The sequence below is a fragment of the Zootoca vivipara genome, chromosome 7, assembly GCF_965207765.1.
Source record: "Zootoca vivipara chromosome 7, rZooViv2.hap1.1, whole genome shotgun sequence".
Taxonomy (NCBI): domain Eukaryota; kingdom Metazoa; phylum Chordata; class Lepidosauria; order Squamata; family Lacertidae; genus Zootoca; species Zootoca vivipara.
In genome coordinates this window covers 68,696,597-68,820,038 of record NC_142590.1, presented here as the reverse complement: position 1 = coordinate 68,820,038, position 123,442 = coordinate 68,696,597, and the positions used below count along the sequence as shown (strand labels likewise).

General features: G+C 44.0%; 4 protein-coding genes across 24 annotated transcripts in view; 2 read left to right on the top strand and 2 right to left on the bottom strand.

Annotated features, from left to right (window-relative positions):
* Positions 1 to 4,383: 4,383 nt before the first annotated feature.
* On the top strand, positions 4,384 to 57,643 carry DLGAP4 (DLG associated protein 4). Of its 18 annotated transcripts, none has more exons than XM_088674537.1 (8): positions 4,490 to 4,763; positions 45,754 to 45,815; positions 46,179 to 46,540; positions 49,672 to 49,763; positions 50,230 to 50,639; positions 51,650 to 51,741; positions 52,364 to 52,516; positions 53,449 to 57,643. In XM_088674537.1, exons 5-8 carry the CDS (start codon positions 50,249 to 50,251, stop codon positions 53,665 to 53,667), a joined length of 855 nt encoding a protein of 284 aa, XP_088530663.1. In that variant the 5' UTR covers positions 4,490 to 4,763; positions 45,754 to 45,815; positions 46,179 to 46,540; positions 49,672 to 49,763; positions 50,230 to 50,248; the 3' UTR covers positions 53,668 to 57,643. The 18 variants fall into 18 exon arrangements, with proteins under 18 accessions (XP_034980214.1, XP_088530656.1, XP_088530658.1 ...); XM_088674534.1 differs by having other exon boundaries at positions 4,524 to 4,865; XM_088674538.1 differs by lacking the exon at positions 4,490 to 4,763 and adding an exon at positions 19,068 to 19,339.
* Positions 57,644 to 60,132: 2,489 nt separating this feature from the next.
* TGIF2 (TGFB induced factor homeobox 2) lies at positions 60,133 to 81,211 on the bottom strand. Of its 4 annotated transcripts, none has more exons than XM_035124328.3 (3): positions 80,824 to 81,211; positions 76,799 to 77,037; positions 60,133 to 63,877 (listed from the first exon to the last, which is right to left on the bottom strand). In XM_035124328.3, the coding sequence occupies exons 1-3, from the start codon at positions 80,840 to 80,842 to the stop codon at positions 63,290 to 63,292; spliced, it is 846 nt and encodes a 281-aa protein (XP_034980219.1). In that variant the 5' UTR covers positions 80,843 to 81,211; the 3' UTR covers positions 60,133 to 63,289. The 4 variants fall into 4 exon arrangements, with proteins under 4 accessions (XP_034980219.1, XP_034980218.2, XP_088530675.1 ...); XM_035124327.3 differs by having other exon boundaries at positions 62,754 to 63,877; positions 81,095 to 81,190; XM_088674549.1 differs by lacking the exon at positions 80,824 to 81,211 and adding an exon at positions 80,702 to 80,789 and having other exon boundaries at positions 62,754 to 63,877.
* A 17,432-nt stretch (positions 81,212 to 98,643) lies between these two features.
* Positions 98,644 to 116,721, bottom strand: MYL9 (myosin light chain 9). The gene is made up of 4 exons (XM_035123262.3): positions 116,673 to 116,721; positions 107,063 to 107,270; positions 100,637 to 100,798; positions 98,644 to 100,141 (listed from the first exon to the last, which is right to left on the bottom strand). The coding sequence occupies exons 2-4, from the start codon at positions 107,244 to 107,246 to the stop codon at positions 99,969 to 99,971; spliced, it is 519 nt and encodes a 172-aa protein (XP_034979153.1). The 5' UTR covers positions 107,247 to 107,270; positions 116,673 to 116,721; the 3' UTR covers positions 98,644 to 99,968.
* A 5,447-nt stretch (positions 116,722 to 122,168) lies between these two features.
* Positions 122,169 to 123,442, top strand: part of RAB5IF (RAB5 interacting factor) — a 5,830-nt gene continuing 4,556 nt past the window's right edge. The window contains exon 1 of the mRNA XM_035123709.3: positions 122,169 to 122,386. Within this exon, the coding sequence (XP_034979600.3) occupies positions 122,249 to 122,386 (138 nt within the window). The 5' untranslated portion in view covers positions 122,169 to 122,248. The remainder of the gene's footprint in view (positions 122,387 to 123,442) is intronic.

Sequence of the window (123,442 nt, the reverse complement as noted above, 5' to 3'; positions counted from 1 at the left end):
TATGGCTTAAGACAGCTACATCCTCATGTGAATTGGCCAGCACAGTGGCATGCAAGTCGTAGGGAACAAGCTGCCCACTCTGTGCTCAAAATAGTTACAATAACCCACACAGTCTGTAAAGAAGATGATTATTCTGAGCATATGGGAATTTGGGAAGCTGCCTTTTGCAGAGTTCAAACCATTGGTCCTTCTAGCATGATATTGTTCTCATTGACTGACCCTAGTCCCCCATAGTTTGAGAGAGGGACATTCCTGGCCATACCTGGAGATGCTGGGCATGGAACTTGGAATCTTCCACATGCAAGGTAGACAAACTGCTTCTGAGCTACAGCCCTTCCACAAAGAATTAGTTTACACAAAAGATATCAACAAGAATCACTGATACTTTCTTTCTCTAAATGCCTTCCCCTTTAAATATCTGTACAATAGGTATTTGTACAGCTCCTGAGATTATTACGGTAATCATTTTTACATAGGCAGAAAATAATGGGATTCATGGTTTTTCATTTTCTTCAGAGGCTCAAAAGACAGTACATAATCATTCCAGATGGCTCAGCCCATGCTCCAAACTGATATATTCTCGTCCATAACAATAATAGGTTTATTGGATCCCAACCAAGGGTTTATATCTTGCTATTTAATTTTTCAACATGAGGTCAGATTGATTAATGTGTATTAGACCTACTGATGGAATATTGAGATAGTCCAAGGAACAAATTCTGAGTGCTTGTCTTGAAGGAGACTTGATAGTCTCTCCACTGTGTGCTGATCTCCTTCCCTTTAAAAGTCAGCCCTCACACATCTCTGCAGAACAGTAGTGCATCAGTGAATCATAAATAAATTACAGAACTAACTAGCTATTTTTGAAGAGCATGCAGTTTAGGTAATGCATATGCTTCCTCCCTAACCCAGCTCAAGGAACGAGATTGATTGTCAAGCCCACTTGACAGCATCTGGAAAAACCATCTTCATTGGTCATGTTTCTTTGTGAGATGTTCAGTTCTGCTCCATCAGCCATTTGAAGAAGGCTATTGGTATATGCTTGATTATGAGGTCATTTCACCCATTGGATCCCTCCCTCCTATTGCTAAGTTTCATCAGGAGGTTAGATGTGACTTCCAAGGTCAGCAAGAGGACTGTGCCAGCCCATGGATTAAATAAATGTAGTAGAAACCACAAGAATGGCAAGAGTATTTATGAGAGGTGCACATTTGCTCTGTGTGCACTCTGAATTACAAGGCAAATGGGCTGATTGGGTGACATTTCCACCTGCCTGAGTCAAAGTGTGCCTTTCAGCAAGATGCCTCAAGTCAGTTCAGGGACTCCCTAAAGTCTCAAGTTGTTCTGTGGTCTCAGGTGTCCAAAAAATCCTGAATTTTGTCACTTAGAATAAAGCTGCATATATTTTTAAAAAGCAAAACCAAGCTGATGAATGAAATGACGAGCTTGAGTGGAGTGATCTTTTGTTTTGATGGACAGCTCTAGGTTTTCATTGCAGTGAATTATTTCCCCATGGCATGCCAATTACCATGATTTGGGAAATAGATGTTCTGCCTGGGAAAAGCAGGGTGTGCAGAAGAGCAGTGGACTATTGGCATCCTTCTCAATCACTTTCCCCCCTAACAATTAAAATCAGTAGTTCAATCACCTTGTTTTTATACTGCTTATATTTTCTCCCCCATTTGTGTTAATCTGGTTCTTTGTCTGCAGACTTTTAGGAAAGCTCATCATAGGGTCACTCTACTTTCCCTCTCCCTCAGTTCAGCAGTAGAGCTTTTTGTGTAATTAGTTTTTTATTCTAATCACTTTCTGTTTTCCAACAAACACCTACTTCATTTTTCATGCCATTTGTTTTCTATTATTTTCCCTCAGGTTTGTTTGTGCAAACTTCTCGCAAGTCTCCACATCTGTTTGTGTGCATGTGTTTTTATTTCCACTCTCACCCCCAGTTTATACTCCTCTCTTCATTTTAGGGTACCTGTAATTTCACTCTGTTAAATTATTGCTGTCCTGTATTTTAAAAAATTATTAACGTTTTTAAGTTCGGCACTCTTTCCCCACTCAAGTAAGCCTGCTTGTCCCTTAAAGTAAGCTCCCATTTGCATTGCTCATTGCCAGCCTATTATTGCCCATAAAACACATGGGGAGGTTAAGTGGTTTCTATTTTATCCACCCCAAAATAGAAAAGTCTTGTCCTTGCAGGCGAACCACTCCACCTATAACATGCTGAAACATGACAGGTTTCATCTCTTGAAATAAAAATTTAAAAGACATTAAAATACACTCACAACAGTGGACTAATTTATGTAAAATATATTGCAGCCATAGTGAAAAATGTATGCTTATCTCCGATTTAAACAAGAAGACATAGCTGAAACAGATAATCTAAAAGCAGAACATTATCAGGATATGTTGCATTTTATTTCTGCAGCACAATATAAAGTATGCTTTATACTGCAAGCAGCTCTAAGTTTATCTTAATGGGCCTTTTAGTTATACATAAACAACCACCTATCATTTTACTTGCATATAGAGTATTTTACTTGAAACCTACAGTGCAAACCAATTGCTGACAGTTCAGTGACCACTAGCTATATTCCTTTTATATAACTCTTTCTATTTTGAAAGGTTTTCAGGGTCTGGCTTACTCCCCATTCCCCTCAATCCTTTCTTTTCTTGGCACAGAGATGGCTAACCTGTGGCACTCCCAGCTGTTGTCCATCATCCCTGGTCACAGGCTATGCTGACTAGAGCTGATGGGAGCTGAAAATTCAGTGGGTCAGACTCCCCAGCCCTACTATGGTGTATATCCAGCATGTTTACTCATGAACTTTCTGAAGAGATGCCCGACATTTGTTAAGGCACCAGGGACCAAAGGTTTCTTGTTCATTCATTCTATTTTTAACTCTCCCTTTCTCCACGGAGGTGAAGGTCCCTATGTGGCTTCCCTTAACTCACTGTAATAGCCCTGTGTGCAGTAGATGTTGACTTGCCCAAGGTCATACTGAATGCTCTGACTTTTTGGAGGCCAGATTTGTATACCTCCCCCCACAATATTTCATTTCTTAAAATGTATACAGTACACGGCTTGACTTTGTGTTTTTTGTGGTTGTTGTTTTTTAAAAAAGAGCACTCCAAGCAGTTTGCAAAAAGAAGCCAGCAGTAATCTTGTGCCTTGTTGGTAAAACAGGGGTTGCCAAGGTGGCAGCCAGAAGTTGCTGGACTACAACTGCCATCCTCCCTAACCATTGGCCTTGCTGGCTGAGGCTGATGGAAGTGGGAGCCTCAACAAGTGAGGAGCACTCTATTGCACTCCCATTCCTGCTTGATGCTTTCCTATAGGTAACTTGCTCGCCAATGTGAGAATAAGATGCTGGCCCACATGGGCCTTTAGCCTGATCCAGCAGGGCTTTGGGATCCAATGATCTGGAGGGTCACAGGCTCCCTACTCCTGCCATAAACTCCAGAGATAAGCTGCTACCATAGCTGCCAAGTTCTCCCTTTTTTAAAGGGAAATTCCCTTATGCTGAATAGGCTTCCTCGCGAGAAAAGGGAAAACTTGGCAGCCATGGCTGCTAGTATAAAAGTATTTTAATAATACTCCCCAAGGAAGGGGCAACCACAGGGCACAAAACTGTGCCTGAAATTTAATCCACGCACAACTGAGGCCAATTAGACCCACTGGCATTGGGGGCACTGACGCTGGCACCATCCTTCGCCCTTGGTTTTGATGGAGAACAGGGATGCCAACTTGAATAAAATATTGGGAGGGGCAGATAAGCCCCACCCTGTATGATCAATCACAAAATGTGTTGTGCACACACCATTTGAATGGCAATACCAATCAACTCGGGGGTGGGGGCCGGCCCCTCAAATACTTTATGGGGGGGATCCGTGGGATCTCAGCTCCCACGAGTTGGCTCCTAGGATGTAAACAAATGGCGTGGGAGCTGCAGGTGGGAAGGGGGGAGCGGGAGCTCTCGGCGCCTGTCCTTGAAGCAACCAAAGATGGAAAGCATCCCTCGGCGAGATCCGGTGCTATTTCAGGGCTGTTTTGGAGCCGCGCGTGGCTCTTCCCTCCGCCCTGCCGCTCCGATTCTTCCCGCCATCGGCATCTTCGCCGCGCTGCCAGGAAGCGCCCCCTCCCCGGGCGGGCGCGCGCACACACACCTGTCGTCCATCTGCCCGCGGATGCGGCTCATCCTTCCCGCCCATTCCCGCCCCCGCGGGAAGGAAGCCTCGCCAAGCGCAAGCTCGCGCGCGGGTAGCGGGGCGCCGCTGGGTGCCAAGAGCGGGGCCCACCCGGGCGCCACACCAACAGCGGCGACGTGGAAAGGAGCCTCTCGCGCTGCCCCCACCTCCTTCACGCGCTCTCCATCTCTCCCCCCCCAACACACACATACTCCTCCCCGCAAAAAGGGGGGGCAGGCACCGCGTGAATGGGCGCCTTGTGAGCATGTGCGGAATACTAGCTGGAACTGGTTTCGCGGAGGGCGCTTGTGAGCTGCAGGAGCGACTGACTCGTCCTGCGCGCCTCGCAACAGCCGACGAGGCTCCGGGCGGCGCAGCAGCGCCCTCCCCTCTCCTGCCATTGGCAGCCCCGGCAAGGCTTCCTTCCCCCGCCGTCGGGAGCGGCTGGGTGTTCTCCTCCTCCAGCCCGGCCTCCTCGGTCTTCTCAGCCCTTGCGCCGCGCCGCCCGCAGCCCTTGGCCGCCTTCGGGGCCTGCCTCCTCCGGTCCCTTCCCGCGGCCTCTCCGGGCGAAGGTGGGCGTGGCGAACCCGGGGCTGCTTTCACAACCCCCCGACGCTCCTCCCCTTGGAAGTACATAACGGGAGCGGATGGGGCTGGCTGAGTGAGGGAGGAGGGTGAGTGTGCGCGGCCAAAGCTCGCTTCCGCGGATCGGTTACTTTGTGTCTTTTTCCAGCGCCGGTTCCATCGTCGCCCAGAAGCCGCTGCCCTTGCTCGCCGCGGCCCGGATCTCCGCAGGGAAGGCCCGGCCCGGCTCTGGTCTCTCGCCTGTCGTCCACTCCTCTTTCTTCGCCCGGGAGCTGCTCGCTGTTGTTGTTGTCGTGTGTCTTTTTCTCAATGAACAGGGCGAAACCCGGCTCTGCCCTTCTGCCGTAGTGCGATTCCTTCTCTTCGCTTTCAAGGCGAAAGGAAGAACAGTCTCCTCTCCTCTTTTCTCTCTTTCCCTTCTTTCTCCTTTTTTAGCTCCCCCCCCCTTGTGTCATGGCTTTGTGTCTGGAGCTATTTAAACAATGTGAGTGTACCGAATTGTGTGTGGGCTTTTTCCATTATGGCATGCAAATCTCGGGAAGGCTTTGCAAGCGGCCGCTCAAGGTTATGCTTCAATATTGTTTTCAGTTTGTCGGGCTGTCATTTTGAATGCATTCGTTCTGTGCATATATCGCATAATGCTCTAGCTAGTAGACCTTTAAATGCAAAAAAAAAAAATCATTCCCATTTCCTGTTGTGAGCGAATTGCTTTCGGATACAGAAGTGCTCCGAGTAAGTGGGCGGGTGCTGAGGGTAGCCTGCTTGGATGTGGGAAAGGCTTAGTTTTTTCAATGGCTTACCCGCTTCCCTTTTTTTCTGCCTATCCGGTTGCATTTTCAGCTAAATCCTGAGCTTGAGTGGCTTGTATTGATTGGGGGGGGGCAGGCGAGGTTGATGGCACATATGCCCTGTTCTCCCCACTGCATGGCTCTGTGTTTGATCAGAAATTGTTGTCACTTTTGCTGAGATATATTTAGTCTACTCGTGGCATTCCAGATCATGACAGGATATGAAATCACTTTCCTATATTTATGCCACCCCAGACTAAACGTGAGCCATATGCGCATTTGTGTCTGCTTGAGTAATGAAAAGACACAGATTGGGGGTTAATCATCTAGTCTTTTCTTAATAGCACTGCTGTTAGTTGAGCATTTGTGTTATCTTTTAAATATAAAAAATGGTTCTAAAAGTTTTAATATTTTCCGTGTGTGTGACATAAAAATTGTCTGGCCACAAACTGTGCAAACCTGTACAGTTGTGATTGAGATGTATCCTGTTGCAGATTGCTGCTGAAGGCTGCTAGGAAACAGGTTTTTCTTAACGGGTTGGGGTAAAGCTGCTGATTTAAGGCTTCTTCACATCACATATTGCCTAAAGCCACAAAGTAGTGGGAAAGGTGACATGAAAGGACACACTCTTTCCCTTGTAGAACTGAAAGAACTTACTAGAAATGAAATCATTAAGGATTTCTTAAGGAGCCCTAAGCAAATATAATGATATATTACAGATTAAAAAAAACCAGTGCCTGATAAAACAAGAAATTCTCCATTGAGATGGCCAGTTATCTGAAAGTGTGTGATATTGTCCTTAAGCATGTGGCTCAGGCACTGCAAAATTAGAGAGTACTTTTTTAAAAAAGCTTTAAATGATGATAATACGACAGAATTAATGAGTGCATGCAGACTTGCAGGTGGATATATGAGTAAAGTTTTTACAGTCCTAACACACCTTGGAATTCAGTTTCCAAATATGGTTTGCTTATTTTTCCTCTCCTATCTTGAACACATCTTCCACCCTGCCAGATCTTTATTCATTATGAAACAAATTCCTGGGTACATAAAGTGATGCTAAAATTAAACTGCTTGTCCTGTCATCAGTATACAGCTGCATAGAGGGACATAAAAAGGTCTGGAGCCTCTTCTCTCTCTCTCTCCTTAGTGAACTATTTTCTCCCTTTTACTGAAGGGAAACCTGTCTTTGCTTTACAGTCAGCCCTTTCAATCCCGAGGGCTTGCCTATGTGAACTGGTTCCCAAAAGAAAATAGCCTCTTGACAACAGCAGCAGAAGGTGTTGCAATGACATACTGTGTTTATAGAGGAAAGTATGCCTGGAGTGCTGCTTATTTTGAACTAATGAGTCCTTAATTGGCCAGAATACTTTATTGCTTGGTAATCCCTGGCCTGGCTTTTCTTCATGAGATGCTCACCGGAGGTAGAGAATTGCTAAAGCGACGCTGGGCTTGCAGAATGGTTTTATTGTTGTGTATGAATGCAAGGCAAAGTAATTCAAGGACCCGAGTGTGTTCTTACTGTAAGGAAGCCAGGTGGTGTGCCTGAATAGGCAAATAATTCTTGTGGCATAATTGCCATGTGTAATGGACTGGAGGTCCCTTATGTCAGTAGAGGCAATTTCAGAAAGTCCCTTATATCATAAATGTTAAATCTGACAAAAGCTGCAGTCGTCTTTGCCCTGACACCTTATGTGCAAGAGAATACCTGAGGACCAGGAAAAATTAGCAGAAAGAGCATATGTAGCATTAGGCTCTTAACTTCGGGGTCATGAGCTTGAGTGCCACATTGGGCAAAAGATTCCTGCATTGCAGGGGGTTGGATTTGGTGACCCTTGTGGTCCCTTCCAGCTTGACAATTCTGTGATCCTATGCTGGGGCCCTCATTTTACCCCTACTTTTCAAGCCACTTGGGTGTTCTTGCAGCCTCTGTGCACTCTCCACATCTCTGGAGAGCTGGGTAACCCTCTAGAGCAAATTTCAGAAGGCAGAAGGGCTGTAATGAGGAGGAGAGAAAGTCTGCTCACACATGGTTGAATAGTCATCCCTTGTTGAGAATCTTAACACTTGGTAGAAATACTATAGAAATGGTACAATTGAAGCTAAACTTAAAACTTTGTCAGCCTTGTAAACTAAGTGGAATCAAGCTAGGTCAGCATTTGAATGGGGGTTAGTAGTTATCTCATTGCTGCTGTACATTGTACCATATTTTATTGCATCATGTGCTGAGATATAATGGGCAGAGTTCGCCAAAGAAGCTCTGTCTGACTTCAGCTTTTGCAGTGGGGCTTTCCCCACTCTCCTACCCTGCAGTTGGATTTGAGGGGAGTTGAGAGAACCCTCGGAATACAGAAGGGAAAGAGGGGGGATAATTCCATGCACAGACAAAATGGTTGGAAGAGCATGATACTGAATTCCACACTATGTTGGAAACTGCCTGGTGATTCCTAAGCAATAAAAGGCTGATTTATATATTTTGGTAGATAGATACTTTGAGGAGACTGTTGCAGAGTCATAAAGTATATTGGTGTGTTGTGCCACTCTGCAGGTAGAGTTACTACTTTTGCCTGAAACTAAATTGGTGACATTGAGTGATACGCTTATCCAAAAGTTTGGGATACTTAAAGCAGTACAGTATTCAAGTTTTACTCAGAGTGGACCCATTGAAATTAATGAACCAAAGTCATGTTCATTTCAGTGGGTCAGTTTTGAGTAAAACTTAAGTTCTGGTTGGCATATGTAATACATATTATTTTTTAAAACCTGCTCACGGTCTCATGTATTGTATTCCATTTCTCTTCTAAATTTTGGTGTTGGTATTCTTCAGCTGGTGGTGCCCTGCAACTTTTTCTGTCTGGGAGAAATTTGGTAAAGTTGGGGAAGGACACTACAGTGAACTCCTGAGAAAACTGATGCAATCTTGCCCTAACTTGCGTTGTGTGGATAGAGCAGCAATGGGGGGGGGCTTTTACGAGAGCCCTTTGCTTATACAGTACTGAAGTCTGTACCCATGTTCATTTTAGCAAATTGTCTTCATGCGGGTCAACGGAGAAGGCAAGAAGGCTTGTTGTAGATTTTCAAAGGCTGTTTCATCTCTTGCTATGTGAACTGTTTTCTAATGTAGCTTACCAATTCTGTATTAGTTGTTACCCATATAAACATTTGTTTTTTTAAAGCCCATGAACCATTTAAATTGGCTTACAAAATTTAAAATCACAGTGCAATAAAAAACGTAACACAGCAATAAAAATACACAAATTACACATTTAAACATGTTTAAAAGGCAGCCGTGTTGGAGATCACAGGTAAAAATGACCATCACAAATAACACTGCTTTCCAATATGAAAAAATGCTTGTGGCTTTTGCTGGCTGGTAAAGGAACCCATTTGCACTTCGCAAAGCATGGTATTTCACAATACTGGTGCAGCCAATTAATTTTCAATAAATAATTTCTGTCTTTAGCAAATACAGTATTCATTTCTGGTCGGAAATCTTAGCTAGGTCATCCCCTCAAACTAATACAATAAAGAATAATTTCTGTTATGGCTACATAAAACACACTGCAGATTTGAGGCATTAATGTTGAAACCAGATTGGAAAAGAGAGCTCTAAATTGTATTCCTAATTCAACTAACAGACAAGATGCAAGAGTTAATGGACTCTCCTTCTCTTCCCCCCCCCCACCCACACACTTAATTTTTGCTAGGGTGATTACCAACAAGTTTAGTGCACTATACTGTATCTCTTATGTCTGAGCAGAACTTTGTTCAAAAAGGTTCAGAATTACTTGTCCCCCTTCCCCCGCAAAAAGCTGCACAACTTGTGGCAAATAAGATACAGGCATGACCAGATAAAAGCTCCATGAAGCTGGAAAAGGGTCTCTGAACATGCTGTCAGATTACCTTTAAAAACCCTGAAATAAAATATCAATATTGCTACCCTAGTCGCATTAGTTACGGACTCTGCAACTATGTTCTTGGTTCTACTGTACTTACTTTGAAAGGGCTTGTTGTAACAGTATAATATACACTGGTTCACTTTATACGAGGAATGGGAAACTTTTGGCTCTCTACCGGTAAATACTGCTGGACTGTGCTTCTCATCATCTCTGACCATTGACTGTGGGACTGATGAGAGTCAACCAGTGAGAGCTACAGGTTCCCCACCTGTTTCATGCTAAAAGATGAGAAGGTGAAAAGCGTTGTAAGGGGGGCGGGGTCTGCTTGATTCCTCGTTTAAAAACTCACTTTATCTAATAAACCCATGGATATCCTTAGGCACACCACCTTTTCAGCTACAGCCACCTAGTCCATTATGTAGAAATATAAATACTGGCTTATTTCCCAGGCCCGTTGAAAAATTTGCTTAGAGAGTATGTGAAGTGCTTTGGTCACTCTAAAGTTTGTTATTGTTGTTGTTGCTTATTTGCATTGAGGCCAGGAGATGGCAGCTTGTTTGATACTGTGGACAATGTTGTAAACTTTTGCTATCACACCTTCAAACATTCCTGAAGCCTAGAAATTTGCTTTAAAAGTTACCAAGGCCCTGATTCATGCATAGAAGAGGGTCTGTTTTATATAGTAACCCAAAGGCAGAGTTGTCTAGTGGTAATGAATCATATCTGAAAGCCCCCCTCCTGGTTTTTGTGGCCCTTTGGTGGATAACAGTGGGAATGGCTACTATATGTTTAGCCATATCACAACCAAGCCATATAAGTGACAAGCAAAATCATTTGAGGGTAATGTCTCTACAGAGCAAATCATGATTTGCAAGCTGGAAATGGGGCCTAGTTCTCCCAGACAAAATCATAATATTTTAAAAATATATCCCTGCATGTGAAAAGCCATGTTAGGGGGGAATTTAAGATTTAAGATTATATCCCTTCTCCCTCTTGTGTATGTGTTAAGGAGAGAATACATATGTACTGAGGAGCACTGATTTATTTATATTCTGCCTTTCATCGTAAGAGCTTGGAGCAAGGCACAATAAGAATTATTATTACAGATCAAACAAAATATGCAAGCAGGTAAAATAAAAATGTGAAATTGCCAAGCCCACCTAGAAAAATTCCAAGATGGACACAGCCATTTCCAAAGGCGTGGGTAAGCAGCCATGTTTTGAGTCGCCACCTGCCATCTGATGTGGCACAGCCGAAACACAGGGTTCCCAGCACTGGCTTCTCTGCTTGTGAGAATTCAGCCTGCGGAAAGTCTGTTTATAGGGATTGGCTTGTGGATAAATGGGTGAGGCCTCTGAGTAAACTGCAGTTCCTTGACTCAGTCATGAAAGAACTTGCAGCTGTCCTCAGTTTGCCAGTGCACCTGCTCCTCTCCTTATACTGTCTTTCACTCCTGCTCAGATACTTCTTAATGTGCAAGGACATAAACTACCTGACTGTGTGTGCACTAGCAGTTTAACTCATTGTCTCTAATGAGAGACTTTAAGCAATGCCACCCACCCCCCACCCCCAATTGGCATCTCTTGCAGCCAAGCCTTTGGGCTGGGATTTCACTGCTTTTGTTGAGGCATTTACAGATGACCTTTAAAAAAGGGGGGGGGACTTATGTTTGTGCTTATATTCACCAAGCTACTGTTAGTAAAAAAAAAAAGAGGCATTCCATGTGGCTGTGACATAGTGCTGAATAAATCTTTTAATGACGGTTCACACATTCCTAGCCCCAGAGGCAACATTTTTGAACCAAACTGCAGAAGGAATTCTTCTGGTTGTTGTCCCTCCCACTTCTGTTCTTTATGTCTTCATAGTAGCAGCTTAGCATTTATTTCTTCTTCTTCTTTTCCTACCATGGGCTGAAGCAGCATAATTGGATTCAGTGCGGTGCAAATCGCTGCAAATATGTGAGCTGAAAGGATGAAGTTTAGACAGTGTGTGGCCTTGTTTCATAAGTCCACATTTGGTCATGAAGATATTTGGTGAATTTGCCTACAAAAGCAATTTCTAAGAAGCAAAAAAAGAAAAGAAAAAAGAAAACCTTGCTGGAATCTTTCTCTGAAAACAGACTTGCTGTCTGGAAAGAGGACGAAGCAAAGATGGTTTTTCAAGGCACAATGATCGGGGTTTCCAACTTCAATTAGCTGCATAAAAACCTTTCTAGCTGGAGTATCGAAGGAGTGGTTTACCTAAAAATTGTGGATTGTGCTGATATTGACACCGCTGCTATGTGGCAGAAAACTTTATTTGCCATTAATTTCCGTTTGTTTAAATGTGTTCTTAAACAGTGTTTGTAAATGTGCTGGTTAACGAGGAGACTGGGAATTTTGCCTGATCCACTAGTCATGCATTTTTAATGAATGATGGGCACTTTGTCTCTGATGAGCAGCATATTAAATCAATCTGCAGTCCTATTTAAATGGGAGTGTAGTAGGGTGTGCAACAGTAGTCTCTTGGGGAGGAAGGACAGCAGATCCTGCAAACTAGAATTGCTTGGGATACAAAGTTGGAGGTGTGTTTTGATTGAGTTAGTAATATTGGGCAGGGCCCCAGTATGAAAGCAACAGAGAAAATGGGACTAGGAAGCCTTTCAAAAGGCAAAACCAGCCTTGTTGCAAGAAAAGTGGTCTGATGGGTCCAAAAGCAAAAGTAGGCAGAGCAATTGATTTTGAACACTAGCTACTTTCCGTCTAAGGAAACATTATCAAAGTTTAAAGACATATTGCAGTCAGGCAAAACCCTTAAGGAGGGTGCAACTGGAGAGAGAGAGTAGCATGCAAACGTGCACTCTTCTTGGATTCTGTCGTGCTTAAGTTACAGGGTGGGTGGGTGGTGTGTTATTGCCCTACAGTCTTCTAGTTAGGCCGCCCCACTCTCTCTGGGTGAGTGACCCCCCCCAAAAAAAAATACTAGAAGTATGTAACGCCACTGACAATGCACTCTGAACTGTATTAAGTACTCACAACTTTCCCTCAAGGTAAAAAAAAAAGTGTGTGTTGTAGCCATGAGTAGGTTTGGTTGCCTGGGATAAGTGCTTCTGAAACTGCCTTGATCTTTCATACTGCAGCTCTGTTTCTTAATTTTTCCATAATGCATGCTAAATAATTCAGTGTCTTTTATCAGGAGGAATAACCCGAGAGAACTTCTGTTCTCCTGCAAGCTAGCTTTCAAGTTTGCCCTCTGATGTGCTGCAGCAATGAAGCAGTAATGGGCTTTGATTTGTGGAGTCTTGCCGTGGTCCGTGCTGTGAAGCAGGAGGAGGAATTGCTGTACCTATGTCAGTCAAAGTGCCTTGGCCTGCCCTGTTGCCGTTTCTTCATATCAAGCCGTGCATACAAGAACAGTTACACTTATAACCCTGCTGGCGCACTCTAGGCTAAGCCTGTCAGTTCCCTTTATGTCACTAGAAAGATAGCAAAAGAAGTCACTCCAGACAGATTGATTTTGGTTGGGGGAAAGAGGAGTGAACAAGGGACAGAAAGAGCAAATTTTCTCAGCCTGAGCAGGAAAATAAACCCAACAACTTCATACTATATGATGAGTGGATTGCAAAACTAAACTAAAAACAAGGGACAATTTATTTCATGCTTCACATTGTAAAATGAACGTACTTCCTAAACATATATGCCTACATTGGTCACGGTAACGATTAAAATATAATTTACATCTAAATAGAGCAGGCATAGGTAACCACACAGTTCTGGGGCCTGATCTGCCCCCCCCCCCCGGCAAATTATTCTCCCCCGCCTCCAACCTAAATTAAATAGCTGCAGAAAGAGAAAAATATTGAAGTAGACACTATGTTGGAGAAGGTGGAGCCCGCTGTCCTGAGGGGGATTTCTGTATTTTAGAATTTCTGTTTTTTTGGAAGCCGCCCAGAGTGGCTGGGGGAACCCGGCCAGATGGGCGGGGTATAAATAATAAATTATTATTATTATTATTATTATTATCCTGCCCCCTCGTATAATTTGATGAGCAGAGAGCATGTGATAGCTTCCCTTCTCTAGTGGCTGCATATACCAGCTGAGGGGGGGTCAGAGTTGTTGGCCTGTGTGAGAAAGTGTGAGTTGATCACACCCATCACTGGTATGCAAAAACTACCTGTTATGCAAAAGCTTTTATAATGCAGCTTATATGCCTTTAATATTATAGTTATACCTGTTTCTTTGTAGCAAAGGGAGGCAACCATGTAGCTGATTTCTGCTTGGAAGTCTGTACAGTACAGTACATTGCAAAAACAGTGCTGCTGCTCCCTGAGCCACAACATACAACAATGCTCTAGTCTACGCCAGTGTTTATTGTCTAAAAGCTGGGCTAATGCTGGCATTGGGAAGAGCTTCAGCATGTAGTCCAGAAGTGCTTGCACTATCCTGCTGACACAGGAAGGAACAGCACTCCTGCCACTCCCATGCTGCCAAGGTGACTTAACCCTATCAAACAGCATTGAACTTGACAGAAATGATAGAAAGTTATTGGGGAGAACAGTGTTTTCTTTATAATAGGGCTGGCAATCTTATGTCCCTCCAGATGTTCTTAGATCCCCATTAGCATGGTCAGGGAGGATAGCAGTTGTAGTTCCAACAACACCTGCACGGTCAAAGGTTCCTCAGCTTTGCTCTAACTTCGGCCCTCCAGATGTTTTGGACTACAATTCCCATCATCCCTGACCACTGGAGGGCCGCAGTTTGGGGATGCCTGCTCTAGATGATTACTGTTAATAAGCACACTGATTTTTAAAGTCATAAATATTCAGAAAATATAAATAATCAGAAATGCAGAACTGGATGCATTGCTAGGAAATTTAAGAGGCCATTAAATGAATATACAATTCACCTTGGTGGGCTTAGCAGAAGACCCTGGAGTGATGCTGGATGGAGTCTCATAGATCCTAGTGCCCATGATTGGCCAGTCCCTGGGTCTAGTAGGAAGCCCACAATAAATGCATATCTTTTATTAAGGATCTTGAAAAGTCAGATTTCTCCTTTCTTCTCTTACACACACAAAAGTGAGACATTAACTCAGTTTGTAGGATATAGCTATAGCTCAGGTGGTTGAGCATAGGACTCACATCTCAGGGTTGTGGATTCAACATTGGCCAAAATATTCCTGAATTGCAGGGGTTGGACTAGATGACCCACATAGTCCCTTTCAACTCTACAATTCTATGACTGTGTGAAAAGGGCCATGGTTTCAGTTTGAGATGATAAATTTTGGGCTTTAGCTTGTTTTTAATACATTTGGATCTTGTTAGCCAGATTTCCCCCCATTTGCTATAATGGAAATGTAATAAAAATCCGATTCCATTTTTTAAAGACATTATCAGGCACCCTGCTTTTGAGTTTCAAAAGGCTAAATAGTATGAATGTACCGGTAATTGTGGTCACTTCAGTGCCTTGGAAGCACACTCCATTGTCTCTCAAGACAGACAGATGCCAACAACAACAACATCTGCCAAATGGCAGACAAAAGCATCACTCTTATCTCCTTACCTGGGAGTAAGCCCCAGTGAAATCAAGGGAACTTACTACAGTATTAGACATATATAGGAGTGTACTGTAGAAGACTTGTCTACAATGACTACTGCTGCTGGTTGCATCAGCAAATACAAGCATAGTACAGTAAGCAAGTAGAGTGGATGGGGAACTTTATGGCACTGGGTTCTACTTTAGCTGGAAACCTAGCCCTGGAACATGGAAATTAAACATTTCATTCATTATTTCCACAGCTAATAGTAGGTATTGTGTACTATAGAATGCTTATTGATGCTGCGCCAATATGCCTACTAGAAACTCAAGTGCCAGAAAATATTCCTGATTTGCTAAAAGCCTTTTTTTTTGCAGCCTCTGCTTACAACCCAACCATTGTACAGTAGGTGTCACTCTGGTTCTCTTAAGTTATATCAACTATGAATGGGCTGTAAAAATTGCATACCTTCAAAACAAGCTTTTATACACTGCCCCAGCATTCCACTTGGTGGCAGGTGCCATATTCACAGTGGTGGTATAAATTTCCTCCATTCTGCATGAACAATGTGCTTGAACTTAAAAAGCACTTGTGTCTAGAAACAAGTGGAGCACAGCCTAATTACTAAGTACTTAGTTTGTTGTAGGTCACAATTAGGCCTGGGCAGTATATTGATATATCAACCAGGACTGGTGTGAGGAGCGGACCACGATGTTGACTTCACTCAGCGGTATATCACTGATGAAACCGCCACGCTCCTGTGTCCCTCGACTAGCAGGGCAACTTCATCCAGGGGTTGCTGCTAGCAGAGGGACTCGGAGGTGTGGCTGTTTCACCAGCGATATACTGCCTGAGTGAAACTGACATTGCGGTCTGCCCGCATACGGCACAGAGGGAGAAACAAGCTGCATTGGTGAGGTGCCTATACCGCTTGTTCCTCCCTCCACATCTTTAAACTGCTTGGCCAAGGGGCACCTGGTTGCTGCTCCCTTGGCTTGCCCAAGTCAGCAGCGGGGTGGGGACTCCGTGAAACTGCCCCCCATCTGAGCGACAGTGGTCAAGCAAAGGTGTTGGGAGGGGGTGTGAGGGGGGCTGGGCCCTGGATCTTTCGCACTAGACTCTGGTGTCCATCCGTCCCCATGTCTCCCCTTTATTTCATATTTGAATTTACTTACAAGGCAGCTTTCCCTCTGAGTCAGCCTAATTTGCACTATACATTTGCATTAGCAAACTTGTATGTAAATGTGTGTCATGGTCCTGCCTCAAGTCCTTTTAAGGCTGTAGAAACATCCCTGTAGTCAAAATTTAACATCCTGTTTTGATTTATTACTAGCTTGTTTAAAATCCTTATGAAACAAGTGCTTTTTAAAGATTCTAGGTTTCCGTAAGGTGCCCTAATGACAGCAGTGAACAAGAATGTAGCAGCTGTGCTTCTGCCTGTCAAGCTATTCTCTCAAATACTTTCAAAATTGAGGCTTGCAAATGCCTTACTACTTACTTTTAGAATTAAAAATACAGTGGTACCTCGGTTTGAGAACAGTCCAGTTTAAGAACAATTTGGTTTACAAACTCCACAAAACCGGAAATAGTGTCTTGGTTTGGAAACTTTACCTCGGTCTAAGAACGGAAACCGAACAGTGGAAGGGCACCAGCGGTGGGAGGCCTCATTATGGAAAGCGCACCTCAGTTTAAGAACGGTTTTTGTTTAAGAATGGACTTCTGGAACAGATTAAGTTCGTAAACCGAGGTACCACTGTACCAGCTTGTTTGGACTGCACAGCAGCACTACAAAGGATTAACCATGGCCTACTTGGCCTATTCAGTTCATTGGGGAATCTGTACGGCTTATGTTGGACTTGGACCAAGACATCTGAGAAAACTGTCCTCTCTTGGGTAGCTTTGAATAACTGACTGTTATTAGAAAGGACAAGTGACATAAGGCAGGGCTTCTTTAGTGGTGGCCCTTCACCTCTGAAATTCCCTCCCAAATGGCATTTGATATTCAGCCACTGCAAAGAATAAATACGTAAAAGGCGTTGAACTTGTCCAGGCATTCAGATGTTGAAGTAGCATTTGTGGTGAGATTCTACAGTTTTATCACAGATGTTCATTGTTTTCATTTGAGTACTGTATTTTCTTTTTATTATAGTATTTTATTAGTGCTGTAAGCTGCCTATGCTCCATTTTAGAGAAAGGGTACAATATAAATCTATCAAATAAATAAAGCCTTCCTTGCAGATGATGATAAATTGGAATAAGTCCCCATACACTACCCCGAGTACTGTACCTTGAAGTAAAGGCAAACTTAAAATACCAAAAGTGACAATTCAGGATATTGTCCTGAAGTAGTGGTGAAGTAACTATGTTCTCAAAAGTCTTTTTGTCACTGTATCTTATGACAGGAGTGGGTTGACATGCACTCTCTACTTAAAACTAAAACTCTTGCACCACCAGTTGCATGACAAACTTAGGGTACAGTCCAAACTCCTGATCTGCTGCACTGGGAGGTGGGTGCTGGATGGTGCGGAGACTAGAAAAGCTGGTGTCAGTCTCCTGACTTGTGTCAGTCTGCTGGCCTGGAGCACTCCGTTCTGCCTACTAAAAGTGCAGGAGATCACTTGGAAAGCTCTAAAATAGGGTGCTGTGGCAGCAGGGAAGGACTGAACAGACTACAATCCACTGGAGCCATTCCAACTGGCATAATCTGATGGCATCAGGTGTGATCACTCTGCCTGTCTTTCCACCTTCTGCCCCAGCAGGTGCAAGCAATGAACAAGGCTGCAGTAGCAGTGGTGATGACAACTTCATCACACCCTGTCTTTGCCCAGATGGGGTTTGAATTGCTCTGCCAGAAAGCAATAGGACCTAGTTGGAATCGCTTGCTTGTTGCAGCATAATTAATCTGTGCTAAATTATCCTGTGTATGCTTTCTTGCTTGGTCTTGGTCTCCAGTGCAGCACACAGCGTGTGGCAAGAGCTTTCTTAGATAGAACTAACATGGTGAGAAGTGGGTGAGACTACAGTCCATTCTCCCTTGTGTTGGTGGATTTGGGTTTTTTTGCACGGGAGTGTTCAAAAGCCTGTGGTGGCATTCTACTTTAACATCTCATTCTGCATGTGTAGATTAGGTTTTAAACATGTAAGTCATAGTATTATTATTATTATTATTATTTTATTTATATCCCATCCTTCCTCCCAAAGAAGTCCAGGGTAGCAAACAATGAGCATAAAAGCAGTAAATGCACCTTAAATGCAGGATCAACCAAGGTCCACCCGGCTCAGGATTTTTGGGAAATCCCAGTAACCACTAGGAGGAGGTCTGCCAGAAATGGGCTACTGCAGCAGGGTAAAGACCCCTGACCGTTAGGTCCAGTCGCAGACGACTCTGGGGTTGCAGTGCTCATCTTGCTTTACTGGCCGAGGGAGCCAGCGTACAGCTTCCGGGTCATGTGGCCAGCATGACTAAGAGCAGTGCACGGAAACGCCGTTTACCATCCCGCCGGAGCGGTACCTATTTATCTACTTGCACTGCGTGCTTTCGAACTGCCATGGTTGGCGGCAGCAGGGACCGATCAATGGGAGCTCACCCCGCCACGGAGATTCGAACTGCCGCCCTTCTGATCAGCAAGCCCAACCCAGGAGTGTATGAAGGTGGGATCAATACCCCCCTCCCCTTGCCACCTTGAGGCCAGTCAGCTGGAAACAAGGTCAAAACAACTAATGACTTTTTGAGCATATACAAAAGCCCAGGAATTCATTTTCAGAAGCAAAGCGCCATTCCTGGTTGCCCCCCCCCCAGCTTGCTTCATTCTGGCAGCCTATTTGGAGGGCAAAAACAGTAATAATAAAAAAATGGAAGTCAGAAGTCCTTGGTGATCTTAACTGCAGATTGACCTACCAGTAGATGCTGACCCCTACCTTCTTTCTCACCAGCAGTGAAACAGATTCTGCTGGGACACAATCCTTAAATTTCCATACTAGCCTTCCTCTGAGGATCACAGGGAGGTAGTCAATATAATTAAACGAAAATGCAAACCGTAGCAACAAACACAAAAAGTAACCGCCCCCCCCCCCCCGAGTTTTAAAGGCCATAGATAGGGTAATTAAAGGCCTGAATGGCAGCGTTCCCATCGCACTCCGAAGAGGCGGCCAGGGGGGGAAAACCCTCCGTGGAGTCCCTGAGCGCTTCCCCACCCACTCGTGGGTCGGAAGCGTGAAGCTGCTCTCCGGCTGGGCCCCAACCGCGAGGCGCCTCCAACCCGCGTCTCGCCATCGCAGGCCTCGCCCCGGATCCTGGCAACCCCGGACTCGGAGGGACTGAGGAGTGGCTTTACAGCAAGGCCGCGAAGCAGCGGCGGCGAGGTAGGCGTTTGTGTCCCGCGGAGAAACGGGGCTTCCCGCCTTGCCAACGCAGGGCTCGCGGCCGCCCCCGGTACCGCTTCCAGCCGGGCCGGGCCTGGCCTGGCCGGGCGGAGAAGGAGCCTCTCCTCCCTGGCGTAGCGCCTCGGCGCCGGCTGAGAGGGGCAGGGCCCGGGCGGGGCGCGTCGGGGAAGCGAGGCCGGCGGAGGTGAATGGGGGGAGGAAGGGCGCCTTTGAGCAGCGCCTCCCTCTGTCCCTCCTTGGGGTGAGGCGGCGCGTCTGACTCAACAGGGGAAGGCGAAGGAAAGTTTCTCCCCAGCCTCTGGCGGTGCGGTGCCTGCCCTGCCTCTCTGCCTCTCTTCGCCACCCGTGGGCCGGCGGGCAGCCAGGCAAGGCCACCCTGCCCTCCTCTCCTCCATGGAAACTTCTCAGTCGGAAAGCGCCACTCTGGGCTTCAATCGCACGAGGGTAAGAAGCAGCACGCGGGTTGTGAGAGAAATTTGGGAGTGGGGCCTTTTAAATTCCGCCCCCCGGTAGTTGGAAGTCGCCGCTGTAGTTGCATCTGGACTGTTTTGGGCTGCCTTTGTGGAAGGGGAAACGAGGTCGTTTGGGTATGTTGGGGTTTGTTTTCTCTCATCTCTCTCTCTCTCTCTCTCTCTCACTTTTGATTTTTAATTAGGTTTAATTTTGGTGATGGGCCCAAGGGATGTGTATTGATGGGAGGGTATATAATTTTAATTAATAAAAACAAACTTCCGGGGTAGACCACAGGAGAGTAATGGCATTCCTTGGTCGCTGCTGCTGTTACTAGGGTACCTTTAAAGTGTAGCCACAACCCCTATAAGATGGGGGAGGGGGGCAGGAAATCTTATTTTACAATATAGGACTTCCTTTTTTTTTAAAAAAAAAAGTGAAAATATTTCAGAATTGCCAGTTTTGACACGTCATTTTAAGCTTTAAGTGATTGCATGTAGAATTCTGTTTTCATTCTTCAGAAACCTGTAAAATCACTTTCCTAGTTTGCCATTTTCAGGCTTTTAATGTTTTGGAGAGGGTGTGTTTTAATGGTGTCTCTGTGTTGCAATGTAATTACAGGTGAGCTAACCGTGTGTTCTTAATAAGTGTGGTAGCTTAGGAGGAGTGAAAGGAGCTTGACCCCCAGAGGTTGTGGCTATGTCAAAAACTGAAAGCAAAAAAGTGAAAAAAATCATCTGCTTCATCTCTAGAGTATTAGTAGTGCATGTGCTGCCTGGGGTTGATGGGAGTTGTAGTCTAAAACGTCTGAAAGATACTAGACTAGCGAAAACTGGGCTAAAATCACACTCCATCCCTCTAGCGTACTCCTTCATCATTTCCAGTCTTATGATACTGAGACAATTTAAAGGGAAAGTTGACTCATGCTCCTGGTTAGTGATTACCTGCCAAACATATGTTGCATGTACGTTATGAGTCAAACTTCAACCTACGGTAGCTCTATATTATTTCAAGAAGATTTTTTTGTGTTCTTTGATCCTGTGTCCCCATCTTTAAACTAGCTGCTTCAAGCAGTCTTGCCAACTTGGTATTTAGGTAACTGTCAGTATTCTAGCTGCTTCTGAGTTGTATCCCATCTAAGTTTGCCTTTTACATGAGCTTCCCCCACCCCCTTGCAGTTTGTAACTACAGAATTTACTTACATAAATATGTAGCTTTTCTTTTGTATAGGTGGCAGTGGAAGGTGGCATTGGCAGGCATTTCAGTTGCATATAATTCTGCAGCAGTATCTTACTCATTCCAACACTTTGTGCTTGCTCCTGTGTTCAGTTGGGTGCACTTTCAATTAAGTGTGCTTCGGATTGCAGCCCTGTCTTACCTCCTTTGGTATACATGGCACTTGACAGCAAGTCAGAGGACAGGTCCCTGCCCCTGGAGCTAGATCTAACATTTGACATGGGGAAGCAAAAGCAAGGAAGAATACGTGGCTATTTCAGTTACGGTATATTTGCTTAGGTTCTGTTACAGGGTGCATTACAGAATGGGATGTTATGTGCTTCTTGAATTCATAATGTAGAGCCTGGGGATAAAACTCCTTTGAACTCAGTTCATCATGGGTGTTTACTGACCACAGTGCTGTCAGTTGTTAATATACCGTACTTTGTATTTAATGCCTATTGAATTTCATGTTATCTCAAATGTGGTTCAAACTGTCTTGTTCTTTATACTGAAGTCATGATTTCTAGTGAAATAACTGCATGCAGTAGTATCTCATTATTCATTAGCACAAGCTTTGAGGTATATTTTTGAATCCAGAGACAGAACTGGGCTAGTCCTTCATGACGGCTGAGTTTGCTTTTAAGAATTTTTTGTCAATCTCAGGTATGGAGGCTGCTTTCTTCTGCAGTTTCTATTTCTAGCTACACTCCCTTTGATTGAGTGTCTGTGATCAGATCATTAAATAAGGTAAGTGTTTCTGTATTCCTTCAGTTCTTTCTTCCTTCTCATCATTGGATAGGACAAAAAAGTCATAGGCTCATAAAAGGAGCATTAACACTGTGCCTTTTGCATTAATTTGCTCCAGCTTTTCTTCTGTTACTTTTATACACTTCCTTAACTGCTCCCCCTTGCACTGTGAAACTTCTGTACTACAGGATGTTGTCTCCAAAGTTTAGGTTGTGATAACTCAAAATAAATTTCCTATGTAGACCAACACTATTCCTAATGGGATTTATCATACCCATAACCCTTTCCTACAGATACTTTCAGGAATGTTTGATGCTGTTGAAATGAGTCTGCCTTGTAGACAAGAGTTCTTGAGAACTGAAGCAAGTGAGAGCCTACAGCAGGCACCCCCAAACTTCGGCCCTCCAGATGTTTTGGACTACAATTCCCATCTTCCCCAACCACTGGCCCTGCTAACTAGGGATCATGGGAGTTGTAGGCCAAAACATCTGGAGGGCCACAGTTTGGGGATGCCTGGCCTACAGTAATGTGAGCTAAACTTCCAGACAATCTGAAATAAGGGATGTATGAACTTGAATTTTAGCTGCAAAGTATGTCCTTTGTAGCCAGTACATGAAGTGGGCTTTTTCCTTGCCCAACCCTACGCAGCGTCACTTAATTTTGCAACTGCAAAGTTGCTACTCCACCCTGAGGTCTTAACATCCTAATTACTTGTGAGGTTATAGCTTTTGGGTAGAGCTACTAAAACTAAACAGGAGCATAGTCCTGTTTTTGTCTTGTCTTTACTAGATATTGGGTTCTTGAGGGTGAACTCTCTCATTCAATACACACTCTTATTATAAAATAAGATTTGCTTTAGAAGGCTTTAGCATTTTATCAGAAGCCTTCGTTGGTGAGCCCTGTGAGGTGCTGCAATACTATTGAAGTCTGTCTGTTGTGTTGCTGCCTTTAAGGACATTACCATCCCCAAAAATGCTTTGCTCACCTGCATGTGTCCGTGGAACACAGAGTAGTTTAAGCAATCTCATCTACTAAAGACAGAGCAAGACAGAGTTTGTGGATTTGAGGAGAGTCAGTGTGGTATAAGTTATGATAATGCAGCCCATTGGTTCAGTCTACCTCTTTATTCTGCCTTCCCCAAAACTTTTTCAGTAGTATATCTTGGGGATCATATTCTTGTTGGGTATTTTATTATGGGTTGATTTTTGTTGTGGTTCCCCAGATTCTTAAGCTTAAGAGCTGCATATCAGAATCCGGATTTAGGGGCTTATGCCTGGCTCATCATCAGCTCACCTGAGCAGCACATTCCAATCACTATTCATCTTCTCCCACTCAGCCCTTCTCCAATCCTGTGGAGCATCCTACTGTTCTACTGCTGTGGCTTTTTCTCTGCCTTGTAGATCCCAGCCTGTAGCTGTAAAGAGGACATTGTGCCAGGCAACTCTTGTACACAAGAAAATACTACCGTACTTTAATTTCTATTCTCGTACTTTGAAATGCTTGGACCTGCTATTTGCTCACTCGTTTGGCATAGAACGGTACTGATTAATATATTGCCATTGTTCCCTTCCCTCCTCACTCCTCTCCCAAAAAAACCCAAGGAAATGAATTTAGGAAGTATGTAGTTTTAAATTTTAAAAAATTATTTGAAATCAGAATTCAGAGAAAAGGAGGTTGTTTCTTGCTCTCCTAGCCAGGGGATTTCCCCCCACAGAGACTATAAAGATATCCATGTATTCTGTGTATGTACACACACAGAGAGAGCTTACAGAAACTAGTAATGTATTTTAAAGCTGTTACCGTTTCCATTATGGAACACTGTTATTGTTTTGCTTTTTAAGATACAGTTGGGCAGATCTAAATATAGCAGGCATTCCTGAAACCCATTAGATTCAGCTCATTAAGTTATTTGTACATTCTATAATTTGCTTTCCTATTTTTGTCAGTTACAAAGTCTTTGTGTGCCCATAAAGCCTGTTCTACTGCTCTGTAATTGGCCACCTCTTGTTTGACTGATTCAGTTCTGTCGGACAGTTGCTACAGAAACAGTTAGTGATGTCACGTCACAAACTTGTGGTATCATTGAATGTGTAGAACAGGAGGTGTCTGGTTCTGCATCTAAGCTTTTTCTCATTTTAGTCTGGTTTTGCAAAATTGCAGAAATGGTTCAGTGGGTTCAATGGAATTAAATAAGGTATCTAGCCAAGTTGCAATTCTCTTCCCAAACTCTGGAATTTGGGCTGGGTGGAGGCACTTACACACTTTGGCAAATATTAGATGTCCTCTGTTTTTGCAGCTATGCTTACTGAATGTGGCAGAAGCTCAAAAACCTTCAGCCACTATTTATTGACTGAAGCTCTGTTAACAAACATTTGTTTGTGCACTGTCTTAAATATCTGTTAGGCTGAGTTCCAGTGGCACATTTGATACCTGATTGACTTTGGCCTCTGTGCAAACTAGTAGCAGACTTGCTGAGCTCTTCCAAGTTTTCATTTTCACTTGTTGAAGAGCGTAGGACACAGTAGAAGCACTTCCGATTCGCTTCCTTTCAACAATCCTTGTATAAGTATCTCAGAGTCTGCAGCCATCATGTTTACTCACATGATGAATTGGACTCTCTGCCAAGACCTGTGTAATGTGATGAGGTCACAGACTAATGTGATTTGACTTGCTGCATGTCGTAAAGGATGAGCTAGTGTGGTTGTAAAAACTGGCTTATGCATTTTTCCAGTCTTGGGTAACGAAGCTAGAAAAGTGAGTTACAGGGAATAATTGGCCTATTAATACCCTTTTATTAGAGAGCTAGAAGGAACTTAAATAAACTGCATCCGTGTTTGTCTTAGGGGTCTGTGACACTGGTGCAGTGCATCAAATCTATCCACCCTACATGTACCAGATTCTTCAGCCTGTGCTGGTTTTCTTCTTATCCATATGGGTTACAGAAGGGTTGGAAGATGTCATGGGTTGTATAGCATCCACAGCTGGCTTCCCAGGGTCCCTGCAGGAGTGTATTGGGAGTTAAATCCCTGATCTGACCAGGTGTCTTCCTGTACTTCTGGATGTGTGGGGGGCATCTGATGAAGAGCCCAAGAAGCTGGCATCAGGACATTCCCTTCTTCTGACCTTGCATCCATTAATCTATTTGCATACCACATATTATAAAAACATCTCATTGCAGCTTACAATAAAATCCATTAAAATAAAATAACAGCAAAATAAACTTGACAGCTTTAGTAGGCAGTTCAAAATACAACATAAAAGCTATGACAAATGACTGCTGTCAATAGCCAGCAAAGCCTTCAGTAAAGAGATATAGTTTCAGCATACACTGTCAATGCACAGAAAAAGCCCTCTTCCTGGTTGCTGCAAGATGAGCTTCCACATAACCATGAAGCTCTCAGCAGATGGCCCTAATGACCAGGAAGGTCTGTACAGGAGAAGGCGTTCCTTTGGATTCCTAGTCCCAAATTATTTAGGGCTTTGTAGATTGATACCAAACCTTAAACCTGACCCATTAGCAAATTGGAAGCCAGTATAGCTCTTTTAATAGTGGTATTGTATATTCCACTTGACAACCTAGTAGATACATTCTGTACTAACAGCAGCTCCTGGACTAAGCTTAAGGGCAGCCTCACATAAAATGCATTATAGTAATCAAGTCTTGAGGTTGTGTATGCATAGTTCACTAAGCTGGTAAAATATACTTTCATCCACTACAGCCACTTGGGCTTTCCAAGTCAAAAATGGTTCCAGGAGCACCCCCAGACTACATACCTACTCCTTCAGAACCCTTGCCAGTATTCAATGTCAGCTTATTGACCCCCATCTAGCCCATTGCTGTGCCCAAACACCAATCCACATCCAGACACCGATCCAGAACTTGTATGGCCATGCCTGATTCAGATGGAGAAATCAAGTTGAGTATTATCACTATAATGATGTTGTTGTGCTTCAAATCCTCTAATGACTGCTTCTAGCAGTTTCATATGGACACTATACGGCACTCTGCTTTACTCCATAGCCGAGCTGCCAAGGTACAATCACCAGTGCTACTCTGATACCAATCCTGCAAGTTGGAGCAGAACCACTGTAACACAGTGTTTCCTACTTCCAACCCACTAAGCAAGTCCAGCATGATACAGTGACTATGTTATCAAAAGCTACTGAGAGCTCAAACAAAATGCCAGGGTTGCACTACCTTGTCCCTGTCAGGGTAACCAATGCTGATTCACTTCCGAAACCAGGTCTGAACTCGGAGTGAAATGAGTCCAGATAACTGGTTTCTTCCAAGTACTTGGTTGGGTTGCCACTGCCCTCTCAGTCACTATCCCCCAAAAGGGTGTATCGGCAACCAGACAGTAGCTGTCAAATACCTTGGGTCCAGGGTGTTACTTTACCTCCTCCTCAAGAATAACAAGTATTGTGCCTTAGCAAAGTGATGCATACATCACACCACTGTTTCCCCCCTCTCAGCTAGTTTGAACTTGAATTTGGCACATTTTGGCTGGGAACCAACTTCAAAAACAATCTATCATAGTTGGGGCGCATGCATACATAGGAGCTTAGAGCAATTTTACTTTGATGCTGTCATCACTTTACATTCCTGTTATTCCAGTCTAACGTGGAAAACTCCACATTCCAAATTGTGTGACGTGGTCATATGTTCAAAAGATTATTAAATAATATTGTTTCATATAATTTTCAATAAGATGAAAAGACATTGTGAAAACCAAACTACACAAGGCAGTGGGAGATCCATGATCAGATGTCCTTTGTGCTTCCCTCCACAAACACATTTATTGAATTTTCTAAAAAAATAAATTATAAATAGAAAAAAAGAAGTTACCGTATTTTACCGTGTATACGACTAGGTTTTCCCTAAAAAAAAAAAATGTCAAAAATTAGGGGGTGTCTTATACATGGGGACGTATTATAGACAGAAAAATACGGTACAATAACAAACAATATCCACACACTAGGAAAATTAAGAGATAGTATAGTTGCCATTTATCAACAACTTCTCTTGTGGTTTTGAGTTAAAATGCAGCCATGGGGAAGCCCCCATCCCCATTGGATTGAGACTGTAGTACTGTCAAGGTTTTAAATCTTTCATCTTGTATTTTCACAATATAAGTTGCTTGCTTCCATGCTAGTATTTGCCTGGGGTGGGGCAAGGAACATGTGCCTTTGCTGCAAGAGGGAGAGCAAGTTAGATAAGGAAAATGGCACAGGAGAGAAGGGTTTTTAAAAAGCCTGCACTGTGTGGTCTTGATCTAATCTGGGGTTCCCAACCTCTTAGCACTTCTCACAAACAAGGATTAGAGGTGAGTCAGGAAGTGAGCCCCTAACAAAAGGAAATCACTTTTGATGGGCTTCCCTAATAATAAAGTGAAGAAACTCCTGCTTATTCTTTTTATTTTTAAAAGAATGCTGTTTCTAAAAACCACCCAGAGTGGGAACTGATTAAAAAGCCCTTTACATGAATCATGCCCACCTCTGCCTTCCCACACTATGAAAGAATCCATAGTTCAAGACTCTTCAATTCTAATTTGTATTCCTTTGGATGGGATTGTATTTTTAATTTGTTTGCATTCTCAAAATGAACAAATGCTATGTAAAATTAGCAGACAAATGGGTTTCATTTTCATTCTCAAGGACCTTGCAATGCTACTTCTCTGGCAAAGCTCTTTGATATGTTTCTCCTGCATGAAGAACACTCATAAGTATTACTTCCAGTTGAAGATATTTTTAAAATCTGCTGGATGTCATTCAGTGTGATAGTAGGATTAGTTGCATCTCAAGTAAGTGTACAGTTTTTTCCTATTGCTTGATGCTTAAAAAGTAAGACATACCGTATATACTGGCGTATTAGACGGCTTTTGAACCCAGGAAATTTTTTTCAAAAGTTGGGGGCCCGTCTTATACGCCGGGTCCAAGAATCTGCAGTCACCGCATACGGTGGGGGAGCTCAAAAACGGCCGCATCCCCACTGTATGCAGTGACCATATGAATGCAAAGAAGCACGCTCGGGAGGGGGGCTGCTCCCCGCCAGGGAGAATGGCTCCCTCATGGCTTTGTGACCTGGATCAGCGCAGAGATACAGTTTTGTGTATTTCATTGGTGTCAAGCTGCTGCCTCTTCTCTTTTTGTCAGCGCAAAGCAAAGGGATCTCTCCGTCTCTCTCTCTCTCCGCTCTCTCTTTCACTGCTGCTCAGCGTCTTTCGCTGGCTGTGTGAGCCTCCGATGTCTCTGCCCCTCTTTCACTATCCTCTCTATGGTTTCTCTCCCTCTCCCTGGCTTCTATTCCCCTTTTGCTCAGAGCCAGCCTCGTTGTCTCTCTCTCCGCTCTCTCTTTCACTGCTGCTCAGCGTCTTTCGCTGGCTGTGTGAGCCTCCGATGTCTCTGCCCCTCTATCGCTATCCTCTCTATGGTTTCTTCCCCCCCCCTTTTGCTGTCTCTGCCTCCCTCTCCCTCTCCCTCCTTTTGATCGATGTCTCTGCTTCTCTATCTCTCCTCTCTCTGGCTTCTTTCCCCCTCTCAATAACTAAGCAAGCAAGCAAACAAACAAACCACCATTTCCCCGGCTGCAGACTTGAGTGCTGGAGAAGACAGCCTCCCCTCCCCGCCAAAAAAGGGCTGGAGTACATCCCAAATTCTATATTTTAACTTGAAAAGTAAGGGGTCGTCTTATACGCCCAGTCGCCTTATACGCCAGCATATACGGTACCTCTTTCTGCAATTTCAGGCTCTAAATCCATTGGGCAATTGACTGGAGCTTAGTCGTAAGCACTGTCGATTAGAAATAATACTATCATTTTCAGGATAGGCGTAGACTATCTCCAAACTTTTTCTATATTTGAAAACTTTTGGTTGTATCCAGTGTAGTTCTAAAAAACTTGTTTCCATTGGTTTTACACTTCTGTAATGCACCCACATTTGCTGTGGTCATTATGTAAAATGTAGAGGGGAGACATGCGCCTCCAAACATGCAGTGGGCATGCAGAAGATTATTGGGGAAAGGGAACAATGATTGTACTGAAGGCTGGACAGAAACGCACTGAATGCATCAATATTTCTTTTTCGATATTTGCTCTAAAAGCAGAAGACTACTAAGCACTTTTGGAGTTCTTATTGATTACAGCTATAATCTAATTCCTTCAGTAGCACCTTAAAGACCAACTAGGTTTATATTTTGGTATGAGCTTTCGTGTGCATGCACACTTCTTCAGAAGTGTATCTGAAGAAGTGTGCATGCACACGAAAGCTCATACCAAAATATAAACTTAGTTGGTCTTTAAGGTGCTACTGAAGGAATTTTTTTATTTTGCTTCGACTCAGACCAACACGGCTACCTACCTGTAACTAGAGCTATAATCTAATGCATTATGTACCTGGAGGTAACTCCTATTTAAGTTCAAGTAACTGTGGGTTACTTGAACTGTGGGTAGCGTTGTCACCTAAAGTTAACTTTCATGAGAACCTTAGTTGGTAAGGAAACTACATGAAGGCATCCAATATCAAATTGCAATGTTTTCCTTTCTCTTCTCACTGTGAGTCTTTAATCTGTAAACCTGGTTTCCTAGTATTCAGTTGTGTTATCCTCAGTAGTGTAATGGGACATGGAAACTTGACAGGTAATTCTAAGAATGGGGTGCTTCATTGGACACCAGTGCGAAAAACTCAAGATGCTGCTGTTTATGAACTGAGAGTATTTTATGCAAATAAAGGTTTTTGAACAAATACTGAGTAACTTGGTTTAAAGACCCATTATGGAAATAATTGTTAAGATAATTTTAAAGGTATTAATTCTGTACAGTGGTACCTCAGGTTAAGTACTTAATTGGTTCTGGAAGTCTGTACTTAATCTGAAGCGTACTTAACCTGAAGCGAACTTTCCCATTGAAAGTAATGGAAAGTGGATTAATCCGTTCCAGGCGGGTCCGCAGAGTACTTAAATTGAAAGTACTCACCCTGAAGCGTACTTAACCCGAGGTATGACTGTACCTCATATGTATGACAGAAAATAAAAGAAATTCTAGGTTTTGTGTTTTAGCCAAGTAATACACTGAACCAGTCCTGTCTGGTGTTTAACTTGTCTATGAACTGTGTGCAATACTCAATGCTCAGAAAGCATATACCGTATTTTCCAGCGTATAAGACAACTGGGCATATAAGACGACCCCCAACTTTTCCAGTTAAAATATAGAGTTTGGTATATACTTGCCGTATAAGACTACCCCTCTTCCTATGATCGTCCGTGGGCCGGACATGCCCGCGCTGCCCATATCCAAAATGTCCACAGCGCCAGAAATTACTTCTGTGCATGTCCGGAAGCCGAAAAGTGCGTCTGGACATGGGCAGAAGCGATTTCCGGTGCCGCGCTGCCCATTTCCAAAATGTCTGCAGCACCAGAAATAGCTTTTGTGCATGCCCGGAAGCCGAAAATCACGTCTGGACATGCGCAGAAGCGATTTCCGGTGCCGCATTGCCCATTTCCAAAATGTCCGCAGCGCCAGAAATCGCTTCTGCAGCTGCATATATGGCGATCCGGCATATAAGATGACCCCCTACTTTTGAGAAGATTTTCCTGGGTTAAAAAGTCGTCTTATACGCCAGAAAATACGGTATGTTACCACCTCTATGAAGGAGGCTCTAGTCAAAGTCCTGTTGTCTTTCATCCTGCATACACATGTATTACCCTGTTTCCCCTATTTTAAGACGAAGTCATAAAATAAGCCATAGCAGGATTTTTAAGCATTCAAGGAATATAAGCCATACCCCGAAAATAAGACAGTGATAGGCGCAGCAGTGCCGGCCACAGCAGCAGGAGGAGGAAAAATATAAGACATCCCCTGAAAATAAGCCATACTGTAGTGTTTTGTTTTGTTTTTGAGGAAAAATAAATATAAGACGGTGTCTTATTTTCGGAGAAACATGGTAGACGAGGATCAGTCTGGAATGGAAAAAAAAGTTCAACACTGTTGTCCTTCATTAGATATCAACCATTTCACAGTTATGTTGCACTGAGAGTTACACTGAAAATTGTAAATATCATACATGATGCAAGCTAGCAAATCTTGATCCCAAATAATCCTAGGAGCGCTTTGTCTTACAAGTTTCCTCACGGTGACGCTCCCATATTTTGAAAACATTTTGATCATCAGTGCTTATAGCTCCAGGCAGACATGTTGCTATTTTGGTTTTTTGTTTGGATGAATAATGCATTGTTACTGGCAAATTCTATCACACACTCTCCAATCTGGAGTGTTTAATAGATGCCGGTGGCAACATTGTTCCATTTTGCTTTGTAAGATGAAATAAGATGTATGTCCAAGTTTTAAAACCATTTTGAGGTCAGATGATTGCTTTGGAGTCCTTTTTTTAACTTGTTGTATTCTTCATATTCTGTAGCTCTAACTGAAATCCTTGTCTCAGCTTGTAGCTGAGTATGAGAAATCTTCCCAGACAGGAGTAGCAGTTTCAGTAGGCAGCTGTCTAATGAGAATGCAAGGAACCTGTTCCCTGAGCAACTAAGCATGTGGGCTGCTGCTAAGCAACAGCCATCTGGAACCCAGTTTGTATTTCTTGGAATGTACCAGCCATTTGGCTGGCCAAGAGATAGCATATAGTTGTAGCTGGGAACAAAGACACTTAAAGGGATTTCAGCAGTTTTATGTCATTCTGAAACCCGCAAGAATTGGAAAGCCCAAGTGAAATGGTGCTCATTCCACCACCCCTAAAACGACATATTTCCTATTGTCTTTTGAATTCCAAATATCCTGTGTTTCCAAAAGTATGCTTGGCAGTATTTGTCTTTCAGTCACTTTTCACAAGCTGCTTAGTGACTTTACATTCCTCTGCGTTTAATTCTTTAGGTGACTACAGGGAAGAGTCTAGAAAACTGTTCAAAGTGCATGTCTGTAATGTGCAAAACAACATCAAACCTGTGGTTACATAAAATACACTCAACAAACACACAAGACGTAACCGGCTGTACTCTTACATAAATAAATTTTTCACTATATCGTGTCAAATGACTTAGAGAATTCAATGGAAATAACTCATAAAGTTCAATGAAGTAAGCAGAAGACCCGGTAGATCAGTTCATTCACAGATCAGTTCATTCACGGGGTCCATACATGTACAGTTATGCTGTACTCTTACATAATACTCTTACACCCACGCGGGTGGCACTGTGTGTTAATCCACTGAGGCTAGGGCTTGCCGATCAGAAGGTCAGCAGTTTGAATCCCCGTGACGGGGTGAGCTCTCGTTGCTCAGTCCCAGCTCCTGCCAACCTAGCAGTTCGAAAGCATGTCAAAGTGCAAGTAGCTAAATACCGTGTTTCTCCTAAAATAAGACACGTCTTATATTTATTTTTCCTCCCAAAAAACACACCACGACTTATTTTCAGGGGATGTCTTTTTTTTTTTTGGTGTCTTTGCGGAGGGGGGAGAGACGGAGCGAGGCGAAACGGTGTGTGTGTGTGTGTGTGCAGAGCACAGACTGCCCACCTCGCGGGGGTAACCTCCTGCTGCTGCACCTGGGTAAGGAAAAGGGGACTTCTCCCTCGCGCGCACGCACGCACGCACAAGAGCACCAGAAGAGTGCTCTTCGCGCTGCACTGTGCTCCCCGAAGCGGCAGCACAAAGAGCCCGGTGAGAGGCAGCTGCGGCTGCAGGTGAAGCCCGGGATCTGCGTGGGCGACTGGGGGTGAACGCACTGAGCGCTGCGGCGGTAGCGAAGAGGCGCCCGATCAGCTGAGAAGCGGGCTGATCGGGCGCTTCTTCGCCACCGCCGCAGCGCTCAGTGCGTTCGCCCCCAGTCGCCCACGCAGATCCCGGGCTTCACCTGCAGCCGCAGCTGCCTCTCACCAGGCTCTTCGCGCTGCGCTGCGCTCCCCGAAGCGGCTCCCACCCCCGGCTTATTTTCGGGGGATGTCTTATATTTATTCTACTAATTAAAAGCCTGGCATGGCTTATTTTTGAGGACCGTCTTATTTTAGGAGAAACACGGTAGGTACCACTACAGCGAGAAGGTATACGGCGTTTCCGTGTGCTGTTCTGGTTTGCAAGAAGCGGCTTTGTCATGCTGGCCTGGAAGCTGTACGCCGGCTCCCTTGGCCAATAACGTGAGATGAGCGCCACAACCCCAGAGTCGGTCACCTCTTGTGTGTTTGTTGTCTGTAATGTGCAGGCACATGCCCAATAAACAAATTTGATGTATGTTTTTCCTAATGCGTCTTTCAAACTCTCCTGGACATACAGGTTTTAGTTAACAAAATGTGTCTCTCTACTTCACCCATCTCCTGTTCACTTCCTTATATTTATTAAGTACACATGCACTGAAAAGTAGTATTTTGGAAAAAGGAATGATCCAGTCAGTAACTGTTTGGATTTGTATACAGTAATTTAAGTGTGTGTCTATAAAAAGTATCTCTCATTTGCATTTAATAATAAGCTTCATTCTTAACAGTTGTGAAAACTGGCAATATTTTAGTGCCTCTACCCATCCCCCCCATTATATCCATAAACAAAGGGAGATGTTCCTGTATGGAAGCAATTGGTATCTCCCAGAAGTTTTTTTGTACTGAATGTTGTTTAAAAGTCAAGTTATTTGGGATGTTGGTCTATTAATAGACTCTTCAAGCGATCTATGAATTGTGTCAGAAATGGAATGTTTGGGTTCTGCCATGGTATAACCAGGCTCAGAGTTTGATTTTTGCACAACGGGTTGTATCTTAATGCCAAGAAACATCTGTTAGCATTCAGATCAGTCTTTGCCAACCTGGTGCCCTCTATGTGTTTTGGACTACAACTCTTATCAGCCCCAGCTGTGCTGTAAGAGTGGTAGTTCAAAGCATATTGCAGGTACCAGGTTGGTGAAGCCACATTTAGATAGTGTTGCGTCACACAGAACATAAGGCGGCACTTAAATGGGTGGAGGGAAGGTATGTGAGCACATAGTAGGTAATGTCTGCCTGCTTTCTCCTTATGTATTGTCTTGGAGGAACAGCTCTTGGCATAAGAGCCACAGCTTGCAAACCATTGTGATATGCTGTTGCCTGGCTGAAAAAGCATTTGGCAACAAATCTTTAAAATGGTTGATATGATATTAAGTAAAGCCGTTTGGAAATGAACCACTCTGCTCCTATGTATAGCTAAGTGTGAACGTGTTTCAAAAGAAACATTCATGTACTTTTATTTGTGGTAGGTGCTGGATGAGGTACAATTCCTATTTCTGATTTAGGGGTGGTGGTGTCTACATTTCTTTCTGTAGCTAGGTGACTGGAAGATAATTTTCAGTGTGCATTGGGTGGGAAGAGGAAGGGAAGTCATGGGCAAGAAGCAAATAGCCATCTTCTTTCTTCTTCCTCTTTTTAGAAAGAAAATAAAGGATACATCATAGCTGTTGGTCACTGTAGTCTCATTATTATGTTGCTGATGGTCTCCTTGGAGATAGCAATGTAGCTGTTTATAGGGCTGAGGTTTTCTGTTGCTTTCTTGCTAGTTTCTCATCCCGAGTGACACTGGTAAGTTCCAAATTTAGGTGAGCTTACATTTTCAATAGCTACAATTTTGTGGTGCTATGTTCAGAGTTTCTTAACCAGGCATCGGCAACCTCCAGCCCATGGAGGCAGTTTATCCAACCCACAGGCCGCCCGTGAACCGAGCTACCCGCTCAGCAAGTCCCCCGTGCATAGCAGTAAACTGGTGCGACGCAGCGCAGGGGCTTGCCAAGCGGCGCCAGAAATGTCCACAGCACCAGAAATCGCTTCTGCACAGCTGCAGACATGCGCAGAAGCCATTTCTGGTGTTTGGGACATGGGCAGCGCGGCACTGGAAATCGCTTCTGCGCCTGTGAGGCCCATGTCCAATCCTCCGGCCCACGGGCAGAAAACATTGCCGACACCTGTTCTTAACTATCCATGTATCAAGCTGAGTCTTGAGGCAGACCTATCCTATACATTGCCTCTTTTCATTTTGCTTTGTGTTGTGTGCCTGTATGTTCAGGTTAAGAAAAAACCTTCTTTTGTGTTTTATTTTGGAGTACAAGAGTAAGGTTTGATAGCTTTGTGTGGAAATGCACAGACATTGACATAGATGTCTTGATAGTTTATAGTACCAAAAGGAAAGCTGCAGTGGTGGAGGATAAATAAATCACCAGACTACAATTCTGTGATTCTGTGAATGCTGAAAAGAAACCGGTTTTGTATGAGTTTTCTTAACTACAGTACTGGTAAATGAGAAAAAGAGGGAGCTACTTCCAAAAAAATTAACGTTTACACGTGAAGAAACAGGTCGTGTTGGCTTTCAAAATGGTTTGCAGCAAGTTCCTCGTTCATTCTGAAGTTAACTGCAAGGCTTTATTCTTTTTTGCTCTGTATATGCCTCTGTAAACAAGATTTGTGAATTACTGTAGGCACTAGTTTAGCCTTTCCGACTTAATGTTTGAGAATGTTTAAGGCATTGGTATTGCTTGATTCACTCTGAATTTAAAAGCTCCTTTTATGTTGAAGGTTAAATGGTGGTTGTGGCAAAACTTCTTAGAAGCTACTTGCTCTTTATGAAAGTCTAAAAAATTAGTAACTCAAGGAACAGATTCCAAATTCATAATGGCAGGATGAAAGCCCATTACCAGAAAAGGAAGGGGGGAGGATCTGACTCAACCATTGGAATGAAAAAAGGAGACGCATAATAGTCTCAGGAATGTCACATTGAGGAAATGACCTTTCAGTCCAATTTCCTACTTAGCTGGTTCCCCTAAATTGACTGAAGCAGTAGAAACATTTGTTAGAGTTCGCTTACTGGCAGCCTTTTGCTGTTTAGTGTTATATCTTCAAAAACAGCTGTAGCTCAGCTTTGTGCAGTGTACAAATGAGGAGTTTGTTGCTTTGATTGGGGGTGCACTGAACATGTTTGAGCACCTTCTATAGGCACATACGTCAAGCATTTCTAATTACTTGGCTGAACGTCTGTAAGATTCTCCTGTCTGAAACTTTGAAGCAGAGAGTCTTAATGTTTTCAATCTAGGGAAACGTTTTGTACTAGTCACATGTAAAGGAGAAATTGGGCTGTAAAAAGATTTGGCTTATTGCCATTTGGGATATAGTTATAGTCTTAGGTATGCTTGGGAAAGGCTGATGCTTGTCTTTTGTTAGTTGAAACTAACCTTGTCATTTAAAAAATATATGAAAACTTTTCCTGGGGCACAAATAAAACAAGAAAATGCCTCCCTTTCAAGTTCTGTTGTCCAGTGTATAATGCTTAGAAGAATGCTGGGTAGTGGGAAAATGTGTCTCTGCAATCAGAATCTGACATTCGTATTTCCTACCCAGATATGTGTTACTTTAAACTGCACATTTCTAATATGTCTGGCTCACATAGTAAATTTTTGCTGGAGATTGCTCAACTTATAAAGCTTTCAGTATCTTTGTGTCATTGGGAATAGAGTAGGGGGCTGAACATTTGCTGCAAAACAATGCTGGTCTATGAATGTTTCAAAACATTCTATAGTATCAGAGTGTTTCTTTCTGCATGTCTGAAGCAAGGATAATTATTATTTATTGTATTAGTTGCTTTATACAAAAAGATGCCTTAAAGCAAATCAGCAACTACATAAAATGAGAAAAGCTAAAATCAGATATAGATAACCAAGGGAATAATAAAGTTCCTAAAAGTGCTCATCCAACAATACTTTAAAAAATAACAAATTCTGCCCCTCCCCACCAAAACATGAGCACCACAATAAAGATCAAAATTGTACCAAAGTATGACCCAAACTTACAAAAGGAAATTTCATCATAACTCCCAATGAAAACTGTTAATTCTTAAAGAATGGAAAAGTCACTATTTTTTTCATGCAAATGAAAAAGTTCTCTTGCTGATCTCTCCATGAATTGTAATATCTATCAACCGAGAGTGTATGGAACAGGGATCTAAAACTTTCTTCCCCAACTATAGGGAAGCAAGGGCTAATTAAATTTAATGCTGTTTCCTAGAAACTGACTTATGTGCTCTCTTGCTGTTGACTGGACCCATCTGTCTGTAGTTTTCCTTTCTGGAGATTAGGGAAAGGAAGCTCTGGCCTTGATGCAAAATTCTTCACCCTTGATAGTTTTTCATGAGCAAAAGCCACATCGGATACAATTACACTCCTTGGTTCTGTACAGGGCATATAATGGGTGATCACTCAAACTGTGGCAAGCAAGGGAAACTTTGCATTTAATTTAACAAAGGCAATGCTGAGTCAGCTCCTCTGGTATTTGCAACATCCGCTATTGCTTTTTCATGTGAAATGCTCATTTAAACTAGGATTCCAAGTGAGAACCACAGTCTTCAGAAGCTTGCAGATTGTAAACCTGCTGTAAATTAATAGGGTGGATGCAAAAGGGCTTCCAATATTAGAAAAATAAAATTTTGTGTTTGTTCTTTGAATAATTGTGTTCCAGGTGATGGCTTGGTAGCCTGAATGTCTAAATAGTTTCTTATTAACTGTGACACTCCTTCCCAAGGAGAAAATTGTCCTAGCATAGTCATCCTTTGGGTTCCTTATTGAGCAGAGTCCAGAACAAAGAAGCAAGCCCCTGAAGGTTAATGGCATATGATTTAAGAATTTTATCTGCTCTCTTCTGCCAAAATTGTTCACTTGCTATCTTAATATGCTGGTGGCATGATTTTTTCAGCTGTGGTCTATAATGTTTCCACACTATGCAGTGCTTGTTCAGAGTGTTTATTCAGAGAGCATTTATTCCTATGATTATATAACATTACCCAATAACACTTTTTTTCTTTCCTTAGCTCACAATGCAAATGATAAAATACTGTAAATACAAAGTATTAAAATCAACAGTCTGCAGCATAAACATTTTCCAACAAAGAGGAAGCAGTTAATAGAAGCAGTTAACCACTGTTTATGTGCTGTATATTTTTAGTTAAATACTTTAAAATTGGATTTTAAACCCTTGGAGAATTTAAGGAAAAGTCTTCACCTGCATGCACTTAATGTGCCAGAGGAGCTTCTGTGGGAAGGGTGTTATAGAACAGGAATCTTAGCACAGAGAATGCCCTCACCTTGACAGCCACCGGAAGCAGATCTTGAGGTTTCAGTTGCCCAACACTTTAAACTGCATCTGGAGACAGACTTGGCAATTGGTGCTGCTAATGAAGCACTAGCATAATATGATCTAATTATCCAGTTAACAATCATACAGGCCTATTTTGGATCCAGTGCAGTTTCCAAATTATTTTCAAAAGCAGCTCCAAGTACAACACAGGAAGCCCTTTGTACAACTCACTGCAGTATAGGTGGGTCGTCAACGCATGATTGATTGTAGCTACGTTATCTCAAATAATGTATGTTAATAGCTAATAAAAGATACTCCAGGCAACAGAGGCCACTCAGTACTCTAATGTCAATGCTGGATGAATAAGCACCTATAAATTGTGTACCTCTGATACTCTTTTGCGAGGAGTACAGCTCCCTTCAGAATAGGTCTGAACGCCATTCACCTAGCTGATAAATCACCCACCAACATTATCTCAATTGTGTCTGGATTGACTTTCAGTTCATTTGCCTTCATACAGTCCATTACCATGCCCAGGCATTGGTTTAGGACACCAGCAGCTGCACCTGAATTTGAGAAAGCTGAGTGTCATTTGCAAATCTCAGCAGTTTTGTGTAGGTGTTTAACAGCAAGGAGTAGAGAACAGAACCCTGCAGGACGCCAAAGTAAAACTGCCAAGGGGTCAGTAAAGGCTCCTCCAGCACTACTATCTGGCATCAATTATCCAAATAGGAATGGGACCTGCCACTAAGTGGTGCTTCCAATGCTCAACTTCAATAGCCTTCCCAGAAAGGTACTGTGACCAATGCATCAAAAGCTACTTGGAGGTCCAAGGAAATCAACAGTGTTTCCTTCTTGCTTTCTTGAAAGCTCTACATTGGCTCCCAGTACGTGTCCGAGCACAATTCAAAGTGTTGGTGCTGATCTTTAAAGCCCTAAACAGCCTCGGTCCAGTATACCTAAAAGAGCATCTCCACCCCCATCGTTCTGCCCGAACACTGAGGTCCAGCGCCGAGGGCCTTTGGGTGGTTCCCTCGCTGCAAGAAGCCAAGTTACAGGGAACCAGGCAGAGGGCCTTCTCAGTAGTGGCACACGCCCTGTGGAATGCCCTCCCACCAGATGTCAGAGAAAAACATCTACCAGACTTTTAGAAGACATCTGAAGGCAACCCTGTTTAGGGAAGCTTTAAATGTTTAACAGACCATTGTATTTTAATATTTTGTTGGAAGCCACCCAGAGTGGCTGGGGAAACCCAGCCAGATGGGTGGGGTATAAATAATAAATTATTATTATTATTATAAATTATTATTCTCTTTCCTAGAGTGATCAATGCAGTTTCTGTCCCAAAATCAAACCTGAAGCCTTAACTGAGATGGATGAACAAAATCAGTTTCATCCAAAAGTAACAAGCTTGTTAGCGACCACTTTCCTGGGCACCTTACCTAGGAAGGGGATGCTAGCCAGTGGCCTAGGAGCCAATGTGGTGTAGTGGTTACAGTGTTGGGAAACCAGGGTTCAAATCCTCACTCAAGTTTACGAAGCTCATTGGGTGACCTTGAGCCACTCGCAGCTTTCAAATTTGACTGGGTGATAAGCATACTTCTTGGGGGGGGGGGAGCTGTGATGTCATTACTCTGCATAGCTCTTAACTTCTGCAGTTAGGAGAAAAATAAATAAATATTTATTTCAAATTTCAATTTTATATTTCAAATTTCTATTTTGGCCTTCCATAAGAAAAGACTTCTCTTCCCGGGTCAGTGTGCATAAAAGGAAAATACAGAAACAATTAAAATGCTGGTAAAGCAAATTGGGACAATCCTTGTTGACATCTGTCTGACCTGGGAGACTATGGAAGAGTGCACCTTTGGAGCTAAAGTCAAACTGTTGGAGAGTTTCAGCACCTGCTGTGGTTGTAGAGACAGATAAAGGAGAGACATATTTTACTGCAGGTGGAGCAGATAAAGACTTCTGGTATTTCTGCTACAGGTTCCAACACCACCACACACCTGTATGCACATAGGGGGTTTTTTTTGGGGGGGTGTCAATACAAAATGTACACTGTCCTGATTGGCTGTTGGGTCATAGCCTGATTCAAGGTGGGTCACAACAGCGGTACTACTATCATGCAAATATATAGTAAAATATAAAGAAATAGGTTCCCAAGTTTATGTTTTGGGTTAAAAGTGGGCCATGAGTCTAAAAAGGTCGAAGATACCTGCTGTAGAGGACATTGAAATCAGCTGAGTAGAGTTCATCGAGCGAATTATAATATCCTGTAAGTAACTGCTCAAAACATCAGCTCCCTCCAGCAGCTTTTCTTTTCCTTTCAGGGCATCCAAGTGAAGCTTCTTTCATCCTGTGTTTAGAGTGACTCATGGTTGGGACAGAGCCAGCTCACTGCTATTATGCATTAAAAGATCACATTGGTGTGTGATGGAGGAAGAGCTAGATTGGCAGTGGGGAACAGGATTTGGCCAGTGAGCCAGAAGAGCTCCCCCACCCCAGTGGCTGTTTTGACAAGTGGGTGGCACTATCCACCTGTCAGTCACATGACATCACCATGATATCAGGTTACCCAACTTAAAATGAAAGAATCAAGAGCACACTCTTAAGCGAGCTCCCAGTTCTTTCCTTTCTTCTTTTCCAGCCCATTTTACTGTAGATGGACAGTATTTCACTTTATTACATTTTTATGCTGCCCTTCCTCTAAAGAGCAAGGTGTAGTATGCAGCTTTTTTCTTCTTCTCCCCACCTCCTACTCTATGTTGTTTTCCCAGCCTGACCAACCTCCAAGGAATGTTATGGAGAACAGCTGGTCCGAAAGGCACCCAGTGAACTTCATGGTCGAGAGAAGATTTGAATCTGGGTCTCCTCCTAGTCCCACTTGTTAAATACTACACCCCACTGGTTTTCTTTACATGCATCCCTCTTCATACAGAAATTACCCTTGCACCGCCCACCATCTTCTCCGAGGTATAACCTCCATCCCCAAATAATACTGAAATGGCATTTCTTCCAAAGTGATGAAAATAGGTGTGTTGATAATAGAAACAAAGATTTACTATGAATATTCCTTAGCTTGCGGCCAACTTCCTTGGGAATAATTCATAAGTGCTGGCTTGTTTCTCTTTTTTTAAACAATGACAAATAGATATTCCAGAAAAAGAAATCAAGGTAGCTGAAATAAGAGTTAGCTGTTAAGAAACCTGATATAGGCCCTAGCAACGGGAGAGGCAGAATGTAGGTCAGTGCCTTTTGTAGGCTGATGTAATTATTGTGGGAGCTCCCAGAGGAAAATAAACTATGTTGCCTGTAAAGATAGAAAAAGAGAAACTTTTATGAGTATTAGAATTTATTGATCTTCTGTTCCAAAAATGAGGAAATGTTGCTTATTGCCTTAAGGTGAAACGTAGCCATTATCCAACATTAGTTAGCATAGCAAAATGGGAAAAAATGGATTTAACTAAACTGACTTGTATTCTTAGTAGCAGCTGCTACTTGGGATTGTTGAATCTTCCCATCCACGTGGAAATTATGAGATGGTAGGCTGCAGTGGGGGAAGGATAAGATTATATAGCAGAATGGGTCCAAAGCTGCCCTTTCATTCACAAGACTCCTTCCATGACTGGTCTTTGATCCAGTAGGATCAACTAATGGAAGGTGCTAGGTGCTATTTCGCACTGATTTTACCAACACCACCCCTTGAACACACACCCATCTGCTTTGATAGATTGGTGGACCCTCCAGCACAGCTTAAGAGGTGATGGGGGGGGCTGTAATAGAGGGGGTTAATTGTCAGTACAATGCCTCCTTTCCATTTGTATTACAGACACCAGTGGTGCCTTTTACATCAGCACAACTCCACCGACTGGATTTTGGAATCCAACCCAGTATTTCATTTATATAGTCCCAGTTTCTTTGCTTCTCACAGAATCTTGTTAGCTATACTCTGTGCTGTCAACACAATTTCTAGAACTGCTGTCATCACTAATTGGGGATAGAGGTGTCTCGAGCTACATACTGATTTCTATTCCTCCTTTGATGTTGTAGCAACATAAGCAAACAATTTTTGCAGCTTTTTCCTGTAGAAAGGCAAACTTCACCAGTTCTGCATCTCATTTATATGCTTTGGGGAACAGACTTTTTTAATAAATAAAAAAAGGTGCTGCATATTGCAGATAATTAATGAATTTAAAATATATTTAAAGACTTTTCAGCCAGTCTTCTCAGTAGAGGCTCAGGCATTCAAAGGCTGAACAAGCAGAGATCTTTTCATCACTGAAAAAATATGGATTATTCTAAAATGGAATTGATTATCTTAGTCCCCTGTCTAAATTTAGAAAGCTGCACTCATTCCTGTGGTTCATAGTGAGCAATAAAATTCTATTTTGAGAGAGTAGCTATTGCCATAGAAACATTTATTTAAATCTAAACCCAATTTTGTGTGTGCCTTCCAAAATAGTTTTTAGAAATCATTTTTGATTAATGAATTGTTGTTCTCTAGTATAGATGTACCATACTTGCATTGGGTGTTTCACGGGCAAGGCTCAAATGAATGTTTCTGCCTCTCTTCTGCCATGGTGCATGGAAGAACATGGAAACAGAAACTCTGTGTACATCCAATATAACACTAGCTTGTTTAGACCACACAACAAACCAGCGCACCTTTTAAGCACTTGCCACCTTGTAGCCATCTCTGTGGGTGGTTGCTACAAGGAACACATGTATAATAAAGAGGACTTTTGCATTCTAATATTCTATTAAGTCTCCCAGCCTCTATACTGTTGTCTAACAATCCACTTCACAGAAAGATGAATGGAATCAAGAATGCTTAGGGTGCACCCTGTTTGTTTGACTTGCAAGCAGAGCCAAATCTTTGAATAATCTGCATCTGATTAAAGAGGTGCCAAGCCATTGCAGCAAAAAATAGTAAAGTGCCTGCAAGGTGGCATGGGGTTAAAAGGTGCATGGGTTTGTTCCAAGCTCAAGTAAGCATTTGGATTCTCTGAAATCAGTCCCATCAGAATGAAGGCTATCATTTTCCTTCAAGATGAGCAAATTATCCATGTGAAATGTGACCTTCTTAAATAGTCTCTCTCTCAGTACTTGCATATTATGCAATCTTAACTTGTACTAGCAGGCTTAGCAAAGGGCAGCTCATCACTGGAAATCAAATACCTTATACCAGATTTGTCACTGGTACCAAGCACACCTGTCAGATGCAAATCTTGTTGGAATTTTTTTTTGTCAAGTAGCTGTGCTTAGGATCACAGCCTTAGTGAAACACTGTACAACTCTACAGATGAGGGCATTAAGAGGCAAACATTGCAAAATGGCTTAATAACCTGTGTATTGAGGGAATTGCCATTATGGTAGTAACTTGCTTGAAATCCATTGTGCAGCATACTTTGCAGTGTTTTTGCTGTGTCTAATGGAGAGCAGACATAATTATTAGGGTGGGACAGACAGAACGGTGTATAAAAGCCACCCAGGCCCTTCAAATGGAAAAGTCTAAATTTGGTATTTTTGCATGTGATATATTTAGATCAATGGGTTTCACATTGTTAAATCTGAATATGCCCAAGGGCTACATTTAACTTGTTAAATAGACTTTTGCCAATTCAATCATGCTTGGACCATTTTGTAGAATTAAGTTGGAAGTCCAGCCCTAAAACTCACATCCTTCTTGAATATGTCAGATTTTGATATGAACCCAAGAAAAAAGTTATTTTGCAGCCAATGTGGTCCCTGAGAAATTATTCTGGAATGTCATACATCCTGAATTTTACATTTTCACCTTTTGAAGTACCATATAACTAACCCAAATGTATTAGAGTTTATTTCATAGCCGTGTTTGTTCTTGTATCTACGATTGTCTTTAAACTAGATAGTTTGTTTCCTTTCGGTGTGGCTTTTTGGGGAGAGGTCCTTTGTAAAATAGTGGTGTTGACAACATTTTAGGATGGCTTTGTAAACTATGCACAACACATGTGGAGACAGAATGTCTTGAAATTCTTGTGTCTCAAGTGTAATGCAAGATAGAGTTCATTATCAAACTGCAATATCCTTTAGGAGTGAGGAATTTTACAAAGTCATCTACATGTGATCAAACCGCTGTTAGCAGATATCAGTAAATTAGCCTTTGCAAGATGTGCATGTTATCATGCCACATACTAAACAGAAGAAATGAGTAGTTTGTGCTTTCTTGGTTTGCATTTTGTGTGTAATGGTAACTGCTTAAGAGTAAACTCTTAATCCATTCCTATGATTATTTGGATTGCTCTTTTTGAATTATTCCTCTTTCCCCCCATTTGCAACATGTATCTGTCCTCCTTTATAAAGGATGAGAGTGTAGAAACTACCTAGTGAACTCAACTGGTATCATAATTAATCATCCAGTAATGCTGGAATAGTCGAGCATGTATTGATTTTATCCTACTTCCACCATGGGACTAGATTAGTTTAAATCCCAGGTATTCTACTTTTTAATATATTGGTGACCCACCATTACAAACTCAAAGGGTTTGTGATACTGGGTGGAACAGAATAATTCAGGTCAGCAATTGTTTTGAAACAATTATGGTTCCTTATTTGTTCATTCATTGCACTGAGCACCACACATAACTGTGTCTGTCTTCCTGGATTGTGAGTGGCTGAGTTCTTGCCCAAGTAAACAAATGTTCCTCAATAAGCTGACTGATGCTCTTGGCTCCAGATATAAAGCCCATTTCTTTCTCTGCAGCATTGTGCTTGTCACACTTTGCAACAAATGAGTCTTTTAGACTTAAAGTCAAGTTCTACTGCCAGTTTGTTCTCTGCTACAGTAAAACACTTCAAGAAATAAGAACCATGCAAATATAACTTGGGTTATGGTTTTTGTTGTTGTTTTAAAAAGGTGTGTGGTACATACATACTAGTTCTGCATTCCTGTGCTGACTTGTCTAATATGAAGTCGCTGCTATTTAAAGATTAAACCATTTTTTTAACATCTTCACACACAAATTCAAATAACCTTGGCCAGCTGCCAGCAAGCTTTTGAATGTTGGCCAAGACTGGAGGCAACCAAGAATGCCTGGAAATAATTAATCGAAATAGATGGTACCAACTTTTGAAATGCTGTTTTCTGAAAATAGCTGTTGCCAGAAAAATGACAGATAGCCGAATATGGATGTGTTGGTGGCATTGTTTGTTTGTTTGTTTGTTTTTAAGTCCATCTTATTTGTGAGATCGCTTTCTGTCAGAAGCTGCTTTTTTATAGAAAAAAATGAATTATTGTGGCATCTTCAAACTAGGAATATTATTAAAGTATAAGCTTTCAAGAACTATAATCCACTTCATCATATGTATATACCAGAGATTCTGTAGTTACTGCTAAAGAAAGCTGGAACCTGACAAAGTTGACTCAAGCCCACAAAAGCTTGGGCCTCATCAAAATGGCTTCGAGTTGCATTAATTGTAGCTCTGTGGTGAGCTTTCCATCACTGAAAGGGTTTCTCCTTGCACAATGGAAGGTTCACCCCCTCTCTTCACCCATGTGCCCACTAAATCTATTTTAGAGGTTCCCTCAACCCTCGAGCAGATTTGATGAGGGCATGGGGCATGCAGGGGGGGGAGCAGAGGGAGGAAAGTCCCATTGAGTAAATGGAAGTCATTCCACTCACACTATTAGGCTCTTTTGTCTTTAAGCTGCTACCAAATGCTTTGTTGTTTACTGAAATTATATAGCGAGTTTATTATATTAAGTTTAGGTTCCACATCAAGAAAGTTGTGGAATGCCCCGTCGTTCTAGCTCCAGAATATGAGTGGCTATTAGTAAGCCTGGAGCTTTATTTCTCAAAAATATTGTTTTTCAACAAAAGTGAGCATGGCTGGTGTCTCACAGCATCTTTCTGTGGCATTTCTCATTTTCTAGGTCCAAGTACCAGGTTGGTCAAGATACTGAAACTTTCCACTGATGGGTTCAAACACCAAGAGGTGGTTTTATCAGGACCTTATATATAAAGCAAAATTGCAGGCTTCCACCCCACTACTGTGTAGCCCCTTTCAAGTGTGGCTTGCTTTATAGCTCTTTGGAGGGTTCTTCCTCACTTTTTTCATTATCTTCCAGTCTGTGTTATGGTGTCCCTCTTGAATTTCACAGCAGAGTAGTGCTGGCTATTAATGTGCTTTGGGCTGCTCCGTGCATAGACTGGCCTATTCTGCATCTATGCTTGTTAGCTTCTCTGAACATTGTTACCAATTTGCCTTTCCTCTCAACTCACTGGGTTTTTGCTGCTTTCTCTTCCATCTTCTGCTTCCCTTCTCTCCCTCCACACTTTCTCGCTGCCGCTGTCGCAGGTTCGGCATGCCTAGTGGGCTATAAAAAGACACCGCCACCAGTCCCACCTCGGACCACCTCAAAGCCGTTCATCTCTGTCACCGTGCAGAGCAGCACCGAATCGGCACAAGACAACTACCTGGACAACCAGGACCACAAGAGCGAGGTCAACAGCCAGTCGGGACTGAGCAATTCCTCGGATAGCTTAGACAGCACCAGACCACCCAGCGTGACAAGAGGAAGCATTGTGCCTCCAGCCAGGGAGCCTCCTGAGTTACCCCAGAAAAATGCAACCTTGAAGAGCGACAAGGGGACCCTGACAAGTGAGGAGCCAAAGGTGGAGAATATCCCCAAAAGGAAGCTGTCATCTATAGGAATACAAGTATGGAATTGTTTGTTCTCATTAGCATTAGAAGATGTTCTTAATGTAACCATTTTTACATGTGCATACTTGTTTCACTGCTCTGGCATCTGTGCCCGCTTGGTGTGCCTCTGCTGAACTTTGACTTTATAAAAAGTCCAGGGGCACTTGAGAAGAAATTAATTAAGGCATATATAGTGAACAGGCCTATAGGAAAATTCTTCTTTGATAACCCCCACGTATTGATAGCACCACAAGTCCACTTGTTGAAGCCCATAAGAGAGAGGTGTTTACAGGGCAGACATACTAAAGAATCACAGGGTTCAGCCCTATCCTAAGACGTGCATTGTGCAATTGAATCGACTCAGTTCTAAATCAAGAGAAGTTTAGCTTATTAAGAAGAATCAAGTTCCTGTATGCCACACACAGTGTAGTAAACCTTGGCTGTTAGTAAGATTTCGACTTTTACATGGCAGATGTTCACACTGCAGAATTCTGCAAAAACACATGCAAGTTCAAATATTGTGGAAGTGGCATACTTAAACATACATGTTCATTGACTTTCTGTCAAATAATGATTCTTTGGTTCCTGGATTTCCTGTTAATTCACAGGGAATCTAATGGCATTGTTAAAATATAGTCAGGAATGCATGCATTGCTGTACATGATCCAGAAAAGAAAGCTACTTTGGGGAACATTTAAAAAATAAGTAATGTTCTGCCTTCTGCTGTTAGATTTCCAGAACAGCTATGTGTTCCTTCCTTACTGGAAGCTTTGCAGTTGCTTCCCATGCTGATCCAAAGACTTGTGCTCACCCAAGTAAGAAAGTACATGAGTGCAAATCCAATTGTTGTTAGCAGGAACAGATACAACAAATACATGTTCCTTACTGCACAAAATCTTTTGTGTGTTGGTCTTTGAAATATGAGTATTTCTAGGTTACCCAACTTACTTATTTATTCAGCATATTTATCAACTGCTTCATTAAAAAAACTATAGCAGTGTACAACAAGATACAAATATGAAATCTTACACAGCAAAAAAAATACAAATAAAACAGATCTGGCAGAATTACAAAGTGGCCAGCGACATGCTAGAAATGTTCGGGGTAAATGGAAACGTTATAATCAGAGGCTGAAAACACAGTTTGTGCATGTCTCATTACAGGAGGAAAGAGTATTCTTCTTTTTAAAATATTGTTTTCCATAGAGTAGATGCTTCTTAAAGCAGAGAAAGCATACAGTTGTTCACTTGTTGCAAAGGATCCAGGCACATTACCTCCAGGCTTGTTTATTTATGAGATAATTTGTACCCTGCTTCATCCACCTAAAAGGAGCCTTCAAAAGCAGGTTAACAATAGTATTAAAATTTAAAAAGCAAATATTAAAACACAAGCATGAAACAACAGTGAATGAAAACACAGGTTCAGTCCCTGTACGGGACAGGTGCATATTGCTGCACTGCAGAGGGTTGGGCTAGATGATCCACAGGGGCCCTTCCAACTCCACAAATCGATGAAATCTCACCAAATCTAGCAGCAGAAAGACAAGTTAGTGCTTCTGTTGTGAGGATACTGAGATGTTGGTTGTGAAGATACTGGTATCACAGGCACCCATTGGATAATGCCTGTGACATAATAGAACTGTCCTATGTCCCCACTCCATTTTATGTTAACACTTACAGTATTTTGCTTTTTAAAGAATAATTTAAATAGCTTAGGTAATAGTACAATTGCTGAATCACAACTGCAGAAGCACTTGCATAGCTCTTTAAAACAGGGTGCTAGCAAAGCTGATTCTTTCCCACACTCTATAAAACACTCCACCATTATTATTAGTTACCCACACCTTTTCCTCACATTTCACATTGGAAGCTTGAAACTGTGTACTTCCTCTATCCTGCATCAGTCACATCCCTCTGAGACATGCTGTACCAACTGTCCTTTCCTCTCTGTCCCACCCTCTGCCTATTACAGTACACATGGGAATACAGTATTGTGCTCCTACAAGTGCACTGGCACAAATATAAGCACTAAAGGAAAACTGTGTTGGGTTTAGCTAGCCAACGGTTATGCAAATCCATATTGGCTAAAGCTGCTGGCGTCTTTGAAGCTAGGAAGTTAGCTCCGCCTACAAGGCACAACACCAGTCTGTGCTATACTATCTTGTTCACACTTTATTTGCATTGCTTTGCCTGCTGGGAGTTTGATGCAGTCACTTTGCCTTCACCAAAAGTCTTTAAAGGGAGCTATAAATTGTTGCATTGCTGAGGTCTACATCAGTTCTGAGTACTACCTTGACCCTGATTCTTCCTTATGCAAGCAATAACTTGGGTTTCCTCTGGGTTGTTTGTTTTTTCCCATCCTATTCCCAAATACTTGGTGAATAGATGGGAGAATTACAGAGAAATGCCATCTTTAAAATGTCCTTTTAAGAGCAACTGTAAGTATAATATGAAAATATTAAAACCTTTCCTTTATACCAACTTATACTCCGGCCACTTAAAACAGTCTAAATAATATGCAGCAGGATAGGATAAATATGGCATCTTTGTGCCTTCTTCCTAATAGCAAGTTCACCTGGTGTCTATACAAGAACATTAGTGGTTCTTGTTTTTATCCATAAACTGCCTTGAGTCCCATCAGGGAAGAAGCCAGGGTATGAATAAACAAATAACTGTGTAATAAAGCCAATATTCCTATTCAGAGTTCTGTTTCGCCCAATCCCAGTGCTTCCAAAGTTCCCTCTAGGATCATCTCACCAAGAAAGTATAAGAATTTTATATTCCAAAGGTAAACATAAAAGCAGTTTAAAATTTCACATACTGTAACAATGCATAAGCTATTCAGTTAAAAATCCCTGACTAAACAAAAATCTACTACGAATGGCAACAGCCTTGAAATTAGCTTTAGATAGGATGGCATTGGCCTGGTTTATGGTGCCAGCAGCCTCGTTTCCCTCCCCCTCCCTCTCCCCATCTCCACGGCTAAAAAGGAAGAAAAGAAAATGTGCTGCCTTTTGATGTGTGGTGTCTGCATGACCAGTGCATGTGTGTGTGTTTGCGTGCATGCATGCCTCCTTCCTTCAAATGTGAATTCTAGCAGCAAGTTTTTGTGTTTTTGTTTTTTTTGTTTGTATCTTTTTGTTAATAAGGTTGACTGCCTTCAGCCAGTGGCAAAAGAGGAGCCCCCTCCATCAGCCACCAAATTCCAGTCCATCGGGGTACAGGTAGAGGACGAGTGGCGGTAAGTGGAAGACGCAGGCTTTTTTGAAAAAAAACCTCGTCCAGCTGCAGTTTCCCATTTTATAGTTTAGTTCCCTCTTTCTTTTTTCCTGCCTCAAATCACTGAGCATCGATGGGTTGCAGAACCTCTCTCAGTAGTAACGTGTTGGCTTAGTAATGTAGGTGAATCATTGGAAACCTGAAATAAAAAAATAAAATAAAAATAGAACTGAAAATGTAATTATAGATGTGTGCCAGTCTTTTTGTTTGGATGGCCTATTGCAGTGAGCAGGCAACCTTATAATTTTGTCTGTCTGCATGTGTGCGTGTGTGTCTGTGTGCAGAGAGGAATGGGGCAAGGAAACGCAATTCAGCTGCAGGTGCCCCGAACAGATGCCGATTGTTGTGTCTGTGTGCCAAGTATCGAATCCGCCCTTCCCAAGGGCTGCTTCCTCTGATTCTCTCTCTTTCCCTTCTTCTCTTTGTAGCAACAGCCACTCTCACAACATGTCCACCAAGCAGGATACAGATTCTGATTCACAAGAACCGAACAACTCTACCTGTAAATCACCTGAGAGAAGCCTTGCTGATTGCCCCCCATGCAACAACTCCAACAGCCTTGATGCCAGTACGAGGCAAACAGCCATGCCCTCCCAGATCAAGAGAAACCTCTCCTATGGAGATAGCAATGACCCAGCCCTAGAGCCTTCCTCTCTTCCTCCTCCGGACCCCTGGCTTGAAACATCCACCAACACTCCATCAGAACCAACACAGCCAGGAGCTTGCCGAAGGGACGGGTATTGGTTTCAGAAGCTGCTGCAGGCGGAGACTGAAAGGTTAGAAGGATGGTGTCGTCAGATGGACCAAGAGACCAAAGAGAATAATCTCTCTGAAGAAGGTTGGTGTTGATAATAAACCGACTCTGGTGGTAAACGAGATTTCAGTCTGAAATGGTGAAATCTTTTTCCTGGCACAGTTCATGAATGAGTGTGAGGCTGGGCCAAATAGCAACTTATTGAAAGGAACAATTCGTATTTTTTTGGTGGGGATCTTGTAGAGAAAGGAAGTGGAGAGCCCTGTTCAAATTCTTTTTTTCTTCAATATTGTAGAGACAGTGGCAACAATCCGTACTTTCTTCAGGTGTGTTGTGTTTGTTGTTTTCAGTGATACTTTGGAGAAAATCTGCTATCTAATTTTCCTTGAGATCACGTTTAGCTATGTCACTCCATTCCCTATTCTGAGGGAAATTAAAGTGTAAATGGAGCCTGAATAAGAGTGGTCTCTTGAGACCTTTAAATGTGGCTGCAGAGTGGGTAGACAGAGGACTTCAGCGTCATTTTTTTGGAACACATCAGGGATGTATTCAAAAACTCCACGTTTTCATAGTGTGACTTAAAAAAACAACAACCAGAACCTGGTAAAACTTAAATGAAGTCAGTGTTGGGTGGAGATAGGCCAGCAAATAGAAAGCTGTCGCTCACAAATCTGTGATGAGGGTAAGTTGCGCTCAGAGATCTTTGATGATGTTGTGCCCTCAAATGCTATGGAGGGGCCTTTGGGAGAATATTAAATAAGGCTTCTCGCTATCGCTGCTAGACTTCACTAGCACTGTATTACAAACAAAGAAACTGGCAGCAGTATGGCTGTCTGCCATTCCTGATGGTGGCTGCTGTACAGGGTATTGCTGTTGGCAGTAGAACAAGGGCTAACAAAACATGCCCTCACAAAGGAGCCATGAGTCATTCCTAATGGCTTGTCATTAATGGTTCTGAATGAACAACACTTTGGTTACTGAAGGGAAAGGAAGATAAATCTGAAGGACAAAGGGAGCCACTCTCACCTCAAATATCCTTATATGTTCTGTTTTTCAAAGCACTTCATCTTCTAAAATATACCTTTCTAATTCAGTCTTAGGCAAAGTCCTCAGTGCAGTGGGCAGTGCACAATTACTAATGTCACAGAAGTTCCAGCAATTCCGTGGCCTCTGTGACCAAAACTTGGTGAGTGTGGAAATCTCTGTAATTGCTATAAACTGTGTCTAAGCGGGAGGAGTATTTGGTCACTTATTAGGCTTTTGCCTAGGAAGTAAAAAATGTGGCAGTGTGCTACAGTTCTCTTCTGCCAAGTACCTCAGTGCAGTTTTTTTAACTCAGCCATGTTCCCATCCCAGAGAGACCCCTGGATGAGTTGTCTCTTCCGCAGTACCAATCCATATACAACCATAGTGTTGAATGGGATTTTTTTAAAAAACTTAAAACCATATGGTAATGTAGATCAAAGAGGATATGTGAGGACATTGCTGTGATTGAGGCAGCCACAGATTTGACTAAGTAAACCAGGGGAAACAAATTATGTTAAATTGTACTTGAAAAGCATACGGATCTGCAGTATGCAATTAAGAGTTTCCAATGTTGCAGTGCAGCGGAGGGGCGGGGGGAGAGAGAAGATAAGTTTCGGGCCTGAATGCAGCCAAGAGATTCAGCCAGGAGATTCAGATGTTTCTATGTGAACTTAAAAATGACCTTCAGGTCTCATCTTCAACATTAACTCTAAATTGCTGTGTTAAGTGTACAGTAGAAGTTGCAACGCTGTGGTTTTTCATTCACATTCTCTTTCTGTCAGAACCCCAATTCCAACCCCAGGCCCACAGCACAAGACCTTGCTGGTTTTTGGGATCTCTTACAATTGTCCATCGAAGACATCAGCATGAAATTTGATGAGCTGTACCACCTAAAGGCTAATGGCTGGCAGTTAACGGAGCCACCGGAGAAGAAGGTGAGCATGGAGCATTATAAAGAAACCATGCTTGGCAGCACAAGTTCAGGTGGAGCATTTGAAAAGAAAAGAAAAGTGGCTTGGCAATGTAATGTCTCTAGTCTGTGCTAGGTAGCTTAACTTACAGTATAATCCTAAGAGTTTTCTTGGAAGTTAAACCTGCTGCTCTAACCAATGGGATTTGCTTCCAGTAAATGTGCCTGATCAGTTTTTGTTTTATTTATTATTTGATTTTCAAAACACACACACACACACACACACACACACACACACACTGCACATGCTTCCAAGGCAGTTTACAAAAATGAGACCAAATACAAATAATAATAATGTTGCATATATTGGGGTCCTCAGGCATCTTGCAAAATTTAGAGGTGGTTGTAGAAAGTTTTGATATATTCCCTGTTTACTGTTAAAAGCACAGACTGCAGGAGTCCAACTGCAGTTTTAGACCTGACAAGGGGAAAAAATAGAAAGTGTTTACACCATTCTGAAATGGTATAAGAAAATTGGTGTAAAAATGCTAGATTAAAAGTCAGATCCTCCTGTCCAAATCTCCCTCCCCATGTTTCCCATCTCAGTTCTGATCTGTGCTCCTATAGGGTGCACAAGGCATAATTGTAGCACTACTGAATGATGTAAATTGATGCTACTTTACTGCAAATAGTCTGTTTAAGCCCCAAATGTATTTTCTCACAGTTGTGAGTCAAGGGAACCTTGCTTTGTGAATTTCGGTGGTTCTAATACCAATACTGAATGGGTTCACATTACTTACCTGCATTTGTTAAAAACAAAAATAAACCAAAGCCTATGTGCTGAATAACAGCCTAAATTTTTGGTGCAAAACTTTGATTGCAGACAAAACTGTTGAGGAAGAGAACAGATCTGCCTACAGTTCCTTTTAACGTTTTGCTGTTCTTTTTTCCCTGAAGGAAGAGAAGAAGCCGCCCCCTCCTGTGCCAAAGAAGCCAGCCAAACCTAAATCCCAGCTGAACCGGGACAAGGCCTCTGACTTGGTGGATAAACAGCGCCAGGAAGCCCGCAAGCGCCTCATGGCAGCCAAGCGCGCTGCCTCAGTCCGGCAGAACTCTGCCACCGAGAGCGCGGACAGCATTGAAATCTACGTTCCCGAGGCACAGACCCGTCTTTGAGCAAGGGGAAGAGGAAGAAAACACACTCTTTTTCATGCCATTAAAAAGGAAAAATAAGGTTCACTAAATTTAGTGCGATTTATTTGGTCTAGAGACACAGAGCCAATCGTACAAAGGGCTCCCAATTTGGCTATCTCTCTGTCTGTCTCTCTCTTCTTCTTTTTTCCCCCTCTCCAGCTTTAAGTAATGAAAATTTTGAAGGAGAATCCCTTCCTGGTTCTGTGGTTTGGGTTTTTCTCTCTCCCCCACCCTGTTTCACACTGGCTGTGGTGTGGTGGAACAGACTCTTGGAAACACAGCCCTTCAGACTTGGAACTGCAACCTTTTTACTTGTTCTATCTAAGGAGAATTATTAGCTTGTTTACATGAAATGGACAAAAATTGAAACAAAGCCTTGGGCACTTGCCATGCTGCGCTTTTTTCTCCTCACTGTATTCTTTCTGTCTTCCCCTCCACAAAGTCTTTCTTCCCCCCCCCCTCTCTGCTCTCGTTCTACTCCTGCTCCTAGTTTTTCTCCTGTTCTATAGTTCTTAGCTTCCCTTTCTTTGTCATCCTTTTTCTGCATGGTGTCGTTTACTGTGTTAGAAGTAAACTCTTCCACAGAGCTCCAGAAGAAAACACCCTGTTCAGTGTGTGCTGTTGTTGCACTCTGCTAGCGAGCAGCCTTTTGATTTTATTATGTATTGTTTTCCCTTAGAGGTGGGTTGGGAATAGGTGGCCCAGGGTGGGGTGGGTGGCAGTGGGGCTTTGGTTTAATTATGTAAAGCGAGGGTGAGATCTGTGGGGTGTAAATGGAGTGGGATGTTAACACAGCCTGGAAGCAAAACAAGTGCAATAAGATAGTTGTTGTGGCCTGTGCACACTCCCTTGAATGGTGCTGCAACAGAAAGATTTCCCGCACAGGGTGCTCGGTCAGAAATACAGCATGGATTCATAGGTTACCCCCCACACACACACACACTTCTGTTCTCTTTCCTGCAATCCCCCCTCCCTGCCATTTTTATGTGTATTTTTTTGTGTGTGCAAAGATCTGTGTATAAGAAAGCAGCTGCTACACAAGGGTGTGGGGAGAGGGACTTGTATCAAAGGGGCGTGTAATATTCTCCAGTGGAGGACAATGGCTTTTGTACAGAAAATCAAAGAGGAGGTAGCTGATGGAGACTTGGCAGTTTGCCTGCCCACCTGTATGTATGTGTACATATGCACATATACACTTAGTAGGATCTGTATATTTAACTCGTACAAACACACACACACACGTACCCATTCACACATGCACGCATTCAGAGGGTGTCTTTAAAAAGCACCTCGGTGAGGGTGGGTGTATGTATAGCATATATTTTTACATGTACTATAGCTAGATGTGTGTAAAAGTGTGTGCAAAAATATATACCCTGCATATTTTCAGGTTCTTCTTGCCCATCCCACCCCTCTGTGTCCCATCTTATTTGGGGATGCTGTCATCAACCTTCAGTTTGACCCTCCTCTCTTTCTCCTCTCCCATTTTGGCCTCATTTTGTGGAGCCAGGAGTCAAATAGCCAATTCCAACTTTCTCCCCCCCCCCCACCAAAAAAAGTGTGCATTTGTCTGAAAGCTGTGCACTACCATTGTGGAAGATGATAGAAGTTGTTCAGGTGGTTAAAAACTCCAAAGGAATTTTATTCTGGTGCATTAGTAATTTAAGGAGGTGGTGATAAAACGCTACAACTTAATCATGTCAGTGAATGCTGTGTACAGTGTCTATGCATAGAGAGTGTTACAGATTTCTCCAGCTGCCCACATAATGTGCATCTTTGTAACCTGTGGAAGCTTGGCCATATAGACCGTGGCTTCAAATCAAGCTTGATTTATTCCCCTCTTTTCCCTTCCCCTACCTCAAATGTCTTTATAACAATGGTAGACAGTCCTTGACTGACTTTTGAAACAAATGGCTGACTTTCACAGTTCTTTGTATTAAAATTTGAAATGTGTGGAATGTGACTTGTTTTACTCACGTTTCCAAAGGCAGCAATCTCGGGAATTAGGCGGGTAATTGCTTGATGGACTCAGTTGCTGGTGAGTGTCTTTTAGCTCTGAGATTCCCGCTTGAAGTCAATGGGATTAAACGTTAAATCTACGTACATCCACCTTAATTGGTTTTATGGACGGCAGCCTAAGCGACCTTTCACTTCCCCTGCCTCAGTGCTGCTTCTTGTAATTATGTAGCAGCAAACAAATGTTTCCCCCCACTTGTATACATAGAAGAGAACACGACTGTTTCCCTGTTCTCTGGCATGTCTACCCACACGACCCATGTATTTATCACATTTGTCCTTTTTATATCTTAGGTGTATTCAAAAAGTCGTTTTTATATGTACACCTAAAAAAGGTGTGTGAAGTGGCTTCAGTCTGTCGCAATAAGAATAGAAGTGGTACTGGATTCAAAAGACACTGTGAAGGAAGCTTGAGTCATGAACAGAGATCTCTCTGGAGGTCTTCAGCTTTGCTAGCCGTAGGTAGGAAATAGGTGTGGGCTTTCATCTAGTTGGTGGGGTGAGATCAAAGCAAAAGCAGTTGGCTGGTTTTACAAGTGACTGGATTTCAATAAACCTTCACCTCATTTTATAGCTCTGAGCATTCTTTCTTCTGTTTTTTTTTTAAGTAGTGTAATTAGTAGTCACTGCTTCTTGAGCTGCAAGACAGCGCTGAAGGATGGATATCACTTGCATGAAATGACATAGACGCATAAACATTATTGCAGTGGCTGGATCAGTGTAACTGTCAATTTTCCTTTGCTTTGATAGACCTCCTGCCTCTGCAGGAGACTTCTTCGCCCAGTCTGAGGAAAGTGCTTTATGTACAAAGTAGTTTTACCAAATAGGGTGACAAGGTAGCAAATGACCCAAGTTTGGTAGTTCACCAATACTACCCTCTTCGTGACAGAAACCTTTGTATCCAGGGATGAAACAATTCTCTTTCCAGACACCCAGATATCTACAGTCTCTGCAGGGGGCAGAAAGCAGGTGGCCCAGTAGGTGGTGGTGGGGAACCAACCTTGCTTCTGGAACACAAACTTCCAAACCTGTTAGATTTCATTTGTGCCTCTGTGTGCCATGAAAGTTAGCAGCTTGGTTAAATTGAGCTTGGTGTAATGAGGATGCAGCCAATGCCTGCCCCCAATCAGATGAGGCCTGTTAAGTAAATTGCAAAAATCATTTGTTTCAGCTATTCTTATATTGGTCGTGTCTTCTCTCCCCACACCATGCTGTTCCAAGGCATAGATAGAAATAGGTTTGTTCCCAGTAACAAGGCTAGGAAGATTGTTGTGACTTAATTACTCATCCCTTGTAGCAATAGTTCTGGAGAAAGAATATGGGTCAGTGTGGAGTTTTCCCCTCAAGAAACAACCCAAAACGAACCATCACTGTTTGGTGAAACTGCTCCAAAGATGCTTTTATAGCTCTCTTTATCTATTCTAAGGATGCAAAAACCAATGTCCATAGTGCTTTGATCGATAACATGATTTTGTTTTTCCAACTATGAAAACAAAAAAGGTGACCCCCCCTCCCCTCTCCAAAGTGATTTCACCTGCTTCCATTAGTTTTATAGCGGGGGGGGGGGGGTGAGCAGGAAAAAAGAATTGCTTAGCCCCATAGTGGTTAACTTTGTGGCAATATTTTTTAAAGAAAATGAAGCAAAAAACCTTGTATCTAGACCCAGTGGCCCAACATCTTGTAATGGGAACCTTGCTGCCATTGTAAACGACAGTAAAACAGAGAAAGGTGCCTCTTTTGTGCCCTTGCGCCTCAGTTTGTGATCTTTACTCTCTGAACTCCATTCTAGAGCAGGCAACCAGATACAACAAGTAAAGTGGGGGTGGGGAAATCATGTTTCTAAAACAACCAAGGGTTTTAGTTAGATTAGGGAATGTTTTTTTGTCACCCGTGAGGGGCATGACCAAATCAATCATTAATAATAAAATAAAAATAAAAGTAACCTTGGTCAGAGCGTTTTATACACTCATGTTTATTGACTTGCATGGCAATCTAACACAGTTGGGTGTTCTTTTTCTCCTTTTTTTCCCCTATGGTTATTGTAATACCAGAGTGTAAACTCAGTTTGGTTCTGCATATTACCCACTTGAATGAAACACAGGAAGCCAGGTAAGAAGCTGTGCTGCAATCTTCTCAGGTGTAAATTATATCTTTTTCCCTACTCTGACTTATTGACTGATCTGGCCACTGTCTCAGAACACTCTCAGAAGAGCTGCTTAGTTCACAAAGGATGGAAACTTAGCCTGTTGCTCTTCTTCAGAGAGCGGTGATCTTTAAGGTCAAATGTAAGAGGAATAGGAAGTAGTGGGAGACCCTGAGTGATAGTCCTGAGATTGCAGAGCAGAATTATGTTTTGATTTCTGCAAAAGTTCATGTTGGCCACCTACAATTAACTGTTGTCTGATGTGTGGAATGAGGATGCTCAGATTAATTTTTGACACAGGCTTTTGCCAACATGCTTCTGGAATAAGGGCTGCCAACCCTTACCAGCCCATGGGCTTGTTTAGAATGTTAGGCATCATCTCTGGTTACTTCTCTCCCCCTTTCCCCGAATCTCCCTTCCCTCTCCCCAAAGGACGGGGAGAAAACGCACACATACAGGTGCTTTGTTTTTTACCAAGGAGTTAAAATACAGTACAATGAAAATGTACTGTACTTGGGAAAGATTGAGGGCACAAGGAGAAGGGGACGGCAGAGGACGAGGTGGTTGGACAGTGTTCTTGAAGCTACCAGCACGAGTTTGACCAAACTGCGGGAGGCAGTGGAAGACAGGAGTGCCTGGCGTGCTCTGGTCCATGGGGTGACGAAGAGTTGGACACGACTAAACAACAACAAAGAAAATAGATCCTCCTGAATGTGCATGATTTTGCATAGGCTTCCCCCACCCTGAAAAAAACACCCATCCAAGTTTGTCTTTGAGAAAACCTAGGATTATTTTAATCTTCATTACTTTTGCAGACATGATTTGGGATCTTTTATCAACCTCCTGCCTAATATAGAACAAGTGTCTCTCAACACTTTGGTTTCTTGGGACAAACTAGACCACATTCCCACAATAGGTGCCGGTAAGTACCTTTTTCAGGGCAGCCTTCCAACATCAAGTGGCTGCTCAGCCCAGTGTGTATAGGCCAGTCTAACTGGGCTATGAATCCAGGAGTCTAGGAAAACTCTTGTTATGAGAGACTGTGGTCAATGGTCCAGATTTTACCCAATTTAGCTGGATCCAGGGGTGCACCCAGGTCCCTCTTCAACACCCTTCAGACCATCGGAGGAGGAAACTTGCTCCTAAAGGGTGGCAGTGAGAAGCATATACTTATATGTCAAGTACTAAAACATGGCAAGAATTTTAGTAAAGCTGCCTGTATAAAAATTGTCTGCTGGGAGAGACACTCCTCTGTCCTCCTTGCCATTGAGAATTGCATGTAATTCTCCTCTGCTTTGGTCTATGAAATAGCCAGCCTTTGCAGGTCCAGCTTGCATACCACCATGATGGTTTCCACCACCTTTAGCCTGCCACCAGGTGCTTTGTTTTTATACCCTGAGGAGTTATTGTGAAAGTTCTCACAGTGGCCATAAGCCTGTGGAAAACTGGGAAGCAGCATCTGAACACAGGAGTCATAGAATCAGAGTTGGAAGAGACCACAAGGGCCATCCAGTCCAGCCCCCCTGCCAAGCAGGAAACACCATCAAAGCATTCTTGACATATGCCTGTCAAGCCTCTGCTTAAAGACCTCCAAAGAAGGAGACTCCACCACACTCCTTGGTAGCAAATTCCACTGCCGAACAGCTCTTACTGTCAGGAAGAGCTTCTGTTCTTCCCACTACCATGATTTCCAGCAACTGGTTGTAATTGTGAACATGGAGGAGGAACTAGTAGCCATGAATGCAGAAGATTTCATGGATGCAGAGAAGGCAGAGCTCTCTCTAGCAGTGTAGCATTTGCCTGCCTGCCCTTCTAATATGTGTATTATGCTTTAAAAAAAAAAAACCGCCCCCCTTTGCCCCAATTAGGGGGCACAACCCTCTTGCCAATTTGTTCAGGAAGCAGGGGACCAAGTGCCAATGTGACTATCTTTTCAGTGCCCCCTTTTTTTAAAAAAATATTTTGTACAACAACTATATGTGGCCTACTTTAGAAATATCAAGGATTGCTGCTCTGATTCTGTCAGTGAGAGCTCCCCTTTTCAATATGCTAGCACACCTGCCACTCAGAAGAAATGGCTAAGTTGTGTTCTGTATGTGCCAAACTCTTTCACCAATCAAGCTTCTACATTACAGAATTCTGCTGTCTGCTTTTATGACCCTCTCCATAGGGTAAGGGCATTCATTCACTGTATGCACCTGTACATACATTTACACAACACTGGATGCAAAGAGCCAGAGGGGAAGGCCAGAGTCCTTACGCACAGAGAACATACATACTAGGTGTGGTGTGTTTTTAAAAAAACTTTATTGATTAAAAAAATCCAAAACAGTTATTTACAGTAGTTTTTGCTTCATAAACATCAGACAAAAGAATATTTTCTCTTTATTTTTTCGTCCTCTTTTAACTTCCCATCCCATCAAAAACAAGGTCTCCATAACGTTTGCACAAATAAGATACAGCAAGAACAGTCAGTGCATTGTAGGAACTGAAACGTTGCTCTTGTTACCCTGTGCAGCAATTTCAGATCTGCTTAGGTTTCCTGCAGTGCCAGGAAAGAAGGTTCAAACTGCTTCATTTAATGGAGGCACAATTCTAATCAAACAGCTGCCAATCCAGCCCAAGTCAAGGGGGCCTAATTGGGGCTAGAGGAGGGGAAACTACTCAAACATCATTTTTAATTAAGAGTGTGAACATGACTAAGTATCTTCAGTTGGACTTGGGCTGGTGCTGCTTAAAAGCATCTCGCAAATTTCAGTGACACTTTGAAGGGATACCCAATCCTTGAAAACCCATAAAAAGCAAGGTCAGGTTTTGCTTCCACAATCCAGGAAACAAGATAGGAATCAAGCTTGAGGAGGAGATGGAAGGAGCCACCTCTTCCAGAGGTTCAATGCAAATAGTCAAATTAATCCACAAGATTTTAGAATTAAGCAAACAAACAAACAAAAACCAAGTATGTTACAAGGCAGCTCTTTAGGCTTTTCCAAACAGAAAGCAGCACAATTTGGCAATCTTTTTCAAATTTCTGGATCAATACGTCAAAAAGGCAGCTCTCTAGACAGAGTTAAACTACACCCTGCTGATTGATATAGGATCACCGAAAGATCAAAAAGTACCAACAAAAGGAAAGCAGGTGATTATTTGTGTAGCAGCAATTACAGGCTGTACCAATCTTAGCCCTAAATCCGTAATTTGCAAAGGGGGGGGGGGAGAGGCACTCAGCAATGTTCCATTAACCCATTAACAATTCCCACCCTATTAGTTCCAGTTCTCCAATGCACTCACTGCTGTCCTTGTCATTTGTCGACACCAGGTTTGCACACCTAGTTCAAGAACAAAAATGTGAAAAGTTGCATCCTGCTGGGCTTTTTAGCTTTTACTATTCATGCAACTTAATAATTAGGCTAACACCTTCTAAAAATTAGTGTTTTTCAAGATATATAGGTGTATATAATAGATCACTATTTAACTTACATTTACAGTGAAACAGCACTATTAAAACAAAAAAGGTGGATGTTCATATCACCCAGGGCACTCTGTGTTTTGCAGGTTCCTGGTCTCAGGCCAAACCGCGGGGGGGGGGGGGGTCCAATGAAAAATGTATGCATGTCTTAGCAGTTAAATCTTGCAAACCCCCAGCTCCCCCCTGGGGCATAGACCACAAATGAAGAATATATGGCCCTGAATATGCTGCTGGGGCTCCCAACTCCCCCCCCATCTGAAACAGCATGCCCCCCAGCTACTGGTCAGGGATGATGGGAGTTGGAACTCCAGCAACACCTGGTGGGGCCACAGGCTTCCTCTCCCCAGCACACACACCCTCTCTCTAGGGCAGGGTTTCCCAAACTTAGGTCTTTAGCTGTTTTGGGGTACAACTCCCATAATCTCTAGCTAGCTGGATCAGGTCAGGGATAATGGGAGTTGTAGTTCAAAAACAGCTAGAGACCCAAGTCTGGAAAACACTGCTCGAGGGGGATCAGCTACTATCAGGTGGGTCTAAATTTCTGCCAAGGTTGCCAAATACATGGGGACACATCAAAATCGTGTAGGGAGGCAATTTCAAGGTCACACACAGCTCGTAGTCTGCAGGAGAGGTTGTAATTCACTATGGAAGACCCTACTCTGCTCAACCTCCCTTCCTGGCCACAAGAGGGCCCCTGTGCTCCATCAGCAAAAGAGAAACTACATTCAGCATGATGAGAGCAAGGATTCAAAACAAAGTCAGGAGGTTGGTGTGTCCCCACCCCCTTTATAGGTAGTTTTGTCAGCACATCCACAAAGACACCTTAGATTTCCCGAGTTACAGTCCACGACCAACAAAATTCAAAATGAAAAACAAAGAAGAAAGGGTTGTTTAAAGCAACTTCACAGTCAAAGAGTCTTGTTCCGGATACTAGCCCTCTTCCCCACCTCTGAAATGCCCCGTTACACTTTGATCGCATCTGTGCATCTCCAAACATGACATGGGGGGAAACACAGGGAGGCGTGTATAGGCAGAGGAATGGATGAAGTCACGAGAAGCCAGCCCCTAAAAGTAATAAAATTGCTCAACAGCACCATATTTTTTTTAACTGGCACCAGTATTCGAAGGGTGGTCATTGATTGTTCCCCCTCTCCACCTCCCAGTGGAAAGAGAGAGGAATGCCACAAACATTAACATTTCCAGTTAAATCTGCTCATGCCAGGGACTCCCGGTAGGCAACATGCAGGGGCCAGCCACTCATGCACACCAGACCGAGAGTATGTCAAAGAAGATATGCTACAGAAACAACTCTTGTCCACCCACCCCCCCCCAAAAAGGACACACACTAGGATTCTCTGGGCAGAGGTAAAATCACTCTTTTCGCCTCCCCGCCATAATTCGTATTTTTAAGGTACTTGGTATTTTTTTTGTATTTTTTTTGTTATCTCTCCTCCATTACATACTGGACCCTTTTCCTGTTCTCTTCCATGTCAGCAGGCTTCAAAGAAAAGTGGGAGAAGAGAAGGACCTCTGCACAAGGATACCCCACAGCAAAAAAATAAAACACAAAGTCACAGTAACATCTCAGAGCACGTTAAGGCCTCTCAGTCCTTTCAAGAGCAGGTTGTGCGTGGTTCAGGCACCCCCCTAGTCAGACAGTGTCCTCCACGTGGCTTCAACAGGAGGAAAGGATGCTGGCAGGGTCCAGAAAAAGTGAAATGCTAGCCAAAGGATGTGTTGTCCTCCTGCTTTGCGGCGGAGACAGTGTTTTGTTCTAGAAGCCGAGGTGAGCTGGCAGCTCCTGGTTGAGTCAAAACGGTCAAAGCCGCCTCGGCTTGTTTTGCTCCTGGTTGAGGGGTAGCCATATCACAGCGTTAACATCTGGCAGGGAGGACCCTCAGTGCAGAGGCCAACAGAAAAACTCGGGAGAAGGAAGAGAACCCCCAAAGCCTCCAAAAGGAACCGGTGGCTATAGAAAGTTACTTGGTTTTTCTGGAGAAGGCTGGAGCAGTGGTCTCTCTCTGCAGTGACGGAGGCAGCTGCCCGCTCAGCTTCTGTGAGTCAAGCTCAGCTGCCCTTTGCAGGGCCACTTCCACCAGCAACTGGAAACTGCTGAAGTCCTCCCCAAAGAGCTCGGGCGGAGTTGGCGGCGGCGTGTTGAAGAGTCCGCTGGTGGGACTGGCGGCATCTGCCCTGGTCAGGAGAGCCAGAGTGCTGCCCGTCGCGCTCAGCTGCGGCTGCTTGGGGTGAGGCTCGGGCTCGACCCGTTGCAAGGCGGGGCGAGGGCACTCTTGCTCACTTGTCACCACAGTCAAGCTGCCAGCCAGCGGCCGGGCAGGGTGGCAGGTCATGGGCGAGCAGACCGACATGGAGAGCACCTTGGAGGAGGCGGAGGAGGCAGGGGGCACCATGAGTCCGGACCCTGTGGCGGCGGCTGCACGGGTCAGCGTCACATCAGTGGTTTTGGCGCCGCGGCGAGAAATGGTGAACTGGTTGGGATCCTTGCCGTCCTTGAGCAGCATGTCAGGGAGAAGCCTGCGCCTGGCGTTGATGAACCAATTGCAGATCTAAGGGAGAAATGCACAGGGCTCGGTTAGATGCTAAAGAACAAGGGCTTTGGGGGGGGGTGCGCAGCAGCTATGGTGCTAGATTTAAGACCCTCTGGGAAGAGCAGAGTTGAGGCTGCCCACCTGTAACATGGGAAAGAGAAGGTGCAAAAGGAAAAGGAAAGCATTTGCTACACTGGAAGTTGAGGGGCATATTTTTCTAAGAAGAGGTGAGTGAGTAAGCGAGAGAAATGTAGAGGCTTCAATAGCCAATTGTATTCTTTTCATGAATGATAAGGTTGTCCATGACTACCAGCCGGAACAGCAATGTTCTACTTCCACTGTTGGAAGCAATAGGGCAAGTGCTAGGAATCACAACTAGGGCAAGTGCTGTTGGCCTTGCTTGCTGGCTTCCCAGAGGCAGCCGGTTGGCCACTGTGGGCTAGATGGGCCACTGGCAAGAAGAACAAGACAGCCATTTCTCCAAGAGCATGCAAAATAGTTAAAAGAGTACTGTACTGGGAAATGATATATAATGAGATTTAAAAAATGATTTAAAAAACATTTTCCCCAAAACCAGAGGCATTCCTTTTGGGAATTGTACAGATAGAAGTACCCAGGAGTCGGGGGGGGAATTATTTACCGTATATATGCTACTACAGCAGCTAGGATCTTGTTAGCCCAAAAATGGTGGGTGAGTGAGGTCTCTAAAAAGGAGAGTTGGCAATTAAAAATAATAGAATATGCGGAGTTAGCAGGTCTAACAAGTAAGAGAGCAAGAAGACCAAGTATGTAAAAGAGTGGAAAAACTTTGTGGAGTACTTCAAAAATAATTTTGAACAAGTGAAAATGCTAGCTGCATTAAGATAAATTCAACAGTATAATATATAATAAAGGAAGAATAGGGGGGAGTCATCTAAATGGATTTATAAGAATATGCAGGAATGGTGGGGAAATTAAAGCAATCAGGGAAAGGGAAGAAAGGAAGTTGTTGAATGTTTTATTAAAATAAAAACATTAACTGTGGAAATGTATATCTGAATGTGATTTTGGAAATGGTTATAATGAAAATTATTATTTTTTTAAAGCATTTGTCGCTCCTTCCTTTCTCCTTTTATTCTCACAAACCCCCTGAGATTGAACCTGGGACCTTCTCCATGCAAACTAGGTGTTCTGCCTCTGAGTTACATGTAGCCCTTTTTTCATAGGAAATAGGTTTAACAGCATCATGGCTGCAAAATCAAACGTTACTGCACTTCCCACAGGTTTTTTAAAGGGGGGGCGCTATAGCTCATCCTCTGCCTCCAGCATCCTATCCTTGCCACCTATTGTGACTTTGAGAGGCCAGGAGAAGACAGCTACTGTATTCTCTTGCCACCTGAATTTGTTTCACAGTGCTACAAGCTGGGATCTGCCCAGCCAGTGTAGGATAAAACACAGATTCCAAGATTCCCGATTCCTGACATGCCTATTCCAAGATTCCTGACATGCCTTTTCTCCTGCCAGATCTGTCCAGGAGTGAATAGAAAGTATGTAGGATGTTTCCTTTATACGGGGCAATCTAGGGCTTAAAAATAAAAAAGCCAATATAGATAAATGTGCACCTCTCTCAAGTTCCACTCAGTTATAATTCAGCAACCATTTTTATTTTCATGAATACAGTACCCAAAGGCAGAGCTACTGAATTATTTGTACCAGAGCATTTCCTGTCTCTTATACTCAGAAGTATGAGGAGTTGAGGTTAAGACCAAAAAGTATTAACACGACAATACCTTTATTTCAACCAACAAAAACATAACAAACTGGTATGCAAACTTTCCAGTTTCCCAGAACTCTTCTCCGAGCTGGATGTCAAAGGTAAAAACCGAAAGAGCAACAGGCCCTGGTTCTGCGAAACCGAGAGGCAGGGAAGGAGGAAGAGAAGGGACTGGATATGAAGACAAGAGCCCACAGCGGCCTTTCCCAACCTAGTGCCCTCCAGCTGTAGGCTGATGGGAACTGTAGTCCAAGCCATCTGGAGGGCACCAGACTGAGAACGTCTGGTCTACACTTTGTAACAAGTCTAAGATCCAGCACAAAACCTGACAGAGGTTTTGAAGGGGGGGGGATTGAGGGAGAAGGAACTTCCTCTTCCTAAACCCAAGTCAAGACAGAAAATGTCCAAGACATTGGTTTCAAAGGCATTGGGGGTGGAGAACCATGCCAGCTCCAGGTCAGGGGAGTGGGAAGTTGTTGGGTCCTGTGGATCCAAAGGCTCCCCCAACACACCCATTTTTGCCCCTACTAACAGAGCACCATCTGCAGAGGCACACTGGTGGCAGAGCTTGCCACTGCAGCTAAGAGGCCTTTGGGGGCGAACCTCCCACTCTGCCTGCAGAGAAGCAGATCTGCTGGACCCAAAGGCCGATCCCTCAGCCACGTGTCACAGGAGCTTGGGATTGGCTCCCTTACATCAGAGCATGCATGGGGCAAAACTGACACCAGGGGCTGCAAAGAAACAGCAATGGCTGTTCCCCCCCCCATCCTTTTTCAAAAAAATGTAGAGTTTGATTAGGCGTATAACCAGTGAAATCCAATCACATACATGCACATGTGCGTTATATGTACATGGTAATCAAGAGTGGATACTCTTCCATAGACAAGAACCTTGATCCAGCAAAAGATAATCCCCAGGAAACAGAGGAAGTGATCCCTCACTAAAATAAGTGCAATTGTTTTCTGTGAAACTTAAACACAAAAGACAACAAGTTGCCTAGGTTGGCATAGAAAGAACAGCCTGCTGGATCAGGCCAATGTCCCATCTAGTCTGGCATCCTGTTTCCACAATGGTTAGCGGCTGCTGATAGCCTTAAACTTTGTCTAATTCCCTTTTCAAAGTCATCCAAGTTGGTGCAAAGTAATTGGCAACTTATTTCAAAAACTTCTCAGCAGTGCAGTCTACATTCCTTTCACACTACAGAATCGCATCGGGTTAAACACAAGGGGGCAAGAAAAACTGGAAAATTATTGGGTATTTGATTGGACCTCTGCTAAGACACATTGCAAGGTATCCGAGCAAGTTCACTTAATTTTAAAGCAAGTCCAAAACTTTCCAGAAGTGAAGGCTGGTACTTACTGGGCAGAACACCAACTCTCCATGAAATGAAAACTGAAGTTTCCAAGCTGGTTGGTCGAGTCGTAAATATTCATAATTTGAGACATGGAAACATTTTGCAGAGGTTACGTAGGTTAGAGGACTTACAATAATAATAGCAACAACAACAGGACCACCAGGAAGGGCACACAAGAAGAGCTTATTGTCTTCATACCTGCCATGACTTCTTAGTACCTGGGTGCAATAAGATGCTCACCATAAATAAATACAAGACAGAAACCAACAGATCTCACTGCCAGCTGATCTTGGACTGCAGAACCTGCTAGGAACGCACACTGGCCCCTTCCACTGGCCTGCAGCCAGAGAGGGAACGTGGCCTCCAACTGAAAAATTTTTCCCATCCCTGGCTGTTGGGTCAGTCGCCACACCTCTTTCCACGGAAGACCACTAGGAAGTGGAGATCAGTCTGGCCCTGGCAGGTTCTTATACTTTTTTTAAAATTCTGCACTGGGTTACCAGCTGCTTTCATCCCTTTATTTCAACCCTTGCCTCCTCAAGACTGATGTGAGAGACTGTGTAGAAATGTTTCAATAAAGTAAACTGGATATTAAATTCCTTTTTACAATTCACCCACTGTACTCCGTCTAGCACTGCCCAACCTCTCTCCCTTTTTCTCTCCACTCTTCTTGCCGCATGCACCTCATCTTTTAATATTTAATGAGTTTTCTACGGGGATCACAGAAGGAGAAAACATACTTGTAATACCCTGTTTCCCCTTTTTTAATACGTAGTCATAAAGTAAGCCATGGCAGGGTTTTTAAGCATTTGAGAAATACAAGACACACCCCCAAAATAAGCCATACTTCCGCGCCACGGAAACCAACCCCCACAGGCACCTCCACTCACAGAGTCACTCCATGCGGCCAGCACTGCAGGAGCGTGATCAGCCGTGAAGCGGCGCTCCAAGAGCTCCGCTTAACAGCTGATCGCGCTCCCGCCTTGCTGGCTGCATCCCCGCGCTCTGCCTTCTCGTCCACCGTCCCTGCCACTTCCGTGCTTGCCGCCACCACTGGGCTCATTGCTTCTTCCTTGCCTGGCCCGGCCAAGGAGCTTAGAGTGCCCTGCAGTGGCGGGCAGAGCACCTGAGCCAGCAGCCTCCGCCTGGCCCAGCCAAAGACGCCTGCCGCCCCGCCACCCAGTGGCTGCTGCAGCGCCGAGCACTCGAGAGCCCAGCAGCGCCCTGAGCCGTAAAAACCATACCGGTAATTTAAAAAAATAAGACATCCCACCGAAAGTAAGCCACCCACCCTGTGTTTTTTTGAGAAAAAAAAGTTATAAGACGGTGTCTTTAAAAAGGGGAAACATGATAAAGCTAAGGTTTCATTTAAAGCCATTATGGACTGGACTTTACCATCCAGGGGTCCTTTACCTACCCAAGCTCAATTATAGCAAACAATGAACTCACCATTTAAAGGAATAACAACGTTTATCCATCCTATTTCCCACTTCACTCCAGCAGAAATGTATTGTGCAATTCTGGACCATTCTGTAGACCAGGCATCGGCAACCTCTGGCCCATGGGCCAGATACGGCCATGGTGGCCATTTATCCGGCCCACGGGCCACCAGTGAACCGAGCCACCTGCTCGGGGACTCGCCGAGCGGCGACGCAAATCACGTCTACGCAGCTGCAGAAGCGATTTCTGGCGCTGCGGACATTTTGGAAATGAGCAGGCAGCACCAGAAATCCGCTTCTGCGCAGCCGCAGGCATGCGCAGAAGCCATTTCCGGTGTTCCGGACATGGGCAGTGCGGCACCAGAAATCGCTTCTGCACCTGTGCGGCCCATGTCCGATTGTCTGTGGGAATCCTCCGGCCCACAGGCTGAAAAGGTTGCCGACGCCTGCTGTAGACCTCTCAGGTCCTGAGGCCTATCATTATTATTAGCCTTCTTCCGTCCCCTACCTACAACAGCTTTATGCAACTGCTCTCAAAGCAGCCGCACTGCACAATAGCACGGTGCTTAGTTACAGATGTAGAGCACCAAATTAGGATATTAGAGCCGCCTTTGCCAGCCTGGTACTCTCCAGTTGTTTTGGACTACAAATCCCATCAGCCCCAACTAGCATGACCATGCTGATGAGCGTTGCAGTCTCAAACCAGCTGGAGGGCACCAGGTCGGATTGCACAGTACAAACATGTGCAACTCCACTCTTTGGAAGAGAGGGACAACCACGTTTCCATTTGGCAAACTAGCAAAGTTCTGGATGCCTTGCCAAAGAAGCCAGCTAGGAATCTTAGTGCAACACAATGAGGAGCTGGTTACAAGACCTTGGGAAGCACAGCTGCTGTCTGTGCAATTTGTTTCACACCACACACAAGGGTGAAGAGCAATTTTTCCTTCTTGAAAGCCAAACCAAAATGAAAGGGTGCTTCAAAGAGAACAATTACAGGAAAATAAATCAAGTAGACTGATGTATCTTTTGCAAATCAACAGCTCTGTAAAATATTTTCCCTGGGGATACGTGTTAACACAAATTCAGTAATTCCTCTGTTTTTAATCCCCCCTACCCCCCGTGGGTTAAACCACAGAGCCTAGGGCTTGCCGATCAGAAGGTCGGCGGTTCGAATCCCTGCAATGGGGTGAGCTCCCGTTGCTCGGTCCCAGCTCCTGCCAACCTAGCAGTTCAAAAGCACGTCAAAGTGCAAGTAGATAAATAGGTACCGCTAAAGTGGGAGGGTAAACAGCGTTTCCGCATGCTGCTCTGGTTTTCCAGAAGCAGCTTAGTCATGCTGGCCACATGACCTGGAAGCTGTACGCCAGCTCCCTCAGCCAATTACATGAGATGAGCGCCGCAACCCCAGAGTCGGTCACGACTGGACCTAATGGTCAGGGGTCCCTTTACCTTTAGTTTACCCCCCGCCTCAAGAAAACAATCACCCTGTTTCCAAAGCCTCAAGGTGGTTGCCTTTCATATGTATACACAATTTTCCCATACATGTGGAGCAAGAAGTTGGGGGGTTTCCTTGCACATGGCTTACAAGACTTAAAAACAGAAGCTGGCAGCTCATCAGAGTTTACATTTAGAACACTTCTAGGTTGAACACATCTGCAGGCATATTCACAATGTGGACCTCCCCTGTCTTGCCCTGGGAAGAGCCTTCTGCCCTTCTTCTATGCCTGAATAAGCGTGAGAACTCTCCATGACAGAAGAAAGATAGGGTCTCCCCCCCAATGTTGTACAACACCTCAGAGGTCAAGAACAGAAGAAGCCCCTGCTAGATCAGTCTAAATGTCTATCTCATCCAACATCCTCTTCTCACAGTGGCCAAACGGGGGAGACCTGCAAGCAGGACAACAGCACTCTCTCCTCCTGCGATTTTCCGTATCTGGTTTTCAGAGGCAGAGCATAGCCATCATGGGTAGAAGAGAGACTCTGAAAGTCTTGACCAGGCATCCCCAAACTTCGGCCCTCCAGATGTTTTGGACTACAATTCCCATCATCCCTGACCACTGGTCCTGTTAGCTAGGGATCATGGGAGTTGAAGGCCAAAACATCTGGAGGGCCGCAGTTTGGGGGTGCCTGGTCTTGACACTATTCTTGCTGCTTGCTGCTTAACACCATGGAAATTACCCAGCTATCAATTCTACCATAGACTCACTGCTAGAAGAACAAATGTAAAAGATCCTTAAGCAAGGAGAAAAGGGGTCCTTCCGGTTACTGATTAGAAGATTCCAGGTTAAATGAGCTGCACACCTTTTATGCCCCGTATGTAGAGAGAAACTGAGGCACTGCTGCACACAAATTCTAACTGCATAGAACAAGCAAACCAATCATTAAGTCCCAGTAAACATTTGCATGCAGAAATTTCACAGCCACTTTTATGTTCAGCTACATCTGTGCACAAGTACACTGTACCAGAAGAAGGTGCAGTTTATGTTGCTTTTAGAAATACAAAAGGTGACCTTGGATATCTGGATGGTCTTCAGCAAGCCAACACTTTCTCTGCATACAAGCAAGAGCTGCAACTTGTTATCGGAATATTTGTGCTCACAGCAAGCCAAGCAGAACAGACTAAGCATTCTTGTGCAGTCAGATCCCAGCTAGGAGCTCCAAGCTTGGTCAGTAGAGAGAGATGGGAACTATCAAAGGAAGCTCAGAACTCTGCAAGGAATGCTACTAGCTGTTCAGTGAGTCAGGCACCCAAGTGACCCCAGTTATGTGGGGACAGTTCTCTGCTACAGAGAGAGGCCAAAATGCACTGATCATGAATAGTCAGTTCTAAAAAGCACTTTTGTCCTTTTCACAAAACAATGCAGCATCGATCAAACAACCTGAATATTTTGGATCAGCCACAACACTCCTTAGGTTTACATGTCCTTATACTGTATTACATCCAAAGCCATGCTTGTTTATTCTCCCCACCCCACCCCCGACACACACAACAAATTACGCCAGCTCTAATGACATAAGCAACTGGTCACCCCCGGAACAAATCTGGGTGGCACCATGCAGACCTCCCAAACCCAGAGTGATACTTGCTTGGCGACAAGCTAGTTTGGGAGGCTTACCCCCATGCAATCTTGTCAGTGGGGTCCACCAGCAAAACTAGCTGAGCTCTACGGATCCAGACAGCCCAAACAGAATTCTATCTATCATATTAGATTTCTATTCGGGCTGTCTGGATCCATGCAGCACTGGCTCAGCTAGTTTAGCTGACTTTACATTTGCTTGTTTAGCAAATGCAAGTGTTGTAGCTGGAGAATTTTTAGATTCAGAAATCAAGTGTGCATTCCGGATAGGCAGAGCAGCTGGCTAAGACTGCAATTCCTAAAGTGAGGACAATGAATAATTTCTTGTCCGCATGGACAAAGGTGGCATGCCCGCTTCATTTTTGAGAGCTCAAGCAGAGTTTGTGTGAATGGCAACAAGCCTGAGGACTTGTTTCATACTCTGTTGCCAGTACCAAAGGACACAACATGTACACAACTGGGGTTAAGGCCACCTGCTCTAAGCTGGAAGGGCAAGAGGGGGAAGCCCCAGGTCAGGGCTATAGCCCTGAAAGTGGGTTTCCTGTAAGATTCATTTAAATCATGACACCTGGAGGTATTTGCTTATAAATAGGAAGACTTGGGCTGTTATGAGCTCCTTTAAGAGAGTCCAGCTGGGACAGCCTCTCCCCTGTCTTCCCAGTGACTTAGGACCTCTGTCCTGAGCGGGAAATCAAAAACGAAACCCAAAAGGCTGGAACTCATGCCAGAGGCTCTTAAAGAAACCACCAACAGCCCCCCTTTCATCCTTTTTCTTCCTCTCATTTTTGTATTCAAATTGTAAACAAATGCAATTTGTGGGGAAGCAAACCACATAAAGAAAGGTTTTGCAAAACATAGCAGAACGGATAAAGGCCACCACACTCTTCATGGTTTACTTGCTCCTGGTCCCACCTACAGATATCCAGGCACCAGCAAGGTTGTTTACTGGGAAGTAGCCTACATGTGAGCAGGCCCTTCTTCCCCACAATCACAACATACCCCCTTCACATGAAGGGAACTAACGTGGCATTGCCCTAGCAGTCTGAATTTTGGTTTGGTTTCTTTGCTGAACCATAAGGTTGTTCGCTACTATACCAACCTGTTAGAAACAACCAATCAAACATGTATTTGAGCACTGCTAAGCTTTCCAGGGGAAGTGAGAGCTGGACCATAAAGAAGGCTGATCGCAGAAGAATTGATGCTCTTGAATTATGGCCCATGCTGACAAGGAGACTCTTGAGAGTCCCATGGACTGCAAGAAGATCAAACCTATCCATTCTTTAAAAAATCAGCCCTGCACCATCTAAGCTAGCCTACTGCCCTCATATATGGTGGAGGAAGCCATCTAACAATATTTTAAATTGATTCCCCAACCAACACACACACACACACACACACACACACACACACACACACACACACACACCAAGTGTTCCTATGGTATATTAAACCAGGTTGCATGAGAAGCTCTTTCTATGAACAATTCTGGGGGTCCTAAACCAGCTTAACACTGAACCCTGTCAACTGAAGTCCTATGCAAGGGCTTTCCCCCTCTCCATCCCCAGTGCCCCCCTAAAGCTGGCTCAGAGAGAGTCAGCAGAACCCCCAGAACAGTGTATGAGGATGGGAGATCAGACAGAATTGATCCACTAATGCAACACTGAATTCCACCCATTGTTTTCAAGGTACTTGTCAAGCACAGCAAGCCCTGGTTTCACACCATGGAACAGGCCAACGGGATTTCAATATTAGGGCAAGATCCTTACTCCCAAAGCAGACCCAGAAAATAAAAATTATCCAGGCACCTGGCGACGAGCACCTAACATTGGCATAGACAATGTTTCTAAAAGTCTCTGCAGGGCACAAGTAGAAATCTGATGCCTGCTCTTTGATGTTTTCCAAAAACAAACTCTGTAGCCAAGGATAAATCAGGGTAGGGAAAACCTCACTCTTGGCCTCACCTCTATTCCTTTACTAGCTCCTGCATCTCTTTGCCAGGTGAAGCAGAAGTCTCGTTACCCTCCTGACGCTAGACTGACCCAGAGAATATCTTATGTTTAGTTATTTCCGAAAACCCTGGCCTCTCCTTCAAATGCTTAGAAAGGACTTGAGATAGGGAAGCTAGGTGCGTTTCACAACCATTCAAGGATAAGCACGCCTTGCCAAAAGTTGAGTCCACAACCAAGTGCACACAGAAAGGAACCCCTCAGCTGTACTTGATTCCATGCAAATAGTAAATGGCTAAATTCACATCAGGTGTTGAGTGGGTGGCACAGAACACAGTTCAGCTAAAACTGTTAAGGACCGGGTTAGATTTGTTTAGCGTTTTCTCTCTCAATTTCTAAATTATGCTTCCTTCCCCCCCCCCAGTACAACCACAGACAAAAAGCATTTGTGAGGAGGAAAGAGATGGGAACACCTTTGGGGCAGTTGGGTATTTTGTTCCCAAAACCAAGTCAACTGTTAATTTAGGCTCATATCCTGCTTTTCACTCCCCCTCAGGGCACACACACTTGCCAAGAAATGCCTTAAAGTGGAGTTGAAGGATGAGGAAGGGAAAAGCAAAGCCCAGACACTTAATGGAGAAATCTTTCCCTTCTATTAATACTACTTCACCCTAGGGAAGTCACTAAGGATTATACTACAGGCTTCGCTTAAACCTCTAATTTTTATCATTGGTTTTGTTATTTTGCTGCTGGTTTTTGTTTGTGAACCAGCTTGGTATTTCTTTTTGAAATGAAAGCAGTAGATAAACAACAGTAATAACAACAGTATTAATATAGGTTCCCAAAGGCCTAGCTGTCCGACATTCCTTGAGACATTACAAGGATCTGCTAGTCAAAGAGATCCCCACTCAAATCTCTGTGCAGTACACTGGGGTCCTTAGAAAATCTGTACACTTATAAGGCAAGCATGAAATGGATAAATTTTAAATGCTTTGATTCCATCAATACTGACAGATTGCAGCCCAATTCTTCAACTCTCAGTGCCTTCTGCCCTACTAATCCAGTAGAAGACCAGGGATGGACCATCCAAGAATGGAGGTCTTCTGGAATCCCGACTAGAACCACATAGGCCCCATTAACATGTCATGTTAAACCATAGCTTAGCATGAAATAAACTATGGATTTACGTGACTGGGCACACTGCTCACAAGACAATGCTTCACACTATTCTTCAACATGCCAGAGAGGAAACAAACTGTTACATGAGAGCCACCACTTGCATTTATTTCGTGTCTTAACAAGCCACAGTGGTAAGCCAAGGTGGGTTGTTGACTTACCACAGTAGTTTGTGAGGAGACAAACAAGCCACAAGGGCTACGGTACCTTGCATGTAGCAACAAGTCAATCTCTGATTTGTAGTCTTCATCCCCCAAGAAGAAACACACATGTTCATTTTAAACCATTGTTTTTTAAATGATGGTTTACAGCGAGCCAAACTTTATAGCCCCCCCCCACAAAAGATTAGCCATCATTTTTAAGAGTCATGCACACCCTAATACCCCCAGTGATAATTTATTCCAGATTGACAATCACTAAATAGTTTATTGTCTCACTTTCCCATACAAATTATCTGCTGTTGCAGAATGTAACTTAATTTTGTGTTGTTAAGGAGATCTTTCTTGGTATGTTAAAATATACACTCAACTATGCATGGTTACCACTTTTAATAAGCTACCTGGAGAGACCAGTCCATAGAAAAGGGCAGATTTTGTTGTCCACTGCCCCAGAGGGCAGGACTAGGTCTAACGGTTTAGGTTACCAGATGGCCTACAAGACATTCTCCCAACTCTATGATTCTACCCAATACATGCAAAAGACTGGAATTAGTTCTAGTAGTGACATTACTACAATAGCATAGGATTGCAAATCAACCTAGGGTATTTTGACACCACAATTCTACTTGCAAGTTAAGCACTACTTATTTCAGTGGATTCACTTGCATGTATATTTATAAAATGTGCTTCAGATTGCACACCAAACAAAATCAACCCAATAGAAAGAAATGGCTATAAATCTTGGCCCATAAGGCATTCTTAAATTCATAACATATTGCAGATCTGCCCAGTCCTTCAGACTTCTTTGGTGCAAAATCATTTAGTGTATCTGTTTATGTACTAATTTAATTCAGCTAATTTGTGAAAGCAGGTTTAAAATTACTGATCTTTAACACAGGTGAAAAGGGACACCCAACTTGCTTCTTTGTAAAAGGGGGTGAGAAGTTACGATTCCCGTTACATTTATTAAGAACATCATTAAGAACATCTAACTCAAATTCAGAGCAAAAGGTGGAGCTGAACATTAGCTGCACAATGCAACTGATAACCTTATTAAAATCAACCAAAATGTCAAAGGAAAGGAAAGCAAGCTTTCGATCTCCTCAGAATTCTTCTTCAGGGTGGATATTAGACAAAACAAAGAGGGAGGAAGAGGGCAGATGAATGATGGAAAATCTTCAAAGTCTGCATTATCCAACAACCTTAAGATGAAGTACATGAGGCATTCTTCAGACTTAGTTAGTTAACATGCAGGGAATAAAACAGGCTCCAAGATGCAGCTATAGGGACACACAGAATGATCATGGCCCCCCCCCCACCTTGAAGGTATGAAAAGTAACAATTACCTGCATCTGCTCCCATCACTAAGCAGAATGTGCATGTCCCTTGGAAGGCAGAGAACAGAAGTAAAGAAAAACAAGATAGTCTTTACATTAACAATGCTGGAGGTTAATTTTTGTGCACTGGGGGGGGGGGAAGAGTCAAGAGAGGCCAAACGCCGGCTCCCTCGGCCTATAGAGCTAGATGAGCGCTGCAACCCCAGAGTCGTCCGCGACTGGACCTAACGGTCAGGGGTACCTTTACCTAGTGGCTGGAGATTAAGACCCTGAGACTTTTTCCCATCATGCCCAGCTTCTCCTTCCTTTTGTGTTGTGGGGTGAAGAAATCTAATCGGCCTGAAGAAGAGCTCCAAGGAACAGGAAAGCTTGCTAATTACTTTGTGACATTTTAGTTGAGCCTAATAAAAGCCGGTTTTTACTTTTGGGATTTATTTTTGCTAACAGGTTTTTTAAATTTAAAAAAAATCTGCAACTTCTTATACATTGGCACAAGAGATGAAGGCTCCAGTAACCTTTAACAGCAATTGAGCAGAAGGAATTTCAGCTTTCAGGACAACCTACACCTGCCAAAATCCCTTCCTCTGCAGTACTATTAAAGGTACCAAAGCCATCTCCTCTTTTGCACCTGGCAACCCTCTGTATGCAGATATCATAACTGGGCAACCTGCTAGGAAAGGATTATACAGAAGTTCATACCTGAAGAACAGAGAGGCTTGTTTGCCCAGAAAGGCTGAGTTTCTCTTGCTCAGATGGATATGCATTGAACCTGTGCTCGTAGAGCCACTCCCGGAGAATCTTCACAGACTCCTTAGGAAGGTTGCCCCTTCGTTTTCTCTTGCCGGGCTGCAACGGATCCTGAGATATGCTCCCATCATCCTCTCCAAAGTCACTATCCGACATGGTGGAACTGCTGGCAGATCTGTCTTGGTTCAAGCCTGGGATGTGGGAGACAATGCAAGACATAATGGGTCACAGGTGGAATTACACAGGTGTGAAAGAGCTGCAAGAAGGCAGGTTGTGTTCAACAGTCACTGCAGGTGTACCTAACAAGATGGAAAGTCCTTTACTAATTGCATCTTGCTCATCTTCCTTTTCACAACTGTGTAGCATGCAAAAGGAGAAGTGAAGCTGCCCTTTTGCACATGGGTAACTGAGGCAGAAGATGGTCAACTGTGCAAAGGGCCAACCTTAACAGCAGGGATGGGAAACATTTGACTCTCCAAAGCAGGCATCCCCAAACTCTGCCCTCCAGATGTTTTGGGACTACAACTCCCATCATCCCTAGCCAACAGGATCAGTGGTCAGGGATGATGGGAATTGTAGTCCCAAAACATCTGGAGGGCTGAGTTGAGATGCCTGCTCCAAAGGATGCTTGGTTCCTTCCAACTCTGACACTCCTGACCACTGACTACTCAAGCTCCAAAAAAGGAGATTCTGACTAAACAATACAGACAGTGGAATGGTCTCCCTCGGGAGGTTGTGGACTCTCCTTCCTCAGAGGTTTTTAAGCAGAGGTTAGATGGCCATCTGTCATTGATGCTTTAGCGGAGATTCTTGCATTGCAGAAGGTTGGACTAGATGACCCTTGGGGTCCCTTCCAACTCTACAATTCTATAATTCTGTGACTAAGCAGCCTGAGGTGATGGGAGCGGTAATCAAACCACAACCATTGGAGGGTCACTGGTTCCTCATCCATACTCTGCACTATGGGCAAATTCAGAGCAGTGCTTTGCATTCAACTCTACAGAGTTGTGTTCTACATACTCTACAGAGCTACAATATTTTAAAATAAGTTCTGAAGCTGTGCCATAAGCTGTATAGGAGACTGCTGGTGTCAGAATCACAGAACTATAGAGTTCTTGTAAAGAACATTAATGACACAGTGTTTTCATTAGAAAACCCAGAACTATTTTTTCCTAATATGGCTCCTTTCTTTACTGTGAAACTCCTGACACTTCTAATAATTTTGCCCTGTTCTGACAAAGAGGTATTTTTTTGGCTTCCCCTTCCAAATGAAAAAAATTATTTTGGACCTCGATCCCCCAACCCACACCAGAATGATTGTTTTTTAAAAAAATAAAATAAAGTAAATAAAATCTAAAATTCATTCATCAATATGTTTTTGAGACAAGTCCAATCAATGTTAAAAGTGTATTGTGCAAAATGTTAGGAAATTAAGATGCATTTTACTTTGCAGGGGGATCAGACTGAAAAAGCAAGTGCCCACTATTAAGAAAGTCTGAATTCAATGGGCAGTGCTCCCAGGGGGCTGCAGCCTTACAACTGTTAAATGTTTCTTCTCTCCAAAGCCCTTTACATGTAGATACCTTTTTTCCTACATTCTCCAAAAAAGGGGCGGGGGTAACCTATATATAAAACTGGTGGGCCAAGCGGTCCTCAAGACTTCCAAGTTGCTTAAGGTTAGCTCAATGCCCTTTTCCAGACATGCGGTCGAGTTTGTTTGGAAGAAGGCACTCGGAGATCGACACGTCCGTATCCACCCCCAGCAAGCGCGCACACGCAGAAAAACGCCAGGCAAATTCAAGTGCATTGAAATGCAAGCGCGCATTCGGCTCTCCTCTACACGTCGTCCCCCCCACCCGCGAGGAAGAGAAAAGGGCAAGACTTTGTGCCTTTTTTAAAAAAAACTTGCAAAAGCAAATGAATTCTCGTCCTCCTATTCCTCCAGGCAACGCCGAGTGCAGAAGGGCTCAGGGGGAGCTCCTGGCTACGTGAGGGTGTCTCTCTCTCTCTCTCTCTCTCCTGTTTCAAGTCTGCAACTCATCAGGGATGGAGGAGGAGGAGCAGCTTTTTTTTCTGCTGCCGTTTCCTCCTGGCCCTGAACTGCCCACACCGCCAGCTGCACATGGGAACAACACAATCCAGCCCAGAGCGAAATAATAATAATAAAAAATTAAATGCAAACAATTCAGGAAGGTCGGAGGAGAGTCATACTAAAAGCACGGATTGTTTTGGGTTTGCTTTGGTGTTTTTTTTTTTGTCGGCTACGCTTGCCCCGCGTATCGCCAACTTTATCAAAACACCCACCCACCCCAAACCTCAAAATGCAAGCAAAAGGAAGTTAAAATAGCAACAAGCTGCCTCCTGGGCCGTGTCCATTCCTACACAAAGAGAATGCAATTGGAAATAGATCCGAACCGGGGCGGAAAAGGGGGAGGGAGGAGAAAAGGCAGATCAAACATTTCATTTTCTTCCGTTTGAATTCAAGCGAGACAAATCACGTGTCAGAAGTTTGCTACTTAGTAAAGCAGCAATTAAAAAATACACACACACACGAGAAAATACCTCGCGGATTACTCCCACCGGCGCTGGTTTAATAATGAACTCAGGTCTGGAGTTTCAAAGGGGAAAGTAACGTGGGAGAGCGAAGCTAACCTCGCTTCAACCCCCACCCCCACCCCCCGCCAACCTCTTTCTTTAAATCCCTTCCATCCCACTTCACACAAAACAAGCCTGGACTCCATGTTTTCTGCCAGATGCATCGCCGCTCTCACCCCCAAAACCGCCTCCTCCGAATCCCTTCCATGGGGGTGACCAAGAGACAAGGTCGAAAAAAGCAGAGACCTCCTCTCCTCCCCACCCCCCGAAAAAAGAGGGGTCCCCAGCACCCAAGGGCTGAAAGCAATCGGAAGACGAGAAATGCTCTCGCAAAAAGTTTCTCTTGTGTCTCTTTCACTGAGTGACAGATGCCTAGACAGAGTTCTCTTTGTTCCAAAAGAAACAGGAACTCGCCGCCCCCCCCCATAGCACGCGTTACCCCGGCTTTGCTCCAAACAAATCCACCCCCCTCCCCCCAAAAGCTGTCATTTTACAAGCACTTGAAATCAGGTTTTGTTTTTGTTTTGTTTTTTAATAGAAACCTAAATTTGCAGAGTCCAAAATCGCCATGGGTTTGTTTCTTTGTGGGGGGGGGAGGCAGATGTGGGGAGGAGTTTGCAAAAGAGAAAATTGGGAAAGTTGCCATTTTGGGATCAAGAGGGAACAGGAGCATGTAAAAGTAAAAGCAGGGAGGAGAAACCTTCGAAACCTTTTTTTTAAAAAAAGGTTTGTGTTTGATTCCTTTAAAGAAAGCCGGACCGGGGGGGGGCAACAGAAGGACCTCCATTCAGAGAGAAAAGGCAGGAAAGAAGTTGGAGCTCTCTCGCAATGTTGCACTGAATGTTACCGAACAAAAGATCCTCTTCCCCGACTCCCTCGCCTCTCGCTCGCTTTTGCATAGCTGAGTGCCTGGGAGGCATGTCTCGTTCTCTCCCCCTCACCCGCTCCTCTTTCCTCGTGGTGCTTTTTTGTCCCTCTTCTCTCCCACCCACTCCCCTCTGGACACTTTTTTTCTTTTTGCAAAGTTGAAGAGTTTTTGCAAACACCGATCGGATCGGATAGTCTCCGTGCACACGGACACGCACACACAAACCACCCGGTTCTCCACGAGGGCGCTCCATTCTCTGTTCGCCCACGAAAACTTTCCTCCTCCACCACCACCGCCGCCGCCCCCCTCTCCGTCCTGCCTGCGGTTTGCCTTTGAGAAAACAGACGGCGGTTTTGCAAAAGAAAAAAAACCAACCCCCCGAGCCCCCTTACAAGTGCTTCCACTCCAGTCTTCAGACGCCCCAAACGCTTTTGCAAAAAAAAAAGAAGAAAAAGTTTTGCCGAGCAAAAAGAAAGGGGGGGCATATGCACCCTGAGCAACTTCCCAGACTTACTTTTCCTGGTCGGTTTCATTTTCTTCCTCGTAGCGTCTCCCACCCGCCCCTTTCAACCTCCTGGCTCCGCTCCCGGCGGTGTTTCAATCCACGCCTTGGCAAGAAGGGAGAGTTTACGCAGCTGGTGGTGGATCCTTGCCGGACGCAGCGATGGGCACTTCTCTTTGTGTGCGCGCGCGGCGGCCGCTCAAGAGGAGGGGTCTCGGCGCTGCTCAATGTGCCTTTAATACCTAACCTGCCACACGGTCTGACAGCTCGGGAGGGAAACTACCTCTGCGCTGACGTCAGATCTCCGCTCCCAGGGTCTGCTCCTCCGCTCTGCTCATCCATCCCGGCCAGTCCGCCCTTAAAGGAAGGCTCTGCACTCGCCTCCCTCCCCCACCCACTCAACAAGATAATTTGAAAAGGTGGGGGAGGGGCACAGGCGGAAGGTGGGTGGTACCAGCCGGGACGAAAACAAAACAAAATTACAACTCCCGGAAAAGAGGGGCATCTTGCAGACCAGAGAAACTTCTTTCTTCAAATAAAACTCCAGTGAAACTTATTAAGGAGTTTCCCGAAAAGAAAAAAAGCCCACGCTTACATGCCACAGTTTGCTTTTATTAACACTATTTTGGGGGGGGGAGTTCTAATCAAAGACCTATAACAAAATCAGCATTTTCGTCATTAAATGAACAAGAATAAAATCTAATCTCGTTTACGGTGTTCAGTTGCTGACATGGGGGGGGGAGTTATGGTTGCTGCAACATTTAATTTTTAAAGTTGCCATCCCTTAGTTCCAAGGCTGCAATCCTGCATAACAGAGACTCATGGCAGCCTAATCTTATACACGCTTCTTGTTGTTTAGTCGTGTCCGACTTTTCGTGACCCCATGGACCAGAGCACGCCAGGCACATCCACTGCCTCCCGCATAATAATAATAATAATAATAATAATAATAATAATAATAATAATTTATTTATACCCCGCTTCCCCTGCCACTCTGGGCAGCTCCCAACAAACATTAAAATACATCAAATATCACAGATTTAAAACTTCCCTAAACAGGTATTTTCTTTAGGTATTTTCTAAATGTCAGGTAGTTGTTTATCTCTCTGACCTCTGATGGGAGGGTGTTCCACAGGCTTTGTCCTTTGGTTAGACTCATGTTTGGTTTGACTCATGTTGGTGGCTGTTGAACACTGTCCAACCATCTAGTCCTCTGTCGTCCCCTTCTCCTTGTGCCCTCCATCTTTCCTAACATCATCCTTATGCCCTCCATCTTTCCCAACATCAGGGTCTTTTCCAGGGAGTCTTCTCTTCTCATGAGGGTGGCCAAAGTATTGGAGCCTTAGCTCCAATACACACTTACCTATGAGTAAATCCCACTGAAATCAATGGGGCTTACTTCTGAGTAGGCATGCATAGGCTCACACAGTGCAGACTGAATCCTCTGCACATTTACCTGGGAGTAAGCCGCATTTAAAGCAATTGGATTTAATTCTGAGTAGACATGCATAGGACTGCATTGTTCATTCCTGATTTTTCTTCCAGTTACTAGGGAAGACAGGCTCTGTCTGATTCAAAAGCAATACTATAATGCTTCTGCGGAAACAGCATTACCTAACTCACAGGGTTGTTGTGGGATAAAAATGCAATAAATAAATAATCAATTTTTTTAAAAAAATGCATTCATAAACAACTAAAGACTAAGACATAGCAGCTGGGGCCATAGATTGTACCATAGCTACAATCTAGTGCACAGTGATGCTGACCCCTTGAAATGTTTACTGTGCCACAGAATTCCAAATGACTTCCTAGGATGTAAGTAGACTTGGGACTGCAGCCTTAAGTTCAATTGAAAGCAATGGGGCTTAAACACATATCTAATTCTGCAATAGGGACGCGGGTGACACTGTGGGTTAAACCACAGAGCCTAGGGCTTGCCGATCAGAAGGTCGGCGGTTCGAATCCCCATGACGGGGTGAGCTCCCGTTGCTCGGTCCCAGCTCCTGCCAACCTAGCAGTTCGAAAGCACGTCAAAGTGCAAGCAGATATACAGGTACCGCTACAGCGGGAAGGTAAACGGCATTTCCGTGTGCTGCTCTGGTTCGCCAGAAGCGGCTTTGTCATGCTGGCCACATGACCTGGAAGCTGTACGGCGGCTCCCTCGGCCAATAACGCAAGATGAGCGCCGCAACCCCAGCGTCAGTCACGACTTGACCTAATGGTCAGGGGTCCCTTTACCTTAATTCTGCAATACATCATGGAGACTGTGTGTGAAATATTAGCAGGTGCCAAAAGGGGTTAAGTTCACCTGCTTCAAACCACCTCCTGCCAAAATTGTTTTCCACTGTTGTTTATTAAATGCATTTTGAGTTTTTGTTTTAACTAGGGTTTTTTAATCAATGGTATTTAGGCCTTCACTGCCATCTATCTATAGCTATATATCTGTCATTGGTATGAGTTTTCGTGTGCATGCACACTTCTTCAGAAAGCTGAAGTACCGTATACCTGATGGGTATCTGAAGAAGTGTGCATGCACATGAAAGCTCATACCAATGACAAACTTAGTTGGTCTCTAAGGTGCTACTGGAAGGAATTTTTTTATTTTGTTTCGACTATAGCAGACCAACACGGCTCACAACAAATGTAACTTATCTGTACGTTTGTATCAGTTATTAGAATTAAAAATCAGGCTTGCAATCTTTTGGAGAAAAGGGGACTCAGGTTCTGAAAAAGGATCAAGTGTGTCTTGAAAGCTTGCACCCTGCATTTTGAAAAGACATGCAGATTGAGTTTATACTTGTTTAGCCAGAAGCCTGACTGAATTTAGTGGTCCTTATTCCCAGCTCAGAGTTCGGTCTCTCTTGTGCGATCTCATGCATGCTCACTTGCCGTGATATGTGTGTGAGTGTGAATTATAGTTACCATACTTGCTACCATGTAGAATTTCGAATTTTCCATAAAAAGAACAGAGAAGTATGGAAATAAGATCTTAATCCTAAATGCATTTACTGTACTTAGGAGGAAGTTCCATTTACTTTACTTAACACACATCAAGACCTGAAGTGAGCTTTCTAGTCCATTGTTTTGTTGCACAAAAATGCATGATTGCATTTACATCCCGCTCAAAGGAGATCAAAGTGGCACCATGGGGTTATCCTCCCTAATTTTATCATCATAACCACCTTGTGAAGTAGGCGAGCCTGAGGCTCTATGAATGGCCCAAGGTCAACCCACAAATATCCCCCACTTCAGACCTATGTAAATTGTGCTGTTGATCTAGTTCTGACGCTAAACATATATATATATATATAAATATACGGGGGGGGGGGAGATGGTGTGCAATTAGCTAGAGGCTAGAGGCTAGCAAAGGATTGAACGAAGAGGAATATAGAAGAGAAGACACCCCCCCCCCTCCTCGCAACCCCTCCTTTCTTTTTGGTAAGGAGAACTGAACTGAACAGAAGGCACAATGCATAGCAGAGGTGAAGTAGATCTCAGGCACTCCGTCTTTTCATAAACAAGTGACCTAAAGAGATTCAAGAGCACCAGACAGAAATAAATATACTAATTAGAAATGTAGCTGTGGCAGCATTCTGTCGCCAGCAGTCCCTGAAACCGGGTGGCTCGTGTGCAGCACTGATCCTGCATATGTTTGCTGCACTGAAAGGCTCTGGTATTTCCTCAACAGGTCATAATGCCATGCACAGAACTAGGCTGCAAAACTCTGTTTAATGAGCCCCCACTCAGGAGTTCTATTATCTTGAATCTAAAAACAGCTGTTCTATCCCCCAAAGGAACAGAAAAGGGTGGAGATTATTCAGTCCCACAAACATTAACAAGCTAAAAGGTTTCAACATCTTTTCTGAGATGAAGTAGAGAATCTGGGGAACTTGACATGCACAAATTTATTGACTAACATTATTGAGCTAATTCAACCACAAATAGAGGGCCGCAAGGCAAAACGTAGGTATGGCTAGGCCTGAAACATCTGTGTGGACTATGGAGCATTGGAGCCAGTGTGGTATAGGGGTTAGTGTGTCCGAGTAGGACCCGGGAGACCAGGGTTCGAATTCCCACTTGGCGCTGAAGCTCACCTTTGGCCAGTCACTCACTCCTAGCCTAACTACCTCACAGGGTTCTTGTGGGGATAAAATGGGGAGGAGATGACCTATTTACACCACATTGAGCTCCTTGAAGAAAAGGTGAGGTGTTCATGTCATAAATAAATGGCCCGGAGACCCATGTTTTGACATTTTAAAAAAATAAAAAATTGCCCAGGATTTTAACTGATTTTATATCTACTCCTTTTTTGTATTTTTACTTTTGCAATGATAATTGCTTTTGTTTCTGATGTTTTCGATCTGTTTTATATTTGTTCTATGGTTTTCTTTTGTAGGCTGTCTTGGAAATCTAGAAAGAAACAGCACTGTTGCCAAACGTCAGTCGGCCTTCTTTTCCTCATCACGGCAATTATTCCCATTTCCTGATGGAGATTCAATAGCATATTTTCAGTCATTAAAATGTGTGTGCATTTTATAGTTATTGTTTGCTATGGAATTTAATAGCGTCAGGTTAACCTACCAGATCTATAACTTCAATGGCAGGAGTCTTTACACAGAGCTTCTAGCTTCCCTTTTAGTGCAGTGCAGTAATTTAGAGTCAAGTTGTGGATAATATGCCATGTGGATCAGTTCAACTTTGGTGCTGTAGAATCTGGCTCAGAACAATCGTCTGAAAGATTTGCCACAAATAATTTCCTTTTCACATAGTGCGCAGTTAAACGGTGGAACTCACTCCCACAGGAGGCAGTAATGGCCACCGGCTTGGATGGTTTCAAAGGATTAATGGAGGATGCGGTTGTCAATGTCTCCAAGCTAGATTCAGGTAAGTAGCCGTGTTGGTCTGACGCAGTCGAAATATATATTTAAAAATATTAAAAATTGTCCAGTAGCACCTTAGAGACCAACTAAGTTTGTTCTTGGTATAAGCTTTCGTGGGCATGCACACTTTTTCAGATACCTAGCTATGCTGTCTACGTATGTTCTACCCCAGGCATAGGCAACCTTGGCTCTCCAGATGTTTTGGAACTACAAATCCCATGATCCCTAGCTAACAGGGCCAGTGGTCAGGGATCATGGGAGTTGTAGTTCCAAAACATCTGGAGAGCCAAGGTTGCCTATGCCTGTTCTAACCCCACTGTCAGAGGCATCTGAATACTAGTTGCTGGGAATCACAACTGGGAAGAATTTTATTGCACTCGGGACCTGCTTTCAGGCTTCCCATAAGCACCTGGTTAGCTACCATGAGAACAGGATCCTGGACTAGATGGGCCATTTGCTTGATTGGGGCTAGCTGTTACTAAGAATGACTTGTCAAATGCACAGCAAGTCCATGCAAACAGAACTACTGCATTTTAAAAATGGCTCTGCAGTACATGGATTTTGCCAGTGATCAGTGTTTGGGATGAACCATTCAGCCAACTGCTTTACAATAGCTACCATGCTTCAGATGACTGTGTGATCTTCCAGATCTTGTGTAACTCTAACCTCCCTTCATCCATGCCCATTGATCACGCTGGCTTAAACTGATGTGAGTTGGAGTCCAATAACATTTGGAGACCCAGAGATTCCTGCTTGGAATTCACTGGCTGTCTCTTTATTAAGAGAAGGGCCCAGAATTCACATTCTAGTTCAATCCCGGTATCTCCAGCCAATTTTCTTTAAAAAAAAATCTTAGTAGCTGAACCCGGAAAGGTGGTCCTCCCAGAGGCCTGTTAGAGGTGCTATTGTGTTTGATGGGCCAATGATCTGAGTAATCAGAAAACAGATTCAGGGACCCATCCTATGCAGTAAAACTATTCTAGCTAGCACTGAACTATAAAGCACTAATTAGTCCTCAGAAATAAGCCCCTTTTAGTAACATTACATCAATTTAAAATAGAATTTTTAAAATAAAATTACTCATCCATGCAAATTCCATAAAAACACAAAGGGGCAGAAATGTAAAACAAAAAAACCCAACCCTAGCCTCTTTCCTAGTGTGCTTCTTGCAACCACAACAATGGAAGAAAACTGATAATCTTCGTCATAAAAGCTTCACCCGGAAAGAGGAGGAAATTACATGGAAAACAAATTTGCCAGCTACAGTGATGTGCCTGTTTCTTTCAGGAGTTTTGAAACTATTAATGCCTGTGGCTGTCTAAAGACAAAGGCCTCTGGCTACACCCGTTTTCGGCAGGAGCTGTTTGAGCTGATTACAGTATAACACAGTCTTCATTCAAATGCTAACAATTGGACTCCAGTTTAAACTTAAGGAACAATACTGCAGAGAAAATGCAATCAAGGGCTGGTGAGGTGCTCATAAGTGATTATATGTAATGTGACCTCTCTATTCTGCCTATTGGCAAATAGGCTGCAAACACACTATACATTTAGAGCACACTGTGTCGTCCCCCCCAAATAAATAAATTATGGGAACTGTATTTTACCCCTCATTGAGCTACAATTCCCAGCAGCCTTAAAAAGCTCCTCGTTTTCATAAAACAAAAGTCTGATATTGTAACCAGTACAGTATTGTAATCCATTATGGTTACTGAGGTATGGCCCTCCCAATAGTGTATCAAGCCTTAAAATAAAATTTAAAAATCCCCCCGCCAAATCACACACACACACACACACACACACAATCTTTCCTGCCCCCACCCCCTATTTTGTACTTGCATGAACTTGCATTGGCTTGTGGAGGCATTTCTGCCAATATCCTGTTCTCTGGCCAATCAGCTCTTTGCACCACTCAGAGAATCCTTGAACTTACAAATGCTTGTGGAGGCGTTTCTGTCAATCAGCTCACTGAATCACTCAGCCAGTCCTATGCAAAAAACGATGGCCTTCCCATGTGTCTTTGGGCAGAAAAAAAGTGCCTGGGACCATTCAGCCCATGCTGAGCAGCCTCCCACTCTGTTGTGAGAAAGGCTAACCACCAGCCACTATATCAAATTAGGGAGGACTGCTTCAAAGCCTTGAAATTTATCCCTGCATCATATGGTAGCCTATGAGACTCCATAATCTGTTCTGAGCATGCTGTTTCTTGAAGGCCATGTCTCCTCATAGCTTTTGGCCAGTTCCGGTAACCAGAGAAACAGCAAAGAGTGTTTCCTGCTTTGAGGAGTTTTATTTGGTTTTGGTATTATCTTTGAATGCGGCAGCTAGACTGGTGACTGGGAGCGGCCGCCGAGACCACATTGAAAGACCTACATTGGCTCCCAGTACGTTTCCGAGCACAGTTCAAAGTGTTGGTGCTGACCTTTAAAGCCCTAAATGGCCTCGGTCCAGTATACCTGAAGGAGCGTTTCCACCCCCATCGTTCTGCCCGGACACTGAGGTCCAGTACCGAGGGCCTTCTGGCGGTTCCCTTGTTGCAAGAAGCCAAGCTGCAGGGAACCAGGCAGAGGGCCTTCTCGGTGGTGGTGCCCGCCCTGTGGAACGTCCTCCCATCAGATGTAAAAGAGAAAAACAGCTGCCAGACCTTTAGAAGACATCTAAAGGCAGCCCTGTTTAGGGAGGCTTTTAATGTTTAATAGATTGTTTTATTTCAATTTTCTGTTGGAAAGCCGCCCAGAGTGGCTAGGGAAACCCAGCCAGATGGGTGGGGTATAAATAATAAATTATTATTATTATTATTATTATTATTATTTGTAAAACACGTGTGTGTGTGTGTGTGTGTGTGTGTGTGTGAGAGAGAGAGAGAGAGAGAGAGAGAGAGAGAGAGAGGGCAAAGTGTATGTCTCTGCAGTAAATATCTATTTTGCTGCTTATTCATTTTGTATTTATTTTTGTGAACTGGATTGTGAGGAGAAATATTGCATGACTTGCAACAAATTCTGTATTAACATTTTCCTGCATACACTCATTAAAAGCTGCAGTACCTACTGAGTGGTACAGGGTGACTGATTCTAAGCCATGTGCAATTCTGGAATATTTTCCACAGTATTTCCACAAAATGTGTGTGGTTCTGCTTCCAACAAAGCCCTCCTCTTGCCTAACTTCAGAATACTGTACATTGAATGCAGAATGAAGGGGAATGGTGTTACTATTTAAAATCATACAATTGTAGAGTTGGGGGGCACTCCAAGGGACATCTAGCCCAACCCCCTGCAATTTGATGAGTTTTATCAGTGAATTTCTAAAAGGAAAACTTTGGGGTCTAGCCCTGTCTGAGGGCTAGACTCCATATCCTTCCCCAAAGCTGGAAGATATTCGCCCTACTCTCAGACTTAAAAGGCTGATTATCATTAGGCTACTCTGGTGTGATGTACTCCACCCCTGAGCAGAGATAGTTACTTGACATTTTCAGGACTGAGCAATGCATTTCCACTATATTGTGATGTGCTCTCATGTGCCCTGGCTCAAATTAAACAATCTTTTTTTTAAACAAATTGATGCTTATAATCTAGTGGGGTGCCACAGGGTTCTGTCTTGGGCCAAGTCTTATTCAACATCTTTATCAATGACTTGGATGATGGGCTGGAAGGCATCCTGAGCAAGTTTGCAGATGACACCAAATTGGGAGGGGTGGGTAATACCCCAGAGGACAGGATCACACTTCAAAATGACCTTAACAGATTAGACAACTGGGCCAAAGCAAACAAGATGAATTTTAACAAGGAGAAATGTAAAGTACTACACTTGGGCAAAAAAAAAAAATGAAAGGCACAAATACAGGATGGGAGACACCTGGCTTGAGAGCAGTACATGTGAAAAGGATCTAGGAGTCCTGGTAGACCACAAATTTTACATCTGTCAACAGTGTGATGCAGCAGCTAAAAAAGCCAATGCAATTCTGGGCTGCATCAATAGGAGTATAGCGTCTAGGTCAAGGGAAGTAATAGTACCACTGAATTCTGCCCTGGTCAGACCTCACCTGGAGTACTGTGTACAGTTCTGGGCACCACAGTTCAAGAAGGATACTGACAAGCTGGAACGTGTCCAGAGGAGGGCAACCAAAATGGTCAAAAGCCTGGAAACAATGCCTTATGAGGAACGGCTTAGGGAGCTGGGTATGTTTAGCCTGGTAAAGAGAAGGTTAAGGGGTGATATGATAGCCATGTTCAAAAATATAAAAGGATGTCATATAGAGGAGGGTGAAAGGTTGTTTTCTGCTGCTCCAGAGAAGCGGACACGGAACAATGATTTCAAACTACAAGAAAGAAGATTCCACCTAAACGTTAGGAAGAACTTCCTGACAGTAAGAGCTGTACGACAGTGGAATTTGCTGCCAAGAAGTGTGGTGGAGTCTCCTTCTTTGGAGGTCTTTAAGCAGAGGCTTGACAGGCATATGTCAAGAATGCTTTGATTGTGTTTCATGCTTGGCAGAAGGTTGGACTGGATGGCCCTTGTGGTCTCTTCCAACTCTATAATTTTATGATTCTAATTTAGAGGAAAAATGTGTTTTGGATAAGGAAAAATTACAATGTTGGGTTTTTTTGAGTGAAGGAAAACTGCTTGCAACTGGAAGCAAGTGCTGCTGACATTTAAAAAAACATTTGTGTGTTTGTGATGAGGTTTGGCAATGGATATGTAAGAGGAGTCAACACATGAATACAGAATCTTATGTCATGTGGTATGGCTTAATTTCTAAATAAGAGCAATGGAGTTAAATCTTGTCTGACAATCACACTTGGGTCCTCTTAAATGGAGACTTCCCCTGACCATAGATTTTCAGAGAATACCAGGGGAGGGGGGGTTAAGTGAGGGGACAGTGGCACTCTACACAGCTGTGATGACACACTTTCGTAAATAAGTGCTGCACAAGTCCTACTGTGCTGAAAACAGCAAGGTTAAACAATTGCAACCCTATGCAGTCAAAATGCTACCAGCCAGCACTGAAAATAACTTTTCTTATTTACTTTAAAATCTGCGGATCTAATTTGAATAGATATCTATAGCAATAACATGGGGAGAGACACCATATGTAGCCCACATTGGGCACAGTTATGGCAAGTTGTGACACTGCTATCCACAGAGCAATGGTGGGGTTATACCGACCAGGCCGCTCCACCACCATCTTGTGTTTGCTCATTTGGTTTTTTTTGTCTCCAGTCCATTCCCTGCAAGCTCCCTGTTTGCTTTCTGACCTCTTGTGGCTCAGGGGATACTGGGTGACAGAGATAGCAGAGTTACCAGTTAATCAGTGACTCTGGGCTGAAGATGGAAGGGCAAGTGGTAAAAGAGAAATGGTGGGCTGATGAAGATTTCACCCAAGCCAGGCAGAGATCCCATGATGCCTCAGTATACATGCAGAGAGAGGCTGAATGGGGTAATTATAATTTTAAGAAGAAATCTAATGAATGGGAAAACGAAGACATAGGCTTAGGATCTATCAAAGCACATCTGAAGCAAGTTGATAGTAAGAAGAGGCAGCATAACAAGAAAAGCCCTGCCTGCTGGATCAAATCAAAGGCTCAGAATCCTTCTCTCACAACCACCTACAAGAGGGACGTCCACGAGAATCACATGAGCACAGCGGCACTCTCTTGATCGATTTCCACATTCAGAGTCATTACTGCCTCCAGTGCTGGAGGTAGTACACAGCCTCCATGGCTAATAATAACCTTATCCATCATGAATTTGTCTAATTCCCTTTTAAATCCATCCGAGTTGTTGACCATAACTATATTCAGCATTATCAAAATCCATACTTTCACTGTGTCCTTTTCTCCATCATAAATATTCCAGCATTCAGCTTAATTTAGGAAGCTCTACAGAGTCTCAACAACCATCTTGCCAAGTCTGCATGGAGTTTGGCCTTACCATCAACCTGACAAAGACCAATATCCTGGGTCAAGACGCCACCAGTGCTCCACACATCAACACTAGTGACCACATATGTGAAGTGGTAGAAGATTTTGTTGACCCGGGCTCCACTATAACCCACAACCTCTCCATCAATGCTGAGCTGGGCAAGCGTATTTGCAAAGCAGCTGTGGCTCACCTCTCCATAATAATAATAATAATAATAATAATAATAATAATAATAATAATAGTAAGAAGAAGAAGAAGAAGAAGAAGAAGAGGAAGAGGAAGAGGAAGAAGTAGTAGTTATTATTTATATAGGGAAATGTGATGCTATTGCTAACAACAAATACCAGGATGAATGTCTACTGGGCTTGCATGTTGAACACACCACTTTATGCTAAATAAATTTGGTGGACTTTGAGCCTTGTCTAGCAGAATTTTACTTATGTATATTTTGAAAGATTTTTTTAAAACAATTTATTTCTTACATTTTCATCCATTTAATCTCAAGGAAGAGAAGGTGTCATAAAATGGGGAAAGAGGAGAATCAACACAACAACCCTGTGAGATAGGTAGGTTAGGTAGAGCAATGGTAACAGGTTTATCATCACCCTGAGAGTCTCATTGCTGAATGGGGATTTGAACCTCAGCCTCAATTGTCCTGACCCAGCAAAAGCCACTATGTCACACTGACTCACAGCCTAATGTCCTATGCATGTTTACCCAGATGGAAGTTCTAATTAGTTTAAGGGGAGCAAGGGTTACTCCCAAGTATGTACATGTAGGATTGCAGCCTTAAAAATGAAACAGATATAAAAGTTTAAAATAAGATTTATTTTTTATCAAAGTGATATAAAACCAGGCAGAGGGCCTTCTCAGTAGTGGCGCCCACCCAGTGGAATGCCCTCCCACCAGATGTCAAGGAAATAAACAACTATCTGATTTTAGAAGACATCAGAAGGCAGCCCTGTTTAGGGAAGTTTTTAATGTTTGATGTTTTATTGTGTTCTTAATATCCTGTTGGAAGCCGCCCAGAGTGGCTGGGGAGGCCTGGCCAGATGGGCGGGGTATAAGTAATACAACAACAACAACATACAATTTTGATACATCATCTTCTCAATGCAGAATCAGAATAAATCTTGAATAAAATTAATAACAAAAAAGCCCTCCTTTTGATGCATCTTCCCATTATCATAGCCAATGTCTCGAACAAAGATGACAGGAAGGTAAATCCAGCAAGACCAGGAATGAAATATTTGGTTAGCAATGTTTGCTTAGAATGGACAACTACTGTATAGCAAAGGCTGTGTACATACCATACCTTTAAAGCACATTTCCCATCCCCAAAAGAACCTCTGAATTTTAGACTGTTAAGAATTGCTGGGAATTGTACCCTTGTGAGGATTCTTTGTGGGGTACTTTAAGGTTATGGTGTGAACAGCAGCCAAAATGGTGGCAATATACGGCACATTGTTTAGAGACTATTAATGGATTTGAGAAGACCATGCCAAGGCTACCTGATTTTTGGAAGCAGTTAATTTTAAACAACCTTGGAAGAGAGATAACAAGAAATGACCGCTCAGTTTCAATCAGAAGATGGTGCTTGCACGTGATGGTTGGATGAGTAAAAATATAAAGACTCTGAAGGCAGGTAAATGTGGTAAGGACTCTGCATAAAGTTCTGCAATTCAATTGGCAGTTAACAGATAGGGATAGCGTGGCATAGTTTGTTGGACTAGGGAGACCCAAACAGAAAACTTACTGAGTGATTGGGAGCAAGTGCCTTAGTTCAGTACTAAACCATCTGCTTTGCAAACGATCCTAGGTTGAATCCTTCACATCTTCAGGTAAGGCTAAGAAAGACCCCCCCCCCATCTGAAACCTTGAAGAGTTGCTGCCATACAAGAAACTCGATCTCAGGATGCAAGGGAGAAACGTGCTAAGAGGAAGGCACGCTTGGCAAATCCACACCGTGATTAACTCCCGCCTGGAAACCAATGTCCCCACTGTGGAAGGACGTGTGGATCCAGAATTGGCCTTATGGACCCATTGTTAAAACCGTGTTTATGGAAGACAATCTTACTCGGCTACGAGTGATCGCCAAAGAAGACGGCAACCCTGAGCAAGATGAATCAATTGTCTGACTTAGTACAAGGCAGCTTCCTGTGTTCTTATGTTTAACCTACCTCACAGGGTTGTTGCAAGGATAAAATGGGGCAGGCGTATGGTTCTTTGGAGGGAGAGCAGCGGTAAAAGTAAATTAAAAGGACTGATCTTCAGCAGCAGCAGTGGAGAACCTACTACCCTCCAGATCAGGCATCCCCAAACTTCAGATGTTTTGGCCTACAACTCCCATGATCCCTATCTAAGAGGACCAGTGGTCAGGGATTATGGGAATTGTAGTCCAAAAACATCTGGAGGGCCGCAGTTTGGGGATGCCTGCTCCAGATGTTTCTGAACTGCAACTCCCATCATCCCTGACTATTGCCCATACCAGCTGGAGCTGATGGGTGTTTGGGGTCCAGCAACATCTGGAGGGCAATATAAGAATACAACTTTTGGCCTTCTAGATGTCACTGAAACCATCAAGAGCAGCCGATGGCCAGGGGTGATGGGGGTTGCAGTCCAGCAACACCAGGAGGGCCAAAGATTACCCACACCTGCCCTACTTTATTTGAATCTGTAAAATAAGGCAGGGCAGATGTGGGTAACCTTTAGCCTTCCAAGACCTCATTTATTCTTATAATATCTTTTGAGGTGTCAGCCAGCTAATGAGATGCAACACTAAACTACATAAAACTGGGTTTTCCAGATCTAAATCAAGGCACTGTTCACATCCCTGGTAGAGCAAGGCATCAAGACATCATGTATTTCAGAGTGTTTAAGGTAGTTTGCTGTGATTCCAACAACCCACTGTTGCCTACACTTTTCTTCATTGTATACAAAACTTATCCAGTCAGATGATAAAGGAACAAAATGTGTGTAACTCCATCACAGGTAGTGATGCTGCTATCAAACCATTTTCAGCTTCCTTAAAAGTTTTCTGTAGCCTCAGGGAATTACCATAACTTGCCCCAAAAGAATAGGGAGTTTTGCTGTCACTTTAAAATCTTGACAGATTTAATTGCAGCATAAACGTTTGCTGAATCACCTCATCAGATGCATGAAGCAATTATCTCCAGGTAACAAGTAGAGAGGATGGGAAATGAGGCCAAATGTGAATGAAAGGAAAAAGTATAATAGCCTGTGACATTTCTGAAGATAAGCCAAGCGACCACTCCCAACAGTGGGATAATGGTAAACTGATAACACAATCAGTTTTGCTGTCTTTACTCAATATAAGAATACAAATAACATTCCAAACACACTGGAAATGTTTCTAACACTCCTTGATTTCATTTGAGCAAGCTTTAAAAACTTTTCTCTTTTGTCTCAACACACCCATTTTAATTCAGTGAATTTGAACAGTCTTCAAATTCCTTATTGTGAACTAGTCACCTGAGCTGCTTCAATAGATAGCTTCTTTTGTTAATCTTTGCATAGAGGACATGAGTGGATTTACATCTTGATTCAATTGATTTTAGCTTTCTTCAGCAATTTAGCTATTCAGATTTTAGGTGCAGCAGATAACACTCACTCATGGGACTCAATGATTGCATTAAGTTAATGCTTCATTTGCTGTTGTCATAACAGTATTTCATACACAAAGGAACAATTGAAAACTAATGCAGAAGTGGTTGCTCTAGGAGTTTTATAGAGATTTCTTAAATGAATTTACATACCACCTGAGGCAGTTTACAATAAAATCCATTAAAACACAGCAACAACAAAATAAATCCAGCAGCAATAAAAGCAGATCCAAAATTTTGCCATGCAAATTTTGCCATCCAAAATTTTTATAACATGGCAGGATTTCACCATTTGAATTTATGAAGTTTCAGTTTTGCTTTTGAATATTAAATTGAGAAATGTATTTCTAAAATTAAGTCTTAAATCTCATACTGGGGAATTTTTATTGTCAGTATCAGCAGCTTGCCACATGTGAACGTTACTTCTAAATCTAAGTGCATCCATGGTTAGAGTGTTCAGAATAAAATTCATTTAGGGAAAAAATGAACTTTATACAAGCAACTTCAAATTAACACCATTCAAATAAACAAACAAATGATCTCAAGTTACCAGGCTCCCCCCCCCAGCAAATTCAAAAGTAGGGAAGTATTTCTGAAACTATCAATTGCTTACCTTGATTTCCTCTTGTTTTTCTCCCTACATTCATGGTCAATGAACTCTGAGGGTGTTAAAATCTAAATGCACTGCTGTAAAAAAAAAAAAAATCTCCCAGTTCTAGCAGTTCCTGGCCAAACCTTCTTATCCAGAAGAGAAGGTGATCCTCAGTACTGCATATATTCTAGATAGCAGCTAAGGCTCCTTCAAGGGACATGGTTCCCTTTAATACATATTGGATTGAGTATTCAGGATTTAAACATAAACTAGAAAATCTCTGAACTAATGGGGGGGGGGAATCCATGCAGCACAATTAGGACACATCCTTTGCTTTCTACACCACAAATCCCGGTTCAACAATTCCCCTCAGGCACAGTTCTCTTCCCATCCCCCCCCCCCCCACACGCTATGGGGGATAAATCAGTTTCAGTTAAGCCCATTGTTCTTCAGGGCAACTTAAGTAAGTAGGATGTTTGCTCTAACGTCTAGCCCTTCTCTGTACTCCCAGAACTCTGCCTTTATGACAGTCAGAAATCCAAGAGGTCCGTCTTTTACTCCTCTGGCAGCAAATGAGGGAAAGGTGCAGCTGTTGTGTTTCTGCCTGTCACTCAGTTGCTAAAGGTACGGGACATCTGCCAGCACAATGAAGGTGGCAACCCTTTGTTTTTCTTTTTCTTTTCCCCCTTTGCACCTTCTGGCATGAAACTCCCCACAAACAGAACAGCCATCCTCTCTCTGCTTGTCGAAGCATCTCCCTGGACTTCAGCAGGGGGGTGGCTAGGCAACATTCCAAGGGCCACAGAGCAATTAATGTAAAAAATTATCTTTGTACAGTAGGCTACAGTAACTGCTCACCCACCCACCTCTGTCTTCTATTCAGACAAGGAAGAGGCATCATCAGAGTTTAAGCACACATTAAAAGGTAAAGGTAAAGGGACCCCTGACCATTAGGTCCAGTCGTGACCAACTCTGGGGTTGCGCACTCATCTCGCATTATTGACCGAGGGAGCCGGCGTACAGCTTCCAGGTTATGTGGCCAGCATGACAAAGCCACTTCTGGCAAACCAGAGCAGCACATGGAAACGCCGTTTACCTTCCCGCTGTAGCGGTTCCTATTTACTTGCATTTTGACGTGCTTTCAAACTGCTAGGTTGGCAGGAGCTGGGACCAAGCAATGGGAGCTCACCCCATCACAGGGATTCGAACCGCCGACCTTCTGATCAGCAAGCCCTAGGCTCAGTGGTTTAACCCACAGCGCCACCTGGGTCCAGATAGGCAAAAACAGGACCAGTGAGGGGTGTGGCCTAGGATGGGTAGGGTAAGAAGTTGTTCTGAGGGCCACATTGAGAGGCATGAAGGGCCACATTCAGCCTTTGTGCCTGAATATTCTACCCCACCCTCACAGTAAATAAATAATAATAAGTAAATGATTGCTGCCCTTTTTGGACCCTCAAAATCAGCTGCCTAAGGTGGCCACCTCACTCTGTCTAATGGTAGGGCTGGCCCTGTCTATAGCGTCTAATCCAGCCTCGTTTAGAAGAGGAGGAGGAGGAGGAGTAGGAGTTTGGATTTGATATCCCACTTGATCACTACCCGAAGGAGCCTCAAAGTGGCTAACAATCTCCTTTCCCCTCCTCCCCCACAACAGACACCCTGTGAGGTGGGTGGGGGTGAGAGACTTCAGAGAAGTGTGACTAGCCCAAGGTCACCCAGCAGCTGCATGTGGAGGAGCGGAGACGCGAACCCGGTTCCCCAGATTAGGAGTCTACATGCTTGAAACCCAAAACAGCCAGGGTGGGGGTGGGGGGAGAGAGAGAACAATGTACGCTACTATAAGCTCCTTTTGAGGAAAAGTGGGAAAGAAATATAATACAGTAAATAAATAGGAGGAAATTACTGTATATAGGTTTCACTCCACACCGTGTGGCGAAGCATTCCATTTTGATTGCCCTGACTCTCTCTCCATTCAGCTTCATTGGATGACGCTGAGTTCTAGTGTTATGAAAGTTGGAGAAAAAACTTCTCACCACCACTTATCCCACATAATTTTATACACTTCTGTCATGCCCCCACCTGAATCTTTTTTTCCAAGATAAAATGCCTGCAATGTTGTAACCTTTCCTCATGGCAGGGTTGAGTGCCAGGTAAATTGAATTCTATGGCATTTCAGTGTTGGCTGCAGGAGACTCAGGAGCGATGCCCCAGTTGTGTATTGTACATTTGAGTGGTGTTGAAGTTTCTGAAGCCTGAAAATGCCTGGACTATTTACTGTGTAGTTCGCATTTGACCAGAAATAGCTGAAGGTGCAGACTGAATGGGAGGAAAGTGATGTTAGAGATTCATTCCCCGTGTATGCATTCAAGGGATTGTTGTCTATCACATGACTGTATATGTGTTTACATTCCACAGAGTGGGAAGTGACGAAGACACAGAAAATGTTAGACTTACCTCCTGAACCTAAAGACATTGACCATGATTAGAGAAAGCCAGGTGTACCATCAAAGCCAATGGTGTTTAAGTGTTTGGCGGTTCACTGTGGCCTGTAGTTCTGTGCACACTTACCTGAGCAAAGCACCATTGAATTCAAATGTGACCTCCCACTGAATATGCATATATAGGCTTGAGGTTTTAGTCTTACTAATTTCAGCAAATTAATACGTGTGAGTGTTTGCATAGTCTGAGTTTCCTTGAGTTAGATGATCATGCAAATGTGTGCACAACCACCCAATGATATTGGCTTCTCGTTTTAGGCTATATTCAGTTCAGGTATGTAAGCTGAAGGCTGCATGAAAGGCTAAAAGGAGTTCTTGTTCCATTCTTTAGATATAATAAGTTTATATAATGAATACATCTGTTTTCAAACACATCCAGTAAAGAAAACTAAATAATAAGCCAAAACATATTCATATTATGCTCTTTATAGGCAATTTCCTTTCTCCCCTTCAGTTTCAAAATCTTTGGTCTGATTGTCAACAAACAACTGTACAGCCTTCATCCTTATTTTATTGACTGGGGAGTTAGCCAGGATGGGTTATAGATGGTCTTCTGCTATATTAAAAAAATTATACTTTTTCATAAAGGAAGGGACTAACGATAGCAAGTTATTCCAAAATCAAGGTAGAGTGGATAGGTGAGCTTTTAATTTTTGTGCTCTTCCTGCTCAACTTTTTCAAGTAGCCAGCAAGAAATCACAAAATGCTGGATTTGAGGCCAAAGAGAGGATGACTTGGTGAAGCAGTCATTTTCATTTTAACCAGTGCCACAACCCAACAGGCAACACAAATTTGGGGTGAAATGGAAAACAAAGGGAAAGTCAAGTGAATCAGATGTGGGGTGTGTGGGATGTGCTCTGCCAATCTTCAAATGAAAAGGTGTTTGTTGTGCACAAAGCATCACAAGGGCAAAACGGACCAGGCCATCTAAATCAGGATAGACAACAACCCCAAGGCTGTTGGGGTTTTGAATGGGTACAACATAAACAGTGAGGAAGGCTGATATGGTCTGGCATAATAGAGTTCAGTTTAGAATCTGGAAGAGCTGGGTTCAAGTCTCACCTCTGTAGGTATTGTGTGCGGCTCTGGGTACATGTCTGCCCAGCTGGGAATAACAGTGTCTTACCCCAAATAGTTGTGGTGGTGAAAACAATAAATATGAGAAGTCACCCTGCAAGTTTAAAGTGCTGTATAAATGATAAATAGTGGTAATAATAGAAGCATCAGTTTTCTACGTAAAGGGTCAAACAGATGTGCTGAACACTGCCAGACAGGTGGCTGCATCTTCAGTGTCCCTTCTACCTTCCTCTTCAAAAACATTTCCAACTAGCTGACCCGGCCACGCGTTGCTGTGGTTCTTTCCTGTCAATTAGACTCCTTTGAAAAGACAAATTTCACTAGTACCTTATTCAATGAGACCTCCAAATTGAGAAGTTGCTTCGTAAAGGATCAACACTGGGGTGTGGGTGGGTGGGAGGGAGTGTACATGCAAAAATCTTATTCTTTATTTAGAGGTAGGGCTAATTCTGTTGAAATATTTCAGGGTTAGCCCACTCTGAAACTTGACCACGGCAGCAGGGAATCTTTGAGGAAGAGTAAGGGGAATGGGACTTAAACAGGGGCAACTGCATATTGTAATCTCTTAGTTTCAATCATCTTTGTCTTTGGCTCCATGCTTCAGGATACGGGTGAACTCCACATAGTTGAAGTTGCCTTTCTTGTCAATGGGGGCCTCTCGATACATCTCATCCACTTCTTCGTCCGTGAACCGGTCACCCATGGTGGTGAGCAGTTCCCGCAATTGGTCTTCATGAATGAAACCTGTATGAATGGCGGAGACGATTGGGTGGGGGGTGGAGAACCAAGTGTGAGATTAGTGGAAGGTCACTTCTGAGGCAGCCCTCAGGTAAGTTAAGATGAAGAATGCTTTGGCTGCTATCGAGAGTTTCTCAAGGGCTTGTGGGCCTATGGGCAGACAAATTTTATTTGAAATAAAATAATCCACACTGGGCCATACCTATTTCCTGCCTAATATTCAGGGTTTATTTTATTTAATTCATTTCCAAGCAAAGGCAGGCCAGTATGACAGTCTCCCTTCCAATAAGCATACCTCCTCACTTATTAAGGGTTGAATCACTATTGCTATTTTGCTGGCAACAACAGTGTACATAGTGCTTCACTGAGTAGTACAATCCAAAGGCAAAGATCCCAGCCTCCAGGAGCTGACTGTCTGAACTGATTGTGGAGGAGGCAAGTGCCACAACCTATCTTAGAATATGCAGTTTGCAATGGAGAGATGGTCTGCATGGAACATACCTGTGGCTTCCTCATCAAAGCAAGCAAAAGCATTGCGGATGACGTCTTCCGGATCAGTTCCATTCAGCTTCTCTCCAAACATGGTGAGGAACATGGTGAAGTTGATGGGCCCAGGTGCCTCACTCATCATGCCCTCCAGGTACTCATCAGTAGGATTCTTCCCTGAAAGGCACAAGCCGGATGAGATATTAGTCCACGTTTGAAAGCCCCTGGCCCAGCTGAGCAATTCAAGCTCACTGCTTGAGCCCCACGAGATGTGGCCACTGCATTGCCTTCTCTGTCTATGACTGGAGGAGAGAGAGAAATTGAGGGATTGGAACTGGATTCACCTAGCAAAGCAGTAACAAGAACAAGGAGGAGGAGGAGGAGAATGTAAATATATTGGAATCCTCCATCCCTACACTTGTCTCTTCAAGATTAATTCTTGTTCTGGCTGTAGCACAACAATGTTTTTTTTTTTTTGGTAAGCATTTGTCTTTACACCAAGGATGGGAACAAAATAAAAAAAATCCTTCCAGAAGCACCTTAGATACCAAAGTTTGTTATTGGTATGAGCTTTCGTGTGCATGCACACTTCTTCAGATACCTGAAGAAGTATCTGAAGAAGTGTGCATGCACAGGGTATCTGAAGAAGTGTGCATGCACACGAAAGCTCATACCAATGACAAACTTAGTTGGTCTCTAAGGTGCTACTGGAAGGAATTTTTTTATTTTGTTTCAACTTGGCAAACCAATACAGCTACCTACCTGTAACTAGAACCAAGGATGGGGAACCTCTTGCCACCCAGATGTTGTTGGACTGCTATTTCCATCAGGCCCTGGGGTCAGGGATGATAGGAGTTGTAGTGCAGTCCTAGTCATGTCTATTCAAAAGTATGTTCCACTGAGTTCAATGGGACTTGCTTTTAGATAAGTGGGCATAAGATTGCCACCTCAATTTGTACTCATTTACAAGATGTGGATGATAGAAGGAATCATAATGATGAGAAGTGACCCAAAGTGTTAACAGTATGCTCAGTCCAGGTCAACTACCTTGGCTGTATCCTAGCAGTGTGAAGTTTGCTCCTTCTCTGCAAGGGATTCGTAACAGAAACCTGAATATAAACATTTCTTAGTGGCCTAACTAAACCAGGGCAATAAAATGCTCCTGTGACCTTACGCTGAAAGGGCCCTTTGCTCACGTAGAAGACAAGTTTCCTAGGAGCTTCCCTGTAAATGGCCTATAAAACCAGGTCCTGGGGTTATGGCTAAGTTAGGAGACAAGCATGATGAGTCAAAATGCAAGGGAGCAAATCAGGAACAGCTGTCTGAAAGGGGAAAAGTACCCTGGGAGGAGGAGGGAAATACTGCCAAGTCAGGATGACTTATTAATAAATGGGGAGGAAATCCCAGTCTGCTCAGGTTTACTGTGTGCATGCATTCATGCCCGCAGGATCCCCAATTCTGATGAAATACAGTACTCCTGAATTGCTCATCAGTCTCTACATTAAACTAAAATGTACTTTTATCTACCTAAGTGCCCTCTAGTGGTCATCTGTACAAATACCACGATTTAAACATGCCAAATAGAAATACTGTAGAAAGCATCCTTTCATATTGTATCACAGTGTGGTATGCTGACAGCCACGGACAGAAAGTCTCTACAGAGGGTGGTGAATACAGCACATGATATCATGGGCTGTCCCTTGAGTCCGCTAGATGACATTGCAAGGGATCGTTGCCTTAGGAGAGCGAGAAGAATTCTCAGGGATGACTCACACCCTGGCCGTCACCTCTTTAATCTTCTACCCTTGGGCAGGAGGTATAGAAGTATAATCAGCCGTAAAGGTAAAGGGACCCCTGACCATTAGGTCCAGTCATGACCGACTCTGAGGTTCTGGCACTCATCTCGCTTTATTGGCCGAGGGAGCCGGCGTTCCAGGTCATGGGGCCAGCATGACTAAGCCGCTTCTTTTTTTTTTTTTTTTTTAAATATTTTTATTAATTTTCCAATTAAAACCAATTATATCACATTCAATATTTCAAATTATACACATATATATATCAATCAAACCGAATGTTATGCCAAATCATCTAAATAATTTATTTTTGGGTTCCCATGCTTCAAGAAATTGGGAATTCCTCGCAACTGTCCACTGCCGTCTTATTTCTAAAGTTCAAATCGTCCTCCAAGCTCATAATATTCCAAATCTTCCCCTTACAGTCACCTAGATGTTTTCCACTTTCATCCAATTGTTCCAGCTGCTGAGATAAATGTCAAACGAAGTTTCACAGATGTTCTTTCTCCTGTGTGAGTTAATCAGTCCAGCCTCCCCATAAATCTTCTTAGTGGAGCTCCCTGTTGCGACGGAGTAGCAGCGCCATCTTAAAAGGCTCAAATCACTTTCATTTTCTCTCATAGCCATGAAGATTTACGATTTATTTATCTTTATAGAATTTACAGCTTTTTCAGGCAGGAGACCCAAACATCCAACCATGAACTCTTGGTAAATTAATGGATCTCCTTGCCCTATAGCTGAACTTAGCTTCAGGTCGCTGCTCCAATTTAAAGTGCGTCACAGCTCATAAATCCTCCGAACGCGTCCAGGACTCCTTCCGTCTGACTAGGGGGGGGCTTTTCTCATCGGCAACTTCACATCTTTAAGAAATATGCTCAGTAACAACAGCTATAGAGTTCAACTCACACAGTCTTTTGCTTCTCTTTCACTCCAAACAAGCCAGGACATCGCGTCCGGGAAGATACGAGGCAACAATATGAAGAAAAAATAAAAACTTGCTTCCCTTATCGCTCCGTCCCCATCAATCCTTCTTCCAGATGCCGTACATTCTTTGACTCCTCTCGCTCAGCAGCATAAAATTCTCAGCAGTAAACAGCGCTTCTTCCCCTCCTTCTGAAGTATGTCCATAGATTTAAGCCTAATTATCTTCTTTAACCATGGAAATCCCCGCCATGCAGATTAGCGTCCGGGAGTCCTGGCCGTCGTAAGTGCTCAGCCCAAGCTCCCCCCACTCCAAAAACAGTCGGAGTGGGTCTGGGGGCATCGCGGGCCAGCGGCCCCTCTCCGTAACCCCCGGAGAGGGTAGGGGGTTGCCATTTACTCCCCTAGCAACCGCCAAATTCCTTACGAAGGTCAGAGAGATGGAAAACAGGTCCGCCATTCCTGCAGGCGGAAACCGGAACCCCATGACTAAGCCGCTTCTGGCGAACCAGAGCAGCACACGGAAACGCTGTTTACCTTCCTGCTGGAGCGGTGCCTATTTATCTACTTGCACTTTGACGTGCTTTCGAACTGCTAGGTTGGCAGGAGCTGGGACCGAACAACGGGAGCTCACCCTGTCGCAGGGATTCGAACCGCCGCCCTAGGCTCTGTGGTTTAACCTACAGCGCCACCCGCGTAGCTTCTATCCATGGGCTGTTAGGCTGTTGAATGGAAAATAACATAGCAAAATTGACTTGCGAGGTGGTGTGTTGTTTGATAAGAGATTGAGTGTTGGGGGGGGGGAGGCTTGCTAATCAGATGACTTCCTGATTCCTATCCATGCATTCAGGTGTTCTCTCAACCATTTTATTTCCTTGATTTATAGTCTCCACAACCTCTCTACCCAGGATGAATTTACTGGCCTTGAAATGAGCTTGACAATGGTTCGGTGAGTGTTCAGAATGCAGGCTGGCCTTTGTGAAGTGGATATTCACAGAGGACCCTTTCAGCCCACAACTGTCACCACACTGAGACCGAGTATGCTTGGGATGACTATAAGCCTGTCTGCCAGAAGCTGAATCTGTTCTTAGTTTGTCCCAAATTCCACAATTTGGACAATCCCTTTTTTAGGACCAACCAGGAAGTCACAAAACAGTGATCATAATTTTGAGTTCTTCCTAATTCTTTCACAGGCTGGATTATGCAAAGCAGGGGTTAAAGAGGAGAACAAAATGAATAAACAATATGGCTTGATGCAGCACCCATAAGATCGCAACTAGACTCAGGCTGTGTACATACTATACATTTAAAGCACACCCCCAGCCCCCAAAAAGATAGTTTAAGCCTCATACAGCAACAGTTTCCAGCAGCCTTAACAAACTATAGTTCCCATGATTCTTTGAGGAAAAGTCATATATTTTAAATGTGCTTTAAATGGATGCTGTGCGTACAACCTTAATTTGAATATGGATTGGATTGGATTGGATTAGTTGAACCCCATAAAAACAGGATATTTTTCCTTTGCAAGGTAAGCTCAGCAACTTTGAGCTCATCCTCAAAAATGGAGTTTTCCCCCCAAAAAAGTTGCAGCTGATCCCCCCCAAAATGGGGCTTTTCTTTTTTGCAAAAGAAGCTGCACAATTTCGAGCTGATGCTCAAAGGAAAGGAGCTTTCCCCCTCTGCAAAAAAGCTGCACAACTGTGAGCTGGTCCCCCCAAAATGGGGCTTTTCCCATTTGCAAAAGAAGCTGCAAGAAGGTGCACAACTTTGAGCTGATCCCCCAAAAACCAGGGCTTTCCCCCTTTCCTCCTCTAAAAATTAGGTGCGTCTTTTGGTCAGGTGCGTCTTATGGAGCGAAAAATATGGTACTCAGAACTGCCTGAAGCCTTGAGCAAGGGAGATGAGGGCCCTGTGGCTCCCCATATGTTGCTAGGCTGCAGCTCCCATCGTCTCTCACCCTTGGCCATTTGAGCAAGTTTTTGCTTTGCCCTGCCTGATTTAGCAACTGACCTGGGTTTCTGGGGCAGGGGGAGTTTCTGGGAATAAAAGGCTAGGCCTGGCAATCAGACTTCTTTTGGCTTGTTAAAATGAACACCAAGTTCTCCCACCCCATGTTGTTTCCTCTTAGTTTCAAGATGTGGATCACTGCCTCTTGTGGGATCAGATTTCATAGTTTAACTACGTGCGAATAACTTTCTTTTCTCGATACTGAATACATTCCCTCATATTCCATGGCTTATTGCAAGCAGGGGTGTTCTTTGATCTTTCAAATTTCAACAGCACCCTGTGTGAGGCTAAAATTTGGTGCCCCCTCTTCGCCTTCCTTTCTGTGTGTGCATTACATCACAGTTGCAGTGCCCTGCAGCGCCCCCCTCAGCTCAGTGCCCAGTGTGGGTGAACCGGTCACGCTGCCCTAAATCTGTCTCTGCTGCAAAGCTCCCACCCCACCTCCTGATTCACTGCGTAACAGCCATGGCTCCTTCTCTCTCTCCCTCTCTCTCACACACAATGGAGGAGGCAAAGCAATTCCCAGAGGGATTGTCTATAAGTGCTGGCCATTGGCCACAGCCAATAACCAACAGAGCCAAGTAATTCTAGTTTTGTCCTCGTCCTCCGCCCTATTACTCGGGGGGCAGACTTTGGTCTTTCAAATTTCAGCTGCACCCTGTGCGAGCCCCAAATTTGGTGTGCACCCCTGCCTTTCACCCTCCATTCTGCTCATTTCACTATGTCATAGTTACGGCACCCTGTGGCTCCTCCTAGGCTCAGCGCCCAGTGGAGTAGAACTGGTTGCACTGCGCTAAATCCATCTCTGTGCTACGTTCCACAAGGGAAACACTGAGACTAAAATGACAGGCAGTGCCTGGAATGGCTGAAAGTAAGAAGGCAAGCAAGTGCAGGGTACCTGGGGGCAGAATGGTGTTGGTAGGAAAGTGCCTGACTCACCCCAATGGGCCATCCTCTACTGTGATCCAGAGAGCAAGAATGGGTCTAAGGTGCCTCTAGGGCAACATGAGATTAAAGCAGGGGCCACAGGAACCTCATCGCTAATGTAAACGTATTGGCACCATCATTACAAGATGAGTTGCTTTGAGCAGAGACGGCCAGAATGCAGATGAGGGTCTCTGGTAGATCTCTGGCTGCTTTGCAGTAGCTTGGCAAAGGTTTCTGACATCCAGTTGTTTTAGCAACACCAACAGTTGCCACTTTCCTCAATTCAATTCAATTTAAATGTAGGCTTAATAAAACAAGCAAACTAACTATTTAACCAGCCTGGTCAATGGTTGGGAATCATCACGGGAGCTGTAGTGCAGCAACCTCTGGAGAGACAGAGGTTACCTGTCCCCGCCTTAAGACTACCCTGTTTCCCCTATTTTAAGATGTAGTCATAAAAATAAGCCATAGCAGGATTTTTAAGCATTCAAGGAATATAAGCCACACCCCAAAAATAAGGCATGGTGATAGGCGCAGCAGCAATGCCGGCCGCGGCAGGAGGAGGAGGAAAAAACATAAGACATCCCCTGAAAATAAGCCATAGTGTGTGTGTTTTTTGAGGGAAAATAAATATAAGACGGTGTCTCATTTTCGGAGGAACACGGTATCTACTAAGTTCTTGACCGAGGTGAGATTGAAAGGGAGGGCTTCCTGGTTCACAGCTCACGCTCATAGCCCTGGAGCCATGCCAGCTCACACTGAAACGGCATTTGACTCAATGCTGCTTTGTTACCGAGAGATGCCAGCATGTCATGCAGATCTTCCTTGTCTATGAATCCGTCACGGTTTTGGTCGATCATATTGAAAGCCTCCTTGAACTCCTGGATCTGCGACTGGTCAAACATGGCGAAGACATTGGAAGTCGCACGCTGAGGGCGCTTCTTGGTAGTCTTTGCCTTGGCCCGTTTGCTCGACATCTTGGTGGAGTTTTTGGAGGGGGACTAGGAAAAACAAAACAGACTTATAATTGCTTATAATACTTATTCTTTGAGCCTTTTTAAATATCTTCCTACATTAAATATGTATCTTCACTATTATATAGCACAAATATAGATAATATGTTCTTTAAAATACTATTACCTCATTTTAGAAATATTATATCATTTCTATCTTTTAAGTAGGCAAACAGATAATTACTTTTGATAGCAGTGAAAAGGCTTTCAATAATTCTAACACGTTCTGATTTCATGTACTAAATAAGGTAGATTGCCAATTCTCAAATCACTCACTTTTGTGCCTACTTTCCTTTAATTTTTAACTTTAATTTCAATGTATTTAGTCTTGTTGTTGAGTAGTATTTTAACTAGTTGTTTTATATTTGGTGTTAGCTGCTCTGAGCTCAGCCGTGTCTGGGGAGCGTGGGGTATAAATAAAAATTTATTATTATTATTATTATTAAACATTAATTTCATTATTTTAATAAACCATTTTCATTTCATTGGAATTATTGGAGCACACGTTTAGCAGCAATTAACATTTTAGCAGCAGTTAACAAACCCCTAACTAAATTCTGATGTTCTGGTCTTACATTATATATATATATATATATGTGAAGAATTGTCAGTGGGTTCATTTGAACATCCAGTAATTTATTGTGTGCACTCAAAAACATTATTTCCAAAGTGCCCATCGAAACCTTAGCCATGCATATTCACGGCACCTGTCTCTTGCTCTGCTTGACTTTTCTGGTGGGTTTTTCTCGGGGGGGGGGGAGCCACCCTAATTTCTTGGCATGCAGAGGATATGCACAGAGTGCCCCAAGAGATGCCACCATTGTCCTGGCTGTGTAATAATTGAGAGTGCTTCATCCCTCTTCCAATACACCACTCCTTCTGTATTGATGATGGAAGCCCCATCCTCCTTTCCATCTGGTCGCCCTAATGTTTAATCATTTCACATTTTGGATATGTTATCTGAAGGATTTAAGATCTGATGCCACAATACTCCCCACCCCCCACTTCCCTGCCTTCGGCAAATGCTGTATTCTGAATCTCCTGACTAAAACAACCATCTTTAAAAGGCATCTTGAAGAGTTTTGGTAAACTATTCAAATCTTTGTATTGCAGATACCATCCAAGGCAAGCTGGGAATCCATTCCTGAGCTTCTGCAATAATAATAATAATAATAATAATAATAATAATAATAGTTTATTTACACCCTGCCCATCTGGCTGGGTTTCCCAGCCACTCTGGACGGCTCCCAACCAAATATTAAAAACACAATACAGCATTAAACATAAAAAACCTTCCCTAAACAGGGCTGCCTTTGGTGGGATGGGGATGATGCTGGAGGAGACTCTTGAGAGTCCCATGGACTGCAAGAAGATCAAACCTATCCATTCTGAAGGAAATCAGCCCTGAGTGCTCACTGGAAGGACAGATCGTGAAGCTGAGGCTCCAATACTTTGGCCACCTCATGAGAAGAGAAGACTCCCTGGAAAAGACCCTGATGTTGGGAAAGATGGAGGGCACTAGGAGAAGGGGACGACAGAGGACGAGATGGTTGGACAGTGTTCTCGAAGCTACGAACATGAGTTTGACCAAACTGCGGGAGGCAGTGGAAGACAGGAGTGCCTGGCGTGCTCTGGTCCATGGGGTCACGAAGAGTCGGACACGACTAAACGACTAAACAACAACAAACAGGGCTGCCTTTGGTGGGATGGGGATGATGACACATTTGAGACATTTGGAAGCAACAGAAAAAGCATGCCTGCACACAAACGGTGGCCCATTGCAATCACCAGCGTAAACTGTGTCTAGCCTTGCGACAAACCTGCTTCCCATTCTTCAGAATGGGCTCACTGCACCAGAACTCGCCATTGCTAGAGTGGGGAGAGATACCCTGTGCTTGCATATACATTGTTCCCATCTAGCCTAATGCCTGAGAGTTTACCCAGGAAATTCAACATAAGCAGCAGCATGCAGTTATAGGGGATAGTGAAAGCCTCTGCTCTTTACTATCTGCCTGACAATCAGCTGTTAAAGATACACAAACCCAGATTATTAATTTTTTGGGGGGGGGGAGACAGACAAGGGAGAGAGAAATGGCAAGGCTACTTGCTACTCATTTAGGTTCCAGTCCTAGTATACACATCTACCTGGGAGTAAGTCCCATGGAACTCAGTGGGACTTCCTTCTAAGCAGATGTGCAGAGAATTACACTGCTGGTGTCTGATTTCTTAGCGAGACAGAAGCAATACCTTCAGAAACTTGGGGCAATTTCCAGCAGGAGATCCTTCCCTCTAAAGCAGTGGTCCTCAACCTTGGGCCTCCAGATGTTTTGAGACTACAATTCCCATCATCCCTGACCACTAGTCCTGCTAGCTAGGGATCATGGGAGTTGTAGGCCAAAAACATCTGGAGGCCCAAGGTTGAGGACCACTGCTCTAAAGCAGTGCTCCCCAACCTTTTTATCACCGCGGACCAGTCAACGTTTGATAATTTTACTGTGGCCCGCTGAGGGGGGGGGCGTTTATTGTTTATATTTTATTTAGATTGTTTTGATTTAATAATTTTAATTTAATTGTATTTAATGATCCTTAGGCGGCCCGGTACCAATTGATTCACGGACCGCTACCGGTCCGTGGCCTGGGGGTTGAAGGCCACTGCTCTAAAGGACCGACCCTTAGTCTTTCTTTGATTCTATTTTCATAAGGACAGGCTTGCAAGTAAGATGCAGGCGCTAGGCCTACTCCGGAATAAGCAGGAAATTATCTGTTCCCAGCAGATTCTTAGCATTCCTTTCCCCACCCGCTTTGTCTAGCCAGGCAAAGAGTGGCATGTGGATCTGTGCTCTTTCCTACAGCTAGAGCTTGTTAAGAAGGATTAGAGGCTCCCTCCCAGTTCTTCAGAAGAACGGACAGGAAATTTTAAATATCTATATCTGTATCGTATATATGTAGTATGCCCATATTTTACACACACACACACACACACACACACACACACACACACACACACTCTTTCGACCTCACAGGAACATAGGCAGACCACTGGCAACATTTAACTGAATATTGTCTACACACTGACTTGCAACGGCTATCCAGGGTTTCAGGCAGGTCACGTTCCTAACCTTAGCTGGAGGTACTGGGAATCTCCACTCAGGGCTTGGATTAGTTTGCTCCATTCCTGGGATAGTTCAATTGGTAGAGCATGAGCCTCTTAATCCCAGGGTTGTGGGTTCAAGTCCCACATTGGGCGAACGATTCCTGCACTGCAGGGGGTTGGATAATCCTTGTGATCCCTTCCAACTCTATAATTCTATAATTCTCAAGCAGGACTGCTTCAAGGCACATTTTGCTGCTGGGGCACCCCCAAGATGGCACCCCCAGTCCACATGCAGGCTGGAACAGCAATTGAATATTATATTAATACTGGCAGGAAGCCAGTTAAGGGCAGTGGGTGCAGGCATGGGGTTTTGGCCAGGGGGCTCAGAAGAAACAGCCAAGAGGCTACTGCCTCCTTCCCCAAGCATTTGCTGGCTGAGGCAGTTGCCTCACTCTGCCTAATGGTAGGGCCAGCCCTGCTCTCAAGCTTAGTCAGTATCTGGAAGGCATGACACAACAATTTCCTTCCCTCTCCAGAAACTGCCATGGCTAACTAAATTCAGGTCTGCTTTTGTCCAGTTCCACTTAGCAGTGTGTGTGTGCGTGTGCGTGTGTGTAAATCCCTTCCTGGTGTAAAGTGATGCTTGGTCAGAGTCTTAGTATAGGCCCGATGCTCCTTTCTGTGCAATGCAGTCCTTTGTGGGAAACTCTCTCTCTCTCTCTCTCTCTCTCTCTCTGTGTGTGTGTGTGTGTGTGTGTGTGTACCTGCTAAAGAGCCACACACATTCAAGGACTAAAAATGCCCAGCTCCTTGTTCTTCTCTAACTCCAGGGAATTTTTTTTAAAAAACAACAACAACAACAACAATATGCATTTAGGTAGCTGATAAGAGCATGCCCAGCAGTTATGCTGGGAGTGAGTAAGTTGCTGTTTAGCAATCCTGAGAAGGGTAGATGAAGGGAGAGAGGGAGAGCAGCCCTGCCCCCAGACAATGATTGCGGAGCTCAAAGGCTAGCTTGTTAGCACAGGCTAAGAGAGGAGCTCTTTTCTGCCAGCCCCAGGAAGACAAGGGGGGCAAGATGATTAGTTCAAGGCTACGATACACCTCCCACTACAAAGAGGATAAAAGCCTTTTTGTCCTCCTGCCTGGAGTGGGACTTTACCCAACATTACATTTGTCACCAGCTGCCTGGTGCCTCCTTTCCATTAGCCGTATCACAGAGGAACTTGCAGGGAGCAGAAGCCAAGAGCCAATAAGCGATGTGAACCATTCCTGCATTCCTTAGGGGCTGTGTTTGGGGGGACCCGCATTACTGCAATCCCTCTTGAGAAGCAGGTTCCTCCTTCAGAAACACACTCAGGCAGAGGTTCCATATGCACAAACAGGTGCATCTGGGATCACGCACAGACATCTTTCTTCCATCAGTCACAGAGGGAACTCTGGGATGCAGCCAGATTGGGTGTCAGTTGTGGGATTGGCAGTCCCCCTTGGGCATGGAATTTTTTTAAAAAAACAAACAAACATTTTTTGCAGCATCCACACGTCATTGGCATCAAAATGCCACCCGATATTCCCCCCTCCCACTTTTAATCAGGATTTCACCCATTCCAGGAAAACTCCAGTTAAGCTGCCAACAACCAGTTTGCAACACCTGAATGATTACAGTATTAAGCTTCTGTCTGGGAAGCACCCAGAAACACATTTTGTTTTTGTATCACTACCGTGATTTGTTTCCAGCTCTCCAGTGTCCCTGGATATTTCCTACTGAGTCGCAGGTGACACAGATCCCATCCAGCAGGCTGGGGCCGATGGGAGTTATTGTCCAACTATATCCAGAGGCCCGCATGTTCCCCTATCTATCTTTGGATCAAAACGAGTTTGTGCTAAAGATGAGGTTCTGATCAGGTCTCCACTAGCTCTCAATATTTTGTGTGCATAACATTCAAAATAAAGGAGAACTGGAAATTACAAACACTACCAACGATTGATGACTGGCAGATGAAGATGATGGAGTTTATGGAATTGGCTGAGATGACCGGAAGAATCCGCAACCAGGGGGAGGAAGCAATGGAAGAAGAATGGAAAGATTTCAAATTGTATTTAAAAAAACATGCTAAAGTAATGTACTAGATCAGAAATTAAGTTGTAAATAGACTGTGGAATTTATGAATATGATATATGAAAGGAAGAAAATAAGACTATGCAAGGTGATTAAAATGGTATAGAATTTGCTAAGTATAATTGTGCTAAAGAACCACAGGGAGGGGAACCCGAGGAGGTCCCAATATACAATGTGAAGTGATATAAGAATTTGTGCTTTATATGTATTTGTTTTTCCTTTTCCTTTTTTCTGCTTTATTTCTTTTTATATTATTGTTGTATTTTTGAAAATTCTAATAAAAACATTATAAAAAAAACATTCAAAATAAAGGAAGAAGTTTCCAAAAAAGAAAATAATATCTTTCGTCTATAAAAAGGTATCTCAACTCAGCTTGACCTATTCTAAATGACCTGCTCCTGGCTACAGGACAAGTATTTTCTTCTGTCAAATGGAGAATATAAATGATACATCTCCCTGATAAAAAAAAACTGGCTGCATGAGAGCAGCGGCATAGCTAGCCGCTCGGGTGCCTGGAACGGCGCACGCGCCCTGCAGTCGGGGGCAGCACAAACCGCCCATGGGGGCGGGGTGAGCCAGGGCAGGGCGGGCTGTGTGGAGCCTCTCCGCAGCCTCCCCATCAGCTGTAGGGCGGCTGAGGCGGTGGGCAGACACAAGCCCCAAGCTGCTTGAAAAAGCAGCATGGAGCTTGCAGGCAGTCCACCGACACCTCCCCAATCAGGAGAGACGTGTGGCTAAGGCACACTGCAGGCCCCGCGGTGTGACACCCAGTGCCCCCCACCTCACCTAGCTACGCCTCTGGATTAGGCAGATTCATGGAGGAGGGGGCTGTCGAAGGCTACTAGTATGCTCTGCCTGCAAAATTGGAGGCAGCAATGCTTCTGGTTTCTGGAAATCACTCAAGGGGAGAGTGCTCTTGCAGTGGCGTAGGAAGGGGCGTGTGGTGGGTGCGGGAGTTATTTTAGCCCCAAAACACATATTTTTGCCATTTTGTCACCCCCCTCATTGATGACACCCGGGGCAGTCCGCACCCACCGCACACCCCTTCCTTCGCTACTGAGAGTGCTCATTTGCTTTTACCCATCGAGAAGACCTGGACCAGCCTAGGCATGCAGTAGGGTGAATTTACAGACAATAGCAGAGGTGGAGGAGATGAAGGCAAGGATTGGTGCCTGAATAGTGCATCAATACTTTATTCTTTAAAAAAAAAAAGTGACTGCAGCAGGGCAGGCGGCCCCATTAGGACTTGGCTTCAGGGAGTAAAATGTCCTGTGCTGGCACCCAAAAGAACTTGCATGGCCCTGACGGTATCAGTGTACTGGGATTTCCCCCCCAGGTTAGATGCTGATTTTGCAGTGGTGTTGCAAGCCACTGTTTTGTTCTGCCTTTGTTGGACTGGAGTCATAGGACTGGGATGTTAGGAATTTGACCTGTTGCTTTTGCAGCTGAGACAAAAAATAAATCCACTGTGAGCTGAATTAAGGCAAAAGAATATTATTTGGCAGCAGGATTTTGGTATACCCACACTAGCAGGTCAAGAGCACCACGACGTGAGGTTGCAAACTCAAAATGGCACTGAATTGGCCAGCTACTGCTACCACTCCCTTCCCTTCCCTTGACCCAGCTGTACACTTCAAGACCGTGGCAGAGCACATGTTCTGCATGCAGGGGGTCCCAGCTTCAATCCCCAGCATCTCCAGGCTGCGAGAGAGCCCTGGCTGAAATCCCAGAGACCTGTGGCCAGTCAGTGTACACAACACTGGGCTGAATCAACCAACGGTGTCACTCAGCAAAAGGCAGTTTCCCACACTCCTATTTTGGGGGTGACAGGGGAGGGTTAGTGAACTTGTGGTGGGCAGCAGAGAGGCCCTGCGTGGGCTGCATATAGCCTGTGGGCTGTGGGCTGCCCTCCTGTGTCCTAGAGATTTGAACCTCAATCTGACATGCTGTTCACCACACCATCTCTCTAGATATACTGTACACTGTTTAAAAACCTGCTTCTGTGGAATTAGGGCACTTCATCCCCACCCCCTGGATATCCCATTGCACACCAGGCTATTATTATTATTATTATTATTATTATTATTGGTAACATCCCATGTTTGCTGTATGCATTCATTCAGTAAATGCCCCCTTCGCTGCTACCTACCCAGATAGGAAGAGCCTTTTTCTGAGTCATACCATTAGTCCATCTAGCTCAAAACTGACTCGCAGCAAGCCTGCAGGGTTTCAGACAAGGAGTCACAGAATCATAGAGTTGGAAGAGACCCCAAGGGTCATTGAGCTCAACCCCCGGCAAGGCAGGAGTCTCTCCCACCCCTACCTGGCGATGCCAGGGATTGAACCTGGAACCTTGTGCATGCAGAGCGGATGTTCTGCCACTGAGCTATGGCCCTTCCCCTCTGATGATGGACAGAGAAAACCTCATAGTATGGCAGTGGTGTGTCATAATTCTTCAGGTCAATGTCTTTCCTTGCTTTTTGTTTGGCCTGCAATGGGAGGATGGGGTAGAGACCAGAAGAGAGCCATTTCATTTCTGCTCCAGACCCACAAAGCCAGCTGTGTGGACCGCACAGATCACTGTCGACAGAGCTCAGTTGCTCCCGGGCATCAGCCCTGGAACTGCTTTTCAGTGTCTCTCTCAACTTCCGAACATGCAAAGTAGTAATAAAAAGGGCCCTTCTGAGCATGTGCAGAGTGCATGAGTAAGCAGATACCCCTCACAGCCAGCCAAGATTCTACACTTAGGGGAGGACTAGTGATGAGGTCTTCCAGGGGTGTACCTGAGGACTCTTTTAAGGGTGCCCTCCGCTAGAAGATTATTTGTTTAATGTCAGGTATATAATCAGTTCAACGTGAAACACTGACTGCGCTGATCACTAGAACATAGCAAGCCAGACCACTGGTCCATGTAACTCAGTACTGACTGCTGACTGGCAGCAGAGCTACACTGACTGGCAGGTGGCATTCCCAGCCCTGCACTGGAGCTGCCGGGAACTGAACCTGCAACCTTCTGCAGGCCAAGCAGTTGCTCTGTCACTGCGCGGTGAGGCTTCCTGCTGCTAGGCTGGATGACAGATTCTGGAGACGAGCAAATGGGTCGTTGTGCAACCCCAGTGCACTTGACCCACACTTGTTCCAGTATCAGCTGGCATTTCTTTCTCTGAAACACATTTTTCCTTGTTTGGGTATGTGGGGAGGCTTGTCGCTTGCAGAGGATGGGGAGCTATGTTTTGGGGATGCTCTAACTCCGGATTTCTTGTATTGAGAAGGTGAACAGGTGGCCTACAAGACATTGCCCTGTTCTCCTGCCCAGTGGGGGGGGGTATGCTGGAAGTTAGGGAAACCTTTCAAAAAATCAAGAGATGGCCACATCACATCCCACAGCTTGTGCACTTCTTGGGTAAACTCCTTCCCAGTTGTTTGGAGCTGAAAGAATTGAAGCCCGAAACATCAGGAGGGCTCTGCATTGGGGGACAACGCTGCTATACTCAAGGCAAAGTGCTTAAGGAGTGTCAAAAGTGGATCCCACCTGACGACTAAGAGACAGTGGGGTGCAGTGGTTAAAGTGTTGAACCTGTGCTGCGGAAACTCAAGATCAAATCCCCACTCAGCCATGATGCTCACTGTGTGGTTCAGGACCTGTTTCTCCTCTCATCTCCTCTGTCTTTCCCAGCTTAACATAATCGACTGGAGGGTTGCAGTGGTGTAATGGAGGGCGAGGACTGTGTATGCTGCCTTGAACAATAAGGAAATCAAACTTCCTCAACCAGGAGCACTGCTGATGCATTGGGTTACAGCTCCCATGCAAGTAGGGCAACGGGGCTGCTGGGGGTTGTAGTCCAAAACATCTCCGGGGGGCACCAGCTTGGGGAAGGCTGAAATAAATATCCAGAAACCTTCCTTTCCTAGAGTCACTATTCCTAATACACCTCATGCGTCTTGAAACCAGTAGGCAGTAAATTTCCAGGGGAGGCCAGCTAGTTTCTTACAACGAAAAACAACAGGGACTAGTTACTTTTGCCGCAGCAAAGACAACAGGGACTAGTTACTTCGGATTAATGAGTGGCTGGGTCATATGCAGCAAGTTATCCCGCATTCTCGCCCCTAACCTGGTCTTGACCACCCACCAGCCCCGTCCTCACGGAACAAAGGAAATCCAAGGAAGGGCGCTTACCTGTCACACAGAAACTTGTTCCAAGCCGGCAGAGAAAAGCGCTTCCCCCCACGATCCCCGCAGAGAAGATGCGACTTCTAGTTGTGTTGTTTTTAATCGCCCTGGTGTGGAAAGAGCGGGATCGGGCGGACGAGGCGGCCAATGGAGCCGAGACTTTCCCCAAACGGTTCCCTCCCACCCCCAAAGGATTTGGCCATACAAGGCGAAAAAATGCCGAGCTGTGCGGGTGGCAGGAGCCCAGCCGGGGGACGCGGGGCTGGAGACGGGGAGAAGAGGACGGGAAGCGAGGATTCTGCCTTATATAGATGAAATGATGTCGGGCTGGGGAGGAGGGGAACCGGGAGAAGCAACAGAAGCTTCGCGGTGCCGGGAGCAGCAGATGGAGAGGATGGAGACGCAGCTTCCTTTATAAGGCTGCAAGCGACGCCAAGGACGCCCTTCTCTGCTGGTTGGGTGCAGGAGTTTAAACAAAGCTATTAAAGAAACTTTTAAAAGCCAGAAACTTCCTGGGGACATAAATCGTTGGTATTTTCTTTCCCCCCAACGCACAGCTTTTGCCTGCGCAGGATTCTAGCATTCCCTGCTCTTTCCTCGTACGGAATAAAAGCATAGACACATGAAAAATCCCCCCCACCCGACTTTTCTTTCTCTTAATTAAGAGATGTTTCCTTTATCCCTCCCTCCGCAGTTAAAGCAAACACCAGTCTCGGCCCCGCCACCTTGTGGCGCAGGCTGGTATCGCAGCCGCGGTGACCTCGGCCGCCTCCGCCCAGCCGAGGGACGCTAAACTTTGCTTTTTTTTGGTTGGGGGGATTCACTTGCTAATCAACCATGCAGGAGCTCTGAAGAGGAGAATTGTATGACACTGATGTTTTGCAGCACGCTTTTTGTTGCGGTATTTCCATCCATTGGGTATTTTTTAAATTTTGAAATTAGAGGCTGCCTTACCCATGGGATTGCCCCTCCATTAAGAATTAGATTAAGAAGTCACCTCTGGAGCAAGTTCAAGATCCATCTAGCACAGCATTCTGTTCTCACAGGGGCCAACAAGGTGCCTGTAGGAAGCCCTCAGCCAGGAGGACATGAGTGCAACAGCACTCTTCTCGCTTGTGATTTTCAGCAACTGGAATTCAAGAGGCATGCCACCTTCAGTACTGGAGGTGGAACCTGTTATTTTAGACCCTATCCAGAACAACCAAAAACAAATGTGCTTCATCATCCATAAGGCAGCCCTTCAAATAGCTGAAGATGGCTTATCACATACTGCTTAATAATTTCTTTTCCAGGTTAAAAATCATATGCAACTCCTTCAGCTTTTCTTCGTACGATTGGATATTCCGGTTCTTCAGCACCTTTGCTGGCTTCCTCTGGGCACTTTGTCCAGACAGCAATTCTGTAACACTTTATCTGGGAGCAAATCCCACTGAACTCAGCGGTGTTTACTTCTGCATGGACATGCAGAGGAATGCATTGCCAAGTATTAGGCCTGCCATGCTGTAGTGAGCAAGTTTGATGAAATACAGTGCAAAGTGTTTTGGAAACGATAACTTCAAATCATTACATTTCCATGAAACCCAGACAAAGCACCTTTGCATTGAAATATTCTCATTTCTACACATGTATGTCATGCTTTGTCAAGTTGCCTTGAAATATGTTCAAAGCTGAAAGGCAAGACTTATTATTATTTATTTTTTACAACAAATAAATGGTAATTGCTTCCTAACCATTTCGGAATATATATTTGCAGGACTTCAAAATTCAGTAACCATTGTAACAGTGTGAGATCATAATAAATAGTTTTAATATTTATAGAACTGTCTACAGCAGGGCTGGGCAAATATTGATTGGGATCTCCTGGCAGATTGCTAGATGATTGGTTGCGGATTGATGAAGGGTTCTGACTAGCAATTGTTTACCATAGCAGCAATAAGAAGATTTCCTGTTTTAGAATACCTGATTTACAGTAACTCTGATGTATACTTGTATGTCCACTTATGGCTCTTGTGGTAGATAACTGACTTTGCCACCCAACCAGCTTTTCCAGTCTGTCTCCAACCAATATTTTGCACCCAGTTCGTTTTGTGAATCTCAGGGTTCCAGTAAAAAGCAAAACCGATCCCCTCCAAGCCTGAAGTCTGCTCACACTTGCTTTGTAATATCCACATCACCACTTCACATACATTATCTACTCAATCTTTGTACCAACTCTGTACAGTAGGTTGGCATTATTAGCTTCATATTACAGAGAGGGAGCTGAGTCGGACAGGCTTGCACCACTTACACTGCAATTGTATGCACTTATATGGAGACGTAAGCCTCACTTAGTTCAGTGGGACTTACTCCCAGCTAAACGTGTATAGGATTGCAGCCTTAGTGAGTTTATGACTAATGAAATTTTATGGATTTTAGCTTAGTACCACTAACCCACTTAACTAGGGCTGCAGCATTTATCCTGGAGAAAGCCCCACTGCATATGAGTGAGTTTTACTTTTGGACAAGCACACGTGTTAGACAATTTATTAGTTACTTGATTGGGTCAAACCACAGAGTCTAGGGCTTGCTGATCAGAAGGTCGGCGGTTCGAATTCCTGCAATGGGGTGAGCTCCCGTTGCTTGATCCCAGCTTCTGCCCACCTAGCAGTTCGAAAGCACATCAAAGTGCAAGTAGATAAATAGGGACCGCTCCGGCAGGAAGGTAAATGGCGTTTCTGTGTGCTGCTCTGGTTTGCCAGAAGCAGCTTTGTCATGCTGGCCACATGACCCGGAAGCTGTCTGTGGACAAACGCTGGCTCCCTCGGCCAGTAAAACGAGATGAGCGCCGCAATCCCAGAGTCGGACATGACTGGACCTGATGGTCAGGGGCCCCTTTACCTTTATTTATTTATTTAAAGAGCTTATATATGTACTGCTTAAATACAATAGTCTCTAAGTGGTTTACAAGAATACAATTCAAAAAGTAAAAACCAGTTATTATTTACTTCTTTAATTTAAGTAAGTGATGTGGTGAGCTCCTGTTCCTCAGTCCCTGCTCCTGCCAACCTAGCAGTACGAAAGCACATCAAAGTACAAGTAGATAAATAGGTACCACTTCAGCGGGAAGGTAAACGGTGTTTCTGTGCACTGCTCTGGTTCGCCAGAAGTGGCTTAGTCATGCTGGCCACATGGCCCAGAAGCTGTACGCCGGCTCCCTCGGCCAGTAAAGTGAGATGAGCGCCGCAACCCCAGAGTCATCCGCGACTGGACCTAATGGTCAGGGGTCCCTTTACCTTTACCTTTAAGCCCACTGGAAGGTTTGGCTTTGATGCTTTGCAGCTATGGTTATGTGTTTAATAGTTTTTGTTATACTGCAGTGCAATTTTAGGAGCCATATTCCCACTTTGAGAGCAACAAGTTAAGCAAATAGTGTAAATTCCTGTGCCTTTTATCTTTCACAGCAGTATTTGTGATCCCATGGGAAAGAGGATCACAGGTCAAGGCAGAATCATAATAGGCTGTTGTGAAAGCGGTGGAAGACAATAACTTTCTGCCACCTTGCGGCCAATGAACATACCATAGTATTTGAAAGCTACCGTATCTTGCCTCTTGAGCCAAAAAGGGAAATCCACCCAAGTGAGAAGGCAGCTTACTGCACATGGTAGCTTTAGATGCAAACACTTATATGCACTGAGGCCCCACTGAATTGACTGGTTTCACCTTTTGATGCACAAAGCACATGCATTTACCTTGTCTACTTACATATAACTAGGGGTGGAGTAAGGCTTCCCTTTCCCAGAGGGCCATTTCACTTGTAACATGAGCAATATTACATGACCATTTCACCTATCACATGGGTTGAGTGTACAGTGGTACCTCAGGTTACAGATGCTTCAGGTTACAGACTGCTCTAACCCAGAAAAAGTACCTCGGGTTAAGAACTTTGCTTCAGGATGAGAACAGAAATCGTGCGGCGGCCCGGTGGCAGCAGGAGGCCCCATTAGCTAAAGTGGTACCTCAGGTTAAGAAGAGTTTCAGGTTAAGAACGGACCTCCGGAATGAATTAAGTTCTTAACCTGAGGTATCACTGTACACTCAAAAAGATCCTGTAGCCTTTCTGTGACAAATGTACCTATATGATACATTGTTTCAAAACACCTGTTTGTGTCACTTTCAGCCGTGATAATTTGGGGTGCCTTCTTTAAAAGTGTTAAAGAATCAAATGTGTATGAAGAGGTTAGAACTGCTCAGCCTTTGTAACTCCTTTTTTAAAAATTGAAACAGAATACTGGAGACTTGGCACAATCCCATGTATATTTTGATGCTGGGGAAGACCTCTCCCCAACCTTGAGCTCTTTAGATAGATGTTTAATCCTGTGACAGTGTTACAGTGCTTTTATGATGTTTTGGCTTTTAACTTATTTTAGTTTTTTGTATTCATATTTTATTTTTGGTGTTGTTGTTTTTGTAAAACGGGATTTTTGAGCAGACATAGGATTGTTCTACGTATTAAGTTACTATTTCGCAAACATTTCATACTTCACACCCAGTTCCAGTTCCCTTCTCTCATCCTGCCTGAGCCCAGTGTATATTATCAAACATAAACCAGAACATTTGTGGTATAAAAAAGCTGCAGGATTTTAGTACGAAGTTATGGCAGATGCACTGATGGGAAACAAGGCTGTGTGGGCTCTTTGTAGCTGCAAAGAGCACAGAAAGAAGGAATGCCCTATGGCAGGCATCCCCAAACTGCGGCCCTCCAGATGTTTTGGCCTACAACTCCCATGATCCCCAGCTAACAGTACCAGTGGTCAGGGATGATGGGGATTGTAGTCCAAAACATCTGGAGGGCCGAAGTTTGGGGATGCCTGCCCTATGGCCAACTTGCATGGCATCAGCAGTGCAAGTCATCATGAATGCACAGTTTTTCATTTATTTATTTTTTAAAAAGATGTCTGAAGCTTGGAAGAATGTGTTCAAGGCCGTTCTGATTTTGCTGCAAACGGGTTCTGGTTGTCAGGGCCAGCCCGCCCACCTATAAGATGTAGATCTTCACTCCTTTCTTCCCTGGCAGGGAGGAGAGCACCATTTTGTGGTTCACCTCTGGTGCCAAAATATCCTGGGCTAGCCCTGCTGGTTGGGAACGAATTAAGAAAAGCACTTTGTAACTAACTCTCTCTCTCTCTCTTATATATATATATATATATACAGGTAGCCCTGCTCCGCCCCTTTTGCCAGTGTTACTCTACTCAGTTATTCCTACACTGCAGCGGGTCGGACTAGATGACCCTCGGGTATCCCCTTTCCAACCGTGCGAATCAGCAGCCAGGTGCTCCTCCTTCCTCCAGGCGCCAGTCTGCGCTGTCTCCGCCGGCGGAGGCCAGAAGGAACCGTAATATGGCCCATCTCTATCGCCGTAGTGCGCTCCGGCCACGTGACTGGAGCCGCGTGAGCCCGAGCGGGGCGACGCGATTGGTTGGGCGCCGGGCCGGCGCTCACGTGGGCGCGCGGGGTGCCTTCCGTGCTGCGAGAGAGCGCGGAGTGTTGCGGGGGGAGGGCGGCCCGGTGGGGAGGGAGGGAGGCGGCGGCGGCGGAAGAGGACGATGAGCGGCGGCCGGCGGAAGGAGGAGCCGACGTCGCACCCGCAGCAGCACCTGGTGGCCAACGGCGGCGGCGGCGGCGCCTTGAAGGGCTCGCTGTGGGGCAAAGCGCTGCGGAGCGACTCCGCCTGGGAGGACAAGGTGAGGCCTAGGCCGGGCCTCGGCTGCGGCGATTCCAGGGGCACCTGCGACGTCGGCTGCGGCAGCGGCGGGCCGAGCCTCCCGGGGTAGTACGGTAGCGGGACCTGCTCTGCTTCCTTCCCGACAGGACTCCCGAGGTCCGCCCACCGGAGCCGAGTGCGAGGGGGGGGGGATCCTGACTCCAGAGATTAATGCTGAGTCCTTACGCCCCCAAACCCACAGTTGGTTACTCCCCCCATCATCACCACCTGTCATTTCAGAAATACAATTTATCCAGTAGAATATATATATATTTCAAGTAGCTTTTCGGAGTAAATATCACTACAAGGTGGCTTATAATAAACACAGCGTGCAGAATAGTAAAAGCGGGGGGAGCCAAATCACGTCTCTCCCTAGTTCTAACACTTGACTGTCAGGGCTCAAAGTCCGTGGAGGTTAAACAATTGGGAGCTGGAAATCCTTTCCTGTCAATTTCAGATTGCTCTTACGCTGGAGGCTGGCTGTGGAACTGAAAATACTTGATCTGGATTCTGGCTCTGCTGTTGCCTTGTAGGAAGTGCTCTGGCAAACTACTTTGTAGTCAGTGAGCTTTGACAATAGAGCACGCTTGGGAGCAAAACCCACTGAATTCTGTGAGATGGTCTTTTAAATAAATAGGGTTGGGCAACACATATGAAAGTGTTTTGAATTCAACAGTGAGTAGCACCTGTGGTGTTAAATTTTTATCATCCCAAAACACTACTGTTTTTCCTCCAAAAGTAGGGTGCCTGGTAGTGTGACCTAACCAAGCTTTGGCTTTCGTTCTTCTATTGTCTCCTGATGCCTGTTGCGTGGCTTATCTTCCTTCCTTTTATAAAAATATAATCATAGAACAGAACCAAGTACGAAATGCACATTGGTTGGTAGCGTTTGAAATTTATAGTGTTGGTCTTAGTGATTCAGTTCAGGATCCTACTACTTCATGTCAGAATATTTCCTTAATACATTAGAAGAAACTTGAGACTTATCCTTTATTAAGTGGGAAGTACTGCTATATGACAGTTATTTATTATCTAC

What these genes read in the sequence shown, in the direction of transcription:
- TGIF2 (XM_035124328.3), bottom strand. An exon ending in CAAGCCTCTCTGTTCTTCAG is followed by an intron (nt 63,878 to 76,798) that starts GTATGAACTTCT and finishes TTTCTCCCTTAG; the next exon opens with ATCTGCAATTGGTTCATCAA.
- DLGAP4 (XM_088674530.1), top strand. Translation starts at nt 4,457, where the DNA reads ATGTGCGGAATACTAGCTGGAACTGGTTTCGCGGAGGGCGCTTGTGAG. An exon ending in CGCGGCCTCTCCGGGCGAAG is followed by an intron (nt 4,764 to 46,178) that starts GTGGGCGTGGCG and finishes CCGCTGTCGCAG; the next exon opens with GTTCGGCATGCCTAGTGGGC. An exon ending in GAATAATCTCTCTGAAGAAG is followed by an intron (nt 50,640 to 51,649) that starts GTTGGTGTTGAT and finishes TTTCTAATTCAG; the next exon opens with TCTTAGGCAAAGTCCTCAGT.
- MYL9 (XM_035123262.3), bottom strand. Translation starts at nt 107,246, where the DNA reads ATGTCGAGCAAACGGGCCAAGGCAAAGACTACCAAGAAGCGCCCTCAG. An exon ending in TGACATGCTGGCATCTCTCG is followed by an intron (nt 100,799 to 107,062) that starts GTAACAAAGCAG and finishes TGTGCCTTTCAG; the next exon opens with GGAAGAATCCTACTGATGAG. An exon ending in CTTTGATGAGGAAGCCACAG is followed by an intron (nt 100,142 to 100,636) that starts GTATGTTCCATG and finishes CCATTCATACAG; the next exon opens with GTTTCATTCATGAAGACCAA.